Below are 105,023 nucleotides of genomic sequence, written 5' to 3' on the forward strand. Positions count from 1 at the left end.
GCATTGGCAGGCGGATTCTTAACCACTGAGCCACCAGGGAAGTCCCAAAACAGTAAAATTTTGCTTTTACTATAATTAAAAATCTATTTGAAGAGCTCGACATATACCTTTGATAAAATTAAGTGACACACTAAACAAATGTGCCATACTGTGCATGCGTTTGAAATGAATTCATGAAATTAGAAATTTTTTCACTTCAAATGCTTTAGTTTTTTGTTTTAAAATTTTTATTAGAGTATAGTTGATTTACAATGTTGCATTAGTTTCTGCTGTACAGCAAAGTGTATCAGTTAACACATTTATATATCCACTCTTTTTTAGATTATTTTCCCATATAGGTCATTACAAAGTATTGAGAAGAGTTCCCTGTGCTGTACAGTAGACCGTTTTTAGTTATCTATTTTATATATAGTGTGTATATGTCAATCCCACTTTCCCAGTTTATCCCCCACCCCCTCCGCTTTCCCCCCTAGTAACCATAAGTTTGTTATCTACATCTGTGACTCTATTTCTGTTCTGTAAATAAGTTCATTTGTTCTGTTTTTTTAAGATTCCACATATAAGCAATATGTGATATTAGTCTCTCTCTGTCTGACTTAACTTCACTCAGTATGACAATCGCTAGGTCCATCCATGTTGCTGCAAATGGCGTTATGAAATTATAAAATTATTTTATCAGTCCCCTTAGTGTGGCCCTACTTTTCAGTTTTTCAGTCATGTAAAATATTTACTGAACTCCAGTTATGTGCCAGGCACTGTTGTAGGTGGTAGGGTTACAGCAGTGACCAAGGTGTCAAACCCCTGCTTTAGTGGAGCTTACTGTCTCATGGGGAGCAGTAAACAAGTAAAGAAGGTACCAGGAAGGAATTCTAAGCAGAGCATGAATAGAGAATGATATATAGTGATTGGGATGGCCCTGAAATTGGGTGGGCAGGAAGTGCCTGTCTGAGAAGGTGACATTTAAGCTGATGTCTCATTAGCAAGAGCCAGCCATGCAAAGATCAGAGGCAGCCATATTCTAAGCAGAGGGCCTAGTCCTACGGTGGAAATGAGTTGGGTATTCAAAACAGAAATATGGTCACTGAGGCTGAAAGTGTTTGTGTATAGCATGGGGTGAGGGAGGGGATGTTTTTAGGGAATAAGGGTAAGTTTGATGTCAGGTAGGCAGACAGGAGCTAGGATTTTATTGGTACAGTGAGATGCCATTGGAGGATTTTAACAGAGGCATAAAGAATGGAAGTGAGACCAGTTTGGAGGCCATTGCAGTAGTTTAGGGTAGAGATGGTGGTGACTTGAATTAGGATGCTTATATTGGAGATTGAACTGGATTTGGGATAGGTTTTGGAGGTATGGTTGATTTACTTGTGTTGTAGATTTTGACCTGAGTACCAGGATGGCTGGTGTCTTTACTGATATGGTAAAACGGGGGGAAGAGCAGCTTTTTGGGAAAAATCAAGAGTTTCTGTTTTGTCCATTTTAAGCTCAAGATACCTATTATTAGATAGGCAGCTGGAGATCTCAAATTAGCAGTTGAATATTGCTAATTTGAACTCAGGAGTTCCCAGGAGAGGCCAGGTCTATGGGTATAGATTTAGGATTAAGCAGTAGAGAGCAGGTACTATTGAAAACTGTTGGACTTTATAAATCATGAGGGCAATTGTGTAGATTGAGAAGAGGAGAAGACCTAGTACTGCCGACTAAAAACAAAAAACAAAAAACGCACAATGTGAGAGTTGTGAGTTAAGTTTTATTTGGAGCAAAATGAGGACTGTAGCCCAGGAGACAGAATTTCAGATAGCTCTGAGAAACTGCTCCATGCTCCAAAAAGGTAGGGGAGAAGGTCGGTATATATGTGATTTTGGTGAAGGGTGTAGTACATGTAATCAAGCACATAGTTGTGGAGAAGTTTTCTGGTAGTCACGAGGAGCAGATGTCACCATGAAGGATTTTAGTGCTTTTCTAGATATGAGGAGATGCAAGAATTGGGCTCCTAAAATAGTCTCCTGAAAATACCTGTTTGAAGACCTGTTCTGCCGGTTTTTCGCAGAGCACAGAGGGCCTCATTTCTGATCTCTGCCCTGAACTCCTTTCAGGGGTTGGTTGTTGAAGGTCAGCAGCTGCAGCGGCTCATAATTTAATCCTTGTAGAGGTAAATGGCCAGTGCCAATTTGTAGGTGACCCTGGGGACTTCAGGAGAAAGAGCCAGCAAAGGTGACTGAGGAGGAATGACCATTGAGGTGGGAGGAAGCCAGTGGATTGTGGCATCAGAGAAACCAAAAGTTGAAAGTTTCAAGAAGGAGGCCTAGAAACCAACATGCTACTCTGAGATCAAGTTAAATAAGAACGACAGAGACATTGGTTTTGAGAATCACTCATGATCTTGACACCAGCATTCTCAGTGGAGTCAAGGAGAGAATAGATGTGAGGAAGGAGACAGTGATTATACACAACCCTTGAATCACAAAGGATTATATCAAGAGTAGATAACAGGTAATTATGTTTTCTAAGAGAGAACAGGGATAGCAAACATATACTGTGTTCCTAATGCAAATCAACAGAAATATCACTATATAATTTATACATGTGTATCCGCCACCTGGGGACCCAGACACAGATTAGAACTCTCATGGTGTGAATGCTATTGAATGGAGCACCGGCACAGTGGTCCTTCATGTAGCTGCACTCCTGGGGATGTGCTAAGGAACTCACTCTACTAGTTTGAGGCTGTAATTCAATATATTTCACGCTAGAAATAGTGCAAAATGCATAGTTGGAAGGTGTGTGTGTGTGTGTGTGTGTGTATGTATGTATGTGTGTACTGCCTCCTGCAGCTTCCAGATCACTGATCAGGTCCCGTTTTGCATTTTTAAAAATGCCTTCTTGGTGTTTTTTCCTTTAACTGAATGTTTGTTAGAGCTCTGTCTTTAATACTACATTTTTTCTTTTCCAGTATTTTTGAAAAATAATTTGTTCAGGGACCTTTTTACATAGGAACATCTTCTAAGCTATTGGTAAGGTTCCCCCCACTCTCTGTAACTTGGAGAGTAGTGTAATGCTCTGCCACTATCTTAGGTTGAGGAACAAGAGTTTCTGATATTTGTTTGTAGATGTCTTTAACTTTGTGGTGCCCGTTGGCATTATTACTTTTATCAATCAAGTAGACCATCAGAGAACTTTTATGACTATTTTCTCTTATTACTCTACCTAAAAAGTATCAACTTCTTGTGTGTGCTTCTGACCCATCATTTCAAAAATTGAGCTAGTCTTTTCTGTTTGCCATCACAGCTTATAGCTGCACTTTTATTTTCTATCTGTACTGAGATAGTCCAACAGAAGAGATACAAGACAGTCTGTGTTGGTGATCAAAATATATTCAGCCTGCAGATCCTTAGATTTGCTATTCCAGATAGTAAGCTAGTATTGTGGTGTGATAGAAGCTTAGAATGTAATAGTTATTATGTCATATTTTGCCTTAAATCCCTAACAGTACTGGTGCACATTTAAATGTGCAAGCCAGTAGTTCTGTGATTCAGGCTATTGATTAGTAGTAATAGGAGAAAGATAAGTTATGTTGATGCTTATTTTGCTTTGAAGAAAGAAGTTCTAATTGCGAGGTAGTCAGATACTGAGACTGTCTAACGGAAGGAAAATTCAGTTATCACTCTTGTGTCTGACCTTTCACTTTCCAAACTCAGAAACTGAATAGATTTGGATAACAAAGCGTAGTTGTTTCTGTAACATTGGGCTAATTGTATAAAGCACAGACTGGGACTTGCCCAGTTAACACATTTTGTTTCATATTCCAGAACTTCTGACTTATACAGTCAAGTAATTTAACCTAATTCACATGAAGGAACAAACTGAGGCAGTTTTCTCTTTTCACTCTTCTAAGGAAAATATGTAACTTAGCCTTTTATTTTCCGTCCTCTTACAACATGAAGGTTTCAGAAATCTATAATAATGAAAAACTGAGTTGCAGGAAGGAGACAACCCAGATGTTTTGCATATAAGTATTCTTTTCACTTAAAAGTGCATAGCAGAGGGCTTCCCTGGTGATGCAGTGGTTGAGAGTCCACCTGCCAATGCAGGGGACGCGCGTTCGTGCCCTGGTCCGGGAAGATCCCACATGCCGCGGAGTGGCTAGGCCCGTGAGCCATGGCCACTGAGCCTGCGCGTCTGGAGCCTGTGCTCCGCAACAGGAGAGGCCACAACAGTGAGAGGCCCGCGTACCGCAAAAAAAAAAAAAAAAAAAGTGCATAGCAGAGAAAACCAGTGGATAATAAATATATGAACAATTCAAAGCTTTTATTGTTTCTTTTTTAAAATAACAGCTTTATCGAGATGTAATTAACATATCATAAAATTCATCCTTTCATAGTACACAGTTCTGTGGTTTTTAGTTGTGTTGCCATCATCATGATCTTATTTTTATTCCCCCCATAAGAAACTCGTATGTACAATCACTCTCCATTCTCCTATCCCCCGTCCCCCACCCCAGCCCTAAGCAACCACTAATCTACTTTCTGTCTCTGTTGATTTGCCTCTTCTGACATGTCATGTAATTGGAATCATACAATATGTGGCCTTATGTGTCTGACTTCTTTCACTTAGCATAGTGTTTTCAGGATTCATCCACGTTGTAGCATGTGTCAGTACTTCATTCCATTTTATGGCCCACATTATCCTTCACATGGATATACCACAATTTGTTCATCCATTCCTCAGTGGTGGACTTTGTTTCCACTTTTGAGTGATAATGAATATCTATGTATATGTTTTTTCTGTGTGTGAACATGTGTTTTCAATTCTCTTGAGTATATACCTGGGAATAGAATTGCTCCATTTTATAGTCTATCTTATTGTTAAGTAATATAGTTGTCGACTAGTCCATTGAATTAAATTATCAGATGTATCTACATAGTGAAAAAATAATTTAACCCTGGGGCTAGGGGTATTATTATACTATTTTCCATCTTTGGTTATTTAAAGAGAAAGACTCTTAAATTAAAGGTGAGTTGAAGGTAGCTCATTAGGTTTTTCGAGTCTGCCCGCTTTCTTGGAATGATAGCTTATGTATAGTACTTTGGTACTCTAATTCTCATTTCACATTTGCTCCTTGGTAACTCTAAAAATTTTATCAGTTGAATGTTTGGAAGCAAATAATAGCCCAATGGCTTAAGCAGTAATGAGGCTTTTCTAGAACAATAACTGAAAAGTCCAGGTAGCGCTGGCTTCGGGCAAGACTTGTTCCTTCACTCTTAGAGTTCCCTGGTGGCTTAAACAGAAGGCCCAGTTGAATCTTATTTGCCCTGTTGATCTGTCTTGGGTTGTGTGCTTATCTTTGGTCAGGATTTGGAGTAAGCTAGAGCTGGGAATGGGTACAATCCATGTCAGTGTTCTGTTAGGAAAGGAAGGAGGAATGTGTGCTGGAAAAATACCAACAAGGGTGCACTGCAGAGTCACACCTCTTTTTCTGTAGAGCTGATAAGGAAAAAATAAGTACGTATTCACTGCACCTGAGTCTGTATCTGATAACCTACTGAGTTCAGAAAGCCCATCTTTCCTCAAAAGACCAACCCTTTTCTTTTTCTAGGGTCTCCTGCAGATCCTTTGGATGTCTATGCCGTTTTATTCTTAAGTATTTGTTTGGTAAAGTATTTTATAGCTTTGTTAAACAGAACTGGTTCCTTTGTTTTAAGTGGTTAAGTGTGGGCTGTATTCATAATCACTGTGTCTGAGATTTAATTCTAAAGAGACAGTGAAGAATGTTTTTATTACTTTTGCTCAGCGATAGTCTTGTTTGATACAAGGGTTGGGCTTTTAGTGACCAGTGCAACTTGAGTTTTATCTGAAGCAGCTTTTTTACATGACCCTTCCAGTTAATTCTAATAAGTAACAGGACAAAGAAGTGGGTGGATTACAAATGATTAAGCAATGTTAATTTATAGTAAAGTGCGGTCTTAAGATGGGATGCACAGTACTAGTTGTACTTTGGTTATTACATGTCAGTGACGGACTAGGTGCTGATTTTTTTGTGTTGTAGTGGTAGTTCTATGTTCACCCCCACTGTAGAAAGAGTACCACAGTGTTATTTGGCTTTTAGGTATTAACTACCACCTTGCTCTTGACCGGAAGTACAGCTGTGGTCTCCACCTGTGCTGAGGACCCCTTCTAGGTTTCCTGACCTGTGTTGCTTTCCTGCCTGGGATCCGGAATCTCAGAGCCTGATCACCTGCAATTCTAATCTACTTCCTGGCCCTGGCCCTAGTTTTTATTGTGCCCAGCCAGGTCTTGTCACTGCCCTCCCAGCCCATCTGATTGCCCCCTATCCTAGGATACCTCAAGTCTAAGCCCCAGTTTCCTGATTTTATTAACAGATTTGTCATTACTGGTTGAGTTGGCTGACAGAACAGTGTCTCTCAGCTTTAATTGTTCTAGCTGTAAAATGAGGATAATACCCGCTGTTCCATCAGTCTTATAAGAGATTTGTAAGGCTCAAAGGTTTTATGTGTGAAAATACCTTGTAAAGAAGTAAAATAATAATAATAATAATACTGAATTAGGTGGCTTTAAACATCCCCCTCTGGGCATCAGTGAGGAGAATGAGATGAGCATTAGGTGAGTTTCGGCATATCATGTGAATTGTATCCAATTTAATAACTTTCCTTGTATAGTTCTGTTGGCCTTTTTTTCCCCCTGCTGGGTAACAACCTCAAAAACCTCACAGTGAATTAGAACCAACAACATTTATTTTTGTTTATGGGTATTCAGGTTGGTGTAGTTCTGCTGATCTAGGCTTTTCTAGTCTAGGCCAGGCTGGGCTTAAACTTCTGGCCAGGTTCAGTTCTCTTTCATGAGTTTGTATTCTGGAGCCTAGGCTGAGAAGCAGTGGCTCCCTGGGCATGTGGCTACGTGATCTCATATAGATTTGCAGGAGCTTAAGAAGGGTGAGTAGAAACATGCATTGTCTCTTAAGGCTTCATCTGGGAACTAGCATATTGATAACTTTCTCCCAGTTTTAATAGACAAAGTAAATTATATGGCTAAGCCCAGTATCAATGGAGCCAGGAAAATACTGCTCCCACAGTGGGAGACTGCAAAGTCGCACAACACGGGTGTATAATTCTAATAAGGATGGAGTGAAGAATTGGGAATGATAATCTACTTAGCCATAAGTATTATCCTAGGAATAAAGGTGCATAAAACTATGTGTGACAAAAGCAGATTTCTCTGTAGAGTGAGGAGATTAGGATTATGTAAGAATATACTTGGGTACATTTTAATAATCTGATTAAAATGATTAGTAATGTTCACAATAAATTAATAAATGATGCTTTGTTTACTGCTATGTCTGAGAAAGCAACCATGGTGGTACCGTGTTCAATTCCTCACCTCACTGTCTGAAGACCCTTGCTAAATTGCTTAGCAATTTTTAATACTAGCCTCTTGCGTAAATTTTTTTTAAAATTTATTTTATTTTTGGCTGTGTTGGGTCTTCATTGCTGCACGCGGGCTTTCTCTAGTTGCGGCGAGAGGGGGCTACTTTTCATTGCGGTGCATGGGCTCTAGGTGTGTGGACTTCAGTAGTTGTGGCTTGTGGGCTCAGTAGTTGTGGCTTGCGGGCTCAGTAGTTGTGGCTCATGGGCTCTAGAGCGCAGGCTCAGTAGTTGTGGCACACGGGCTTAGTTGCTCTGCGTCATGTTGGATCTTTCCCAGACCAGAGTTCGAACCCGTGTCCCCTGCATTGGCAGGCGGATTCTTAACCACTGTGCCACCAGGGAAGTCCCCTCCTGTGTAGATTGTAATAGGGCCTGAAATGCCAGCCTGTGGTCAGTCTTAAATTATTAACCAATTCTTATTCCCATTCTTTCTCTAAAACTTAGCAAACTACTAATTGGTCAGTTTTTACATCAGCTGTTACAAGACTTTCATAACAGCTAGAATATAGAAGCAGTGAAAAGGTGAGGCATTTAAAATTATATTTAGAAACATCTAGGTCATCTAAGGAACATTTCAGGAACGTTGTATGTAGTTCCCATAGAAAGAATTATAAATTTGTTTTTGTCTTTTTTGAGAGTTTCCAATGCTGGCAGAGAAGTGGCTTTTGTAGACTTTGAGGAATCTAGGTTTTAATGGCTAGGACAGTATTTTCCCTACTAATTGAACTATGGAACTCTTTTCCACAAGAAAAGGATATTTTGAAAAACTAAGCTTCCATGAGGTACATTTTGGATATACTGTTGTAGGCCATATTTATTTATTAGGATTAGGTTTAACTATATGTAATAAAAACTCAAGGTAATAGTGGCTTATACAGGAAACAAATATAAAAAAACACAAATGTTTTGTTTTTAAAATGCAGCTAAATAAATATTTGGACTTACTTAAAAAAGCTCATATTTTAATATAATGTATTTCAGCTAACCTAGACTGCTAATTTAAAATGGCTCATTATTTTGTGCCACTAAAAAAGAAAAAAAAATACTGTCAATTGTAAAACACACTTCAATTTCAGAGATGTTAAAATGTGGGAAAGTGTGTTATTGAGAGTATTAAACACTTTCATGTCTGGCTTTTGTCTCCTCCCATTTCTCTCTAACTAGCCTGTTGGAGGTGTCTTTGCTGTGTGTAATTGAGAGCTGTTTGTTCACATGCAAATAAACTAGGTAAAAATAATGCACCATACCACTACTAATAGCACTTGTTAACATTAATTATATACCCAATAAGTCTTCTCTTATGAAGCTGAGCTGTTAGTTACATTAAAGTATTACTACTCTGTGTCACATCTATTACTGTATAACAGCCTACCTCAAAATCTCATAGCTTAAAATAACCATTTTTAATTGACATTAAATTTAATTGAGATAATTGTAGATTCGCATGCAGTGGTTAAAAAAAAAGAAAGAAAGAAAAGAAAGTAATATGGAGAGATTGCTGTGTATCCTTTGCCCACTGGTAAGGTTTGCAAAACTCTAGTGTAATATCACAGGATATTGGCATTGATATAATCCACTGATCTTATTCAGATTTCACCAATTTTACTTGCACGGGTGTGTGTGCACGTGTGTGTGTTAAGGTGTGTACAGTTTTATCACCTGTGTGTGTTTGCATCCACCACCAAGTCAAGGTAGTGAGCAGGACTAACACTAAAAGTACCCCTCATATTGCCCTTTTATGAGCGTACCCCATACCCACCTTCCTCTCCATGCTGAGCTGCCACTCTCAGTCTCATTCCTAACCACAGGCAGCCACTGCCTGCCATTTCTAAATTCTCTCCTTTCAGAAATAGTGTATTTGCTCATGTGTATTTGTCTGTGGATCTGCAGTTGGGGCAAGGCTCAGTTGGGATTGTTTGTCTTTGCTCCATGTGGTATCTGCTGGACTCTACTGGGACTGGAGAATCCAGTGTAGTCTCACGTCGCATGCCTGGAGCCTCGGTGCTGGCTTTCCGTTAGGGTGTCGAAGTGCTCCTCCCCACGGCCTCTCAGTCTCTCCTCCTCCAGGGCCTCTCTCTCCACGTGGCCTCTTGCTTCTAGCAGTAGAGCCTGGACTTCTCTTTTTTTTACATGCCAGCTCAGGGTTCCAAGAAGGCACAAATGGAAGCTGCCGAGTCTCTTTTGACCTAGGCCCAGAACTGGCACAGTCTTACTCCTGTAGTAGTCTGTTGGTTGGAGCAATCACAGGGGTAACCAAGGTTCGAGGGAGGGGGGAAACAGACTCTGCGTCTTGATGGGAGGAGCAGCAGGTGTGTGCAGAGAACAGTTCCTTTGCAAGGCAAGTTGCTGAGTTCAAGTTAGCAACCAGATCTGAGGATTCCCAAGGGGCCTGTGGTATTTGTAGAACAAGTGGTTGCTTGAAGTGTCTGTTAAGATGTTAGGAATGGTTCACCTCTCTTTTATTTTCCCAGGCTAGCTGTTTTCTCGTGATCTTACAATAGCAGGGGCTTTGTATACATAGTTCCAGCTTTCTATATTACTAACTTTAAGAGACCGTACAGATTTTCCTCCTTTCATTAAGCTTTTTTAGGTAGGGTGTAAGGATATTGTTTTTCAAGATATTTTCAACTTCATAGAAAAGATCTCTTAAGAGGGAATAAGATTGTAGAAGGAAGGAGATACTCATTTCAGCTAAGGATTTGAAACCAGAAGAGCATTTTTCTCTTAAGACTTTTTTGACTATCAAATGTTACATTTCCTTTGTTTTGTTTGAGAGTGGCAGTAGAATGGGTTAAAGGTTAGAGATTCTGAACTTTGCCAGAAAAATTCTTGATCATCTATTATATTGTAAGGAATGAGCTTTCATAGAATTTGTGGAATGAGAGGTAACTCAAGAGCTAGTGCTCAGTGAGGGCTACATGCTTAGAGAGGCTTTAGTAAATCATGGGGATGATTAGGTATAGTGTGGTTGCCAATATAGAAATGACCTTTCACTCTGAGCTTTAGAACAATATGTTATTTGGCTGAGAGTTTCCTTTCCTCCTTCCTTTCTGAGTGGTAACTGATTTCATAGACATTTACTATGCACTCTCTATACATGGGATACTCTGTTAGACATCATTAAAAGAAAGTTAGAACAGGGTCCCTATTTTCCAGGAGATTGTGGTCCCACGGGGGTAATAAGATGTTCACAAATAGCTGTTATGTAATACCAAGGTGATAACACAGAAGTTCAAAACAAGGAGAGAATGTTACAGACAGCAAGCTAGGTAAGCTGCCCGAACCTCATTTTTCTATAGCTGTAAAATAAATGTGGATGGGTTCTCTTCCATCTCTAAAGTATTGTGATTCTGAAACATAGGTTTCAGTCATTAGAGGCTTACACTTTTTTAATAAGATGCATCAGATTCCATGTGATGGTGTGGAAGATTTATTACTGCGTATTTTTGGCACATTTTACCCACGGTGCACACAGGTGAACACTTGTTTTATTATTTGTTAATGAAATATAGAATTACAGAAAGGGAAGCACAAAGGTTGTTTTTATCTTTGGTTAAACCAGAGTGGTTCAAGACCTTCATTTAGTGCTTTTCATACCATTCATAACGGTGAGAATAGCTCAGCTGATCCATATTCACTGTGATAGGAAAGGAGAATGAATTTAAAATTGCAGAAAGAAGTATCAAGACATAGACAATGGGGGAAAATGTCTTTCCTTGTTTTAGTAGACATATCTAACTTCTCCTTCTTAGGCAACATCCATGGTCCTCTTTTGCTTCCTACCTCCTGAATGTTAGGTGTCCAGGAGGAAGCTGTCATGGCCCATCTGTCCGTCTTTCAGGCAGTCTCTCAAAGGGTGCTTCAGAGGGCAGGATCCTCACCCACCACCCCACTCACAACCCCTGTTGGAGATGACTGAGAAGACTTCTGGACCACTGAGCCCCTCTCACTACTCTGTGGCCCCCTTATTAACCTTGGCACAGTTGCCTTGAAATTGGTTAGCACAGGTGATTGTGCTGAAAATGAACAGAAAGATTCTCATGCTAGCTTGGTTGCCTGTTATGAACTGAAGACTTTTAAAACTCAGTCTGGTGAAGTTTCCTTTGTTTCTGCATTCCAGATTGTGATTAACATAAACTGGTTATGTTAATCACAACTAGTGAACTCATTAGCTAGGAAGAATTTATAGGCCAAATATTAAAATTTCAGGAAGTGGTGATAAGTAATCTTGTGAAATAAGTATTATCTCATTAGGATTAAAGGAGAATATAAGTGAAAGTGTCTGATCCTTGACACATTTATTCTGAGTCTTTGAAGGTCAGTGCTGTGCAGATTTACAGTCACCTTTCATATTTGTGTGTATGTTAAAATGAAATCTCAATCCTGAGCTCTGGCCCCACGTTTGCAGCCCACTTTAGTTGTATAAAACAAAAGTGGATCTCACCGCTTATAGAGCTCTCTATCACTTGAAGCTCAGTATATAAAGAGCAACTCTTTTCCCTGTCCCTTCTCGCATGCATTCGTTTCTCCTCCTTTGCACCACACTCTTATTATTTTTGTTACTGTACTACCACCTTCTTATTTACCCAGCTTCACTCCTATTTCTCTCTTGCTCTGCTATACCAAGTCAGCTGCCAAATGCTGTCCATTCTACTTCTCTTCTACCTCTTAAAATGATTCGGATATTCTTCCTGTCTAGATTCTCTCCTAGTCTCTCTCCCTTTTTTAAGGCCTGTCTGCGCCCAGCCTAACCAACCTGACCAGGCTTCTTTTCCTCTATTTCCTTCCTGGTCCCCGTGCTCCAAGTAACCTCCAAGTACTTAGCACACCCCATACTTCTTTGTCATTATGCCATCATTCGTCTTGTATCCTTTGCTTGTGAATGTTCTCCCTGTTGGATTCCACATATCCAGATCCTAGTCATCTTTCAAGAACAACTCAAATGTCACGTCTTCAGAAGAGGGTAATTTGAACTCTGCAATTGGAAGTAGTCTCTTCCTCCTCTCCTGTAGCTGTCTGTTCCTTTTACTGAATTTTAGATGTCTTTCTGGTTCATTTAGAGTTGTTTATGTGTGTTTTCTCTTCCCGCTTAGATTGTAATCTTGAGGTCAGGAGCTGTGAGTTATCACCATATCCCCATAGGGCTGATGTAGTGCATAAAGCATTCCTTATACTTCGGAAGGGCTCAGTGAAACATCTGTCCCAAACACTTTTAAAAGAGTCTTCCTTGTAGTTCAGATATCTAATGTTAAACAACAGCGTGGCAACAAGTTGCCTGTATAGTATAGTGAGCTCTGAACTGCTATGAGAGCAACTTGACATTTTCATATGATCCACTTTCTTTAAGAGGGACATACCTCTATTTTTTTTTTCTTTTTTTTTTTAATGTTAGAGCCAGGAAATAATAGTATAAGGCAGAAACCGATCTCTCATGATCCTTTGGGGATTAATTAAATGCCATACTCCTTAGTATACTGCCTAAATATTGGACATTCAAACCAAATTTTAGGTACTTGGTGCTTGCTTATTTTATTTCTAAGGTTGACATAATACCTCCCGTTCTTATGAATGTTACCTTAAATTGAATGCTATCTTTGCATGTGTAAAATAGGAATAACAGTAATGATAACTTTGTCACAGGATTATTTTGAGTATTAAATGGGCTGATTTATTTAAAGCACATAGCACAGGGGAGACCTTCAAGATGACGGAGTAGTAAGACGTGGAGATCACCTTCCTCCCCACAAATGCATCAGAAATACATCTACATGTGGAACAACTCCTACAGAACACCTACTGAACGCTGGCAGAAGACCTCAGACTTCCCAAAAGGCAAGAAACTCCCCACGTACCTGGGTAGGGCAAAAGAAAAAAGAAAAAACAGAGACAAAAGAATAGGGACGGGACCTGCACCAGTGGGAGGGAGCTGTGAAGGAGGAAAGGTCTCCACACACTAGGAAGCCCCTTCACTGGCAGAGACAGGGGCGGGGGTGTGGGTGAAGAGGGGGGGAAGCTTCGGAGTCACAGAGGAGAGCGCAGCCACCAGGGTGCAGAGGGCAAAGCGGAGAGATTCCTGCACAGAGGATCGCTACCAACCAGCTCTCACCAGCCTGAGAGGCTTGTCTACTCACCTGCCGGGATGGGTGGGGGCTGGGAGCTGAGGCTCAGGCTTCGGAGGTCAGACCCCAGGGAGAGGACTGGGGTTGGCTGTGTGAACACAGCCTGAAGGGGCCTAGTGCACCACAGCTAGCCGGGAGGGAGTCCGGGAAAAAGTCTGGACCTACCCAAGAGGCAAGAGAATGTTGTTTCTGGGTGTGTGAGGAGAGAGAATTCAGAGACGGGCGCGAGCCGTGGCTATCAGCGCGGACCCCAGAGACGGGCATGAGACGCTAAGGCTGCTACTGCAGCCACCAACAAGCCTGTGTGCATGCACAGGTCACTATCCACACCTCCCCTCCTGGGAGCCTGTGCAGCCTGCCACTGCCAGGGTCCCGTGATCCAGGGACAGCTTCCCCAGGAGAACACATGGTATGCCTCAGGCTGTTGCAACGTCAAGCTGGCCTCTGCTGCTGCAGGCTCCCCCCGCATTCCGTACCCCTCCCTCCCCCCGCCTGAGTGAGCCAGAGCCACTTAATCAGCTGCTCCTTTAACCCCATCCTGTGTGAGCGAAGAACAGATGGCAAAAGGCGACCACCTACACACAGAGGCAGGGCCAAATCCAAAGCTGAACCCCAGGAGCTGTGCGAACAAAGAAGAGAAAGGGAAATCTCTCCCAGCAGCCTCAGGAGCAGCAGATTAAATCTCAGCAATCAACTTGATGTACACTGCATCTCTGGAATACCTGAGTAGACAACGAATCATCCCAAAATAGAGGCAGTGGACGTTGGGAGCAACTGTGGACTTGGGGTTTGCTTTCTGCATCTAATTTGGTTCTGGTTTTATGTTTATCTTAGTTTAGTATTTAGAGTTTATTATCATTGGTAGATTTGTTTATTGATTTGGTTGCTCACTTTTTTTTAATATAGATATTTTTCCCTTTTTCTCTTTGTGAGTGTGTATGTGTATGCTTCTTTGTGTGATTTTGTCTGTATAGCTTTGCTTTTACCATTTGTCCTAGGGTTCTGGCTGTCTTTTTTTGTTTTGTATAGTTTTTAGTGCTTGATATCATTGGTAGATTTGTTTTTTGGTTTGGTTGCTCTCTTTATTTTTTTTAATGATTTTTTAAATTTTTTTATTTTAATAACTTCCTTTTCTTTTCTTTTTTCTTTCTTTCTTTCTTTTTTTCCTCCCTTTTCTTCTGAGCCGTGTGGCTGACAGGGTCTTGGTGCTCTGGCCAGGTGTCAGACCTGTGCCTCTGAGGTGGGAGAGCCGAGTTCAGGACAGTGGTCCACCAGAGACCTCCTGTTACCACATAATATCAAATGGCGAAAGCTCTCCCAGAGAACTCCATCTCAACGCTAAGACCCACCTCCACTCAATGACCAGCAAGCTCCACTGCTGGACACCCTATGCCAAACAACTAGCAAGACAGGAACACAACCCCACCCATTAGCACAGAGGCTACCTAAAATCATAAAAAGGTCACAGACACCCCAAAACATACCACCAGATGTGGTCCTGGCCTTCAGAAAGACAAGATCCAGCCTCATCCACCAGAACACAGGCACCGGTCCCCTCCACCAGGAAGCCTACACAACCCCCTGAACCAAGCTTAGCCACTGGAGGCAGACACCAAAAACAATGGGAACGATGAAACTGCAGCCTGCAAAAAGGAGACCCCAAACACAGTAAGATAAGCAAAATGAGAAGACAGAGAAACACACAGCAGATGAAGGAGCAAGGTAAAAACCCACCAGACCTAACAAATGAAGAGGAAATAGGCAGTCTACGTGAAAAAGAATTCAGAGTAATGATAGTAAAGATGATCCAGAATCTTGGAAATAGAATGGAGGAAATACAAGAAACATTTAACAAGGACCTAGAAGAACTAAAGAGCAAGCAGGCAATGATGAGCAACACGATAAATGAAATTAAAAATTCTGTAGAAGGAATCAATAGCAGAATAACTGAGGCAGAAGAACGTATAAGTGACCTGGAAGATTAAATAGTGGAAATAACTACTCTAGAGCAAAACAAAGAAAAAAGAATGAAAAGAATTGAGGACAGTCTCAGAGACTCTGGGACAACATTAAACGCACCAACATTCGAATTATAGGGGTCCCAGAAGAAGAGAAAAAGAAAGGGAATGAGGAAATATTTGAAGAGATTATAGTTGAAAACTTCCCTAATATGGGAAAGGAAATAGTTAATCAAGTCCAGGAAGCACAGAGAGTCCCATAGAGGATAAATCCAAGGAAAAACATGCCAAGAAACATATTAATCAAACTATCAAAAATTAAAGAAAAAATATTAAAAGCAACAAGGGAAAAACAACAAATAACATACAAGGGAATCCCCGTAAGGTTAACAGCTGATCTTTCAGCAGAAACTCTGCAAGCCAGAAGGGACTGGCAGGACATATTTAAACTGTGTTAAAAGGGAAAAACCTACAACCAAGATTACTCTACCCAGCCAGGATCTCATTCAGATATGACGGAGAAATTAAAACCTTTACAGACAAGCAAAAGCTGAGAGAGTTCAGCACCATCAAACCAGCTTTACAGCAAATGCTAAAGGAACTTCTCTAGGCAAGAAACACAAGAGAAGGAAAAGACCTATAATAACAAACCCAAAACAATTAAGAAAATGGTAATAGGAATGTACATATCGATAACTACCTTAAATGTAAATGGATTAAATGCTCCCACCAAAAGACATAGACTGGCTGAATGGATACAAAAACAAGACCCATATATACAGTGTCTACAAGAGACCCACTTCAGACCTAGGGACACATACAGACTGAAAGTGAGGGGATGGAAAAAGATATTCCATGCAAATGGAAATCAAAAGAAAGCTGGAGTAGCAATTCTCATATCAGACAAAATAGACTTTAAAATAAAGACTATTATAAGAGACAAAGAAGGACACTACATGATGATCAAGGGATCAATCCAAGAAGAAGATATAACAATTGTAAATATTTATGCATCCAACATAGGAGTACCTCAATACATAAGGCAAATGCTAACAGCCATAAAAGGGGAAATTGACAGTAACACAATCATAGTAGGAGACTTTAACACCCCACTTTCACCAATAGACAGATCATCCAGACAGAAAATTAATAAGGAAACACAAGCTTTAAATGATACATTAAACAAGATGGACTTAATTGATATTTATAGGACATTCCATCCAGAAACAACAGAATACACTTTCTTCTCAGTGCTCATGCAACATTCTCCAGGATAGATCATACCTTGGGTCACAAATCAAGCCTTGGTAAATTTAAGAAAATTGAGATCTTATCAAGTATCTTTTCCGACCACAACACTAAGAGACTAGATATCAGTTACAGGAAAAAAACTGTAAAAAGTACAAACACATGGAGGCTAAACTACGCTACTATGTAACCAAGAGATCACTGAAGAAATCAAAGAGGAAATAAAAAAAATACCTAGAAACAAATGACAATGAAAATACGACGACCCAAAACCTATGGGACGCAGCAAAAGCAGTTCTAAGAGGGAAGTTAATAGCAATACAATCCTACCTCAAGAAAAGAAAAATCTCAAACAACCTAACCTTACACCTAAAGCAATAGAGAAAGAAGAACAAAAATCCCCCAAAGTTAGCACAGGGAAAGAAATCATAAAGATTAGATCAGAAATAAGTGAAAAAGAAATGAAAGAAATGATAGCAAAGATCAATAAAACTAAAAGCTGGTTCTTTGAGAAGATAAACAAAATTGATTAACCATTAGCCAGACTCATCAAGAAAAAAAGGGAGAAGACTCAAATCAACAGAATTAGAAATTAAAAAGGAGAAGTAACAACTGACACTGCAGAAATACAAAAGATCATGAGAGATTACTACAAGCAACTCTATGCCAATAAAATGGACAACTTGGAAGAAATGGACAAATTCTTAGAAAAGCACAACTTGCCAAGAGTGAATCAGGAAGAAATAGAAAATATGAACAGACCAATCACAAGCACTGAAATTGAAACTGTGAATAAAAATCTTCCAACAAACAAAAGCCCAGGACCAGATGGCTTCACAGGCGAATTCTATCAAACATTTAGAGAAGAGCTAATCCCTATCCTTCTCAAACTCTTCCAAAATATAGCAGAGGGAGGAACACTCCCAAACTCATTCTACGAGGCCACCATCACCCTGATACCAAAACCAGACAAGGATGTCACAAAGAAAGAAAACTACAGGCCAATATCACTGATGAACATAGATGCAAAAATCCTCAACAAAATACTAGCAAACAGAATCCAACAGCACATTAAAAGGATCATATACCATGATCAAGTGGGATTTATCCTAGGAATGCAAGGATTCTTCAAAATATGCAAATCAATCAGTGTGATAAACCATGTTAACAGATTGAAGGAGAAAAACCATATGATCATCTCAATAAAGACAGAAGGAGCTTTTGACAAAATTCAGCATCCATTTATGATAAAAACCCTCCAGAAAGTAGGCATAGAGGGAACTTACCTCAACATAGTGAAGGCCATATATGACAAACCCACAGCCAACATTGTTCTCAATGGTGAAAAACTGAAACTGTTTCCTCTAAGATCAGAAAAAAGACAAGGTTGTCCACTCTCACCAGTGTTATTCAACATAGTTTTGGAAGTTTTAGCCACATCAATCAGAGAAGAAAAAGAAATAAAAGGAATCCAAATCGGAAAAGAAGAAGTAAAGCTGTCACTGTTTGCAGATGACATGATACTACACATAGAGAATCCTAAAGATGCTACCAGAAAACTGCTAGAGCTAATCAATGAATTTGGTAAAGTGGCAGGATACAAAATTAATGCACAGAAGTCTCTTGCATTCCTATACACTAATGATGAAAAATCTGAAGGAGAAATTAAGGAAACACTTCCATTTACCATTGCAACAAAAAGAATAAAATACCTAGGAGTAAACCTATCTAAGGAGACAAAAGTATGTATGCAGAAAACTGTAAGACACTGATAAAAGAAATTAAAGATGATATAAGCAGGTGGAGAGATATACCATGTTCTTGGATTGGAAGAATCAACATTGTGAAAATGACTCTACTACCCAAAGCAGTCTAGAGATTCAGTGCAATCCCTGTCAAACTACCAGTGGCATTTTTCACAGAACTAGAACAAAAAATTTCACAATTTGTATGGAAACACAAAAGACCCTGAATAGCCAAAGCAATCCTGAGAAAGAAAAACGGAGCTGGAGAAATCAGGTTCCTGGACTTCAGACTATACTACAGAACTACAGTAATCAAGACAGTATGTTACTGGTACAAAAACAGAAATACAGATCAATGGAACAAGATAGAAAGCCCAGAGATAAACCCACACACATACAGACACCCTATTTTTGATAAAGGAGGCAGGAATGTACAGTGGAGAAAAGACAGCCTCTTCAATAAGTGGTGCTGGGAAAACTGGACAGCTACATGTAAAAGAATGAAATTAGAACACTCCCTAACACCATACACAAAAATAAACTCAAAATGGATTAAAGACCTAAATGTAAGGCCAGACACTATCAGACTCTTAGAGGAAAATATAGGCAGAACACTCTATGACATAAATCACAGCAAGATCCTTTTGACCCACCTCCTAGAGAAGTGGAAATAAAAACAAAAATAAACAAATGGGACTTAATGAAACTTAAAAGGTTTTGCACAGCAAAGGAAAACAAGATGAAAAAACAACCCTCAGAATGGGAGAAAATATTTGCAAATGAAGCAACTGACAGAGGATTAATCTTCAAAATATACAAGCAGCTCATGCAGCTCAATATCAAAAAAAACCAAACAACCCAATCCAAAAATGGGCAGAAGACCTAAATAGACATTTCTCCAAAGAACATATACAGATTGCCAACAAACACATGAAAGGATGCTCAACATCACTAAAAACTAAAAATAGAACTAACCATATGACCCAGCAATCCCACTACTACTGGGCATATACCCTGAGAAAACCATAATTCAAAAAGAGTCATGTACCACAATGTTCATTGCAGCTCTATTTACAATAGCCAGGACATGGAAGCAACCTAAGTGTCCATCAACAGATGAATGGATAAAGAAGATGTGGCACATATATACAGTGGAATATTACTCAGCTATAAAAAGAAACAAAACTGAGTTATTTGTAGTGAGGTGGATGGACCTAGAGTCTGTCATACAGCAAGTAAGTCAGAAAAACAGATACCGTATGCTAACACGTATATGTGGAATCTAAAAAAAAAGGTTCTGAAGAACCTAGGGGCAGGACAGGAATAAAGATGCAGATGTAGAGAATGGACTTGAGGACACGGGGAGGGGGAAGGGTAAGCTGGGACGAAGTGAGAGAGTGGCATGGACATATATACACCACCAAATGTAAAATCGATAGCTAGTGGGAAGCAGCCACATAGCACAGGGCGATTAGCTCCGTGCTTTGTGAGCACCTGGAGGGGTGGGATAGGGAGGGTGGGATAGGGAGGGTGGGAGGGAGACGCAAGAGGGAGGAGATATGGGGATATATGTATATGTATAGCTGATTCACTCTGTTATAAAGCGGAAACTAACACATCATTGTAAAGCAATTGTACTCCAATGAAGTTGTTAAATAAATAAAGCACATAGCACAGCACCCCACACATATTAAATGGTCAATAAAGCCAAGGAGTTATAATTACTACTAGGAATTTACAATTTGAGAGTTAAGATTGTTGGTGGTATAAAGGCAAGTGTACTGCTGGTTTTTGTGTATTGAACTGTGCCAAGTAGTTTCCTAGGAATTAGATTAGCCCTGAAATGTTATGTCAGCTGAGAATTTTGGTTTCTAGGTGACAGTGCTACCGTAGGAAACAGCACTGGCATTCTCTTAAGAGAAGAAAACCTTTCAGTGGGAATGTATAGTACCTTTTTCTTTCTTCTCAACTCTCAGATTAAAATGATAGTCAATGTAAAGGAGAGAATAGAGAGACTCCGCAAAAAGGATCAGGAGCTACAGAACTTAGGAGGAACTGCTAACAGATGGGAGAAATGAGAACAAAATGGTTTTGTTTTTTTTTTTCTATTAAGCACGCACTTTACTAGTAGAAATGAAAAACTCCATAATAGGAAGGAAAACCTGTATCAGAAATATAAGTGATTCAGACATGAATTCCCAAAGTATACAACCTCTCCTTCGCATAAACTAGTGGGATAAACATTGAACATAAGGAGTGAAATATAGAAATAGTAACATGGAGGAATTTCTTCAAGAGGGGTGTAAGTGGAACCTGATTAAAGGAGCCAAAGATAGTGAACACATTTTTCCCTTTTGTAAAAGAGGAACATGTTTAACTTGGGGGTGAGAGCTGGTAGACCCATCAAGCTGCAGTGAGCAGAACTATATGATGCCTGGGCTTCCTTCTAGGGTCACAGCAAAGTCTGCATAGTAGGACTTCCAACTGAAATGGAGAATGCAGTGATGTTTACTGAAACGAAACAAACTGTGAGTTAAGTAATGGCATAATCTCTATTTTACAGCAGACTAGAACTTAGAACTGAGTGTCTGATCCCCACTCCCCAACCCCCTTCCTCCCCGCCCCCCACTTGTTCCATCTGTAGCCTTCCCGTCTCTGTTGGTGGTGGCTCCATCTTTCCACTTGATTGGGCTAAAACCATGTTAGTCATCCTTTGCTCCTCTTTCTCTCGTGCTCCATGGTCAATCTATCAGGAAATTCTGCAGAGCTTTATCTTCAAAATATAACTAGAATCAGATCACTTCTCAACGTTACCATGACTTTTACCCCAGTGCCAGCCATCATCTGTCATCTGTCATCTGTCATCTTGTGCCTGAATGATCACAGTAGCCTGTTCTCTCTGCTTTTGCGTTACCGCACTATAATCTGTTCTCCCCCCCCACCCCAAGGTTGATATTTATTTATTTATTTACTTATTTAGTATAGTTGATGTATAATATTACATAAGTTTTAGGTGTACAACATAGTGATTCACAGTTTTAAAGGTTATATTCCACTTATAATTAGTATAAATTTTTGACTGTATTCCTATATTCCGTGTTGTACTATATATCCTTGTAGCTTAGTTATATTACACATAGTAATTTGTACCTCTTAATCCTCTGCCCTCTTCCCCTTCCCTCTCCCCACTGTTAACCACTAGTTTGTTCTCTATATCTGTGTTTCTTTTTTGTTATATTCACTAATTGTATTTTTTAGATTCCACATATAAGTGGTATCATACAATATTTGTCTTTCTCTGTCTGACTTATTTTACTTAGCATAATACCCTTCAAGTCCATCCATGTTGTTGCAAATTTCATTCTTTTTTTATGGCTGAGTAGTCCATTTTATTTTTATATATTTTTATATGAAATATATTTTATATATATGTTCCACATTTTCTTTATCCATTCATCTGTCATTGAACACTTACGTTGCTTCTATAATCTGTTCTCTTTTTTTAAGATTTTTTTTTTTGATGTGGACCATTTTTAATGTCTTTATTGAATTTGTTACAACATTGCTTCTGTTCTATGTTTTGGTTTTTTGGCCACGAGGCACATGGGATCTTAGCTCCCCAACCAGGGATCGAACCCTCACCCCCTGCATTGGAAGGTGAAGTCTTAACCGCTGGACTGCCAGGGAAGTCAGAATATGTTCTTAATACATCAGCCAGTCATCCCTTTTCCCCCTACTTTTCTAAAAGTCAGATTTCTTAAGGTATAATTTACAAACAGTAAAATTCACTCTTTTTAGGAGTAGAGTTCTATGAATTTTGACAACACACATAGTCTTGGACCGACCATCTTAGTCAAGAAATAGAACATTTCTATTGCCCCCCAAAGTTCCCTTATGCCCTTTTGTAATCATCCCTCCTCCCACCCCCAACCCCTGGCAGTTAGTCTCTTTTTTCTCCCTTTAGTTTTGTCTTTCCTAGAATGTCATGTAAATGGGATATATTTGTAGTGTTTTGAGTCTGCCTTCTTTCTCTGAGCATAATGCATTTGAGATTCATCCATACATAGTACATACATAGTGCATCATATTGCAGGTATACTGTTGCAGGTAAATATTGCTATTCTGATTACTGATACAGCTTTTCACATAGGAAACAGCAGTAAACTTCCATACCTTAATTCATCAAAAGGCAGCTAAAAAAATTTTAAGCAGCTACTATAACACAGGTCATATTTAAATTCCAGGTTCCCCAAACCCCATCCCACCCTCATTTGGAAAGCAACCCAACGTCTGCTCCTGAGCTTGCACCGCGTAATCTCTTGTAGGAAGAAATGCAGTGTTTGCTTCATAGCTGCCTTGATTGTACTGGGGACTTAGTCCATAGGTTAGCTTTTCGTTTTATTTATGGTTTCCTTTTCTGTGCAAAAGCTTATAAGTTTGATTAGGTCCCATAGCACTCTGTTTCTCTATTAAACATTACATTCTGCCGCCTTGTACAGTGTGTCTTTACTAGATTGTAACCTTCTTAAATGTCTGTCTTACTTTTTGTCTTTTTGTATCTTAAACATGGATTTAATTTATTAAAATTTTATCTGATGAGACACCTGTTCCATTACTATGCTTAGAATACATACTTGTTTTTTTCCCTTAAAATAAGAAAAAATGTGGAAGAGAATTATTGTGGACCTTATGATAGACAATATTTTTGATAAAAATACAAATTAAATTCTGTTTCAATATATTCCACCATGAAGAGAAAGATTGTAACATTTCTTAGGCCTGGAATATGTCATTTTCTGCATATTGTATTTGAAGCCAAGTATTTTGCAAAGCACAAAAAAATTGTAGCTACACTTGGTGGTTTGTGATGTGTTAGAATTGCATGTGAGAAAATACTAGCAGTTTATATAGCCAGGGCTTGTGGGGAAATGTATAAGGCAGCAGTTCTCAAATTGTGGCCTGTGGATCACTGGGGTTTACTCAGACCCTTTCAGGGAGTCTGCAAGGTCATACTATTTTCATAATGCTAATAAAGTTATTTGCCTTTTTCATTTTGACATTTTTTTTCTTGCAGTGAAAAGCAGTGGCGCATTTAAAAAAAACATTGCTGTGCTGCTGTAACATGAATCAACGCAGTGGCACCACACTTGAACTAATAATCATTGTATTCTTCACCACCATGCACACACTGCTTAAAAAAAAAGAAAGGCAGTTTCACTTAGAGCAAAGCAGTGAAAATTGCTTTTATTAAATCTCAATCCTTGAGCGCACTTGTTTTTTTCTAATAAAACGAAGGTCCTCTGCCCCCGATTAAAAAATGGGCAGAGGAGGGCTTCCCTGGTGGCGCAGTGGTTGGGAGTCTGCCTGCCCCGGTCTGGGAAGATCCCACGTGCCGCGGAGCGGCTGGGCCCGTGAGCCATGGCTGCTGAGCCTGCGCATCCGGAGCCTGTGCTCCGCAACGGGAGAGGCCACAACAGTGAGAGGCCCGCGTACCACCAATAAAAAAAATAAAAAATAAAAATAAAAAAAATGGGCAGAGGACCTTCTTTTCCAAAGAAGATATACAGATGGCCAACAGGCACATGAAAAGATGCTCAGTGTCATTAATCATCAGGAAAATACAAATCAAAACCACAGTGAGGTATCACTCACCCCTGTCAGAGTGGCTATCATCAAAAAGACAAGAAATAACAAGAGTTGGTGAGGATGTGGCGAAAAAGGAACCCTTGTGCACTGTCAGTGGGAATGTAAATTGATGCAGCCACTGTGGAAAACAGTATGGAAGTTCCTCAAAAAATAAAAAATAGAACTATCATATGATCCAGCAGTTCCACTTCTGGGCATTTATCTGAAGAAAACAAAAACACTAATTCGACAAGGTAATGCACCCTAATGTCATAGCAGCATTATTTACAATAGCCAAGACGTGAAGTAACCTAAGTGCCCACTGACAGATGAATGGATAAAGAAGATGTGGGGGCATGTGTATGTATACATAGACACACACACTGTGGAATATTACTCAGCCATAAAAAAGAATGAAATCTTGCCATTTGTGACAACAAGGATGGACCTGCTGGGGGTGTTTTGCTTAGTAAAATAAGTGAGACAGAGGAAGACAAATACTGTATGTGGCATCTAAAAAACCAAACAAACAAATGAATATAACAAACAGATACAGAGCACAAACTAGTGGTTACCACAGGGGAGAAAAGGGCGAAATAGGTGAAGGGAATTAAGATGTACAAACCGGCAGTTATAAATAAGTCACAGAGATGTAATGTATAGCAAAGGGAGTGTAGTCAGTATTTTATAACTTTGTATGGTAAGTAATCTATAAAAATACTGAATCACTATGTTGTACACCTGAAACCAATATATTGTAAGTCAACTATACTTCAATTAACTTTTAAAAAGTTCTTATTAAGCACTTCTGCTATATAATAAAATACCATTGGTTTTCTTAAGAAAAACACTTGTGCAGTCATTTAAAATGCTAGCTGAACTAGCTACTTCTTTCTTGGAACCTTCCATTTTTACTTGAAGGATGACTAGTGGACAAACTATGGAGTTATTCACACTTGGGTGTGTGGCAGACAGCTTCTCAAAAATGAATGAAGTGAGCCTGTTACTTCAAGGGGGAAAAAAGTTATATTTGCCAGTGATAAAATTTGCATGAAAATAGGAATTTTGTGCCCATTATCATTAGCCTCAAGAGTGAAATTAACAGGGCTTCCCTGGCGGCTCAGTGGTTAAGAATCTGCCTGCCAATGCAGGGGGCATGGGTTCGAGCCCCGGTCCAGGAAGATCCCACATGCTGCAGAGCAGCTAAGCCCATGTGCCACAACTACTGAGCCTGCGCTCTGGAGCCCATGAGCTGCAACTGTTGAGCCCACGTGCCACAGCTACTGAAGCCTGCATGCCTAGAGCCTGTGCTCCGCAACAAGAGAAGCCGCCACAATGAGAAGACCGCACACTGCAACGAAGAGTAGCCCCCGCTCGCCACAACTAGAGAAAGCCCATGCACAGCAACGAAGACCCAATGCAGCCAAAAATAAATAAATAAAATAAAATTTTTTTAAAAAGTTTAACAAATGTGGTTTTTCAGATATTGTGTAATGAAATGTAACAACATCTGGAAGAGCTGCATAACTCAGTGACCAGTGTCTTCCAGGTGACCAATGCACGATGTTACAAAATCATCCATGGGTAAAAGATCCATTCAACTATAATATAGTCCGTGGGATTTTAATGTAATATAGTTTTTTTTAAATTCACTGATAAGGTTTCAGATTCCACACTGCAAGTAACCTTTAAGAAATTGCCACTTGTTGAATTTTAGTGTAGTATCAAAGAAGAATATCCTCAGTTATCTGAAAAGGTTATTGAAATATTCCTCCCTTTTCCAGCTACACATCTGTGTAAGGCCAGATATTTTTCCCCCCACAAAGTTCAACTAAAGTAACATACAGCAACAGATTGAATGCAGGAGAATTCTGCATTGAATTATGAGAATCTGGCTATCTTCTGTTTAAGCCAGAAATTAAAGAGGTTTGCAAAAATGTAGAAGGATGCCCCTCATCTAAATTTTTTGTTTTGGAAAACAGTTACCTTTCCTTTAAAAATGTAATTTATGTGCTAGTGTAATGGTTTTATTATATTTAAATGAATTAGTAAATAAGCATTTAAATTTTTTCTCACTTTTAATTTCTAGTATTGTAAATATCAATAGCTGTAACCCACAGGAAAAAAGCCCTCAGGGTCCTTGAGAGTATAGATGGTCTCAAGACCAGAAAGTTTGCCAAGTGCTATTCTAGGTCAGTGTGCAGGGTTGGAATAGTAGCTGCTTGGTTTGTTGGGTGGACAAGAATGCTTTCATTGTATAGCTGGCAGGCTGACACATAGAACACGTTATAGAACAGAACTCTCTGTGTCTCAGTTTGGCATGATTTTTAGCAGGATGTGTCTAAGCACTTGCTGGTAAAGCAGCTAGAAATAGACGCTTGACTGTAGAGCAGCTCCTAAAATCCAGCATGGTTCTAAAAATCTTAGGGTGTGAAATATAACCTTATATATGAGAGAACTTTCTGGTAGCTCTTTGTCTATTAAGACATGGGGGAATGTAGTTAAAGAATTAATGGTTTTCATAATGACCATATAAAATGTTTCAACTCAACAGCTGACCTATACTAATACATTATTTGGCAGTCTTCAAGTCTGTTTTTAGTGCGTTTGGCTAACCTGCTTTCAGCATGTCTCAAATGCATGTATGTAGTTTCTTTTTGCATTTCTGTAAGAATTCTTTACTTCAGAGTGTAGAGTAATTCCTCCTTTCTTTATCGTGAATCCAGCGTCTCTGGAAACAGTCACCTCAGTGGGAGGGCCTGAGAGATGATACATTTCTGTTGATGCTTTGGTAGAGTCTGAAGTATAGGATACAGAGGGGCTGTAAAATAAGATTGCTGGCCTTTAATTTTTTTTTTTTTTTTTGTGGTACGCGGGCCTCTCACTGTTGTGGCCTCTCCTGTTGGGGAGCACAGGCTCCAGACGCGCAGGCTCGGCGGCCATGGCTCACGGGCCCAGCCGCTCCACGGCATGTGGGATCTTCCTGGACCGGGGCACGAACCCGTGTCCCCTGCATCGGCAGGCGGATTCTCAACCACTGCGCCACCAGGGAAGCCCCTGGCCTTTGATTTTAATCCATGTTCTGTAGTTTATAATAAATTCTTTTTGTTAAAAGGCTTTTTGTAAAACTTCCATAATGGTAGTTTGAGTTGAAATATATGAAATTTCAAATAACACTGTGAAATAAATTAGAACTTCTAATTATGTGATATTTGGTAGTTTTCAAAGTTGTTCAAACTTTTTTAAAAGTTTTACTGTAAATTATAAAATACCATGAACTATATTAGGAGTCAGTTTTAACCAGATTTTCTTGATACAGATTTATTTGAAAAATAAACTGGTCCAGTATAGAAGAAACCATTAAATGAAACATCAGAACATTTTTTCTGAAACCATGCATTTTGCTCTGCAGTGGGTGGGTAGTATGCTTATTGCCAGAAAATGGAGATGAGAACAGGTAGTGCTAATCAGCCTCTTCGTAAGGTATTTAACACATGGCCAAGACTGCACCTTGAAAAACAGATTGTGAGGAAAGTCAGTGACTAAGTATGGTTAGTCACACAGAGTAGAGCACAGCATAGAGAAACTGTGGAGGAGGAAGAGCTGGTTTAACCAAAATTCAACCCAGACTTCTAGAAGTCTTAAGTGATGTCTCTGGAGGGTCTCCATTGATTTGAGAGTTATAGCAAAAGAAAAAAACAATAGTACCAAACCTTAAGACACTGAGTTTGGGAAGTTTAAATGTTTAATCTACTTTTTAGGGAATGGCAATATGCTTCAGAACATGAAGGGTATAGAAAAGCTAAGTCATCTAAATAAAACACCATCTAAAGAAAAGTGCCCCCCCACAAAAACAGGCTCCCTTCATATTTTATAGATCAGGAGTCTGAAAAACTTCTAAATTGCTTTTTTAAAAAAATGCCTATTGGCCCTTAATTATATGAAAAGCTGCTGAATCTCACTGTAATTCACTTTAAAATTAATTACATCAGAAAAGTAATTAACGCAAATGAAAACTAACTGCTGGTAAGGGGTAGAGCAGTTTAAGTTCAGGCAGCATCTCATGTGATCCTGCTGCTCTCTTTGAAGACTCTTCATCAGTTACCTGCTATCCTGGGTTTTCTTCCTCTTTGTCTGTTTCATTTTGTTTTCTTTGCAGCTCCTCCTTCTTTCTGATCTTTAAATTTCTGAATTTTCAGGCTTTCATCCTGGGTCCTCTTCTCACCCACACCCGTGGCTTCAATTACCATGTGGAAGGTTATGAGCTCCCAATATGTATCCTTAGCTTAGAGCTGCTTCTGAACTCTAGACCCAGATAGCCAGCTGTTTCCTCAGCACATCCAAAACTTCAAATCTCCCCCTCCTGTTTTTTTGCCAAATGGTATAGCCATCCACCAGCTGCTTAGCAGAAACCTGGGGATCCTCTCTTAGCCTCATAAACAATCACCAAATCCTATTTTGTTGAGTCTTGCATTTCTCTCATTCATCTGCCCCCCTAAGGAAGCCCCCCCACCCCTAGTTCTTAGGTAGAATCCTAAGATTTGAGAATTATACATTCTCAAGGTACCCTGTACTTGTTGAAAATTTATAACATTTTCAACAATTATATTCACTTGCTTATGTTAACTTTTTGTTTTCGTTGCTTTAGAACAAAATTTAATTTTTAAATTCCTTTAGAAAAGACATTCAGGGAGAAGACGAAGACAGTCTTGGTTTTTATTACGTCCCTGGGGGCTAGCAGAGTGCCGGGCACAGAAGCATCATTAAATATTTATTGAGGGAAAAAATGAAGAGAAATTTGTTTTAGGAAAATCCATAACATGAATGGATAGTGTGAACGGTGAATTCCTGAAGACAGACTTGCAAACATTGGGAATTCCTTGGTGCTGGGAATTCCCTGGGACTCTGTGCTTCTACTGCAGGGGGCCTGGGTTTGATCCTTGGTCCGGAAACTAAGATCCCACAAGCCGAGTGATGTGCCCCCCCCCCCAAAAAAAAAGATCTCTGATAGTCAAGCCATAGAAGGGAGCTAAGGAATTGGCAGTAGGATTGAGAGACGTAGGGTATTTGCAGAAGTGGAAGTTGTGAGACTTACTGACTGTCGTCACATTTGGGAAGTAAGAGAACAGGGTGTCGAGAATGCTGAGGGAATCATGATATCATTCCTTAAGACATTTGGGTATGAAGGGAAGAATAATGACTTTAGTTTTGGACGTGTTGACTTGAAAGAACCTTCTGTGGGACACCTAGATGGAGAGAACCAATAGGCAGTAATAAAAATAAAACTAGAATCCAGGAGAGAGACACAGGCTTTACTTCATCACTGAGCAAAACCAGTAAAATACTATTGATAATTCAAGTGTACAGAGTTGGTAGATGTTTTGGTACTTTTTAACTTGGGAGTGGAAGCACATATTGCCTATCATATGGAGATGGCATTTTTTACATTAGTGTCATTTAACATCCTGTGAATGTTAACTAATAATAGCTGTGAAGCTATACGTTTACTCTTAATGTTAAGCTAGCAGATCTGTGTTTTAATTATGTATTTTGTTAATGCTAATTTATACCTGTTTTCCTTCCTAAAGACAAAAATAAAACTTAGTGGGGTTTATAAAAATCCATCAGACTGTAAACTCCATGAGGACTTGCTGCCATGTGATTAAAATTTTTTTCCTCTTATTTCTCTAGGGCCTATTCCCTGGTGGATTCCAGTCAAGTGTCTACATTTCTGATTTCCATTCTACTTATAGTCTATGGTAGTTTCAGGTAAGATGCTCTCAAAATGGGATTGATTTCTGTTGGAAGTGGAAGAAGCGTTGCTCTGAAAATGTTGGCACCAAAACTTATTGCTTCTGTGAGGAAAAACATGACTTTGACAGGAATTGAGTTTAATAGGATAATTCTGATATTTATTCTTTGGTTGGCTTCTGTTAAAACACTTCTTGGTTTTGCTTATGGCTTTGGCATTTTAATGCAAACAAGCAAAAACTAATTGCTTAAATTCTGGTTCTGAAAAAAAGGATTCACGTAAATACACTCATTGAGAGGGTTAAGGAGAGTCCTTGACAGTGATTCTACAGAGTCTCAAAGGGGACATAAAGTTTTTCTTAATTAAAAAAAAAGGCACTGACCTACGTTGAGCCATATGAGACTGCTGATAGTCAAATTTTTGATCTACACAAATAATTTCATATGGTTCCACCTACTTTTATGAGGATTGTGCACGGTAGCATTTACCAAGTATTCTCTCTGCTGACCTTCTCGAAGTTCCCATCCTAGCAAACAGCTATAGAAATACAAACGAAAATCAGGAAGCTAGATACTCCCTTCTTTTCACTATTCTTACTTTAGAGGAAATTTGGTGGTTGTATAACTCAAATAGTTTTGTGGCTGATACATTTAAAAATGAAGGCTGCCTGAGAAATTTTAAATTGAGAACTTGAAAGGGAGCAACAGTGATAAACGAAATAATCAGGCATAAGGATTTTGAACTCTGCAGTATTATATCTGGATTTTAATGGGTATTTGGTAAAATCATAAGACTTCCAGGCTTTATCTCAACACTGAGTAGGACAAGTAAAATACTGTTGATAATTCCAGTATCAGTTGATAAAAGTTTTAATCATTGAGACTTCAGCTGGGAGCCCTAGGTTCATAACCACTCTTAGGAAGCATTAGTCAAGCCAGGGCAATTTAGAACCTCATCAACATAATCCTGATATTTTGTATCTCTATCCTTTGGACAAGTTTTTGTTTTTTTCTTTTTGAGTATATAATGTTTCAACATTTCAAAAGTCTTTAGGGCTTCCCTGGTGACGCAGTGGTTGAGAGTCCGCCTGCCGATGCAGGGGACATGGGTTCATGCCCCGGTCTGGGAAGATCCCACATGCTGCGGAGCGGCTGGGTCTGTGAGCCATGGCCGCTGAGCCTGCGCGTCCAGAGCCTGTGCTCCACAATGGGAGAGGCCACAACAGTGAGAGGCCCGCGTAACGCAAAAAGAAAAAAAAACAAAAAAACTGTTTATGATTAAAAAAAACCTTTAGACTCACAACTCTAATACTCCTTTCATTAGCTCATATGACATTTTCTTTGGCACATACTTATATACTGTGTACATTTTTATATTTTAAATCATTTATATTCTGATTATTATCTAACAAAAATATTTTTCATTATCTTCATACTAATTTTTAGCAATTTGATATTTCTTTGTATTACTATCTTATTCCACTCTTTTTGGACATGTGAGTTGTTAAAGTGACCATCTTTTTATGTATTCTTTTGCTTTGGCTGAAAAATATCCCTAAGATAAATATCCAAAAAATTGAAAAACTTCTCCAAAGCGTATGAACTGGCTCTTACTACATATTGCCATGTTGTTTTCCAGAAGGGTTATACCAACTTAGAACTGGGCAAGTTTTAAACAAAATTTTATGTAATAAATATACCATAGAATTATATTATGTGGATGGAAAGGATTTCTCTGGTACTTCTCCTTATTTTACAAATGAGGAAACCGAGGCCCAACAAGATGAGGTAACTTGCTAAAGATTATACAACTAATTGGTAACAAAACCTGGATTGGAACCCAGTTCTTAAGACTTGTGGTCCAATACTTTATGTCTTTTATACTTTAGTAATGCACTTTCTGCAAAAAGTAAATCATGATGCCTTTAATTATACATTTAAATTTACCTCATTTTAAGTAAATTTGCAAGTATTTCCTCCTCTTCTGTTTTCTGGAAAAGATTACGTGAAATTGTGTTACTTCTTTTTTAAATATTTGATAGAAATCACCAGAGAAGCCATCTAAAGATGGAAGATTTGGGGGGGTTTGGCTTTGGTTTTTCCTGCTTTATGCATCTTTTTTTTTTTAAAGAATTGGTAAAGGCTTTGTTTGTGTGTGCGGTAAAATATACATAACATAAAATTTAATATTTTAACCCATTTCTAAGCATACAGTTCAGTAGCTGGTAGGGGCTTTTTAAAACACATGTTACTATCTATTTTTTATTTTTAAATTTTATTTTATTTATTATTTTTGGCTGCATTGGGTCTTCATTGCTGCACACGGGCTTTCTCTAGTTGCTGTAAGCAGGGGCTACTCTTCATTGTGGTGCGTGGGCTTTTCACTGCAGTGGCTTCTCTTGTTGTGGAGCACGGGCTCTAGGCACATGGGCCTCGGTAGTTGCGGCATGCGGGCTCAGTAGTTGTGGCTCGTGGGCTCTGGAGCGCATCCTCAGTAGTTGTGGCTCATGGGCTTAGTTGCTCTGCAGCATGTGGGATCTTCCCGGACCAGGGCTCGAACCCGTGTCCCCTGCATTGGCAGGAGGATTCTTAACCACTGTGCCACCAGGGAAGCCCACTATCTTTTTATTATAGCCATTCTAGTGCTAGGGTATGAAATATCTCATTGTGCTTTGATTGCATTTGCCTGATAACTGAGATCAGGTTGAAAAGATGTTGAGCATCATTTAATGTACTTGTTAGGCATGTGTTTTTCTTCTTTGGTGAAATGTCTATTCAAATCTTTGCCCATTATAAAATTGGGTTGTCTTATACCAAATTGTAACAGTTCTTTAAATATTCTAGATCCAGGTTCTCTCTCAGTCACATGATTTGCAAATATTTTCTTCCAGTATCTAGCTTGCCTTTTCATTTTCTTAACAGTGTCTTTCAAAGTGTAAACATATTTTATTTTGATAAAGTCCAGCTTACCAACTTTTTGTCTTGTGGAGTATGCTTTTGGTGGTGTACCAGAGAACTCTTTGCCTTATCCATGAGCACAGTTTTTCTCCTATATTTTTACGTTTTACATTTAAGTCTATAATTCATTTTGAGTTGATTTTTGTGAAATACAAATGAAGTGCAAATCTAAATTCGTCTTTATGAATATGACTATCCAGTTGTCCCAGCACCATTTGGTGAAAAGACAGTCCTTCACCCATTGTCAAAAATCAGTTCTCCATAAGTGTAAAGATTTGTCACGGGACTCCCCATTTCTTTTTTTATTTTTTTAATAAATTTATTTATTTTAGTTATTTATTTTTGGCTGTGTTGGGTCTCATTGCTGCACGTGGGCTTTCTCTAGTTGCGGTGAGTGGGGGCTACTCTTTGTTGTGGTGCACAGGCTTCTCATTGTGGTGGCTTCTCTTGTTGAGGAGCATGGGCTCTAGGTGCATGGGCTTCAGTAGTTGTGGCTCGCAGGCTCTAGATCACAGGCTCAGTAGTTGTGGCATACAGACTTAGTTGATCCGTGGCATGTGGGATCTTCCTGGACCAGGGCTCGAGCCCATGTCCACTGCATTGGCAGGTGGATTCTTAACCAGTGCGCCACCAGGGAAGTCCAATTGCTACTGCTTTTATAGTAAATGTTGAAATATAGTAGTGTAAGTCCTACAGCTCTTTTCTTTTTCAGAAGTGTTATTATGGATAACACTTATATGGCTCTACATTTATATGGTTATAATGGCTATTATGGATCCTTTGTATTTCCATATTAAGTTTAGGTTTAGCTGGTCTGTTTCTACAAAAATTCTTCTGGGATTTTGATAGGTATTGTGTATCTATAGATCACAGTTTGGGGAGAATTGCTATCTTAATAACATTGAGTCTTTCAATCCAGGGACCTGGAATGTCTCTCCATTTATTTAGATAATCTTTAATTTTTCTTAGTAATGTTTTGTAATTTTCAGTGTACAAGGTTTGCACCACTTCTGTTAAACTTATTCCTAAGTATTTTGTTATTTTCGATGTTATTGTTGATGGAATTTTTCCTTGATTTATTTTTAGATTTTTCATTGCTAAGTATATAGAACTATGAATGATTTTAAAATATTAACCTGGTATCCTATAGCTTTGCTGAACTCATTTGTTAGTGCTAGTAGTTTTTTGTGTATGGATTTCTTGGAGTTCCCTACATGCAGGATAATGCAGCCTGCAAGTAAAGACAGCTTCGCGTCTTCCTTTCAAATCTGAATGCCTTTTATTTTATCTGTTAATTTCTAGGATAGTTAAAAGTATTCAACAGTGATTGGAATTTGTCTGTTTTCCCTTACATTTTTGTTGATTCAGTTTTAAAGTTATTTTGTTAAGTACAAAAAGGTTTATGATATTATATCTTGGTAGACTGTATTTTCAAATTATTATCCAGTAGCCCTTTTTCTTCTGTTTTATGCTTTTTGCTTTGAGTTTTATTTTGTCTGACATTAATATTGCTATACCTGCTTTCTTTTGATAGTATTTAATTTTTAATTTCTTTAAAACATTTATTTTGAAACAATTTCAGACATAAAAGTTCTAAAATTAGTACAAAAAATTCTCATATACTCTTTACCCAGATTCCTCAAATGTTAGCATTTTACCGTTGCTTTCTGTCATTCTTTGTGTGTGATAAAGTACTTTTTTTTTTCTGGGAAAAAAAAAATTGACTGCCTTTAATCTTTCCTCCTCCTTCTCCTCCTCTTTTTTTTTTTTTACATCTTTATTGGAGTATAATTGCTTTACAGTGGTGTGCTAGTTTCTGCTTTATAACAAAGTGAATCAGTTATACATATACATATGTTCCCATGTCTCTTCCCTCTTGCATCTCCCTCCCTCCCACCCTCCCTATCCCACCCCTCTAGGTGGTCACAAAGCACCGAGCTGATCTCCCTGTGTTATGCAGCTGCTTCCCACTAGCTATCTATTTTACATTTGGTAGTGTATATATGTCCATGCCACTCTCGCTCTGTCACAGCTTACCCTTCCCCCTCCCCATATCCTCAAGTCCATTCTCTAGTAGGTCTGTGTCTTTATTCCTGTCTTACCCCTGAGTTCTTCATGACATTTTTTTCCTTAAATTCCATATATATGTGTTAGCATATGGTATTTGTCTTTCTCTTTCTGACTTACTTCACTCTGTATGACAGACTCTGGGTCCATCCACCTCATTACAAATAGCTCAATTTTGTTTCTTTTTATGGCTGAGTAATATTCCATTGTATATATGTGCCACATCTTCTTTATCCATTCATCTGATGATGGGCACTTAGAGTGTTTCCATCTCCTAGCTATTGTAAATAGAGCTGCAGTGAACATTTTGGTACATGACTGTTTTGAATTTTGGTTTTCTCAGGGTATATGCCCAGTAGTGGGATTGCTGGGTCATATGGTAGTTCTATTTGTAGATTTTTAAGGAACCTCCATACTGTTCTCCATAGTGGCTGTACCAATTCACATTCCCACCAGCAGTGCAAGAGTGTTCCCTTTTCTCCACACCCTCTCCAGCATTTATTGTTTCTAGATTTTTTGATGATGGCTATTCTGACTGGTGTGAGATGATATCTCATTGTAGTTTTGATTTGCATTTCTCTAATGATTAATGATGTTGAGCATTCTTTCATGTGTTTATTGGCAGTCTGTATATCTTCTTTGGAGAAATGTCTATTTAGGTCTTCTGCCCATTTTTGGATTGGGTTGTTTGTGTTTTTGTTATTGAGCTGCATGAGCTGCTTGTAAATTTTGGAGATTAATCCTTTGTCAGTTGCTTCATTTGCAAATATTTTCTCCCATTCTGTGGGTTATCTTTTGGTCTTGTTTATGGTTTCCTTTGCTGTGCAAAAGCTTTGACGTTTCATTAGGTCCCATTTGTTTGATTTTGTTTTTATTTCCATTTCTCTAGGAGGTGGGTGAAAAAGGATCTTGCTGTGATTTATGTCATAGAGTGTTCTGCCTATATTTTCCTCTAAGAGTCTGATAGTGTCTGGCCTTACATTTAGGTCTTTAATCCATTTTGAGTTTATTTTTGTGTATGGTGTTAGGGAGTGTTCTAATTTCATTCCTTTACATGTAGCTGTCCAGTTTTCCCAGCACCACTTATTGAAGAGGCTGTCTTTTCTCCACTGTACATTCCTGCCTCCTTTATCAAAAATAAGGTGTCTGTATGTGTGTGGGTTTATCTCTGGGCTTTCTATCTTGTTCCATTGATCTATATTTCTGTTTTTGTACCAGTAACATACTGTCTTGATTACTGTAGTTCTGTAGTATAGTCTGAAGTCAGGGAGCCTGATTCCTCCAACTCCGTTTCTCTTTCTCAAGATTGCTTTGGCCATTCGGGGTCTTTTGTGTTTCCATACAAATTGTGAAATTTTTTTTTCTAGTTCTGTGAAAAATGCCAGTGGTAGTTTGATAGGGATTGCATTGAATCTGTAGGTTGCTTTGGGTAGTAGAGTCATTTTCACAATGTTGATTCTTCCAATCCAAGAACATGGTATATCTTTCCATCTATTTGTATCATCTTTAATTCATCAGTGTCTTATAATTTTCTGCATACAGGTCTTTTGTCTCCTTAGGTAGGTTTATTCCTAGGTATTTTATTCTTTTTGTTGCAATGGTAAATGGGAGTGTTTTCTTGATTTCACTTTCAGATTTTTCATCATTAGTTTATAGCAATGCCAGAGATTTCTGTGCATTAATTTTGTATCCTGCTACTTTACCAAAATCATTGATTAGCTCTAGTAGTTTTCTGGTAGCATCTTTAGGATTCTCTATGTATAGTATCATGTCATCTGCAAACAGTGACAGCTTTACTTCTTCTTTTCCAATTTGGATTCCTTTTATTTCCTTTTCTTCTCGGATTGATGTGGCTAAAACTTCCAAAACTGTGTTGAATAAGAGTGGTGAGAGTGTTGTTCCTGATCTTAGTGGAAATGCTTTCAGTTTTTCACCATTGAGGACGATGTTGGCTGTGGGTTTGTCATATATGGCCTTCACTATGTTGAGGTAAGTTCCCTCTATGCCTACTTTCTGGAGGGTTTTTATCATAAATGGATGCTGAATTTTGTCAGAAGCTCCTTCTGCATTTATTGAGATGATCATATGGTTTTTCTCCTTCAATTTGTTAACAAGGTTTATCACATTGATTGATTTGCATATTTTGAAGAATCCTTGCATTCCTAGGATAAATCCCACTTGATCATGGTATATGATCCTTTTAATGTGCTGTTGGATTCTGTTTGCTAGTATTTTGTTGAGGATTTTTGCATCTATGTTCATCAGTGATATTGGCCTGTAGTTTTCTTTCTTTGTGACATCCTTGTCTGGTTTTGGTATCAGGGTGATGGTGGCCTCGTAGAATGAGTTTGGGAGTGTTCCTCCCTCTGCTATATTTTGGAAGAGTTTGAGAAGGATAGGGGTTAGCTCTTCTCTAAATGTTTGATAGAATTCGCCTGTGAAGCCATCTGGTCCTGGGCTTTTGTTTGTTGGAAGATTTTTAATCACAGTTTCAATTTCAGTGCTTGTGATTGGTCTGTTCATATTTTCTATGTCTTCCTGATTCAGTCTCGGCAGGTTGTGCATTTCTAAGAATTTGTCCATTTCTTCCAGGTTGTCCATTTTATTGGCATAGAGTTGCTTGTAGTAATCTCTCATGATCTTTTGTATTTCTGCAGTGTCAGTTGTTACTTCTCCTTTTTCATTTCTAATTCTGTTGATTTGAGTCTTCTCCCTTTTTTTCTTGATGAGTCTGGCTAATGGTTTATCAATTTTGTTTATCTTCTCAAAGAACCAGCTTTTAGTTTTATTGATCTTTGCTCTCATTTCCTTCATTTCTTTTTCATTTATTTCTGATCTGATCTTTATGATTTCTTCCTTCTGCTAACTTTGGTGTTTTTTTGTTCTTCTTTCTCTAATTGCTTTAGGTGCAAGGTTAGGTTGTTTATTCAAGATGTTTCCTGTTTCTTGAGGTAGAATTGTATTGCTATGAACTTCCCTCTTAGAACTGCTTTTGCTGCATCCCATAGGTTTTGGGTCGTCTTGTCTCCATTGTCATTTGTTTCTAGGTATTTTTTGATTTTCTCTTTGATTTCTTCAGTGATCACTTCGTTATTAAGTAGTGTATTGTTTAGCCTCCATGTGTTTGTATTTTTTACAGATCTTTTCCTGTAATTGATATGTAGTCTCATAGCGTCGTGGTTGGAAAAGATACTTGATACAATTTCAATTTTCTTAAATTTACCAAGGCTTGATTTATGACCCAAGATATGATCTATCCTGGAGAATGTTCCATGAGCACTTGAGAAGAATGTGTTTTCTGTTGTTTTTGGATGGAATGTCCTATAAATATCAATTAACTCCATCTTGTTTAATGTATCATTTAAAGCTTGTGTTTCCTTATTTATTTTCATTTTGGATGATCTGTCCATTGGTGAAAGTGGGTTGTTAAAGTCCCCTACTATGAATGTGTTACTGTCAATTTCCCCTTCTATGGCTGTTAGTATTTGGCTTATGTATTGAGGTGCTCCTATGTTGGGTGCATAAATATTTACAATTGTTATATCTTCTTCTTGGATCGATCCCTTGATCATTATGTAGTGTCCTTCTTTGTCTCTTCTAGTAGTCTTTATTTTAAAGTCTATTTTGTCTGATATGAGAATTGCTACTCCAGCTTTCTTTTGGTTTCCATTTGCATGGGATATCTTTTTCCATCCCCTCACTTTCAGTCTGTATGTGTCTCTAGGTCTGAAGTGGGTCTCTTGTAGACAGAATATATATGGGGTTTGTTTTTGTATCCCTTCAGCCAGTCTGTGTCTTTTGGTGGGAGCATTTAATTCATTTACATTTAAGGTAATTATCGATATGTATGTTCCTCTTCCCATTTTAATTGTTTTGGGTTTGTTATTGTAGGTCTTTTCCTTCTCTTGTGTTTCTTGCCTATAGAAGTTCCTTTAGCTGTTGTTGTAGAGCTGGTTTGGTGGTGCTGAACTCTCTCAGCTTTTGCTTGTCTGTAAAGGTTTTAATTTCTCCGTCAAATCTGAATGAGATCCTTGTTGATTAGAGTAATCTTGGTTGCAGGTTTTTCTCCTTCATCACTTTAAATATGTCCTGCCAGTCCCTTCTGGCTTGCAGAGTTTCTGCTGAAAGATCAGCTGTTAACCTTATGGGGATTCCCTTGTGTGTTATTTTTCCCTTGCTGCTTTTAATATGTTTTCTTTGTATTTAATTTTTGACAGTTTGATTAATATGTGTCTTGGCGTGTTTCTCCTTGGATTTATCCTGTATGGGACTCTCTGTGCTTCCTGGACCTGATGAACTATTTCCTTTCCCATATTAGGGAAGTTTTCAACTATAATCTCTTCAAATATCTTCTCAGTCCCTTTCTTTTTCTCTTCTTCTTCTGGAACCCCTATAATTCGAATGTTGGTGCGTTTAATGTTGTCCCAGAGGTCTCTGAGACTGTCCTCAGTTCTTTTCATTCTTTTTTCTTTATTCTGCTCTGCAGTCGTTATTTCCACTATTTAATCATCCAGTTCACTTATCCGTTCTTCTGCCTCAGTTATTCTGCTATTGATCCCATCTAGAGAATTTTTAATTTCATTTATTGTGTTGTTCATCATTGCTTGTTTCATCTTTAGTTCTTCTAGGTCCTTGTTAAATGTTTCTTGCATTTTCTCTATTCTATTTCCAAGATTCTGGATCATCTTTACTATCATTACTCTGAATTCTTTTTCACGTAGACTGCCTATTTCCTCTTCATTTGTTAGGTCTGGTGGGTTTTTATCTTGCTCCTTCATCTGCTGTGTGTTTTTCTGTCTCCTCATTTTGCTTATCTTACTGTGTTTGGGGTCTTCTTTTTGCAGGCTGCAGGTTCGTACTTCCCGTTGTTTTTGGTGTCTGTCCCCAGTGGCTAAAGTTGTTTCAATGGGTTGTGTAGGCTTCCTGGTGGAGGGGACTAGTGCCTGTGTTCTGGTGGATGAGGCTGGATCTTGTCTTTCTGGTGGGCAGGTCCACGTCTGGTGGTGTGTTTTGGGGTGTCTGTGGACTTATTATGATTTTAGGCAGCCTCTCTGCTAATGGGTGGGGTTGTGTTCCTGTCTTGCTAGTTGTTTGGCATAGGGTGTCCAGCACTGTAGCTTGCTGGTTGTTGAGTGAAGCTGGGTGCTGGTGTTCAGATGGAGATCTCTGGGAGATTTTTGCCGTTTGATATTGTTTGGAGCTGGGAGGTCTCTTGTGGACCAGTGTCCTGAAGTTGGCTCTCCCACCTCAGAGGCACAGCACTGACTGCTGGCTGCAGCACCAAGAGCCTTTCATCCACACGGCTCAGAATAAAAGGGCGAAAAAGTAGAAAGAAAGAAAGGGAGGGAGGGAGGGAGGAAGGAGGAAATGAAAGAAAGAGGATAAAATAAAAAGTAAGATAAAATTAAAAAGTTATTAAAGTAAAAAAGAATTATTAAGAAAAAAGTTTTTTTAAGAAAAAAAACAAAAACAGATCTAGAACCCTAGGACAAATGGTGACAGCAAAGCTATACAGACAAAATCTCACACAGAAGCATACACATACACACAAAAAGAGGAAAAGGGGAAAAAATAATAAATCTTGCTCTCAAAGTCCACCTCCTCAATTTGGGATGATTCGTTGTCTATTCATGTATTCCACAGATGCAGGGTACATCAAGTTGATTGTGGAACTTTAATCCGCTGCTTCTGAGGTTGCTGGGAGAGATTTCCCTTTCTCTTCTTTGTTCGCACAGCTCCCTTGGCTCAGCTTTGGATTTGGCCCTGCCTCTGCGTGTAGGTCGGTGGAGGGCGTCTGTTCTTCGCTCAGACAGGACGGGGTTAAAGGACCTGCTGCTTAGGGGACTCTGGCTCACTCAGACCTGGGGGAGGGAGGGGTGCGGATGCGGGGTGAGCCTGCGGCAGCAGAGGCCGGCGGGACATTGCACCAGCCTGAGGTGCGCCGTGTGTTCTCCCGGGGAAGTTGTCCCTGGATCCCGGGAACCTGGCAGTGGCGGCTGCACAGGCTCCCCGGAAGGGAGGTGTGGATAGTGTGACCTGTGCTTGCACACAGGCTTCTTGGTGGCAGCAGCAGCAGCCTTAGTGTCTCATGCCCGTCTCTGAGGTCCTCACTGTTAGCCGCGGCTCGTGCCCGTCTCTGGAGCTCCTTTAAGCAGCGCTCTTAATCCCCTCTCCTAGCGCACCAGGAAACAAAGAGGGAAGAAAAAGTCTCTTGCCTCTTCAGCAGCTCCAGACTTTTCCCAGGACTCCCTCCTGGCTAGCCGTGGTGCACTAACCCCCTGCAGGCTGTGTTCACGCCGCCAACCCCAGTCCTCTCCCTGCACTCCGACGGAAGCCCTAGCTCCCAGCCCCGACCGCTCTGGCGGGTGAGCAGACAAGCCTCTCGGGCTGGTGAGTGCCAGTCGGCACCGATCCTCTGTGCGGGAATCTCTCAGCTTTGCCCTCTGCACCCCGGTGGCTGCGCTCTCCTCCGTGACTCCGAAGCTTCCCCGCTCCGCCACCCGCAGTCTCCACCCACGAAGGGGCTTCCCAGTGTGTGGAAACTTTTCCTCCTTCACAGCTCCCTCCCACTGGTGCAGGTCCCGTCCCTATTCTTTTGTCTCTGTTTTTTCTTTTGTCCTACCCAGGTACGTGAGGAGTTTCTTGCCTTTTGGGAAGTCTGAGGTCTTCTGCCAGCGTTCAGTAGGTTTTCTGTAGGAGTTGTTCCACGTGTAGATGTATTTCTGTTGTATCTGTGGGGAGGAAGGTGATCTCCGCGTCTTACTCTTACGCCATCTTCCCGATCTCCCCCCTTCCTTCTCCTCCTGATTTCTGTTCGTCAGTAGTGATGTTCCCTCTTCCATTTTCTATTTTAGTCATTTGTTTTCTGTCTTTTTTTTCTTTGTTAGTCTAGCTAAAGGTTTGTCAATTTTGTTCATCTTTTCAAAGAACCAACTTTTGATTTCATTGATTTTTCTTTTTCTTTTTTCTATTTTCGCTTTTCATTGATTTCCACTCCAATCTGTCATTTCCTTCTTTCGGCTTGCTTTGAGTTTATTTTTGCTTCTTTTTCTAAATCCTTAAGGTAGAAGCTCAAGTTTCTGATTTGAAACCTTTCTTCTTTTTTATTTTTTTAAATTTATTTATTTTTGCGGTACGCGGGCCTCTCACTGCTGTGGCCTCTCCCGTTGCGGAGCACAGGCTCTGGACGCGCAGGCTCAGCAGCCATGGCTCACAGGCCCAGCCACTCCGCAGCATGTGGGATCTTCCCAGACCGGGGCACAAACCCATGTCCCCCTGTATCGGCAGGCAGACTCTCAACCACTGTGCCACCAGGGAAGCCTCCTTTCTTCTTTTTTAACATAGGCATTTTAAAGCTACAAATTTCCCTCTAAACACTGCTTTAACTGCAACCCATAAATTTTGTTATGTTGTATTTTCATTTCATTCAATTCAAGATATTTTTCCTGGGGATTTTTTTCCTTGACCTATGGGTTCTTTTTAAGTGTGTGGCTTACTTTCCTAATAATTGGAATTTGTCAAAATTCTCTCTGTTATTTAAAAGAATTTCATCAGCCTCAGTTCTGCTGTGCTCAGAGACATACTTTTTATGGCTTCAATCCTTTTAAATATTTGCGACTTGTTTTATGGCCTAGCATATGATGTGTCCTGGAGAATGTTCCATATGCAGTTGGAAAAATCAACCTACAACAGAGTGTTGAGAGCAGGGAGTGATATTATCTGGTTTGTGTTTTAGAAAGGTTGGTCTAGGTTCCGTATGGAAAATAGATTGTTGAGTAAGAGGGAAGAGTGAAATAAGGGAAACATGGGAGACTGCTGCCCTAGTATAGGCAAAAAATGATGGTGCTTTAACTAAGCTAATAATGGTGGAGTGAGATATCAGCGGATTTAGGACAGGATTGCTGATGGAATGGATATAGCGTGTGAGAGAGAAGAGTCAAGGGTGACTCCAAGGTTTATGGCCTGAAACAGCTGGACCCCCAGTGATGGTGCCATTTTTGAGATGGGAAGCTCTAAGAAAAGCAGATTTTTCATGGAAACTTGATACACAAAGCAGACACAATTTGTTAAGAGACTGATATTGGTTCTAGTTTGGCTCTTGCCACTGTTTAATTTGGGGCAAGTAACTTAACCTCTGTGAACCCATACCTTGAAAGTTGGTATTTCATTAATTATGAGTACTTTAACTATAATTTATAACAGTAGTGGCATAGTGTTAACTATATTCTGATATGTAATACACGCTCTCTTTAAGTTTTCCAGAGTGATTTGTAAGTGTATTGTTTTAGTAGTACTTAACCAACAGATTACAACAGATTTACAACAGATTTTCACATCTAAGTATTTAATAAACAAACCATACTGAAATTACTGTTTTGATAGGTCAGAACTTGTCAAATATTGTAGTTCAACTGATAGTTTCTTTTTACTCATTGACCTGTGATCACGTGGGGGCTTTTAGGAATGCCTCTTATCAAAAATATCTCTTTGTGGTAACAAAACGAAAATTGCAGTAGTCAGTGAGGTAAAACTGGTATCAGGTTAATTTCCTTGATTCTTGCTTTAATGTAAACAAGGGATAGCTAGACGAAGAACTGACCTGTTACTTATTTGGTTGTGGATTCCTTGATGAAAATACTTAAGGGAGTTCTTCATTAAGACACAGCCAGTTGGGTACCCTAGGGTGCTGAATGATGCTTCCCAATCTATCTTGCTCTCTGACTTCTACCACTTCTACCAGCTTAGATGCCTCTCAATTGTTGTGAGTGACTTCTGTTTCTTACTCTGAGGGGATTGGGTAGAGATGTATGATTTTTATTGGCTATTTTAATTTTTTTTTACTTAGACCTTGACTATATTAAAGAAACCTGATGAAGAAAATAGCTGACATTTTACTGAACATTTATGTACCAAGTACAGTGCTAAGTGTTTTACATAAAGTCTCACTAATCCTCACATCAATTCAACAGGATAGGTATTGTTATTCCCATTTTATAAATGAGGAAACTAGGGCCCAGAAATGTTAAGTAGCTTACCCAAGTAATAAGTGATGGAGCTGGGATTCAAACTCAAGCAGTACTTTACTGCTGCTGGCTATTGAGAACGATAATAAAATTTTAAATATGAAGCAAATAAATTGATCTGGTAGTAAAGTCAGAAGGAATGAGAAGCTTTCTTAAAAACCCCTTTTTGATGATTTTTTTTCTTCATCAGTGGTTCTCAGACCTTATTGTGCATAAAAATCACCTGGGGAAGATTGTTCAGTAGGCTTAGGATGGGGGCCCAGCACCTCATTCAGGTGACCTACACAACACACTTTGATAAACTCTTACCTAACACTCAGTTGTTGGTTCTTCATTGCTGGTAGCATTTTACGGACCCATTCACTGATATGTTATTTAACTTTTACAACTCTGTTGAAGTTCTCCTGAAGTTCTCAGAGTTTCCCTTTTTGCTAAATCAAAAAAGTTTCCCCTCAATCCTCATCCTTGATAAGCCTTGATGGTTTACCACCACTTACTATTGCAAATTTCTCCTCCCTTGGCTTCCATGATTCACTTTCATGCTCCAATCCATATAGGACATGCACAAAAAAATGCTTCTTGAATTTGTTTAGCCCTATCCCTATTGCCCCTCCAAATGCCTAGCCAAATATTAATATGTTCTTATCTCCTCTGATTTGGGACCATAAAAATATATTATTTGCTCATTTAAATTATTCCATTTTATTTGTTTAGAGCTGGGATGACATGGAGAAAATCATAAAATACAGGATAAAAGATTTGTGAATTGTACTGATTATTTACCCCCAGGCTTTCACATTTCAAAGTACAGAGGGGAAAACTGTGCCAAATAAAATGAGATTCTAAAGCCCAGAACAAATCCTTGATTTAGGAACCCTTAACGTTCGCCATCCCTTGGCTGAGCTTTGCTAGCTGGACTTCCTATATTACTTAAAGATGACACCTGTCTCTCCTTAATCTTTCCAGCTGCTCAGGAAAAAAATAGCATAATTACTCATCTAATATGTATGTCCCCAAAGCCTTTGACACATCAACAGGAGAACATTAATGGAGGGGAGAGAGGAGGAGAAAGGGACTGTCCTGAGGGGCATATGGACCCAAGAATCACAATGTGAGGATGGTTTAGAATTTCTTAGGCAGCTTATTACTGTCAGGACACTTAAGTTCTGTCCCATCAGGAATCATAGACAAAAAAATAACAGTTTGGAAGTAGATGTAGGGACTTCCCTGGTGGCGCAGTGGTTAAGAATCCGCCTGCCAATGCAGGGGACACGGGTTCGAGCCCTGGTCTGGGAAGATCCCACATGCTGCAGAGCAACTAAGCCCGTGCACCACAACTACTGAGCCGGCCTGCCACAGCTACTGAAGCCCGCGTGCCTAGAGCCCATGCTCCGCAACTAGAGAAGCCACCACAATGAGAAGCCCGTGCACCGCAATGAAGAGTAGCCCCCCTCCTTGCCACAAGTAGAGAAAGCCCACACGCAGCAACGAAGACCCAATGCAGCCAAAAGTAAATAAATTAATTAAATTTTTAAAAAATGAAGTAGATGTAAAAGGAAATCAAAAGGAAGATATACTTTATGATCAATAGACAGATAATATATAATTATAATACATATATCTCTGTATATGTGAAGTTGCTATATAAAGGAATAATGGAACTTTTATAGAGTAACTGCTACCTTTTTTTTAAGGCAAGCACCTACCTGTGCTTTCTTTAATGGTGAGGATAGTTTATTTGCTTATACCCAAACCTACTCTAGGAAGACAAAGTCATCAGGTTAATAAGACCGCAGAGATGACAAGAAATGCACTTTATATGATTGTGTTGCCCTTCATACTAAATGCATGTAATTAAGTTAGATCAGGTTAACCAAAATAAGTCTGACTGTGGTTCACGAATGTCGTGATGTGTTTATCACACACTGATGTGTGATATGCTTATCTTTTGAATTGTTCTTTTTGCCCTCTCATAACCTGTCCTACTTTAAGAAAACATACAGATCTGAATTTATTAGATAATGTAGGGAATGGTTATGTACATTGTAAATATGTATATGGATAAGTTCCTTGATATATTTAACAGTTTTATCAGTTCCTTTTTCAATGTTCCATTTATAAAAATCACTGTAACTTTTCTAGGAACACACATTTAGTGTAAAGCCAAGTTCAGCCATATAGTGTTTATCTTGACCAAGTGAATTCTCCCCCTTCATTGTGCTTGCTTCCAAAACTGAAATGATCAAAAAACATGGTACTCTTAAATTAAAATATTAAAATAAAAAATTTAAATTTTCCTTTCTCCTCCAATATTCACAGTTGTACTCCGTTATCAGAATTCAAACAGATGAACAAGTATAACTTTCAGTAAATGTGTTCTCAGCTCCATTTTGCTTCCTGCAGTTGTTTATTTTTGCTCTGCCCTGTCCAAAAGGATTTCAGACCATTTATTAAGTTTTACAAGTTGTGATGAGATAAGGTAAATTAAAATGGGGCCAAAGAAAAGTATGGGTGGAGACAAAGTAGAGCCAAAAATAAGTCTAAAAATGTATACCATATTGGCCAGCACCCTTACTACTGGTGGTCTACGGACACCACAGTAAGCTTTCTAGCAGCCAACCTTCAGTAGAAAGAAAGAAAAACTTTACAATATCCTTGAATAAAAAGAACCCAGTTGTTCAGGTGAATTGCAATTATTCTTGGTCTTAAGATCAGACAGACCTTTATCCCAAAGACCCTCAGAAAGAGGATGCAACATTGAATTTCATAGCATCCATAATAGGCATTCATTGTTTGTTGAAAGAATTATAGTACCCTTCAATATAAGCTGGTAGCATTTTGTGAAAATAGATTTCAGCAAAAGCAATTTTGCCAAAACTGGGGAGACACAGCCAGCAACAGAAAGCTGTGGTCTAGATTGCTAGCTTGCTCTAATGTTACATTGTACAATACCTGGAGAAATTAATGGGTTATTAATTCTTCAACTGATTATTCCTGAATATTGATTTCTTGATAAATGTGGGCAGCGGTCCAGATGTGTACTCCGTGGCTGGCTGAATACAGACCTCTTTGTCTTAACAGTTCTTACAGCACATTTGCATTTTATCACAACCAAGGAACGTAAAATGGCCTAACTATAAGCCCATATTTCCCCTTGTCCTCAGCAAGCAGTGGAAGTTCTCATGGGCCTAGGACTTTCTCAGAAAACCCTGTATAATCCAGTCTAGTACCTAAAGATACTAATAGTTGATTTCCTAAAGTTCTGTTCCTTACAATACAACTGAATTAGTTTTAGCCTGAAAAAAATTTGGAGCAAATATAACCAGATCTCAGCCACAGTAAAACCTTACTAAAGCACTCAGAGAATGTTAAACTACTTCCTGATGTACTGTCTGTGATAAACTACTTGTTAAATGTACATCAGAGTGACCAAAAAATGCACCCTGGGGTTTATACTTATACATCAACTTAAATTTGAAAAATGTTGATCAGTTGTCATTCTTTCTGACACTACTTATCTAGCAGGCTCAGTTGTCGGGTTATACCCCACCCATCAAGATCAAACCATATCATCTGCTTGTAAAAGGTTGCTTTTCTTACTGTTTCTTTCTAATAAGGCAGGATATATGCAGTTCATCCAAAAATAATGTCAGATCAAGTTAACCCAAGGAGAAATAGTCTTAGCTTTTTTTTTTGTTGTTTTTAAATGAAAAGGAGTTGTATGTATTGATGTGGAAAGGTAGTCTTGGCATACTACTGAATGAAAATTAACTTGTGAGATGACATATTAATCCTCATTTTTTTAAAAGGCAAAATATATACCAAACATATATATCTCTGGAGATAGGGATTATAGGAGTCTTTTTTTTTTTTTTTTTTTGGCGGTACGTGGGCCTTTCACTGTTGTGGCCTCTCCTGTTGCGGAGCACAGGCTCCGGACGTGCAGGCCCAGCGGCCATGGCTCACGGGCCCAGCCGCTCCGCGGCATGTGGGATCCTCCCGGACCGGGGCACGAACCCGTGTCCCCTGCATCGGCAGGCGGACTCTCAACCACTGCGCCACCAGGGAAGTCCCGATTATAGGAGTCTTTTGTACCATTCTGTATTGTTTGAGTTTTTAATAATCATATATATTACTTTTTCATAAAAAATATAGAAGTTTGGTTGTTTTGTAAGGGGAGATGATACAGCCAAGGCAGAGTGGTATAATAAGAATCTTGGTTTCCTTACTATAGGGATAATAATAGAGCATCTCTGTATAGTTTGCGAGGGCTACCATAACAAAGTGCCACAGACTGGGTGACTTAAACAGCAGAAATTTACTTCCTCACAGTTCTGGAGGCTAGAAGTCCAAGATTGAGGTATTGGCAGAGTTGGTTTCATTCTGAAATGGCTTATAGATGACCATCTTCACATGTAGATGGTGCCCTTCCTGTGGTCTTTTCTCTGTGTGTGCATGTGTCTAGTGTATCTGTCTCTCTCTCTGTCTTAATCTCCTCTTCTTATAAGGACAGCAGTCATATTGGATTAGGGTTCACCTTAACAACCCCATTTTAATTTAATTCTCTCTCTGAAGACTCTGTCTCCAAATGCAGTCACATTTTTAATTATAGTTATTCTATGAATCAAAAGAAATATTGACTGCAGAGCTCCTAGCATAGTGCCTGAAAGTATAAGCTCAATAAAGGTTAACTATTAAAAATATTTTAATCCACGGCTGCATAGTCAGAAGACCATCTCTTCTACTTGGATTCTTAGTAGTAGGTTCTTAATGTAGGTCTGTATGAGCATCGATAATTGGAAATTTGTCTGCCTCCTACAACTGACACCCGTAACTTTTTCCTGTTTAGTTATAGTTGGTGAAAAGACAAATTGAAAATAGCAAATAATATGCTATAATTTAGATGGCTTTTTCCATAATGGTAAATGGTTGTCTGTGATGGAACAGCCATAGCTCAATCTTTTTGTTACCATATAAACATTGATTTCAGTAACCTAGACTTGCTGTTTGTTAAGCAGATAGCTAAGATACAATCTGGATGGAATATCTAGTAATAACATTATGATGTATAAATATCATATTGTATGTTATTGCATAGTAATAACAATAGGGTTGTGATGGCAGGGGTTGGGGGATTGAAGGGTAGTCTTCTATGAAGATGGAACAAACTGTTCTAGGTCCAGCCAAGCAATTTCATATCTGGACAGTTAATAAAGATTGCCAAGTAAGTTGGGATAAAGGCCCATAACTCACAATGGTCCCTGGATAGCTCAGGAGGCAGGGTCTTCTACAGAGGCTCTGTTTAACAGCTTAAGTTTGCTGTCAGCTATGCAGTGTGGGTAACCATTACTAGACCACAGTCATAAAAGCCTGGGATCTGCTAAACTTAGGTCCAGGATGTCATTTTATAAAGCTGGAATGCATGTATCTTCCATGTTTGAGCAAATATATGGGGCCTCACAACCTCATTTAGCCAGATTTCTGTTTTGTGTAACAGTGACCCATGGTAATATATTCCATATGTACAAGAAGTTAGGTAGGTACATAGAAGATATTTTTAAATACCCAAATCAAACTTCTGGACATGAAGACAACAATGTCTGAGATCAAAAATACATAGGGTTAGATTAAGAGCAGTTAGACATTACAGAAGAAAAGATTAATGAACTTGAAGGCACAGCAATAAAAACTATCCAAAGAGAATTAGAGAAGAAAAAATAATTTTTTTAATGAAAAGTGTCATTGAGCTATCATTGGAAATCAAAGAGCAGTCTCCAGTGGCCTAATATGGTAATTGGGATCCTTGAAAGGAAGAGAAGAAAGAGGGGGACTGAAAAATGCTTGAAGAAAGAATGGCCAAAATTTTTCCAAACTTGAAGAAAACTATAACCCACAGATTCAGTAAACCCATAGCACAGGAACCGTGAAGAAAACTACACCAAGGCACATCATAATCAAATTGCTCAAAACCAGTGATTAAAAAAATCCAAAAAGCAGCCGAGGGGGTGAGGGGATGGGAGGTGGGAGGGAATCCGATTTCTCACTGAAAACAATATAAGTGAGAAGACAGTGGAACAACAGCTTTAAAGTACAGAAAGAAAAACTGTCAACATAGAATTCTATGGCAAATGTATCTTCCAAAAGAAAAGAAAAAATAAAGATGTTTTAAGACACACAAAACCTGAAAGAATTCTTCACCAACCAACTTGCACCACAAGAAGTGTTAAAGGAAGTACTTCAAGCAGATTAAAAGTGGTACCAGTTGGAAGTCTGGGTCTACACAAAGGAATGAAGATCACCAGAAATGACGCCTACATGGGAGCTCCCTGGCAGTCCAGAGGTTAGGGCTTGCTCAGTGCTTTCACTGCTTTGGCCTGGGTTCAGTCCCTGGCCAGGGAACTAAGATCCTGCAAGCCGTGTAGGACATAGCCAAAAAAAAAAAGAAAAGAAAAAGAAATGGTGACTACAGTGATAAATATAAAAGGGTTTTTTCCCCCTTATTATTTAAAACTCCTTAAAAGATAATTGACTGTATGAACAAAAATAATAATATAGTATGGCGTTCATAGCATAACATGTAAAAATAAAATGCATGGTAATAATAGTACAAAGCTTGAGGGGGAATAAATGTACACTGTTATCAGGTTTTAATATTATATATGCAGTACTGCCATATAACTTGAAGGTAGGCTGTGCTGATTAAAGATGTATACTATAAACTGTACAACAGCCACTAAAACAAAAGAGCAGAGACAGTTAATAAGAGAACAGAGGAAATAATACAGAATCATAAAAAATACTGTGTTAATCCAAAAGAGGGCAGGTAAAGGGGAGCAACAACAGAAGAGATAGGACAAACATGATAGTCTCAGACCTGATCGTAACAATAGTCACATTAAATGAAACTGGCCTAAAAACTCCAGTTAGAAGACAGCAGTTGTCAGATTGAATTAAAAAGCAAGATCCAATTACATGATGCTTACAAAAAACACACTATAGATATAAAGCCAGAAAAAATTTAAAGTAAAAGGTTAGGAGAAGATAAACCTTATACTCATCAAAAGAAAGCTGGAGTGGCTATATTGATTCAGACAAAGCAACTTTCAGAGCAAGGAATATTACCACAGACAGAAAACCAAATTTCATAATGATAAAGGGGTCAGTTAAGCAGTAAGACATAATAATCCTTAATGTTTGTGCATCTAATAGGAGATTTTCAAAATACATGAAGCAAAAACTGATGTAACGTCAAGGAAAAAGTAAAACAAATCCACAAATGTAGCTGAAGATTTTAGTACCTCTCTCTCAGTAATCGATAGAACAAAGCAGGCAGAAAATCAGTAAGGATATAGTGGCTTAAACAATATTCTCAACCAGCTTGACCTGATTGACATTTATAGAACACTCCATTCAACAGTGGAATACACATTCTTCTCAAGTGCATGTGGAACATTTACCAAGATAGAATGTATTTTGGGACATAAAAAAAAATTCTCAGTAAATGGATTCAAGGCATACAGAGTATGATCTCTGATCTCTGTTAGTCAGCTGGGGCTGCCATAACAAAATACCACAGATTGGGTGGCTTAAACAACAGAAATTTGTTTTCGCAAGTTCTGGAGGCTGGAAACCCAAGGTCAGGGTGCCAGCATGGGTGGGTTCTGTTGAGCACTCTCTTCCTGGCTTGCAGATGACCTGCTTCTTACTGTGTGCTCACATACATGGTCTTTCTTCAGTGTGTGCGTGCTCCAGGAGAGAGAAAGAGAGAGTGCGAGAGTGCACACGCAAACTCTCTGCTTTCTCTTCTTAGGATACTAATCCCATCGTGAGGGCCCCTCCCTCAGGACCTCAGCCAAATTACCTCCCAAAGGCCCCATCACCAGATGCCACCCATCACATTGAGGGTTAGGGCTTCAACAAATGAACTTTGTGGGGGACACAAACATTCAATTCCTAACAAATCACGATTGAATTGAGCAGAAAGAGCTCTGGAAAATTCCCGGATGTTTGGAAACAAAAGTAACACACTTCCATGTATCAAATAAGAAATCAAGAAGGAAATTAGAAAATACTCTGAATTAAAACAAAGTGAAAACACAACACACCAAATTTATGGAATGCTGCAAAAGCAATACTTAGGGAACTGTAGCTCCAAATGCCTGGATTAGAATAGAGCAAAAAGTATCAATGATCTAAGCTTTTACCTTTCTTAATAAACTAGAAAAAAGGAGCAGATGAAACCCAATTCAGTAGACAAAAGGAAAGAATAAAGATCAAAACCAAAGTAAGGGGCTTCCCTGGTGGCGCAGTGGTTGAGAGTCCGCCTGCCGATGCAGGGGACAGGGGTTCGTGCCCCGGTCCGGGAAGATCCCACGTGCCGCGGAGCGGCTGGGCCCGTGAGCCATGGCCGCTGAGCCTGCACATCCGGAGCCTGTGCTCCGCAACGGGAGAGGCCACAACAGTGAGAGGCCTGCGTACCACAAAAAAAAAAAAAAAAAAAAAAAACCAAAGTAAATCAAATAGATTTCCTCTACTGGAGAAAAATCAGTGAAACTAAAAGCTGATTTTTTTAAAGAATCAATAAAATTGGTAACCCTCTAGCCAGACTAATCTGGGGAAAAAAAGAGAAGACACAAACCTAATATCAGGGGTAAGAGAGGTGATATTACTAGAGCCTACAGATATTAAAAGGATAATAAGGGACTACTATAAACAATTTTATGCCAATAAATTTGACGACTTAGGTGAAATGGACAGATTTTTTTGAATGGTACAATCTACCAAAGCTCACTCAAGAAGAAATTGGAAGGGCTACCCTTGTGGCACAGTGGTTGAGAATCCGCCTGCCAATTCAGGGGACACGGGTTCAAGCCCTGGTCGGGAAAGATCCCACATGCCACGGAGCAACTAAACCCGTGCGCCACAACTACTGAAGCCCATGCGCCTAGAGCCCGTGCTCCACAACAAGAGAAGCCACTGCAATGAGAAGCCCAAACACCGCAACGAAGAGTAGCCCCCGCTGGCTGCAACTAGAGAAAAGCCCACGCACAGCAATGAAGACCTAACACAGCCAAAAATAAATTAATTAATTTTTTTAAAAAAAGAAGAAATAGGTAACCCAAATAGCCCTATACTTATTAAAGAAATTGAAAATTGCCAGACTGTTTTCCGAAGTGGCTGCACCAGTTTACATTTCCCACCAGCAACGTGTAATGGTCTCAGTTTTACAGCCTTCCTAACACTTGGTTATTATCTGACTTTTTGGTTACAGCCATCCTAGTGGGTACGAAGTGGTACGTCATTGTGGTTTTGATTTGTATTTCCCCGATGACTAGTGTTGTTAAGAACTTTTCACTGAGCTCTGCCCACCAAAGCAACAGCCAGCTCTACCCATCACCAGTCCCTCCCATCAGGAAACTTGCACAAGCCTCTTAGATAGCCTCATCCACCAGAGGGCAGACAGCACAAGCAAGAACTACAATCCTGCAGCCTATGGAACAAAAACCACATTCACAGAAAGACAAAATGAAAAGGCAGAGGGCTATGTACCAGATGAAGGAACAAGATAAAACCCCAGAAAAACAACTGAATGAAGTGGAGATAGGCAACCTTCCAGAAAAAAAAAATTCAGAATAACCATGGTGAAGATGATCCAGGACCTTGGAAAAAGAATGGAGGCAAAGATCAAGAAGATGCAAGAAATGTTTAACAAAGATCTAGAAGAATTAAAGAATATACAGAGGTGAACAGTACAATAACTGAAATGAAAAATACACTAGAAGAAATCAATAACAGAATAACTGAGGCAGAAGAACAGGTAAGTGACCTGGAAGACAGAATGGTGGAATTCACTGCTGTGGAACAGAATAAAGAAAAAAGAATGAAAAGAAATGAAGGCAGCCTAAGAGACCTCTGGGACAACATTAAACACAACAACATTCGCATTACAGGGGTCCGAGAAAGAGAAGAGAGAAAGGACCCGAGAAAATATTTCAAGAGATTATAGTCGAAAACTTCCCTAACGTGGGAAAGGAAATAGCCACCCAAGTCCAGGAAGCGCAGAGAGTCCTATACAGGATAAACCCAAGGAGAAACACGCTGAGACACATAGTAATCAAATTGGCAAAAATTAAAGACAAATTATTGAAAGCAGCAAGGGAAAAATGACAAATAACATACAAGGGAACTCACATAAGGTTAACAGAGTTTCTCAGCAGAAACTCTACAAGCCAGAAGGGAGTGGCATGATAAAGTGATGAAAGGGAAGAACCTACAACGAAGATTACTCTACCCGGCAAGGATCTCATTCAGATTCGATGGAGAAATCAAAAGCTTTGCAGACAAGCAAAAGCTTAGAGAATTCAGCACCACCAAACCAGCTCTACAACAAATGCTAAAGTAACTTCTCTAAGTGGGAAACAAAAGAGAAGTAAAGGACCTACAAAAACAAACCCAAAACAATTGAGAAAATGGTCATAGGAACATACATATCGATAATTACCTTAAACGTGAATGGATTAAATGCTCCAACCAAAAGACACAGGCTTGCTGAATGGATACAAAAACATGACCCACATATATGCTGTCTACAAGAGACCCACTTCAGACCTAGGGACACATACAGACTGAAAGTGAGGGGATGGAAAAAGATATTCCATGCAAATGCAAATCAAAAGAAAGCTGGAGTAGCAATACTCATATCAAAGAGACTTTAAAATAAAGAATGTTACAAGAGACAAAGAAGGAACACTACATAATGATCAAGGGATCAATCCAAGAAGATATAACAATTATATATGCACCCAGCATAGGAGCACCTCAATATATAAGGCGACTGCTAACAGCTATAAAATAGGAAATCGACAGTAACACAATAGTGGGGGACCTTAACACCTCACTTACACCAATGGACAGATCATGCAAAACGAAAATTAACAAGGAAACACAAGCTTTAAATGACACAAAGTAGACCAGATAGATTTAATTGATATTTATAGGACGTTCCATCCAAAAACAGCAGATTACACTTTCTTCCCAAGTGCACATGGAACATTCTCCAGGATAGATCACATCTTGGGTCACAAATCAAGCCTCAGTAAATTTAAGAAAATTGAAATCATATCAAGCATCTTTTCTGACCACAGTGCTATGAGATTAGAAATCAATTACAAGGGGAAAAAAAACCACAAACACATGGAGGCTAAACAATACGTTACTAAATAACCAAGAGATCACTGAAGAAATCAAAGAGGAAATTAAAAAATACCTAGAGACAAATGACAATGAAAACACGACGATCCAAAACCTGTGGGATGCAGCAAAAGCAGTTCTAAGAGGGAAGTTTATAGCTATACAAGCCTACCTCAAGAAGCAAGAAAAATCTCGAATAAACAATCTAACCTTACACATAAAGGAACTAGAGAAAGAAGAACAAACAAAACCCAAAGTTAGCAGAAGGAAAGAGATCACAGCAGAAATAAATGAAATAGAAACAAAGAAAACAATAGCAAAGATCAATAAAACTAAAAGCTGGTTCTTTGAGAAGATAAACAAAATTGATAAACCATTAGCCAGACTCATTAAGAAAAAGAGGAAGGGCTTCCCTGGTGGCTCAGTGGTTGAGAGTCCGCCTGCCGATGCAGGGGACACGGGTTCGTGCCCCGGTCTGGGAAGATCCCACATGCCATGGAACGGCTAGGCTCATGAGCCATGGCCACTGAGCCTGCGCGTCCGGAGCCTGTGCTCCGCAAAGGGAGAGGCCACAACAGTAAAGCCCTGTGTACCACAAAAAAAAAAAAAAAAAGAGGGAGAGGACTCAAATCAATAAAATTAGAAATGAAAAAGGAGAAGTTACAACAGACACCGCAGAAATACAAAGCATCCTAAGAGACTACTACAAGCAACTCTGTGCCAATAAAATGGACAACCTGGAAGAAGTGGACAAATTCTTAGAAAGGTATAACCTTCCAAGACTGAACCAGGAAGAAATAGAAAATATGAACAGACCAGTCACAAGTAATGAAATTGAAACTGTGATTAAAAATCTTCCAACAAACAAAAGTCCAGGACCGGATGACTTCACAGGTGAATTAACATTTAGAGAAGAGCTAACACCCATCCTTCTCAAGCTCTTCCAAAAAATTGCAGAGGAAGGAACACTCTCAAACTCATTCTGTGAGGCCACCATCACCCTGACACCAAAACCAGACAAAGATACTACAAAAAAAGAAAATTACAGACCAATATCACTGATGAATATTGATGCAAAAATCCTCAACAAAATACTAGCAAACAGAATCCAACAACACATTAAAAGGATCATACACCATGATCAAGTGGGATTTATCCCAGGGATGCAAGGATTCTTCAGTATACGCAAATCAATCAATGTGATACACCATATTAACAAATTGAAGAATGAAAACCATATGATCATCTCAATAGATGCAGAAAAACCTTTTGACAAAATTCAACACCCATTTATGATAAAAACTCTCCAGAAAGTGGGCATAGAGGGAACGTACCTCAACATAATAAAGTCCATATATGACAAACCCACAGCAAACATCATTCTCAGTGGTGAAAAACTGAAAGCAGTTCCTCTAAGATCAGGAACAAGACAAGGATGTCCACTCTCGCCACTGTTGTTCAACATAGTTTTAGAAGTCCTAGCCATGGCAATCGGAGAAGAAGAAGAGAAGGAATACAATTTGGAGAAGAAGAAGTAAAACTGTCACTGTTTGCAGATGACATGATACTATATATAGAGAATCCTAAAGATGCCATCAGAAAACTACTAGAGCTAATCAATGAATTTGGTGAAGTTGCAGATACAAAATTAATGCACAGAAATCTCTTGCATTCCTATACACTAATGATGAAATATCTGAAAGAAATTAAGGAAACACTCCCATTTACCACTGCAACAAAAAGAATAAAATACCTAGGAATAAACCTACTGGGGGAGACAAAAGACCTGTATGCAGAAAACTATAAGACACTGTTGAAAGAAATTAAAGATGATACCAGCAGATGTAGAGATATACCATGTTCTTGGATTGGAAGAATCAATATTGTGAAAATGACTAGACTACCCCAAGCAATCTACAGATTCAGTGCAATCCCTATCAAATTGCCAATGGCATTTTTTACAGAACTAGAACAAAAAAATCTTAAAATTTGTATGGAGACACAAAAGACCCCGAATAGCCAAAGCAGTCTTGAGGGAAAAAAACAGAGCTGGAGGAATCAGACTCCCTGACTTCCGACTATACTACAAAGGTACAGTAATCAAGACAATATGGTACTGGCACAAAAACAGAAATGTAGATCAATGGAACAGGATAGAAAGCCCAGAGATAAACCCACGCACCTATGATCAACTAATCTATGATGAAGGAGGAAAGGATATACAATGGAGAAAAGACAGTCTCTTCAATAAGTGGTGCTGGGAAGAATGGACAGCTACATGTAAAAGAATGAAATTAGAACACTCCCTAACACCATACACAAAAATAAACTCAAAATGGATTAGAAACCTAAATGTAAGACCAGACACTATAAAACTCTTGAGGAAAACATAGGAAGAACACTCTTTGACATAAATCACAGCAAGATGTTTTCTGATCCACCTCCTAGAGTAATGGAAATAAAAACAAAAATAAACAAATAGGACCTAATGAAACTTAAAAGCTTTTGCAAAGCAAAGGAAACTACAAACAAGACAAAAAGATAACCCGCAGGGGCTTCCCTGGTGGCGCAGTGGTTGAGAGTCCGCCTGCCGATACAGGGGACGTGGTTTCATGCCCCGGTCTGGGAAGATCCCACATGCCGCGGAGCGGCTGGGCCCATGAGCCATGGCCGCTGAGCCTGCACGTCCGGAGCCTGTGCTCCGCAACAGGAGAGGCCACAACAGTGAGAGGCCCGTGTACCGCAAAAAAAAAAAAAAAAAAGACAACCCTCAGAATGGGAAAAAATATTTGCAAATGAATCGACGGATAAAGGATTAATCTCCAAAATATATAAACAGCTCATGCAGCTCAATATTAAAAAAACAAACAACCCAATCCAAAAATGGGCGGAAGACCTAAATAGACATTTCTCCAAAGAGAGGACATACAGCTGGCCAAGAAGCACATGAAAAACTGCTCAACATCACTAATTATTAGAGAAATGTAAATCAAAACTAAAATGAGGTATCACCTCACACCAGTTAGAATGGGCATCATCAGAAAATTTACAAACAACAAATGCTGGAGAGGGTGTGGAGGAGAAAAGGGAACCCTCTTGCACTGTTGGTGGGAATGTAAATTGATACAGCCACTATGGAGAACAGTACGGAGGTTGCTTAAAAAACTAAAAACAGAATTACCATATGACCCAGCAATCCCGCTACTGGGCACATACCCTGAGAAAACCATAATTCAAAGAGACACATGCACCCCTATGTTCATTGCTGCGCTATTTACAATAGCCAGGTCATGGAAGCAACCTAAATGCCGATCGACAGACGAATGGATAAAGAAGTTGTGGTACAATATACAGTCGAATATTACTCAGCCATAAAAAGGAATGAAATTGGGTCATTTGTAGAGACGTGGATGAATCTAGAGACTGTCATACAGAGTGAAGTAAGTCAGAAAGAGGAAAACAAATATCGTATATTAACATATATATGTGGAACCTAGAAAAATGGTACAGATGAATTGGTTTGCAGGGCAGAAATAGAGACGCAGATGTAGAGGACAAACGTATGGACACCAAGGGGGGAAAGCAGCAGGGGGTGGGTGTGGTGGTATGCTGAATTGGGAGATTGGGATTGACATGTATACACTGATGTGTATAAAATGAATGACTAATGAGAACCTGCTGTATAAAAAAGTAAGTAAAATAAAATACAAAAAAAGAAAAGCAAGATGCAGAAAATGTGAATAGTATGACCCTGTTTTTGTAAAACAACAATAAAAATACTTCATGTACATGTATATATGTGTAAAAAACAAAAAAAAGAACTTTTCATGTGCTCATTGGCTATTTGTTTATCTTCTTTGGAGAAATATTTATTCAGAGTCTGCCCACTTTTTAATTGGGTTGTCTTTTTTTAATTGAATTGGAGGAATTCTTTCTGTATTCTAAATGTAAGGCCCTTATCAGATACATAATAGCACGTATTTTCTCCCATCCTTTGGGGTTGTGTTTTCATTTTTTTGAAAGTGTTCTTTGCAGCACACAAGGTTTTAATTTTGATGAAGTCCAGTTTATCAAATTTTCACTTGTGTGTTTGGTGTCATATGTAAGAATCCACTGCCAAATCCAAGGTCACAAAGATTTTGTCTAAAGTTTTATAGTTTTAGCTCTCCAATTATTTAAATTTAAATTAATTAAAATGAAATAAAATGTAGAATTCAGTTCCTCAGTTGTGCTCCCACATTTCAAGTGTTCACGTGGCTAATATCTACCAAATAAGTCAGTGCAGGTACAGAACATTTCCACCATCACAGGAAGTTCTTTTGGACGCACAAACACTTTAAAGGAACGCAGTAGTAGAAAGTGAGCTAAGGACTTGAACAGTTAGTTCACAGAAAGAGAAATGGGCAAGCTCAGGTACATAAAATTGTTTAATAGTTAAAGAATTCTAAATTAGGACAGAGACAGCATTTTTAGTCCCCCAGATTGACTGTGTCTACTCCCTTCAGGTCTTGACTCAGAAATCACACCAGTGCGGCCTTCCCTTGCCTACCCTGTTTAAAATTTCAGATCTACCCTCTCCATTTCCTGCCTTTTCTCCCTAGCTCTTACCATTAGCTTACCCTATATTTAACACTTTTCTTGTTTATTGTCAGTTTCCCCCCTCTTCGAATGTAAAATCCATGAGAGCCTATTTTACTCACTATTGTCTCTCCAATACCTTGGATATTCCCAGATATGGCAAAAACTCAAATCCATCTTGTTGAATGAGAGCTGGCAATGTGTAGAGAAACAAGTGCTCTTATACACTGTTCTCAGAGAGTGAATTGGTCCACCCTTTTTGGAAGCAATTGTGTGGTATGTAAAAGTCTCAAAATTGTGCTTGCCTTTTGACCCAATATTTCTCCTTCTAGGTACTTAGCATAAGGAAGTAATTAAAGCTGTACACAGAGATATGGCTGGAATATTCAGCCACAATGGAATGCTTTTACCTGCAGTCAGGAAAACTCTTGAACTGACACTGTAAGGAATGTAGATTGTTTTTTTAAATGTGGCATCAAGAAGTGTTTTGCAGAGCTGTTCAAAACAGATCTTCCTTTCTTTCCTAATGCTTTAGCATTTAAAAGTATGTCTCATTACTGACTTTTCTGGTCTGCTTCTTAAGTAAAACTAAAACTTACTTATACAATTTTTTCCCACAGGTCCCTTAATATGGACTTTGAAAATCAAGATAAGGAGAAAGACAGTAACAGTTCTTCTGGGTCTTTCAATGGCAACAGCACCAATAATAGTAAGGCATTTTATGACAATTAGCTTTCTACATGTAGTTGTCTTAATTTGATTTTTTCTGTAACCCCAGTAGATAATTTACTGGGTTCAAGGATTATGTTTGGTATAATAATAAAATTAAATCTGTATGGTATAATTTGTTAAAGTCTTATGTTCTGAACTTGAATTATGGATTTCTTGTGTACTGCTTTTAATTCATGCCTAAAAGCTTGCTGCCAAGATTCTTTTTTTTTTTTTTTTTTTTTTTTGCGGTACGCGGGCCTCTCACTGTTGTGGCCTCTCCCACTGCGGAGCGCAGGCTCAGCGGCCATGGCTCACAGGTCCAAGCCGCTCCGCGGCATGTGGGATCCTCCCGGAACGGGGCACGAACCCGTGTCCCCTGCATCGGCAGGCAGACTCTCAACCACTGTGTCACCAGGGAAGCCCTATTTTCTTTTTTACTTTATTTATTGTTTTTGGCTGCATTGGGTCTTCGTTGCTGTGTGCAGGCTTTCTCTCGTTGTGGCGAGCAGGGGCTACTCTTTGTTGCGGTGCGCGGGCTTCTCATTGCGGTGGCTTCTCTTGTTGCGGAGCGTGGGCTCTAGGCACGCAGGCTTCAGTAGTTGTGGCTCACGGGCTCTAGAGCACAGGCTCAGTAGTTGTGGCACACGGGCTTAGGTGCTCTGTGGCATGTGGGATCTTCCCGGGCCAGGGCTTGAACCCGTGTCCCCTGCATTGGCAGGCAGATTCCCAACCACTGCGCCACCAGGGAAGCCCTCTTTATTTTCTTAAAGACGAACAGGATAGATGGGTATCTGCCTGCTTATAACTTCATTTAAATCCTTTGGTGAGGTTGATAATTTTGTAGGTGTTGATCATAAATTCATTTAGTGATTCTTAAAGATAGCTACTTGAAGTACTTGTAAAACTATTGTATCTTTTCTGATACTTAAGATTTTAAAGAATGTTTGCTTTGAAAAAACAGAAGTGTGCTATATGGCAAGTATTCAGCAGCATTATTCATCATAGCCAAAAAGTAGAAGCAACTGAAAGATCAATAAACTAGTTAATGGATAAACAAAAGATGGTATGTCCATACAATGGAATACTATTCAGCATTAAAAAAAGTTAATTACTGAAATATGCTCCAACATAGATGAACCTCAGAACACTGTTAAGGGCTTCCCTGGTGGCGCAGTGGTTAAGAATCCGCCTGCCAACGCAGGGGACACAGGTTCGAGCCCTGGTCCGGGAAGATCCCACGTGCCGCGGAGCAACTAAGTCTGCGAGCAACAACTACTGAAGCCTGTGTGCCTAGAGCCCGTGCTCTGAGATGAGAAGCCACCACGATGAGAAGACCACGCACCGCAACTAGAGAAAGCCCACACGCAGCAGCAAACACCCAATGCAACCAAAAATAAAATAAATTAATTTTTAAAAAAATTGTTAAGTAGGGCTTCCCTGGTGGCGCAGTGGTTAAGAATCCACCTGCCAATGCACGGGACATGGGTTCGAGCCCTGGTCCAGGAAGACCCCACATGCTGCAGAGCAACTAAGCCCGTGTGCCACAACTACTGAGCCTGCGGTCTAAAGTCTGTGAGCCACAACTACTGAGCCCACGTGCCACAACTAATGAAGCCCGTGCGCCTAGAGCCCGTGCTCCACAACAAGAGAAGCCACCGCAATGAGAGACCTGTGCAGTGCCGCAACTAGAAAAAAGAAAGCCCGCGTGCAGCAACAAAGACCCAACGCAGCCAAAAATAACTAACTAAATAAATTAAGTAAAAAAAAATTAAGTAAAAATAGTCAGATAGAAAAACTACATATTGTATGAGTCCATTTATATGAAATTTCCAAAAAGGCAACTATATAGAGACAGAAAACAGATTCGTGGTTGCTTGGGGCAAGGGATGGGAAGGAGAATTAACAGTAAACTGGCATGAGGGATCTTCTTGAGGTGATGAAGACATTCTAAAACTAGATTATAGTGATGGTTTCACACTTGGTAAACTTACAAAAAAAAAGTATTGAATTACACACTTAAACTGGGTAAATTTTATGGTATGTAAATTGTACTAGAAAATTGGTAATGCTTATTATAGAAAGAGAACTGAATTTAGAAGTAAGGAGACTTGATTTGATAATACTAAGAGATTGATATTGGGTACCTACCATGCGCTTGGCATTTATTAGATATTTTGAAAGATGCGAAAGTACAAGAGCTGGTACTCAAGCTGTCACGCAGGCAGTGTGGCCAAAATACTTCCCAAGGTGTTAATAAAGTGCTAAGACAGAGCAAATACCACTTTCCACACTATACCTAGAGCAGGTACTTTTTCTTATGGACCCTTACCATAGCCTCAGAATCTACTATCAATAGATCAGAGTAAGCACCAGAGGGAAGTCATTTTGACATCCATGTACAAAGAGAAAAAAGAGAAAGGCAAGCCAAAGTGAGCAACAGTGGGTCAACTTAGTAAGGGACTCTCCTGGAGAAAGTGAATTTGACATGAAACAGTGAACTTGGATTGCTGGAGAAGTTCCTCCAGGTGGAAAGAGCATATAATACAGGCACAGAGGAGGAGAATAAGCGTGACTTGTAGGACAAATCAAGGTCACTGCCTAATAGGGAGGAAAGACTGGAGATCTAACATAAAGTTTAATAGAATATTGATGGAGGATCTTAGAAACTAAATTGAAAAGAGATCACTTAATATCTATTTCATTTTCTACCCCATCAACTAAATTATACTTGCCCAATTTTCCCTGAGTTAAATGTGTTTCATTGTCCCCAGCAATGTAAAGTGGGCATGACAAATACAGTAAGTAGAATCATTTAAATATAATGAGCCTTTTCTTAAACTTATGACACACACACACAAAAACTTATGACACAGATCCTTATATTAAGTAAAATACCATACGAGTAACTTCACAGGAACCAGGTAAAACCCAGTGTCAGTATCCAATTTTAGGGTTAAATTATTACATAGCAGCTTACCTTCTATCAATAGTTTAAACCAAATCACTACATACACTTGAAACTCCTTTAAATTCCTGTTATATAGCATATATACAAATGATGTACTTAAACCAGATTACAAATCTGTTGTGCATTGCATCACATAAACCTAAAAGAAATCAATAGTATGTATCTAAGTACCATTTTATCCTCAAATAAATGGTTAAGTCAGTCCTTGCAGTGGAAGGAATTTACCTGGTAACATCAGTTTTGTATTTCTCATTGTTAATCAGCATCTAAAGAGTAGTTGGTGGTCGTTTACTGGTAATTTCCTTGAATCTACCTCTTGTGTTGTGCTAAAATTATCCTCAACAAAAGTTATTTCTTCAGTGCCTAATCTGGGCCATGGATACCAAAGAGGATAAGCACAGACCAGGACAGAATGCAGTCCACTTCCACATAATCACGAAAAACATAATGAAAGAAATGGCCATTGCAGAGAAGGCCAGTACTTGATTATGGGACATGGTATCATTCCAGTTTGAAGGGGTGGCATGGAAAACGGGATGCAGTTATCAAAAATCAAAGAAATAATAATAGCCAGAAAAATGAACAGAAACATGAGATGGCGTAGGTGCTGAGGAGATTGAAATGCTTAACAATGAAGATTAACAAGAAGAATTGGGGGGAGTTCTAAGAAAAGGAGGGTATGACTTTAGTGTTAAGATTTTGCCAAGTGTTACAAACTAATTAATGAAGAAGAAAGTAGATAGATGTTTTTTAAAAGTTGCAGTTGCCTACTCCCAAAATACGAATCAAGGAATTTGTGAAAAAGACATGAAAATTAGTGAACTACAGCTATGTATAACAGCGTGGATGTTTCTAACAATGTTGAGTGAAAGAAGCCAGACACAAAAAAATACATACTACATAATTCAGTGTATATAGTAAGTTCAGGAAACAGGCAAAATAAATATTAGTATTTTAGGATGCATGCTTGGTAGAAAACAAAGCAAATAAAAAGTACCGTAAAAGCCAGGATATAATAGTAGTTCCCTTTGGGGGAAAGAGAAAGAGCAGTGATTGGGAGGGACACAAGAAAGACTTTTGGCCTTGGCAAGTTCTCTTTCTTGACCTGGGTGGTATTAGCCATGTGATGATTCAGTGAACTCTACATCTTTGTTTCATGTACTTTTCTGTATGTGTGTATGTTTTACAGTAAAGACGGTTAGAAAGTGGAGGGGAGGGAGTTCCTTCCAGGTCCTCTCTGATTTTCCCTAACCTTGTTCTAACTCCCATCTTGTCCCTGAATCTGCCCCAGGAAACCTATATAGAAATTTTCCCCTTCTGGCACACCACTCCTTCATCTAATTAGCATTAAGAGGGTTTAAACAACAACAACAAAAACAACCCCCCCCCCACCTCCAATTATCTGATACCTTGAAGTTCTTTACTAGGCTTCCCCTATAATTTATTTGAACTGTGAAGACTGATGGAGATGTACAGTTGAATTCTCTTCATTAATAGAGAAACACATCTTAATAGAGAAACACATCTTAATCTCCCCACCTAGACTGCAAACCCCATAAGCTCTGGAAATGAGTTTTAAAAAAAACATCCTTGCTTCTCTCCTGGAGGTGCAAAATCAGTAACTTTCATAAACAGTTATCAGTACTACATTGCTGTATTGCTCTGCAACCTGTTCACTAAATACAAAAAATAATGTCTCTGTACATAATTTTTAATTCCCTCATCATGCCTATTCCTTACGTTGATTTTCCCTTTAAAGGTAAAGCCACTGCAGTTGAGTAAGTCTGCCCAATTATGGCTGCTCTCTTTTGCTTTTGCTCTGTTTTGTTTTGTCACTGGAGTTTGGCTAAAATTTCTAATTAATTAGCTCCTTCCCCTTCAGGACCATTATTTCCCGACCTTTAGGAAGTGCAGTATTAAAGTTGTGTACATTATTTTTGGTAACATATTGTAAGCAACTAAAGGAGCTTCACTTGCCCTGTGAAATTGCTGTTTGATAGACTCTCTTGGGCAGTCCTTCTGTAAAACTAATGGAAATAACGTCTAATACTTACTGGTTTAAAATCTGTGCTTTCAAAAAACAAAAATCTGTGCAGTCTATCTAATATTCTAGAAAGATTCTTTGTATTGTTTCGCATTTTAATTTCCGACTGAACTCGTAAAATTTAGATTGATTATAAACAAATACTTCTCATATGCCTGCCTTAGTAAACAGTCTTTGTTCTAGCCAGTCATTTGATTTTTTTCTTCTCATATTTTAAACCAGTATAATTAATCTGTAGACTATATGATGCTTTGTTTTACAGAAGGAGGGGGGTGTGGGTGTGTATTTTCAGATTTATAGATTTTTTAAAAAAGATTTGTTTCTTATATAACAAATAATCATTTATTTGAGAAAACATTATTTTCTGTTGTGAAAGGCATCTGAAATCTAGCTTCCTCAAGTAGTTCTTTGAACTATTGTAGAGCACTCAAATAAAAAAAACTAGGTGAAATTTAGTTAGAGATTTCATAGAGTTTTGCCTTACAAATGCCCATAAGATACTTTAAGATATGCGCCCCCCCCCACCAAAAAAAAAAAAAACCTATCCATGGGCCAAGATGAATGGGTTTGACTGCAGTTCAGGTCAGACTCTTCACCAGATCATTTCTGTTTGTCTTGACACATGGCTCACTCTTCTGAAATTGAATTGCCCTATTCCTTAGTGAATTATTTGACTCATCTACCTAGCCAATAAGAAGCAATTTTGTTTTTAGAAATATTTAATATTCATTTCACAAAAATCCCTAAATAGCTTTCTTGAGGACAGGTAAATTTGAATACTGATGAGCAGTTTTTGTTTTTAATTTATTTATTAATTTTTGGCTGCATTGGGTCTTCGTTGATGTGCGCAGGCTTTCTCTAGCTGTGGCGAGCAGGGACTATTCTTCGTTTCAGTGCGCGGGCCTCTCATTGTGGTGGCTTCTCTTGTTGGGAAGCATGGGCCCTAAGCGTGCAGGCTTCAGTAGTTGTGGCACGTGGGCTCAGTAGCTGTGGCTCACAGGCTCTAGGGTGCAGGCTCAGTAGTTGTGGTGCACGGTCTTAGTTGCTCCGCGGCATGTGGGATCTTCCCGGACCAGAGCTCGAACCCGTGTCCCCTGCACCGGCAGGTGGATTCTTCACCACTGTGCCACCAGGGAAGCCCCCAAAATAAAATCTTGTGGGGAGTTTTTCCTGGACCTACTAACCCTTGAGATTTCAGTTTAGTTGGCTCTGGGGTTGGGCCCGGGCACTGTGATTTTTTTAAAGCTGTCCAGGTGATTCTAATGAGCAGCCAAGACTTGAGAACCACTGTGCTAAATCCTGCTCTATCCCAAGAGCTTCTGGTTCCCCCATTTATCTCCTATTTACTCTTTAAAATGTTCCCACAAAGAAATGTTTTTGATTTACTGTTTCCAGATATATCTTGTTCTCCCCCCCTCCCCCACCAAAGTCAGTCCTCAACTATTAGCAACAATGGGAAAGAATGAACATGAGTACATTAAATCCACAGATGATGAGAAATTATTTTAGTCAGGGGGTTTAAACCACCTCTTTTACCAAACCTATATATACAGGACCACAGATGTACTCAAATTGACTAAAATGAATTTTTACTGCCTCTTAATGTTCTTGTTTGCTGTTTGTTTGTTTTGGCACCCTGTCATCCAGATGGTAGCACCAGGAGGTAGTAAGTCAATTCAACAAGTATTTCTTGGGCACCTACTATAATAAAGGCACTATGAGGACAGCAAGGAGCTCACAGTCTTCACTGGGAAGGAGAGAATCCAAGGGCCTAGATAATCTATATTTTATATACTAATCCCTAGAACTGTCTGCATTTTATGAGTTAATGTATCTGAAGTACATGGGTACAGTGTCTATTAGGTAAGTCGTTGATATGTCCCTTTTTCTCTTTCAGGTATCCAAACTATTGACTCTACCCAGGCCCTGTTCCTTCCAATTGGAGCATCTGTCTCTCTCCTAGTAATGTTCTTCTTCTTTGACTCAGTTCAAGTAGTTTTTACAATATGTACAGCAGGTAAATGAGTTCCTCTATCTGATCTTAACAGTAAGCTGAAAGGAAATTTTTAAAACTTTTTTAAAATCATCATTCAAAAATTAAGATTTATACACTGCACCGTGCAAGTTTTTCTTCATAAGTCTGGCTTTTTCTCCCCCAACTCCTCCTTGAACCACTTGATACCTGTATCATCAGTTCAGTCCTGCAAGATACTTGATACCTGTATCATCCATTCAGACCTGCCAACCCAATCTGAATGAAAGGCCAGGGGTTGAAAACTCATGAGCTTTGTGGCACCAGAGCAGAATTGCTTTGGCTGTGGCTCCTTGTCTGCTAGGTTACCAGAAAGTCCAGTTTGGCAGAGTAGTCGTTGGCAACCCCTACCCATGTTTCTGCCCATAGAAACACTCATAGCTAATCACAGCAATTCGACTGTCAGCTATCTGATCAGTTTTCAAGCTGAGCGACGATGGACATGTGTGAAACATCAAAATGCTAGACTTGTTAGATCATACCCTGGCCCGCTGTTTATCATTTCTTGCTGAGATAGGTGAGAAAGAGAAAACCTACCAATGCTACCCCTACTTCAAATCAGGTAATCTTTCTTTGAGAGGTTGTCTGTGTGGTGCTAAAGAAAGATACTTTTCTTCTCTAGTTAATTAATACTATTGTATGCACTTGTCGAGAAAAGTATTCTGGGCAATGATTGTTTCCATAAGTCATGCCATTTTTCTTATGCTTAGTAAAATAATAAACAACAAAAAAATTAACCATACGTTTTCTTTCTCTAGTTCTTGCAACGATAGCTTTTGCTTTTCTTCTTCTCCCGATGTGCCAGTATTTAACAAGACCCTGTTCACCTCAGAACAAGTAAGGACTTGGGATTTTCCTCTAAATTGTAAACTTGTATATGTATGTTTTTGTCTCATACTTGATAGCAGTATTAGGGGTCTAAATTTTTGGTATTGACTGAAGCACACAAATGCCAGAAGACTGGAAAGTGAAATGTTTGATTTTTTTTAAACTGTAAGATAGTACTTCTTTTTGCACCTTTTCGTAGCAGAGGAAATATAAACAAATCTTAGGAAGTCAGAGTCACTGTAATATGCTTCCTTGCTTTGATTATATTGAAAGATGAGTTTTCTTTTGAAGCAACGTTTTCATTCCTTTACTAGTTAATGGAATATGAAAATAGTGCTTGACTCAAACATTCTTTGCCTTTCGTCTTTGATGACCTAGAATATATACCAGCCACTTGGGTTTAATCCCAGTGTTCACACTTTAACTCCTAAAGCCGTTGCTCCACGGAAACAAAATGCTGTGCTAATGGAGAATGCTGTATGCACTTAGGAAATCAGTCACTTGGGGCGGCTGATTTTCCCAGGAATTAGTGATAACCATAGATGTACCATCTTAATTTTATTCATCTTTGCTTAATGAATTGAATTGTTGACTTTCTTCATTTTGTTTTCCTCATAAGAATTAGAATTTCCCCTACATTTAGATTTTCTAAAGATATTATCACTTTAAACTTCTCAATACCCATCCCATGTTGATAACTTGGGATAAAAAGTACATTATCTAATGGATGCAGAAGTATAATTCCTTTGAACTTTCTGTAGTTTTTTCCAGAGAGATTTGGGTATTTTGGGTTTCTGGGTATCTAGGTATTGCCTACTATTTTAATCTGGCCATCACAAATTCTGATAATGAAGAACCAAAGGAGAGTTTGATTATTGAATATAATTTATTGTCCATTAGTCCAATACATGTTGTGTGTTTTCCAGGATTTCCTTTGGTTGTTGTGGGCGTTTCACTGCTGCTGAATTACTATCATTCTCTCTGTCTGTCATGCTCGTCCTCATCTGGGTTCTCACTGGCCATTGGCTTCTCATGGATGGTAAGTAACTACTATGTGACAAGTTGAAATTTTAATATCATTTATGGTTAAATTTGTCCTCTCTTCCTCTACTTTCTGTGTTTTAGTAGTGGTACCTCTGATTACCATGAAAATTAGGTGTCCACAGATGGCGTTATGTATCAGATTTTTCATTATTTTTACCTACATTCTTAAGATCTTTTTTAATAACAGCTTTTGGGGATGTAATTCACATACCATACAATTTACCTATTTAAAGTGTACAATTCGGGGGACTTCCCTGGTGGTGCAGTGGTTAAGAATCCGCCTGCCAATGCAGGGGACTCCGGTTCGAGCCCTGGTCCAGGAAGATCCCACATGTCATGGAGCAGCGAAGCCCGCGAGCCACAGCTACTGAAGCCCGTGTGCCTAGAGGCCGTGCTCTGCAACAAAGAGAAGCCACCATAGTGAGAAGCCTGCACGCCGCAACGAAGAGTAGCTCCCACTCACTGCAACTTGAGAAAGCCTGCATGCAGCAATGAAGACCCAGTGCAGCCAAAATTAATTAATTAACTTATTTTAAAAAATGAAGTGTACGATTCGGTGGTTTTTAGCATATTTGCAGAGTTGTGCAACCTACACTACAATCAGTTTGGGGATTTTTTTGTTTTTTTAATTTTTTTTTTTTCTATTTTTGGTTGCGTTGGGTCTTCGTTGCTGAGCAGGGGCTGGTCTTCGTTGCTGAGTGGGGGCTTCTCTTCATTGCAGTGCGCAGGCTTCTCATTGCGGTGGCTTCCCTTGTTGCAGAACACAGGCTCTAGGCACGTGGGCTTCAGTAGTTGTGGCACGTGGGCTCAGTAGTTGTGGCTCATGGGCTCTAGAGCACAGGCTAAGTAGTTGTGGCGCACGGGCTTAGTTGCTCCGCGGCATGTGGGATCTTCCTGGACCAGGGCTCAAACCCGTGTCCCGTGCATTGGCAGGTGGCTTCTTAACCACTGTGCCCCCAGGGAAGTCCCCGGTTTGTTTTGTTGTTTGTTTGTTTTTTAAATGTATTTCGGTTGCGCTCGGTCTTAGTTGCGGCTCACTGGCGCCTCAGTTGTGGCATGTGAACTCTTAGTTGCGGCATGCATGTGGGATATAGTTGAACCTGGGCCCCCTACATTGGGAACACGGAGTCTTATCCTCTGCGCCACCAGAGAGGTCCCCTACAATCAGTTTTAGAGCATCTTCACATCCACCCTCCAAAACCCACACCCAGTAGCAGTCACTTCCCCATTCCCCCCACCCCAGCCCCGGGCATCCACTAATCTACTTTCTATCTCTGTGAATTTGCCTCTTGTGGACATTTTGCATAAATAAAATTACATATGACCTTTTGTGTCTGCCTTCTTTCACTCAGCATAATGTTTTCAAGGTTCATCCATGTTGTAACTTGTATCAGTACTCCATTCCTTCTTATGGCCAAATACTGTTTAATTGTATAGATGCATTAATTTTATTTATCCATTCATCAGTTGTTTCCACTTTTTTGGCTATTGTGAATAATGCTACTGTGAAAACTGGAATGCAAATTTTTGTGTAGACTATACTTTCTTAATATAAATGGAATTATACTGTAATATAATATCCATATTATATATAAATATATGTGGAATATATAATGTATGTCATATGTTGTATATGATAGAGATTTCTTTTGTGTAATAATATAAATACATGTCTATATCATTTTATAAAGGTACTAATAGCTAACATTTATTGAGTGCTTTTTATGCACTGGGCACTCTGCTGGGTGTTTGACATGGACTTTCTCATGTAATCCTGAATACAGCTCTTTGAAGTAGGTACTAGTATTGTTCTTATTTTACAGAAGAGGAAACAGGTTCTGAGAAGTGACTAACCACAGTCACAGAACTCCTGTGTATATTTCATACGTACTATCAAAACATCTTGATAGTTGTTTTGATAGAAGGACATTTCTCAAAGTCCGCCATTATTCTTCTGCTCTCTCCCTTAAGACATTGTTAGACTTTTATTTAAGACCCTGTAACCATCTCCACCTCTTTTTTCATTCAGTCCTTATTACTTCTCTTATTTTCATAGTTTGCTTTACTAATCTCATGAAATTTTATCTAACTGCTCTGCTCCACAAAGTCTGTTCACCTTTTCCTTTTTTGGTGTTTCAGAAGGGAAGGAAGCTGAAACACAAAAGTCAATTTTATACTGTTTGTAACACTATCTAAAGAATTTTTTTAAGGGAGGAATTTGGAAAGCAGAGATTATGGGTATGGATCACACTTTTTCCTGTTACCCCTGCAACCATGAGGCTAATCCAGACCTTGGAACGGAGCTCTTTGGAGGCAGTGCCACATCTGAGGGGCTCCTCTCCTCTCCAGGCACTGTGTCCCTGGCAGCTCTGAGGACGGCTCAGCTACAGTGGTGCTGTCATTGAGTGTTCAGGGAGGCTCCCCAAACCCTTACTGGCCTTAACTTTTATATCGTTTTCTGTCATTGTTGCTACTTCCCAATATCTACTTGTCCAAGGATCTCTTACCAGTTTACACTAGTTACATTGCCCTTGTGACCAAGCTTAGTTTTCCCTCAAAAAAAACAAAAAATGGAGAGAGTCTTTGAGCTTTTTAGTTGTTTGTTTCTCAGATTGGTATTTGATGTGTGTTTGACTTGTTTTCTGCTATTAACAGAAAAGATAGCTTTCTAGCACGTGACTGTAACATTCTGAAATATATTCTTCTGAAAACAGAATGATAAATGTGGTTATTTTAAAGGGCGAGGCATGAAGTATGTTTTCAGAGTTATACCAAGAAGCATTAATATTAAGAAAGTACTTCAGAGTTTTTTGAACTAAATCTATAATTTTTTATCTACTCAGTTTCATCTTACAAATTAATCTTTTAAATTTGGGAAGACTTGAAAGAATTTGACCAGTAAGTGGTGTGGTATGTTTGCAAAAGCTGATGAATGAAGAAAAAGAGGCAAACTGGATGAATAGTTGAGCGTGTGTTTCAGGGATGTGACATGGCTGGTGGCACTGTTCAGTTGGGGGTGGGAGTGATTCTCATTCAACATGCTTGTATTAAGAACCTTCTCTGAAGTAGTCAGATGGTATGCATGCTGCCTCTTCAAGCATGGAGTACGGTGGGGAGACTTGGTGGGCATGATTGGAAAGAGGTTATCGCTCAACTTAGAGAGAAGGAGTAGGTGGAGGCATAGGAGCAAAAGAAGAGGCTTGAGGCCAAGCGCGTGTGGTGCAGCGCCATTCTGTGTGAGTTATGCCTTTACAGTCGGACTTGATTCTTCAGAGAGTAGGGGACCTTGTGATTTAAGGCAGGGAATGATGTGAACTGATTTTTGACAATGGCAGTGAAGAGTAAGTGGGGGGGAGAGACAGAAAATGGGAAAGGATACACACATCACACTAGGAAGTATGGGAATCATGACCGAGGTGTGCCGTGACAGTCAAGAGGAGCACCCCAGGTAGTTGCAGCCTGAGTGTGCGTGATGAAGGTTACGATAAGATGAAAAGGAACCCAGAGTTTCTTGTTTGGAAGATTAGGGATAGAATGACATTGTGTGGAGTCATGGAGAATCCTGTCATTGAGCAGTTCTGAGTTGTTGTGTTTAGTTTAGACCCAGGTGGGGAGGATGAGCATAAAATGAGTGGCTGGAACAGTGTCCTTAAGTAAGTGAAAAAGATGTGATCCAGGGTGTGCATTGGCTTTAAAGGAGCAAGGGCGATGCATCTGAAGTAATGGGGGGAGGCAGGAGATGAGAGCTGGGAGGCCGGAACTGAGCTTGGCTTAGAGCTTTAGCATTCAGAACAGTCCCCTGGGTCTTAGTTGAGCACCATCTATAGCATGAGAAAAGGGATTTCCCCAAATACGAGCAGGTCACAGTTGGCTGATGGTGGGCACTTTGCACTAGTAAGGTGTAAACATCTTAGACTGGGGTTTAGGGCTGCCTGATTTTTTGAGGGACTTACAAACTCTGTTAGGTTTATGAGCTGAATAGCTTGTGGAGAGAAGCTGAGCCTGTGCTCCACACTGACTGCTGTCTCCTCCCCAGCCCTGGCCATGGGTCTCTGTGTCGCTATGATCGCCTTCGTCCGCCTGCCCAGCCTCAAGGTCTCCTGCCTGCTTCTCTCAGGGCTTTTAATCTACGATGTCTTTTGGGTGAGTGTCTGTTTCCCCAAAGCTGCTGCTCTCCTTTGTGTTTAATTGGAACGTTCACTCCGGAAAATTTTTAACTCTAAATATCCAAAGTCTGCTTGCCAGAGTACCTCCTGTCTGAGACCACTCCGGCCTGCACTGTACCTGTTAAAAGGTGAGCAGGCAGCTTTCCGTGCCTGTGTTTGTCGAGACTCGTTACCATAGAGAGTACACGTGTGACTCTCGGGGTGGAAAAGGGAGCAGGCAGGCTAGGTTCTCTGCCCTGGAGCACTGGCAGCTCTGCTGTAAGGGCTTCCTCTGTGGGTGTGGAGAGAAAAAATCTGCACGTACACACAGGAGCAAAGATTTTCTTTCTCCTCAAAGCGTGCCGTCTAAAAAGCTTGATGATGCAGTACTGAGACTCTGCTCTTAAGAACAAAGAGGGCTGGTGCTGAGATCGGGGTGCTTCCAGCTCCCTCTGGTAAAGGTGACTCTCCCCTCGGCAGGTGTTTTTCTCTGCCTACATCTTTAATAGCAACGTCATGGTGAAGGTGGCCACACAGCCGGCTGACAATCCCCTTGACGTTCTATCCCGGAAGCTCCACTTGGGGCCCAATGTTGGGCGCGATGTTCCTCGCCTATCTCTGCCTGGAAAACTGGTCTTCCCCAGGTAAGACTGGCGTGTCGGCTTCATCTCATGATGGTGAGGACACTGCCTTCCTCTGCCCCTCTGTTCCCCAGTTTGTCTGTCTTTGTCATCAGCATTCTGATGCTGGACTGGAAAAGGGTTGTGAATCATCTCCATTTTACAAATGGGGTCAAGAATACTGACTTAACTTGCAAAGACTGATCATTAAGTGATACAGGTGCAGCTTTTTAATATTGAATAATGTTATCAAACAACTCTATGTTACCCCTGTTACCATAGTTTAAAGTTGGCTAGAGGGAATTAACGGGAGAATCTGGATCTTCTTTACTTCTAAGACATTTGTAAAAATGTCTTAATGCTAAAATTATACAGTTCCTGGAACTATAATCTTGGAAAAATTAATGTGCTGCTTTAATCTTCCATGTCTGGTAGTAGTAGGTGCTTATTTGAAGTCTTAGCAGTGAATGTGTGACACATAGTGAGCTGCTTGACATTTCTAGAGGTGGCAGCGCTCAAGCAGATGGCTCCAGCAGTCACTTAGGCGGTGCTCTCCCGAAGCACTTAGGGTGGGGCTGAAGACCTCAATCGCCAGTACTCTTGTGGCTCTTAATCTCTGAACTCTTAAAAACTAGTGTTGTTAAACCCATAGAGATTGCCATCTACCGTTCAGATAAGTTCTTTGACTTCTTAGAAAGTGAACAGACTTTGCGCAGGAGGAGAAGTGGGGTTGTAGAAGGCGGCACCCCTGACATGTGACACTACGTTCCAGCTCCACTGGCAGTCACTTCTCTATGTTGGGCATTGGAGACATCGTGATGCCTGGACTCCTGTTGTGCTTTGTCCTTCGTTACGACAACTACAAAAAGCAAGCCAACGGTGACTCCTGCAGTGCCTCTGGACCCGCCAACATCTCCGGACGCATGCAGAAGGTTTCCTACTTTCACTGCACCCTCATTGGATACTTCGTAGGTAAGAGAACCAGAGAGACTGCATGCAGTCCCCTCTCTGGCTGTCCTCCAACCCCTGGAATTAAATCAGGTCTTCTAGCTGCAGATGCTAGATGAAAGGAAAGCAGTGACTCTGGTTGCTGTTATAAACAACCACAAAGGAAAAAAACTGACCCACGAGATGAAAGATGCTCTATGTGTTGGCCAGCAGCCTAGTTCCCTATCCAATAATATGTTTGAAGAACATTGCAGGAAAAGTGTGGTCAGGCCTCAAAGTTGAGAAGACCTACCACACGATGAAATCTTCGGCTTGAGTTTAACGAATGTCATGTTTATTTCCTACTTTATTAGATACTTCCTTTCATCTGCTCTAACATTTCCATCACCTCTGACCTCGGACTCTCCCTCGGCCAGCTTTTCTCTAGCCAGCTCTGATTCGGGCAGACAGGAAGAGACGGTTGTAATTGGGCTAGTAACCTGTTTGTACTCCAATAGCTACGACAGTGAACGGAAAGGAGCACCTTTCTTGCCTCTGTGCCTCCTACTGAAGGAGCACCTCATAGTCCACGGTGCTCTCATAGGTGTGGGTTCATTGCCACTCCACTCCACTGGCTCTGAGGGGGGCAGGGCAACTGTGGTATCCCCATTAGACGGATGAGCAGGCTGAGGCTCAAGGCGTGAAAGGCCTTAGCCGAGGTTATATGGCTGTCATAAGCAGCAGAGTTGAAACTTGAACCCAGGTCTCTGCCTCCAAGTCTGTCATCATATACCACAGGAGACAGAGGGAGACCAGGCACACTCAGGGCTGAAATGAGGCCTGGAACCAGGGACCTGGGCATGGAGTGGGACTTGGGCTACTCACAGGTCCTTAGAATTCTACGCTTTTAAAAGCTGTGCTGCTCCCTGTTTCTTTACCTGCTCAAGCTGGGCATTTCACTCCCCACCATTGGATGGAATGTGTCACATTACAGCTGTACAATCTCAGGACTGTGCCAAGCAGCAGCCAGGTAACAGCGGCTCTCCTCTCTCGGGGCTGTCCCCTTGGAGTTATTCACGAATGTTTCTGTCTCCCGGCAGGTCTACTCACTGCTACTGTGGCGTCTCGAATTCACCGAGCAGCCCAGCCCGCCCTTCTCTATTTGGTGCCATTTACCTTATTGCCACTCCTCACGATGGCCTATTTAAAGGTGAGAGAGGCAGTTATAAACCAGTGAAAGCAATAACATGGCATTGACCCTGGACTTGGGTATGTATTCTTCTCGCTGGAGGTGGTTCTGCTTAAGACCCTAAGCTCTTGATCTTGAGAGCGGGATCTTTTTGTTTTTGTTGTTTGGGGAGGATTTTGTTTGTTTGCCTGCTTTTTTTTGCTAACCTGATATTAGCAACCTCTTCCAGGTTCTTACAGCCATTGGCTGACAATACTCATGAGTAGACCCCTTACCACCTGGTCATGGATTAATTAACTGAAATCCCTAAAGCCCCGCTACAGAGACTTCCTGCTTCTCTTAAAAAACAGCACCCTGGGGCCTCCCTGGTGGCGCAGTGGTTGAGAGTCCGCCTGCCGATGCAGGGGACATGGGTTCATGCCCCGGTCCGGGAAGATCCCACGTGCCGCGGAGCATCTGGGCCCGTGAGCCATGGCCACTGGGCCTGCACGTCTGGAGCCTGTGCTTCGCAACGGGAGAGGCCACAACAGTGAGAGGCCCGCGTACCGCAAAAAAAAAGCACCCTGTTGCCACCTAATAGCCCTTTAATACTCTGCATTAAAGTTTGGAAATAATTAAGAAATGCATTATAAAAACTAAGGGCATTATCTGATTTACAAGATTTATATTATCATCCACATTTTACAGATGACGAAACAGGCACAGAGGTTCATTATCTTGCCTAGATCATCTGAATCATAAGTGATAAACTGCCACCAGGGCGGAGTTGGTAAAAGCCCTTGCCCACTCAAGGGCCTAAGAGCCCTTCTAGGGGCTCTTCAAAGAGTGAGGGGTTACTTTTCAGTGAGTAAAATTGGAATGTTCTTTGATTCTCCACAGAAGCAATCTGATCTGAGATCAGGAGTCAGAAAGGACTTGAAGGTATGTATGCCTCGAGTTGAAATCTGTGACTTAGTTAAGTTCCTTCTTTCCCAGGGTGACCTACGGCGGATGTGGTCTGAGCCATTCCACTCCAAGTCCAGCAGCTCCCGATTCCTGGAAGTATGATGGATCGCAGAGAGCGACCAGAATGGCCTCTCAGTCCTTTTCTGTCCACGTGTGGTTTTGTTTCCTCTTAGAGCTGGCCTGGTACTCGGAGATCTACCTGTCTAAGGACTGCCATGTGACCGGATTATGCATTTGCAGGAGTGAGGTGCTGGAGCCTGCGTGGTTCCTTCTCTTCCTGCCGTTGGAGAGGTGGAGCCCCTCCTGAAGTGACAGGCCTTCCCCAGCACTCCTCCCTCCCCCGTTTTTATGGATCTGCACCAGACTGTTAACCTTTGGGGGACGGAGATGTGACTGTTTAAACTGACAAGGGCAAGGAGTTGTTCTATACCTTTGAACACTAAAAGGATGAAAAACATTAGCGAACTGGTTTCCTCAGTGAACCCTCAAGAACTTTTGGGACCAGTTTCCTATGGGGGACTCAGTTTCAGAGAACTGAGACAGAAACTCTTCTGTCATTATATTCTTCTTTCCGTTTTTTGGATTTATTAAATATTTTCTGTGGTGTGAAGTGACTTATTAAATCCACAGACACTGAGTGACTTCTTACAACATACACATAAGAATTTGTTGTAATGAGTTCACGTCCACCCAGATGTTGTGTTGGCAGTGAACGAGGGCACGGTTTTTATACATGCATACACACACATGCACATGGATATATATGAATAAACAAAAATTAAAACCTGCTAAGATCATGCTGTATAGCAGACAGGGGCTTGCTGTAATTTTTAGCATGTAGAGCAGTTCACTCTGGCTTCCTTGTATATGGATAAGCGGCTGTCTTTCCCTCCACAACTGAACGTGCAGTTAAAAAACAGTATAGTATTTGTACTGATATACTCATGGACTTTAGGGGATGCTCATTTGGTTTTTGATCAGTGTAGCAAATTAGGGATGAAAAGTAAAAACTTTTTGGCCCTTTTTTCATTTTTACAGGCTTTTCCCTTGCAGGGTTTTTGATAGTTTCTTCTTGAACCAGTGCATGTATTATAGCAGCAGGTGTCTTTGTGCTTTCTGATCATAGTAATGTACTACTTGTAAATACATTTTTCTATTTTCTATTTTTTTGTATTTTTTTTTTGGCATTTTGTTTCATTGGTGTGCTGTATTTTCCATGCCCTCACTCCTTTAAGAAAAAAAAAGGAAAAAAGCAACACGATCCTGTCCTTGCTGTTGTGATTATAGTCTTGGTTTACCTGTTGTGACAACTGGGTTTTGGGGACAAATGTCAAAACACCCCCGGAGATGGGCCCTACGTTCCAGGAATTGTGGCAAGAATGAGCTGCTGTGACCCTTAAATCTGCCTGTGTGCTGTGGCCTTGGCTGGAGACCCAGTGTCCCAGCAGTGCCTAGTGGAAGTGGTGTCCACAGCCTGAGGGGAAATTGCCCGTTGTTTGGAGGCAGAGAGAAGCCGGGGATTGGCCTGCCCACCTGAGAGCAGGGGTTGGAGAAGGGCCCATGTTTCCCGGGCTCTCCCTTAAGCAGATGACCTGTGTATAAACTGGGGCGCTGTGGGCCCCATGGCTGGAGGTCGCGGTGGGTGGCACTCACAGGTGGTGCACGTGGCGGTAAGGATGGTGCGCTCCTCCGTCATGTCTTCAGATCCTGCTGAAGCCTGTATGTTTTTTGTTGTTTTGTTGGTTTTTTTTTTTTTTTTTTTAAATAAATGACTCCTTTCTAGCCTTTGTTACCTCATCTTCACTTTTGGTTGTTGGTACCAAATGGAGCTCCCGTCCCCTCCCACCTGCTCTGCCTGTTCAGGAGACTGACTTCAGGAAGCCCCTGTCTGTCTCCAGATGGGGTCCCCTGCAGCTCTGGTTCAGCCTACAAACGTCAGAGAACGGAGGCTTCTGCTGTCCACAGAACTCAAAACAGCCTCTGGGTTTAGTGAAGACCAGAAGTACACCCATATACTCTCTGCTGAGCAGCTGTACTTCTTTCTTAGCCCTCAAGGATGCTAATGGCTGCTTAAACAGGGAGCAGAGCAGGAGGTGGGGGGAATCTTCCAGAATGACTGATTAACGGCAAGTGCCAATAATAGTTAAAAATAATATCCTGGCAGTTTGTCACTGTAATTTTTCTAACTTTTCATTACAAAACTAAATTCCAGACAGAAAAAATGTAAATTTTTGTCATTGCTTTTGTGCAGGTTTCGGGGGAAAATACCCATACAGGACTCCTGAATATAATTTGGATTCCAGTTGTAGTCTTCAGAGCCCTTGAAACTTCGGCAGAGTAACTGCAAATGTTCCTTTTGTTTTAAATTAAACACAGGAGACATGCTAGAATTAGCCCGGTTCTGGAAGTGTTAGGCTCTTCTAACGGGGAGAGGTTGAGGGTGGGGTGTGCAGTTAAAGCACATGCTCTCAGTTTCTCCTACAGCCTCCCTCTCTCCCCTGCTTCATATACTTATGTCCTGGTCTTATTTTTCCTGGTTTCTCAGATACTGAGTTTTGGGGTTTTGTATCTAAGAAGTTTCTTGCATTAGGCAAGGCATGTTGACAAAGTTCCAGCATGGACCCCCTTCCTCCCTCCCTCCCTGGTCTGGGGATCTTCTTCCCCCAAAGAGTCTGCATGTTGGAACTCTCACTTTTTCACAGTAACTTTCTTCTTTCTAATTTGAGCTAATGGAGATATGGCAGCAAAGTTTATCCAAAGCCTAGCACATTCCATGACTGTTATTACCACTTATGCCTTTTCTGAATAAGACAGCTGCACAGCTCCCTGTGTAGGAACAGTTCAAACTGAAACTGGGGGGGGGGGGGGCTTTGCAGGGGGCTGGGGGGCGGTAGGCTACTATCTGAATTGCCTTTGTAACATGCCAACACAGGCCTTGGTTAAGCAGGTAAGTTATGTTACCCACAAGAAAAACAAAAGGACTAGTTCTCTGTAAGAATGGAGGGAAGGGAGTTTTGCCAATGAAGTGTTAAAAATAGAATCTGCCGAGTCTGCATAGCAGCTCTCACACTACTGCTGACCAGATCCAGTGTTGTATGTAGACATTTGTGTTTTGTAAAGCCTAACATTTATGTCAGAGCCTTGGAATGTAGCAGTTTTGTACATATGTGAATGTCAACTGTGTAATTCTTCTCCACAGAGACAGGTCAGACAGCACAGGATCAGAAGGAAACCAGCCCATTCTGCTTCTGGTCTTCCAGTGCATACTGGCCTGGACAACCTCCTTCCTTCACTCAATCCCATTTTTTTGGCAATTTCCGTCACTGAAATCAAGAACAAGGGCTCCTAACACAGGTGTCAACCTTGCTACAGGAGTTTGTACTGAAGAGCTGCAAATCTAGTAGTAAAACTCGGGCCCTCCCCTCTTCTCAGAGGGATAAGCCAGGTAAGAGGGGTTCTTTTGGGTTCTTTTAATCCAGAAATTATTTCTATTCCTATGCAATTCACAGACTGCTTTCTACCTGCAAGCCTCTTAACTTCTTCAGGTTCGGAATCCAGCTTCTCGTGTACGGAGCCTCTCCCAGGACAGTATTTTTCCCAGTCCTTCTTTTGACTGTGGCAAGCCATAATTTGTTTCCTCCCCAAGCTTTTCCTTGGAATTCAAAGCCCTTTGCCATCCATTTGAGGTAATTCAGTCATGTTTCACTTAAACTGTGTTAGTCACTGGGTGCTCCTTCAACAGAACCAGACATCCCGATCCCTACCCTCGTGGTCTAACGCAGGCCTTGCTTCAACTTGCTTGATGTGTGGGGAAAGTGGGGTGGCAAGCATCCCCCGCTACGAGGTTACTCAGCGGCACAGCACAGAGCTGCAGTCATAGCTTTCTGTGCTCGAATCTGGGCTTAGCTGTAAATGGCAAAGGCGTGGCTGGGAATGCTGATTCACAGGGCTGGGCGCGCCTGGCCAAGAGAAGGTTGGAAGCAGGGTTGTAAGTGCTCTTTTTTCCTGTACCATTGGTGCAGGTGAAGCCCAGTGCTCCTGAGGGACACAGGCCAGTGCTGAGCCAAACGCATCCCTGACAGCTGAAGGCAGCAGCAAGTGCAGTCCGGAAGTCTCACTACTTAGAGCCAGCAGTTGGCTAGCAGGCGCTTTATCTCAGTGTCCTGCGGTCCTTTGTGGAAATTCTAACTTCATGCGGTGCTCTTTAGCAGTGATCCCTTTGCTGTGATGTAGAGCTCTTAGATATTTGGTTATTGAAGATTCACGTGGAAGGCTCAGGCTTAGTTATGGTTTCTTTCATTTGGATTCTGCCTAGTCAAAATTCTTAAGTTCCAAAAAGTTGGTCCCCTGTTGGGTGGAACCTGTAAAACCTGCCACTGGTTCGCAGGTGAACAGAAGCTCTGAGGGGTCCTGAAATAGGGGAGCCCCTGGGCTTCCTCCAGCGCCCACTGCGTCCTAGGGTTCTCACTAGACCCCAGGAAGACAGAGGAGTGGGAAGCCTGTTAGGGAGAGGAAACACGGGTTGGAACTGAGAGTCGGGAGGTCTGCCAGGCAGTGGGCCGCAGACTTCTGCCTTGTGAGGAATGAAAGACAGGAAGTGGGTGTCCAGAGGACAAAGGCGGAGGGCAGCAAGGTGGCCGCCTGCCAGCATTCCAGCCTCAGGATTCTGGGGGCCAGTCCTCTGCCTTGCCACAGACTTGCTCCTGCAGGCAGGTTGCACGTCAGCTTTCTAACGAGAGTTCACTCAGCCTGCTGGATCTTCCTGGGTGCGGCAAGCTCATGCACCTAACTTCTAGTAGTTGAACCTTTTCCATTGGAGACAGTGGATTTCTTCCCACTTTCGGTCAGTGTTGTAGCTTGATTATTTTAGGTTTTTTCCCCGGGTATACAGTAGCCATGCCCAGCTATGCAGGCTTACAAGGGGAGGGCAGAATCCTGGCTTCAAAGAGGAGATTGAGGACTTGGTAGTTCAGGGAGGAGCAGCCCAGCCTTGGCCTCTGAGATGACGAAGCGCTCTGCAGATGAGTCATGGTCTTGCCAGCTGGACAGTGGTGGAAACAGTGCTGCGCTCCCCAACGCTGTCAGCAGGTCGGGCCCCGGCCCCGGCCAGAGCTCTGTGAATGGAGAAACACCCTAACACACCCTGCTACCACCTCCCATTGCCCTGGCCCGTTCAGCAGCCACTGGTGTTTTCGGGGCCTGCGCCATTGGATGTCACCTACTACTGGGTCTCCCTGCCTCCATCTGGCCTTCACCTTGGTCTTCACTGAGCTGTTTTGCCAATAGGCCTTCCCGTGAGAGCCGCCCCGGGCTAGGGTGGGGTGGGAAGAACAGACAGAACTTGGTGCCACATTGGATGCAGAATGTGGCGATTAGAAGATGACTCTGGCTTCTGACCTGAACAATTAAGTGCCAAAACTGAGGTAAGGAAAAGAGAGTGAGTCCTGTTCTAGCCAGTAGAGTAAAGCTAAAAAGTTGGGATGAAAGCATAGAAATGGTATTTAAAGCCTTAGGGAATATACAAGCTGTTCTCAACAGTGAGAGGTAGGAGAATGGCTCCCACAAGGTGCTGTGCGTCGAGGCACCCGCCAGCACACATCCCTCACAGCCACATGGGGCCTTGCTTCGGTGACAGAGTCCCTCTGAGCCTTAGTTTCCCGATCTGGAATGGGAATAAAGGTGCGCCTTACTTAAAGTATTAAGTGAATATTAGGCACTGTTCAGGTTTACTGAGTTTTCGTGTACTCCACAATTTACCAGTCTTCATGGGGTTAAAATACAATTAAAAACAACAGACTTAAACAGATACACACACTTTCTTTATTCAAATGACCACAGCTTCTGTAATACTTCCAGTTCATCACTGAGGAAACTGGTTATCCTTCCAATGTTGAGGGGTGAAGGCTCTTCAGTCCTAGTCTAGGCTTTCAAAATTGAGTGGCTGCTGGATAGATAATAGGGTCTCTACCATCATCCTAGGCCAGTCCAGGATCTTGACATTTTCCTGGACACGCTGAAGGACTTGGCACAAGGAGTGTGGGGGATGAGTGAGCCTGAGTAGAGGTGGTCCAGGTCTGCGTGTCCTAGGATGTCTGGGCAGTCCCTCTGCTGCCACGGCTCCTCTGGGGAAGGGCCCAGCCGGTCACCCTGGTCAGGTTTCAGGAGTGACCCTTAGGAGCCATTCCTTAGGAGGTCAGCTTAGGCCTTAATCATTTTGCAGCCCAGTCCGAGCAGAAGGCTCGCAACAGAAGCATGAAGTGTCCTGGCTACAGAACACAGAGGGGGCCTACAAAGGGTCCTGGACTTGTTCTTGCAGTAACTCAGCTGGGACAGAGTCTGCCTAACGGATCCTTAGTATTTTGGCTGCTTAAAGCCAAGAGTATCAACCTCTAACCAGATTCTGCAAACAAACCAACGTTGACCTTTCATTGGTCCAATGTTGACAATTTTATTTTTCTATACTTTTGATTTTCTTTTTCATAATAAACGCTTCCTATGCCCTCTTTTACTTTATTGTACTTTACAGCTCTGCTGCTTGTTTTGAGGGAAAAGGTAACTGCTACACTGTAAAGCTACCCGGTCAGTCACTGTGGGCCTGTATTCTCAAATCTCAAGGCTTGTCTTGAACACACTTGGAACAAAAGACTCAATGGGCCAAACTCCCAGCCTGCTTTCACATAAAGAGCAGCATCTTTCTAAGCCTCTTGGCTCTAGTCAGCCCACAAGACAGGAGAGGAACAGGAGCCAGACTAGGTAGAGGGTGAAGGCTACTCTTTGTTTTCCTTTTCTTAATTTTTATTGGCGTATAGTTGCTTTACAGTGTTGTATTAGTTTCTACTGTACAGCAAAGTGAATCAGTTAAATATATATCGACTCTTTTTTAGATTTCCTTCCCATCTTTAGGTCACCATGGAGCATTGAGTAGCGTTCCCTGTGCTATACAGTAGGTCCTTATTAGTTATCTGCTTTATGTATAGTAGTGTGTATATGTCAATCCCAATCTCCCAATTCATCCCACCCACCCCCTTCCCCCCTTGGTAAGTTTGTTTTCTACATCTGTGACTCTGTTTCTGCTCTGCAAATAAGTTCATCCGTACCATTTTTCTAGATTCCACATATAAGCGATATTATATGATATTTGTCTTTCTGACTTACTTCACTCTGTATGACAATCTCTAGGTCCATCCATGTTGCTGCAAATGGCATTATTTCGTTCCTTTTTATGGCTGAGTTATATTCCATTTATATACGCGTCACATCTTCATCCATTCCTCCGTCGATGGACATTTAGGTTGCTTCCATGACTTGGCTATTGTAAATAGTGCTGCAGTGAACAGTAGGGTGCGTGCATCTTTTTGAATTATGGTTTTCTCCAGATACATGCCCAGGAGTGGGATTGCTGGGTCATACGGTAGCTCTATTTTTAGTTTTTTAAGGAACCTCCATACTGTTCTCTATAGTGGCTGTACCAATTTACATTCCCACCAACAGTGCAAGAGGGTTCCCTTTTCTGCACACCCTCTCCAGCATTATTGTTTGTAGATTTTTTGATGATGGCCATTCTGACTGGTGTGAATACCTCATTATAGTTTTGATTTGCATTTCTCTAATAATTAGTGATGTTGAGCATCTTTTCATGTGTTTTTTTGGCCCATCTGTATGTCTTCTTTGGAGAAATGTATATTTAGGTCTACCACCCATTTTTTATTGTGGTGGGTTTTTTTTTTGATAGTGAGCTGCATGAGCTGTTTGTTTGTATATTTTGGAGATTAATCCCATGTCAGTTGCTTCGTTTACAAATATTTTCTCCAAGTCTGAGGGTTGTCTTTTCATTTTGTTTATGGTTTCCTTTGCTGTGCAAAAGATTTTAAGTTTAATTAGGCCCCATTTTGTTTATTTTTGTTTTTATTTTTATTACTCTAGGCAGTGGATCGAAAAAGATCTTCCTGTGATTTATGTCAAAGATGTGTTCTGCCTATGTTTTCCTCTTAAGAGTTTTATAGTATCTGGCCTTACATTTAGGTCTTCAATCCATTTTGAGTTCATTTATATTGAGGTATAGTTGTTTTACAATGTTGTGTCATTCTGAGTTTATTTTTATGTATGGTGTTAGGGAGTGTTCTCATTTCATTCTTCTACTTGTAGCTGTCCAGTTTTCCCAGCACCACTTATTGAACAGACTCTCTTTTCTCCTGAAGTCTACTCTTAAAAGACTTCAACAAAGCATTTGGGAGATTCTCTGGGTCAAGGCGGGGAAATTGGGGCATCAGAATATCATTGATGAAGTAGATTAATAACTAGTTGAATGACCCTATTATCCCAAAGGTCCTTGCCTTTGTCCTCAGCCCTGCCCTGCCCAACATTTCTCTTGATAATTTGTCTGAGGACACAACTTCCAGGCTTAGCAAATTTGAGGAGGATGTGAAGCAAGGAGAGGGAACCTAACCATGATCCAAAGAGAGCCCTGAGGACTAGGACAGGGGGTCAAACCAAACACAGGGAAGTCTGATGGAGAGAGCTACTGCAAATGATAGCCACGCACCGGACATCAGTGACAGCCCACAAGAATCCCCTGAGGTAGGTGCTACTATCACCAGTTTTACAGAGGAACACACCCAGCCCCCGAGATCACCACGTGGTAAGTGGCAGAATAAGCCCTAAACACTGGCCTGTGACCTTAACCACTGTATTTCTCCCCATCACAGAATTGCTGATAGCCCCTACCCTCAGAATATACAGCTGGGTCATTAAATACTGCTGGCTCAGTGGCTTACGCCTCACTCCGAAATGCCTTCAATCTAGCCACTACCCAGAGGAGACGAGGACTGTTACAGCCACCTCTGCCCTGTTCTTCCCAAGGCCAGTGTATGTTCCACATTGTGGGCCAGAATGGTGGGCAGTCATCTCAGACTTGTAAAATCTCATGATACAATATAGGCAGGGCAGATTTTATTACCAGTGTTACAGACCAGGAGTTTCAAGCTCAGCTAATTTTGCCCCAGGTCTTCCTGCCTCCAGAGCCTGAGTTCATTCTCAAAAGGTAATTTCAGAAGGTTTTTTTTTTTTTTTTTTGGCTTATACAAAAGCAGGGAAGCTTCCTTAAACAGAGGAGGACTGTGCAAACAGCTTCCTATTGGAAGTGGGGAACCACTGACCCTATTAGGAAGCAGGGAAGAGCTGGAGTTTGGTTGCCTGAGCCCTACGTGACCCAGCTGCTGCCCAGAGGGGTGTGCAGACCTCCCTCCCAGTAATGCTGTAGCAACATGGACTACTACTCACTAAAATAGGGTTACTGCCTCACACAGGGACGAGGACACATGCCTCCTAGCAAGCGACAACCAAACAGACTTCAGTGTTAAAAGGATGAGTCTCCCATCGCTGTCATTAAAACAAAACAACAAACCATGAAAACAACTGTCAGCTGCTGTTCTGATCTCCAATAATGGTGGACTGTAATTCAAACCAATCCTCCTACTAAAAATAACTTTAAAATATAGATGAAATACAGACAATGTCTTTTGAAAACCAATGGAGAAGGTTCTGCTTCTGCTAATGATGGAAGAACTCCTATTCCACCCAACCCTCCCACAAATGACAGCTATAAATTCTCAACAAAATGTAGAAAGCAACCTTAAGGCAGTGTAGAGCAACCAAACTGAGGAGAAACCGGAGGGGAGCTGACAGTTGGAAATGAACGGCACTGGGTAAGTTCCCACTTTTATGGCTTTTTGCCTGATAACAGGCCCCAAGTGGCACTCTGTGGGGTAGTTAAAACTTATATAGAAACCTGGCTTCAATAACCAGCCAAAGGAAAGGGTTCGAAATGATCCCAGCACTGTGAGGGAGTAAATCCCAGAAACAATAGAGGGAGTCCCACATGCCCAACTCTGTGATCCCTAAATATATAGACTCCAAGCAGCCAGCTAAAAGAACTAAAGAGACATATCAGCTGCTGCTCACCAAAGAGGAACCCAAGTTTTAAGTCTGGGTTCAGCCAGGTTAACTGCCTACTTGAAAAATAGTCATCAGCAGAATTTCTACAGTGTGTTATTAACAATATCCAGGATGTAATTCAAAATTACTGTACATACGAAAAAGCAAGAGAATGATCGATACACGAGAGAAAAAGCAATTAATGAAAACTGACTTTGAGATGATCCAGATGTTAACATTAACAAATTTTTTTTTTAGTTGGCCGCGTTGGGTCTTTGTTGCTGTGGGTGGGCTTTCTCTAGTTGTGGCGAGCAGGGGCTACTCTTCGTTGCGGTGCGCGGGCTTCTCATTGCAGTGGCTTCTCTTGTTGCGGAGCACGGGCTCTAGGTGTGTGGGCTTCAGTAGTTGTGGCACGCGGGCTCTAGAGTGCAGGCTCAGTAGTTGTGGCGCACAGGCTTAGTTGCTCTGTGGCATGTGGGATCTTCCTGGCAGATTCTTAACCACTGCACAACCAGGAAAGCCCAACACTCAAGATTTTTAAATCAACTGTTATCCATTTGCAGCAACATGGATGGACCTAGAGATTGTCATACTGAGTGAAGTAAGACAGAGAAAGACATATGATACCAGTTATATGTGGAACCTGAAAAATGGTACAAATGAACCTATTTACACAACAGAAATAGAGTCATAGATGTAGAGAACAAACTTATGGTTACCAAGTGGGGGAGGGATAAACTGGGAGATTGGGATTGACATACACACACGACAATATATAAAATAGATAACTAATAAGAACCTACTATATAGTACAGGGAACTCAATACTCTAATGGGAAAAGAACCTAAAGAGTGGATATATGTATAACTGATTCACTTTGCTGTACAGCAGAAACCAACACAACATTGTAAATCAACTATACCCCAATAAAAATTAAAAGTTTTTTAAATAATAAATCAACTATTATAAACATGCCTGAGAATTATAAATGCACAAATAGGAATTGTGAACAGGGAAACAGTAACAAAACCAAATAAAAATTGTAGAACTGAAAAATACAATACCTGAAGTAAATTTAATAGATGGGATTAACAGCACATTGAAGATGACAGGTTAAAGAATCATTAAGCTTGAAAAAGAGCAAGGGGGCTTCCCTGGTGGCACAGTGGTTGGGAGTCTGCCTGCCAATGCAGGGGACGTGGGTTCGTGCCCTGGTCTGGGAAGATCCCACACGCTGCAGAGCAACTGGGCCCGTGAGCCACAATTACTGAGCCTGCGCGTCTGGAGCCTGTGCTCTGCAACAAGAGAGGCCGCGATAGTGAGAGGCCTGCGCACCGCGATGAAGAGTGGCCCCCACTTGCCACAACTAGAGAAAGCCCTCGCACAGAAACAAAGACCCAACACAGCCATAAATTAATTAATTAAAAAGAAAAAGAGCAAGGATTAGTAAACTTTTTCTGTGAAGGATCAATAGTAAATACTTTGGGCTTTAAAGGTCAAAGATCCATTACAAGTACCCGTCTCTGCCATTCTAGTGTGAAAGCAGTTATAGTAAATGAATGAGGATAAACAGATTCAACCTGGGGTGGTCCATAGTTACAGACAGAGCAAATAGGCATCCAAAATGAGGAAGACAGAATAAAAAAATGGGACCTAATGAAACTTAAAAGCTTTTGTACAGCAAAGGAAGTGATAAACAAAGGAAAAGACAACCCACAGAATGGGAGAAAATATTTGCAAACAGAGCAACGACAAGGGATTAATCTCCAAAATATACAAACAGCTCATGCAGCTCAGTATCAAAAAAAAAAAAAAAATCAAAAAATGGGTGGAAGAGCTAAATAGACATTTCTCCAAAGACGACATACAGATGGCCAAGAGGCACATGAAAAGATGCTCAACATCACTAATTATTAGAGAAATGCAAATCAAAACTACAGCAAGGTATCACCTCACACCAGTCAGAATGGCCATCATTAAAGAATCTACAAACAATAAATGCTGGAGAGGGTGTGGAAAAGGGAACCCTACCACACTGTTGGTGGGAATATAAATTGGTGCAGCCACTATGGAGGTTCCTTTAAAAAAACTAAAAATAGAGCTACCATATGAGCCAGCAATCCCACTCCTGGGCATATATCTGGAGAAAACCATAATTCAAAAAGATACATGTACCTCAGTGTTCATTGCGACACTATTTACAATAGCCAGGACATGGAAGCAACCTAAATTTCTATCGATGGAGGAATGGATAAAGAAGATGTGATACATATATACAATGGAATATTACTCAGCCATAAAAAAGAATGAAATAAGCTATTTGCAGTGACCTGGATAGACCTAGAGGTTGTCATACTGAGTGAAGACAGGAAGACAAATGTGATACCACTTACATGTAGAATCTAAAAAAATGGTACAAATGAACCTATTTATTTCTGTTTTGTAGAGTCACAGATGTAGAGAACAAACTTACGGTTACCAAGGGGGAAAGTGGGGAGAGGGATAAATTGGGAGATTAGGATTGACATATACACACTACTATATATAAAAGAGATAACTAGTAAGAACCGACTGTATAGCACAGGGAACTCTACTCAATACTCTGTGATGGCCTATATGGGAAAAGAATCTAAAAAAGAGTGGATATATGTATAACTGATTCATTTTGCTGTACAGCAAAAACTAACAACATTGTAAATCAACTATATTCCAATAAAAATTAATTTTAAAAAAGTTTGAATGTGGCAAAAAAAAGATAAAAGATAGAAATATAATCAGTCTTGTTGATCTGTGGGACAGCATCAGTCTAACATACACATAACTGCAGTCCCAGAATGAGAGGAGAGGGAGAATTAGGGCAGAAAAAATTTTTTTGAAAAAACAAATGGCTGAATATTTCCAAATTAGGGGAAAGTTCAAGAATCACAGCAAACCACAAGTAGAATAAGTGTAAAGAAACCCCTACCCAGGGACTTCATAATCAAACTGCTAGGAGCTAAATATTGAAAATACTGAAAGCAACAAGATAGAAATGGAGCATTATATAGGGAAACATTTCAATCATATGAAATATCCCACAACTTTGTGAGTATACCTAAAAAAACTACTGAACTGTATACTTTTAAAAGGGTGAATTTTATGGTATGAGAATTACATCTGAACTTACCAAAAAAAAGGCCACTTCCATCTTACTCTCCTGGATCACTCACAATGGGGGAAGTCAGGTGCCATGTCATGAGGACACTCAAGCAGCTGCATGAAGAGGTCCACATGTAAGAAACTGAGGTAGGTCTCTTGCCAACGGCCAATATCAATGTGCTGTGATGTGAAATTCTGGAAGCAGATCCTCCAACCTGAGTCAAGCCTTCAAATGACTGCAGCCCTGGCCAATATTCTGACTGTAATCTCACAAGAAACCACAAGCCAGGATCACCCAACTAAGCCGATTCTGAATCCCTGACTCACAGAAACTGTGGAAGATAAATGTTTACTGTGTTCAGTCACTAAGGTACGGGGTGATTTGTTATACAGCAACAGATAACTAATAAAACTGACAATGGTAAATACGTGGATTAAATATAAAAGGCTTTTAATTTCTTTAATACATATAGCTGAGCAAAAATTTTAACATTGTATGGTATACATTGTATGTATTATATAGTGTATAAAGATGAAATACCTGTAACAACTATTGCATAAAATGCGTACCCTTCCCCCATACCTCGCCCTATGCATCTCTTCCATCTGGCTGTTCCTGAGTTAATCTGCCTGTAACAACCTGTGTCCATCGATGGGTGAATGAATTAAAAAAGGCGACACACACACACACACAATGGAATACTACTCGGCCATAAGAAAAGAATGGCATTCTGCCATCTGTGACAAGATGGATGGACCTTGAAGGGAATACACAATACAATCACCTATGAACACTAAACCAGATCTCTCTGGACTGCTGAGATTCATTAGAAGGACAGCTCCCTGTGGTGCTAGCTAATCTTGAACCTCAGGCAAATGGGTAACGTGCAGGCTGAGGAATATCATCATGAGTTTGAACATTCACAGGAGCTTCTGTCCGATTATAATGTAAGTCTTTGGGGATGAGCATTTCTTCCCAATGCCAGTAGGTCACACTGACCTTATAAAGTATAATATTAAACGAGAGTGCTAGAGAAATTAGCCTTTAAAGATCTTGAAATGCTCCCCTTATCATCTTCCACAATTAACTTGTTTTATTTCCCTTTGTCCTAACTACTGAAGTAGAAATAGTTATTTTTATGGAAGATAGATAATTGACGCTTCAAGCAAAAGTAGTAAGATGTGAGGTTCATAATATATAGAAGTAAAGGGTATGACAGTATCACACAAAGGTTGGAAGAGAGGAAACGCAAATATACTGTTTTAACATTCTTGTATTACGTATGAAGTGGTACAATATTATTTGAAAATAAACTGGTTAAGTTAAAGAGGTATACTGTAAATCCTAGAGTAACCAAGAAAATAAGAAAATAAGCCAATGAAGAGATAAAATGGAATCATAAAAATAATCCAAAAGAAGGAAGGAAAGAAAAAAAGGAAACAGAAGAGATGAGGCGAATAGAAAACAAATTGCAAGATGCTAGATATAAAACCAAACATATAAATATTCACATTATATGTAAATGGTCTAAACACCCCAATTAAAAGGCAGAAATTCTCATGGGATTTTGAAAGCAAGGTCCAATTATATACTACCTTTGAGAAACCAACTTTAAGTATAAAGACACATAGATTAAAAGGATGGAAAGGGGCTTCCCTGGTGGTGGTTGAGAGTCCACCTGCCGATGCAGGGGAGACGGGTTCGTGCCCTGGTCTGGGAAGATCCCACATGCCACGGAGCGGCTGGGCCCGTGAGCCAAGGCCGCTGAGCCTGCGCGTCCGGAGCCTGTGCTCCACAACGGGAGAGACCACAACAGTGAGAGGCCTGCGTACCACAAAAAAAAAAGCACGGAAAATATATATAATGCTAACACCAACCATTAGAAAGACGGAGTGGCTACATTAATATCAAAATAGATTTCAGAACAAGGAACATTATTAAAGCAGATCATTCCATAATAATAAAGTGGTTAATTTATCTGAAGTACATAATAATCCTAAATGTTTATGCAGCTAATCATAGAACTTCAAAACACATGAAGCAAAAACTGACAGAAATAAGAGAAAAAATAGTCTAATCCACAAGTATAGTTGAGGTTTCTATATCCCTCCCTCAGTAATTTATAGACCAAGTAAATAGAAAATGAGGAAGGACATAGAAAATTTAACACAATCAAACTCCTTAACCTAATTAACATTTATAGAAGACTCCACCCAACGATAACAGAATACATATTCATTCCAAGTGCTCAAAGAACATTTACCAAGAGAGACCATATTCTGAGCTGTAAGATAATAAAGAGAAAGGACTGAAACAATACAAAATATGTCCTCCACCACAACAAAAGTAATAATAAAAATCTAGAAAATCCTCAAATATTTGAAAGCTGAATAATGCACTTCTAAATAACCCATGGATCAAAGCGGGGGGGGGGGGGTGCAGATCACAGGAAAAGTTAGAAAAAACACTTTGGAAAGAAATGGAAACATGACATGTCAAACTTGTGGGATACTGCAAAAGCAATGCTTAGAATTTGTGTGTGTGTAGATGTATATATATCTATATATATAGATTTTTTTTTTTCGCCACGCCACGCAGCTTGGGCGAGTCTTACTTCCCTGACCAGGAATTGAACCCAGGCCCCAGCAGTGAATGTTCCAAGTCCTAACCATTGGACTGCCAGGGAATTCCCAAGAATTTATACTTTAAATGCTCATATTTAAATGAAGAAAAATCTCAAATTACCTAAGCGTCCATCTTAAGAAAATAGAATATGAAGACCAAAGTAAGCACAGAGGAAATAATAAAGGCACAAAAATCAAATCATATACAGAAAAATAACAGAGAAATCACTTAAACCAAAAGCTGATTCTTCGAGAAGTTCAATAAAATTCATAAAAAATTTAACCAAATAGATGGGGCAGTGGGGAGACACAAATTACCAACATCAAGAATGAGAATGGGAACATCCCTCCCCAGAGATTCTGTAGACGTTAAAAGGATATTAATAGAATGTTATGGATAACCTTATGGCAATAAATTCAAGCATTTAATTGAAATGGACAAATTTCTTTTTTTTCTTCCTCCTCCTCCTCCTCCTCTGGCCCCATCCTGAAATGGCTGAATTTCTTGAAAGATAAAAACTACCAAAGCTCGGGCTTCCCCAGAGGCACAGTGGTTGAGAGTCCGCCTGCCGATGCAGGGGACACGGGTTCGTGCCCCGGTCCCGGAAGATTCCACATGCCGCGGAGCCTGCGCGTCCGGAGCCTGTGCTCTGCAACGGGAGAGGCCACAGCAGTGAGAGGCCTGCGTACTGCAAAAAAAAAAAAAAAAAAAAAAAAAAAAAAAAACTACCAAAGCTCAATGAAGAGGTAATAGATAACCTTAATAGCCCTACATCTATTAAATTGAATTTATAGTTAAAAACCTTCCCACAAAGGAAACTTCAGGCCCAGATATCTTCAATGGTGAATTCTAACAAATATTTAAGAAAGAAATATTACCAATTCTACACAAATTCTTCCAGAAAATTGAAGAGAAGGAAATGCTTCCTCTATTGAGGAAGCATTTCCCTGATACCAAAACCAGAAAAACACTGCAAGATAAGAAAAGTACAGACTAGGGACTTGCCTGGTGGTCCAGTGGGTAAGACGCCATGCTCCTAAATGCAAGGGGCCCGGGTTCGATCCCTGGTCGGGGAACTAGAGCCCACAGGCGGCAACTAAGACCCGGCGCAGCCTAAATAAATAAATATTTTAAAAAGGGCTTCCCTGGTGGCGCAGTGGTTGAGAGTCTGCCTGCTGATGCAGGGGAGACGGGTTCGTGCCCCGGTCTGGGAAGATCCCACATGCCGCGAAGCGGCTGGGCCCGTGAGCCGTGGCCGCTGAGCCTGCGCGTCCGGAGCCTGTGCTCCGCAACGGGAGAGGCCACAACAGTGAGAGGCCCGCGTACCGCAAAAACAAAACAAAACAAAAAGCTACAGACCATTATCCTCCATGAACACAGACATAAAAATTCCTAACAAAATTTTAGTAAATTGAATCCAAAAACATACAAAAAGGATAATATATCATGATCAAGTGGAGTTTATTCCACGAATCCAAGTTTAGTTTAACATTCAAAGATCGATCATTCATATCAACAGACTAAAAAAGAAAAAAAGCAGATGCACAAAAGGCATTTAACAAAATACAATATCCATTCATTATAAAAAACTTTCAGCAAACTAGCAATAGAAAGGAATGTCGTTTGATAAAGGGCACCTACAAAAAATAAAACAAGCATCATACTTAATATTGAAAGAAATCAGCAGAAAATAGGAATCTGAGGGGGAAAAAAGGTTATTCAGAAATTCATGTTTTGGGATGTGCAAGGATAAATTTTGCTCATGATTTCCCTAATCATTGCTTTAATCAACTATATAATTGACATTGTCAGATTTTTTAATCTTGTATATGCTTGTACTTATAATTATCCTTAAAATCTTTTAGATATAAAAATAAACTTACAGGGCTTCCCTGGTGGCGCAGTGGTTGAGAGTCCGCCTGCCTATGCAGGGGACACGGGTTCATGCCCTGGTCCAGGAAGATCCCACATGCCGCGGAGTGGCTGGGCCCGTGAGCCATGGCCGCTGAGCCTGCGCGTCCAGAGCCTGTGCTCCGCAACGGGAGAGGCCACAACAGTGAAAGGCCCGCGTACCACAAAAAAAAAAAAAAAAAAAAAAAACTTACAAGGGGACTTCCCTGGCAGTCCAGTGGTTAAGACTCCATGCTTCCACTGCAGGGGACGTGGATTCAATCCCTGGTCCGGGAACTAAGATCCCACATGCCACGTGTTACGGCCAAGAATAAACAAGCAAACAAACAAACTTACAAATTCTAAAACAACCACAAAAGAAGATTTTAATAGATGGACGGGATAAGTGGAGACTGAATTACTTAAAGCTGAAGATGGCTGAGGGAATTACCCAGAATGTAGCACAGAGACAGAGACAGAAATGCGAAAAAGAGGTGAAGAAACATAGAAGATGGATGCCATTCAGACCTTCTCACTCTATTAGGAATTCCAGATGGAAATAACACTGCCTGCCACCCGGGTTTGTTCTGAGAGTTAGAAGGGAAAGATGATCATAAAAGCTAGCACGTATAATGTTTACATGTGCCAGGGATGTTCTGTGCAGTCATCACTGGAATAAAGAAGAGCTAACGAAAATGTCTCATCAGTGAATTTACATCATGGTACCTCCATAGAAGTGGATGCCATGGAGCTGTTAAAGAAGCACAGGCAGATCTACAAGTACTAATATCAAGGTGATCTTCAAGATACATTGTTAACTGGAAAAAGCAAGGTGCAGAACAATACATAGTGTGGCCAGTTCATAATTGTCCAGGCATAGACAGCTCTAGGAAGTTACAAGGAAGTAACTTAGAAGGTAACAGTCACTGTGCTGCAGGGAGCGGGGACAGGAAGAAGGCTGGCTTCACTCTGGGCATTTTTGTACCGTTTTGAGTTTTTTAATTCGTGGCTGTATTAAGTAACAATAAAAATTCTATTAGAAAATTGGGGGAAGTTCCCTGGTTGCCTAGTGGTTAGGATTCCGGGCTTTCACTGCTGTGACCCAGTTCAATCCCTGGTCGGAAAACTGAGATCTGCAAGCCACGCAGTGCGGCCAGAGGAAAAAAAGAAAAGAAAATTTTGCCAGGTGGTGGGGACAGCCAGTGCAAGGGCTGGCGGCAGGAAGGAGCCAGTGGTCACCGAGTGTATGCTGACTGCGGTCTGTGACCCCAGGAAAGCCCTGCTGTTGACCACAGACTCCAGGCCACAGGCCAGGCTGTTGGCCTGTGTTTCCCAGGACTGGATGAGGCTGCCCAAGCTGTCCTTGTCCCAGACCCCCTCCCCATGGGGCGAAGGTGCCTCAGGCCAGCCCCACTCCTAGAGGTGCAGAAAAGCAAGACATCCACCTCCTCCTCCTTTTCACGGAAGGGAATTAGACATAAAATGATATCACTTGTCATCATTCTTGAAGTAGAAGATACATGATGCAGTAATAAAAAGTGCAGTTTAAAAAGTGATAAAAAATGCAGGGAGGCACCAACAAAAGTGCGAGGTGAAAGGCAGAGACGGAAGCAGAAATGCATGGTGATTTCTTGTGTCTGGGAGAAATGAATATCCTGTTCCAGTTCTGAAGATGAGAAACTGGAAATATAGACCCAAGTATATTAAAGATAATGGGGGGGTATAAATTGTAAGTTTGGGATTAACATATACACACTACTATATATAAAATAAACAAGGACCTATGTGTAGCACAGAAAACTATGTTCAATATTTTGTAATAACCTATAATGAAAAAGAATCGGAAGAATATGTATATATACATATGTATGTATAAGTGAATCACTTTGCTGTACATCTGAAACACTGTAAATCAACTATACTTCAATTTAAAATAATTAAAAAAAATAAAGACAGCAACGAGAAAAACTAAAAATGCCTTAATTTTCCAAATTACCCAGGGGAAGACATTATGGCAAAAGATGAAGAGCAAAGAAAGCAATATGGAAGCCTTAATAAAGGGGATATATGGAAAAAGGGAAAGTTAAGATCAAGAATCTGGTACTAATGTAGGTGGGATAAAGTCATTTATTAGAAGCAAAAGTTCATATTTGACCAAAAAGATAAATCCAACCACTTGTGACTCAGTTGCAAAGTAAAAGTTTGAGCAAAATACACCAAGCAAATAAATACACAAGAAAAGAAAACAAGGACGTGATAGTCATATCCAGCAATGCTGAATTTTGTTAAAAAGTATGAAGCACAACAAACGTTTCCTTAAGGTGAGGACCATAATCCACACAATATTTCATTATTCAGCTCAAGCTGTGAACCAGCATTACTTTCAGAGGGGAATGGGGCTGGGGGTCATAAATATGGGCCGTCCATAATTTCAAATCTTTAATGATAACGTTTTCAGTTATTACTACAATAATTAAAAATAGAAATCTTAAAATCTGACATTGTTATGAAACTTTACTGTCAAACATATCAAACTGTAAGAGAAATGCAAGACAAGAAATTGATAGACATTAAAATGTGGTTGAAGGGACTTCCCTGGTGGCACAGTGGTTCCACCTGCCAATGCAGGGGACACGGGTTTGAGCCCTGGTCTGGGAAGATCCCACATGCCGCGGAGCAACTAAGCCTGTGCGCCACAACTACTGAGCCCACGAGCCACAACCACTGAAGCCTGCGCGCCTAGAGCCCGGGCTCCACAAGAGAAGCCACCGCAATGAGAAGCCCGCTCAATGTAACAAAGAGTAGCCCCCGCTTGCCGCAACTAGAGAAAGCCCGCGCGCAGCAATGAAGACCCAACGCAGCCAAAAATAAATAAATTTAAATAAATAATTTTTTTAAAATGTGGTTGAAGATTTGCAATAATGTCTTTCAGTCCTGGACAACACAAGTCGGCGGGGGAAGGGGGGGAGGAGAATGGGTGTAGAAAGAAAAAAGGTCATGATCCCTAAGCCAGGTCTTGTGCTCTCCCCAGCACCACCTCCGACAATGGTGTCCCTCTTCTGCACAAATGACACCACCAATCCATGCAGCTGGACAAGACCCTGTACCCTCATGACCAGTCAATCGATCGCTGACTCCTGTCCTTTTAACCTCCTGAATGCCCTCGGAATCTGTCCATTTCTCTCCATCACCTCTGTCTCCACCCTGATCCAAGATACTAGCATCCTGCCCCTAGATTATGACAGGAGCCTCCTAACTCACCCTGACAAACCTTCCCTTCCACCTCCCATCACCTGCTCTGCACATCACAGCCAGAGTGATCTTTTCAAAATGGAAACATTCTCGTACCACTCCTCTGGGTCCATGAGCCAAGGGCTTCCTGTTGCTCTCAGGATACGGCAGAAATCCGTTACGTGACCCTCAGGGCCATGCCCACCACGGCACTCCCTGCCTCTCCAGCTCCTCTCACACCAAGCTCCGTCACTCTGTCCTCCAGACGTCCTTCCGTTCATTAAAGACCATGTTTCTCTCCCACCACAGGGCATTTATCTGCCCAAGCCATCTCCTAGACCTGGACTGCTCACCTCTGGGCTCTTTGTCTCACTAAGGCCAACTCATCCTTCAGATCTCAGCTCAACTGTCACCTTGTCAGGGCAGCCTTCCGTGACCCACCGGTCTAGCTCAGATGCCGCTATTTCTTATGCTCTCAGAGAACTCTGTTCCTTTCCTGCATAGTACTTATCCCATTCAGGCTATTACTTGATTAATGTCTGCCCCCACCACCACCACCACCACCAGCCTATAAAGGACTCTGAGAAAAGGAATCCTGTTTTTGCTCACCCACTATCTCCCGCAATGGCTTGTACGGTATCTCAAATATAGTAGGTGCTGCAATAAACATGAGAATCCATGAATGAATCTGAATCAAAGTATCAATATTAGTAGATCAATCTTATTAATCTCTATTTACTGTCATAGAAAACATAACCTTTTTAGTTTCTCATGGAATATCGGTGGAAACTGACCATAAATTTCACCCTCACAAAGTCTCATATTCTGAAAAGTGGAAACAACTGATTGCTTTCTCTGACCAAAGCACAATATGATTAGAAATACACATGAAAACTAGAAACTAAAAACAGCAAGGGCAGTATCTTATTCACTGCTGTATCTCCAGCACTTTAAATAGGTGTTTGATACGTATTTGTCAAATGAACAAATAAAAATAGGAAGATGAAATTGACGACCCCCAAAGAGTAGGACAGAGAGACAAAGAAAATAGGAGAGAAAAAAATCAAGAAGGAATAATAATAGGAATTTTAGAAAGAAAACAAAAGAGACTAAAATGATCAAAGAAATAATGTAATTTTCCAAGAAATTGAGCACATGGATCCCCAGATTGAAAAAGCCCACCAAAGACCCAGCTAAATGGATGAAAAAAAAGATGGTGTGTGTGTACACACACACACACACACACACAGGAATGCTACTCAGCCATAAAGAATGAAATAATGCTATTTGCAGCAACATCAATGGACCTACAGATTATCATATTGTACTAAGTCAGAGAAAAATATCGTATGATATCACTTATATGTGGAATCTAAAATATGACAAATGAACTTATTTACAAAACAGAAACAGACTCACAGACACAGAAAACGAACTTACTGTTACTAAAGAAGAGGGGCAGATAAATTAAGAGTTTGGAATTAACAGATACACACGATATAAAACAAATAAACAACAACGACCTATTGTACAGCACAGGGAACTATATTCAATATTTCGTAATTACCTAGAATGGAAAAGAATCTGAAAAAGAATATATACACACATACATATACGTATAACTGAATCAATGCGTTGTACACCAGAAACTAACACAATCAAATATACATCAATTTTAAAAAAAGAAGTCACCCACACCCAAAATGACCACACATCACCTTTACGTTTCAGAACACCAGAAACAAAGAAAAGATGCTACAAGCTTTCATAGAGAAAATACAGGTTGCCTATAAAGATTCAAGAATCAGGATGGCTCTGGACTTCTAAATGGTAGCACTGGAGGCTAAAAAACAATTGATGCCTTCAAAATTCTGAAGAAATATAATTCCAAACTAGAGTTCTACACCCAGCCAAACTATTAAGGGTTTAATAAAGGATAGAATAAAAATATTTAAGATACACAAGGTTTTTGTTTTTGTTTTTTTTTTGGCCAGGCCACATGGCTTGTGGTATCTTAGTTCCCTGACCAGGGATTGAACCCGGGCCCCTGGCAGTGAGAGGGCTGAATCCTAACCACTTGACCACCAAGGAATTTCAGCAAGGTCTTTTTAAAAATGCCTGTCATTCCCCTTTTCTCAGGAAATTATGGGAGGAAATACTCTGCCAAAACTAGGTAATAAAACAAAAAAAGCCAGAATCTAAGAAACAAGGAATCTAACCCAGGAAAGATGTTAAGTTCCAGAATGACACTGTGGGAAGTAAGTACAGATAGACATGAAGATGGTGTGGAGCCGTGAAAATGCACCTCTCAGACCTCCACACCCAGGAACACGACTGACCAAGGCCTCAACAGCTCTCCCTGAAAATCCATGGTAGGGTTTGCACCAAGACCTCACCTCCCACACATTATTCCTAGTCAATGACCAAGTGCGACAGGGACACTAAAGCGGGCCTATTCCTGGGAAACATGGGACTCCCCTGATGGCTGGAGACCCTGGAGGCTTTGCTGAAGTTTCCTTAGACTGCACAGAGGTCTAGGATGCTTCCACCCAACCTCCTCTCCTTCACTTGTGGTCCAATGACTCTCACAGCCTTTGCCGGCTCCCTCCCTATTTCCCATCACTGACGTGTTGCTCTTAACGAATTCTCGCATGTTCAATCCCATCTTGTTTTCTGCTTCTCAGAGGACCCAGAGGAACACGAGTGGAACCAGGAGCGATCTGAGAAAACAGGGCGTTGGAACTGTCTTGCCCACCACCAGCATGGGAAGAGGATACAGTCCTGGCTGGCAGGTGGCATGGATAGATCCTGGCACACTCAGGGCTCCATTACTAAAGATCTCACCAGTTGTGACCTGGGGAATATCACGGTGGAGGGAAATGCTGTGGTGGGTGTAACGGTGCAGGCATTTGAAAAAATCAGGGGTGGAACCTGAGGGGACAATGCCTACAAAAAATAGGGCTGACTATTAATATTATTAAGAATTGTATAATTGTACCGATGCCCTGCAGAAAGATAGTGAGGAACTGAGCTGTTAACATGCAGTCAATGGCTAAGTGGGGGCACCTGAGGGCCTTGGTGTAGAGTAGAAACAAAAGGATCTTTTTTTAAAAATTGAGATATAACTGACATACAACACTGTGTAAGTTTAAGGTGGACAATGTGTCGATTTGATCCATTTACGTATTGCAATTTGAGTCACTGACAAAGAGGCCCTTAACACCTGCAGCAAAAGGGCAGACACAGTTGAATGACAAGCTAAAGCCCTAATTGAAGGAATCAGAGCTCCAGAGACTGAATGCTCATCCAAGGCACACCTGTTATGCAAACGAGGGGCGTGGGGAGGAGAAGGTCCTCAAAACTGAGACATCTGGATGGATGCCCTCAGGAATGTGGATTCCACACCCTCCACCCCCAGACTCTGGGCACGCAGAGGGGGCTCAGCCCCGTAGGGGAGCTGGCACTGCTGCTGTGTTGGAAGATGCTTCGGAAGCCTCTTCCCCACAAGGCAACAGGTTCCCCCTCAGAAGCTGCCCTCGCCTCTCCAGGCTGCCTGGCCACTAATTACGACTAAATCCCAGCATAACGGGGCCTGCTAAGGGAAGAGACTATATCCTGTATTAGTCTTCTACTGCCATGTAACAAATTACCACGGACTCAATGGCTTCAGAAAAGAACCCACTGATCATGTCATGTTACCACAGTTCAGGAGTCTGGGTACAGCTTAGCTGGACCCTCCGCTCAGGGTCTCACAAAGCTGCAGAGAAGATGTAGCTGTGGCCACGGTCTCATCGGAGACTCCGAGTTCTCTCCCAAGCTCCTGGGGTTGTGGCAGAATTCAGTTTCTTGCGCTTATACGATTGAGGTCCCTGCTTCCTTGCTGGCTGACAGTTGGGGTCCCTCTCAGATCCTAGGGGCCCCTGCAGTTCCCCGTCATTCCGCCCTTTCACAAGCTCTCCTCCCTCAGCATGGCAGCAGAGGCGCACCCGTGAACTCTAGAGCAGCTTTTATAGGGCTCACCTGATTAGGTGAGGCCCACCCAGGAGGAACTCCCTTTTGATCAATCCAAAATAAACTGATTTGGGACCGTAATTACATCTGCAGAAACCCTTCACCTTCGTCCACTGACTGGAGTGCCATCCCACAGTTATTCACAGGTCCTGCTCACACTCAAGGGGGCTATTCAGAGCCCATGCACTGGGGGCAGGAACCTTGGGGACCATTTCAGAATTATGCCCACCCCCATAGCCAGAGAACTAGTGGGCATGCACCAGTGGGAGCTGGGAGAGGGGTCCTAGGGTAGACTTGGAAGGCACTCGATCAAGGAGGCTGGAAGGTGAGGTTGGATGTAGGGGCCCTTTCCTGGGACACGGGGTTTAACATCCAAGGAGGAGATGGAAAATGGAGCAAACAGGTTGTTTGGTAGCTCTTAACATCCTGGAAAAGATTAGAGGTGACTAAGTAGAAGACTACAAAGGCTAAGTGAAGCAGGTGTGCTGGAAGGGATATTTCATATTGGCCAGAAGACCCACCGGAGGATCACGTTCTTCCGGGGACCCAGAGGACACGCCACTCTCCAAGGCCATCGGGAATCACTGAAGAGAGAGGCAAGGACTGCTGAGCGGCTCACTGGTGGCTCTCTTCTGTGGGCTGGTGTTGACAGGGGCAGAAGTGGCCACAGAGCTGGACTTGTCACCTGTCCTGTAGTCCAGGGCTGGCCCCTGACTGCACAAAGTTGGGAAAACACAATTGCTGTAACACCAGTAAGGTCGGAGAGCTGGTCAGGGGACCTCGGAGGTGTGAGATGATTAAGGGAATATGATGCCTCTATATTTTTTATTTATTGGCTGCGTTGGGTCTTTGTTGCTACGCGTGGGCTTTCTCTAGTTGCAGCGAGCGGGGGCTACTCTTCACTGCGGTGCACAGGCTCTAGGCACACAGGCTCAGTAGTTGTGGCTCACGGGCTCTAGAGCGCAGGCTCAGTAGTTGTGGCACACGGGCTTAGTTGCTCCATAGCATGTGGGATCTTCCCGGACCAGGGCTCGAACCTGTGTCCCCATATTGGCAGGCGGATTCTTAACCACTGCGCCAGCAGGGAAGTCCCCATGCCTCTATTATTTTTCTATTTCTGCTCCAACAATCTTAGTGGCTTAAGACACTACAAATATATTGGGTTGGCCAAAAAGTTCACTCAGGTTTTTCCGTAACAGCTTATGAAAAAACCTGAACGAACTCTGTGGCCAACCCAATATCATCCTACAGTTCTGGAGGTCAGAGTGTGACACTAGTCTCACTGGGCTAAAATCATGGCATCAGTAGAGCTGTGTTCCTTTCTGGAGGCTCTAGGGGACAATCCATTTCCTTGCCTTTTCTAACTTCTAGAGGCTGCCCACGTTCCTTGGCTACTGGCCCCCTTCCCCCATCTTCAAAGCCGGTGATGCTGCAACTCTCTGACCGTTCTTCCATAGTCACATGTCCCTCCTCTGCCTGCAGCCTGGAAAGGTACTCTGCCTTTAAGGATTTATGTGGTTAGATTTGGCCCACCTGGACAAGAGGAGGTATGGACTCTCCCCTTCTCAAGGTCCATACCCTTAATCACACCTGCAAAATCCCTTTTTTCAGGTAAGGTATCATATTCCAGGAATTAGGGTGTGGGCATCTTTGGGAGGCCATTATTCTGCCTGCCACAGTCATCCCTCCGGCCCCAAAAGATTCACTTCCATCCACATGCAAAATCCATCCATCCCATCCAAAAGTCCCCAAAAGTTTCAACCCATTACAGCACGAGAAGAACAGGCTCAAGCAGTTAATGATTAGGACAATAAAGTCACAGAATCTTTAGTTCCTCCCTGAAATACATAGATAACAGTGTCTGATGAACATTCCTGAGTGGTCTTGCAGATACTAAAACCGCCAGGAGAGGGAAAAAGCTAACTGCATCATGACCAGACTGTAGCCAAGACATAAGTTGCTCCATCTTGCACAATTCCAGGAACTGGTCTCAAGGAAATGGGAACAAACAAACCCTGGAGTTGAAGATGAAGTGAGCTTAAAACAATCAAGATGGGGCTTCCCTGGTGGCACAGTGGTTAAGAATCCACCTGCCAATGCAGGGGACATGGGTTCAAGCCCTGGTCTGGGAATATCCCACATGCCGCGGAGCAACAACGCCAGTGCGCCACAACTACTGAGCCTGCGCTCTAGAGCCCGCGAGACACAACTACTGAAGCCCATGCACCTAGAGCCTGTGCTCCACAACAAGAGAAGCCACCGCAATGAGAAGCCTGTGCACCGCAACGAAGAGTAGCCCCCGCTCGCTGCAACTAGAGAAAGCCCGCGCACAGCAACAAAGACCCAATGCAGCCAAAAATAAATTTTAAAATAAATAAATAATTCTATTAAAACAAAGAAACAATCAAGATGGCCCTGACCAGACCTCCACATGACCAATTTCAAGATGATCGTCAGAGCTGACAGTGCTGTTCTGAACGCAGTCCCCACCCGCACACCCTGGAAGCTTTCCTTTAAAAGCTCTCGCTCCGGGCTTCCCTGGTGGCCTAGTGGTTGAGAGTCCGCCTGCCGATGCAGGGGACACGGGTTTGTGCCCCGGTCCGGGAAGATCCCACATGCTGTGGAGCGGCTGGGCCTGTGAGCCATGGCCGCTGAGCCTGCGCATACGGAGCCTGTGCTCCGCAACGGGAGAGGCCACAGCAGTGAGAGGCCCGCGTACCGAGAGGAAAAAAAAAAAAAAAAAGCTCTTGCTCCCGATTTGCAATGGGGAGAAGTTCTGGGGGACACTAGTTCCCCATCTCCCCAGGTTGCCGGCTTCCTGAATAAAGCATCTTTTCCCACCAACCCTGTCTCTCGAACATTGACTTTTGAGCAACAAGCAGCCGAACCTGAGGTGGGTTCTGGCTCTGGCCAGTTACAGGCCTGGAGTCCCACACAGCACAGCATAGCACGTGGCCATGAAGGAGGTGCATTGTGTGACGGCATCCACCATCATGGGAACCGCTGGCTGTGTCACATCCTGTGCCAGGAAGGACACGTG

The 105,023-nt window shown here is 40.9% G+C and overlaps 1 protein-coding gene across 1 annotated transcript; it reads left to right on the forward strand.

Annotated features, from left to right (window-relative positions):
• Positions 1-29,832: 29,832 nt before the first annotated feature.
• On the forward strand, positions 29,833-79,184 carry SPPL3 (signal peptide peptidase like 3). Its single transcript, XM_082853510.1, has 10 exons — positions 29,833-29,903; positions 60,322-60,410; positions 67,322-67,441; positions 68,215-68,293; positions 69,211-69,323; positions 73,365-73,471; positions 73,954-74,117; positions 74,866-75,065; positions 76,121-76,230; positions 77,185-79,184. The coding sequence occupies exons 2-10, from the start codon at positions 60,332-60,334 to the stop codon at positions 77,254-77,256; spliced, it is 1,044 nt and encodes a 347-aa protein (XP_082709636.1). The 5' UTR covers positions 29,833-29,903; positions 60,322-60,331; the 3' UTR covers positions 77,257-79,184.
• The last annotated feature ends 25,839 nt before the right edge of the window (positions 79,185-105,023 follow it).

Source organism: Leucopleurus acutus, assembly GCF_964270905.1.
Source record: "Leucopleurus acutus genome assembly, chromosome: 13".
NCBI classification, from domain to species: Eukaryota; Metazoa; Chordata; class Mammalia; order Artiodactyla; family Delphinidae; genus Leucopleurus; species Leucopleurus acutus.

Excerpts from the sequence above, each read along its gene's own strand:
- SPPL3 (XM_082853510.1), top strand. The coding sequence starts at position 60,332 with ATGGACTTTGAAAATCAAGATAAGGAGAAAGACAGTAACAGTTCTTCT. Across the intron at positions 68,294-69,210 it reads CCCTGTTCACCTCAGAACAA|GATTTCCTTTGGTTGTTGTG; the intron begins GTAAGGACTTGG and ends TGTGTTTTCCAG. Across the intron at positions 75,066-76,120 it reads CCTCATTGGATACTTCGTAG|GTCTACTCACTGCTACTGTG; the intron begins GTAAGAGAACCA and ends GTCTCCCGGCAG.